Here is a 135,460-nt window from a genome sequence, read left to right as displayed (position 1 = left end):
GATGTCTGATGGAAGAGAGACTTGCGGCTGGTTGTGACTTTTGAAAACGACCCTCATATTCTGTCTCCTCCGCTCCTCTTTCGGCAAGTCCACGGCAGTCTGGCATAATGTGGGTTGAACCAGTGACTGGGCAGGCCTTTGCTGCATACACAGAAGCGCTCTGGTTTGGTGTATGGCCGAGAAGGCTGTGGCTTGTGAATGATCTTAGCCCACTTTCCGTGGTTCACTGAGAAAGAAGGTGTGCCATCGAAGCGCGATCGCCTCCGTGAAGAAGATGAAGACGGGGAGATGCCAGTTCTGTCAAATTCCACACCGGTGGGCTGTTGAACTTGAACTGAAAGAAGACCGAGGACTCCATCTGGCTCATTGGAAAGGTCTGATGATTGTTTTTTCTTGGCCGAAGATGTGATGGAGATTTTGTCCATGGTCGGAACCGTGAGCAGTGATATGATGGTGCTGTGGGTGCTGCTGAGGCGGATGCTATGGTGGATTCACAGCTGATTCTTGATGATTTGCAAGTTGTGACATTGCCAGGAGATGAGCTGAGAGAGAAAGCATATGTCCAGTCTTCTGTTGTGTGAAATGTGCGAAGGCTCAGTTCGGTGAGCCAGAGTGATGAAGGCCGGCGGGTGAACGTGAACTGATCAAGCCTGAGAACATGAAGATGACCGACGAACGGCCTCGAACTCGCGCAGTGAGTCAAGGGGCAGCAGCGACGTGCAACGTGCCCCGACACAGCTGGAGTGATTGTTCTGTGACATAGGTTAGTGGTGGTAGACACAAGGTGAAATGATCGAGTATGCCATACCTGGTGCCTTGTACTTCCCAGGGCTGATGGAGCCGATGCTCATGTCCTTGACCGGTAGCTGTACATCTCGAGCTGTTAGCAGACTGAAGTCATGTAGAGCGCTAGGAAAAAAAAAATGTAAGTGTGTTCCTCTCAGAATGCCATGCGGTCCCAGTGAAGTGACAACAAGGGAGGGGGTGAAAAGCAAGACATAGCGCGTTATTTGCGCAAAAAAGAAAACTTGGAGTGACAGTTTGGAGAGATGTCGAGTGTAGTGACGGCAAGGTGAAGTGAGGACATGGGAAAGGCACTGTGGGAAGGCCGAAGCCCCGCGATGGCAAGGTGTATCTTCATGCCTTCCACACACTAGCTTCACGAGCTAGGTGCGAGGCCATGAGAACCGCCGAGATGTACTCGGTAACGGTTGAGTGCCATCATCATAGGGGAAATAGTTGTGTGTTGGTGAAAGAAGAAATGGTCAACTTACTATTGATGACAATGAAGGCGATGATTTGTGCGTGGCTATGCCTTGAGGGCCCGCGAAGACACAGCCGAGAAGCTTGAGCGAAAAGAAAATTGTCGTGGGAAGAAAGTTGAATGGGGGAAGAAGTTGAAGGAGGAAAAGAGAGGAGGGGAGGGGGGTTCTTATAGCCCTCTGGGAGGACCACTTGCCCCACAGCTCAACAGAGAAACCGTCTGTTGAGCCACAGAGCTGTGCGTCAGGGGAAAGAAAGCGAAACGACGAAGATGGGACGAGAAAGCAAGCCACAAATGTTCTCAACTCTGCGTCCCAAATGTGAACTGCGAGGAAAAGAATCGTCCCGAGATTTGAGGGGTTCTTGGGGCGGGGATTTGGTGGAAGGCACAGCGTAATAGCCGACTGGGACATGCACAAAACTCTCCGACCCACAGGCAGGACCGGCGGGGGAGCTCTGTTGAGCCGAGATTAAGATTGCGAAGCAGACGAGCTACGTCACTCAGACAAGACGAGGCAAGAGGCTATCGAGGTTCTTGACTCATCAAAACCAATCAACTGTCGATGAGTCAATAGCCCTGGGGCTTTATCAGGCAATCACGGCGGAGGAAGGAGGCTGGGCACTGGTACTTAGGTTACGTACTGCAGTCCAGACTCCCATCGTTCGATCTTTTTGACTTCCAGACGGCATAGAATACGTCACACGGGAATCTCAATAGCATCGAGATGGAGACCATGCAGATAATGCCATCCCGTTTGTCGAATCAGATCTCAGAAAGGGATGGGTGAGTCGATGGAAGGAGCTCGACAATAGAAGAAGGACAGCTCATCCCGTTATTTTCTTCCTCAACCCCTCCTCATAACCAAACGGGTGACTTCTGCTGAGTACCCCACCGGTCTGGGTTGGCAAGGTACATATTCCAGGCTGCTTCGAGTCTGCGAGGCAGTCAAGGTGTTTTTGGGTTCTGGGATGGAATGGGTTTGTATTGGTTTTCTCTGTAGAGGTACTGAAGCTCTCACAGCTTGGATGACACCGGGAACCGTATTTCGCCCCAAGATGCGGTTCTTATCAAGAAGCTTGTGTTTGGCAGCCAGTCGTGGAGTCAGTTTATAACGCCGTGGAGAGAAGTTTGCTTGCTACATGAAGGGTTGTGTGCTGCCCATTCGTCCCTTCCTCCTCTCGTCCAAATTGTATCCGGGATAACAAATGGTCCCACAGGGAGATCAGATCCCATCCCATAGAGGATGACGGTTTTCATTTCTCCGACAGAAGGACGACGCAAGGAACTAACCAAGTCCGCACCACTTGAGACCCCGGCCTTTGCGTTTGACACTTCGACGCGGTTATCCTCGGGAATCACAGTCATATTCATTTCAAACCTCCTCACATCCTCGGAGATTGTGCTCCGTCAAAATCAGGCTACAAACAGGACGATGCCACAGCTCACAGTGGAAGTAGCGGTAGCCAGAGTGGATTCTTGTGTCCGCTCGGGACCGATGAGATGGCAGGAGGGCGAGAGAGCTGATCGAGACGAAGTACCGATGTACCTGAGGTGGGGAGGGGAGCCTAGAAGTGAGGGGAAGGAGATGAAAAGAGGATCACCCAGGGGAGTACCTGCCCTGGGTAAGAACATGGGGTGACGAGTTACTGAGACAGGCTATGCAGTTGTGGGAGATATCTGAGAGCAATTTGATGTTTGTTGAGATGTGGCATCTGGAAGGAGCAGTGGAAGATGATCACCAGGCTGGCCAGGACCTTGCTTGGGTCTACGGGATTGCCAAAGAGTGCATGCGGAAATGAGAAGTGGAAGTGGATGAATTGAAATTTGCGAGCCAGCCGCTACACTGTTCGACGATCTACCTACGCTGCCGTGACTTCTCGTGTTCGTTTCATGGGGCCCACTTGACAGTCAAGAAGCGATCGCGAACGGCATCGTGATCGATCATTTGAACTTCATGCCGGAACAGAAACCCTAACCGGAGTGCTAGACATTGAAAACAGCGCGCTCTATGCAACTGAGGCCAAAGCCATTGTCTTCCCTTTTTCTTGTTATAACTGCCCAGGGCATTCTTCGTGCGAAAATGCGAGAAAGCGGTAGTCCTTCATGGCCAACTGCGACCGCGACGCCAGGCTTCCAGCTCGTTAGAAAGCGTGCATAACACCACGAAAACGAGATATACAACTCTTCAGGGCTCTCTATAGAGAACTTCACGTATCTCTAAAGCCTTCTCACGTTTGGTTCCAAACTGTGCGTTCAGAATGCGAAAAAATGCAGCACCCAAATCGCCGAGGGTGGCGCGGGACCCTCCGCAGACACTCGATCATCACCACCACAAGCAGCGTTTTGTTGTCTCTTGGTATACCAGGATATCAAGACAGCATAGATCAACCATGTATACACCCTGTGTGTGTCGATAATGTTTTTCAAGATTTGAAAGTTCCTTCTTCTTCTGATTGCTTTTTCTTGATGGAAACCTGCCCTGTAAATTCGGTCAAGAATCACGAACTCCTGCGTGTATATCACTCTTTCAATCTGCTATAACCTGGATACCATAGACGAGCGATCGAGTTTCAGACCTGATTTGATAGCTGCTTGGAAGTCATTGTCCATGAAGTGGGAGTGGTCTCGCCTGGGACACTCAACCACTACCTCCATCCATGAAGCAAAAGTCTAACCAAAATGAACTACTTACTTCTGAAAGTGCATGTCCTTACTGTATGCGGCGAGAAAACTCGAGAAAATGTGTGCGCGATATCAGTCCATGGCCCGCGACGGTGCGGGGCAGGCCAGCCCAAGTCACCCAGGACACTCGGTCAGTACGACACCACGAAATTTTTGATCACTACGCGGATACGTTTTATGGACTCTTCTGAGTTGCTAATTCATCCAAATGCCAAGTATTTCCTTTATTTCCATGTTTTTTTGCAAATGCGTCTTGTCCTTTGTTGGCGCCCTTGCCGAAATCTCCTTTGACTCTCCATTGCCGACCAACTCTACTTCGAACAAAGCCATTCTTCCAGTCATCCGTGCCAAACTGCTCCCATTGACCATGCCCAAATGTACCACTGATTGACCTCATGTCCATCATCCCATGTGTAATGTCCTTGAGTCTTGCCAAATCGTCGAGCGCTTCTTCTTCCCTCGAGCCCTTGTTGCTGCTGTTATCCGTCACAAACGCTTCGTGTTTGAGCCAGCCTGCCTTCGTCTTGCACGTCTCTTCCATCGTCAGAGGTAGGTAGATCTTCAGCGACATAATACGCCCGATATCCCGGCGAGGAATCTCTAGCAACACTAGAACACAAGGGGGTTAGTCATGAAGTTCGTTCCTATAGAGGTAGGTACCTCTGATTGACAATGTGTGGCCACAGGGTCGCGATCGTGCTTGTCCGCTTGTCTTTTTCTGGTCGCTGAATTTTTGCTTTAAGAACCAGACAGAAAGGGCACAATATGCGCAACAGACAACAAAGTTGCCAGGGTTTTTGAAGGTTCCCGGCTTACCTTGAAGTGGGGCTGAAGAGGAAGTTGCCCGGCTCGCGAGGTGATCAGCGAGTCTCTTGGTCGTGGAGTTTGTCGGACATGGAAGTACTGCGCTTTTGGGAGTCCCTCGCGATCTGGATTGCTCTGAGAAGAGAAGACTCCTTGGAGACTTCAGAAAGGGCTTCGTGAAGGTGGCGCGTGGTTACAAGGTTGCGCTGTCTTGTGCTTGCTGAGAAGCGGTCGCGGCGGATCCGCAAGGTTTGGAGAATCGTAGAGGTATTGAGTTCCAGAACCGCTTGCAAGGCTCTGTCCCAAGTGGAGATTTGGACAACGTCCGCAAAGAAAAGAAAAGTCAAGATCTTCATGATGGCGAGGCTGGTATGCGAAGTGGAGTCTTGCTTGTTGTTGTCTTGGAGGAGCTTTCTTGAGTTGTTCAAAATGCCTTGTCGCAGGTAGCACTTCGCGCTTGGATCAAGGTCAAAGTTTGACGACAGGGACGAGGTGGACAAGATAGAAGTAACCTGAAGGGTCACTGTTCAGGAACAAGGTTGCTGCCACCGATTACGAGTGCTCAGTAAACTCGCTGGCGACCGTTCTAGTATCTGACCCCATCCCTGCTCTCTCACCCCCACGCAGTTACCCGATACTAGATGTACCTCTGCGACCGAATCGACATTCTCGCTACAACTGGAAGTCACATTATCAAGCGCTGCCTCTACGAGTGGAATAGCCCGCGGTCAACAAATTGAGAGGCTGTATTCAGTGTAGGTAGCTTCAGAATCAACCGTGAATTCCCTACCACATCTGTCTTCCTTCAAATGAAAACAAACTCAGCCTCAACAGGGATAATCCCCCAGTTACTCCCGGTGTTGGGGCGTGTCACAGACCCACAAAGGGGCCCTTGAGGCTGGGAGGCTCGACACGTCTGAACAGCAAGGCTTTTGGATTCCTTCAAATTCGATCCTCACCTCGGTATATCTCAAGGAAATGGTCTGGCCTGCCTCTTTCTTGTCGTCCTATCTCGAAAGCAAACAACTTTTCCACAACTTGCTCGCCTTGATCATCCCAAGCCAGTTCTCGTACCCCCATGAAGGCATACTGTGCAGTCGATCAAGACAGAAGTCCTCAAATCGTCTGATCAAAACTAGGGCTGGCGTCATCTGGTTTGCTCCGGCCATCTCGCACAGCCAGGTGACACCAGAAGTACCAAAGTCACTTCTTCCTTCATGCAGTCCTGCAGGCAGGGCTCCACCCTGATTTGCCCTCCTAGCAACCCCACACACTCTTCTTTTCTTTTCTCCCACAGGTCACAGCCTTTTAAACTCTCCCCTCTTCCTTTCTCCCTCTTCTTTTCTTTTTCTCTTGATTCATATTTCACCAACACAAACCTCCCCCGACCTGCCCTAGGGGGGCAGCCTCCCATGGCTGAAGCCAAAGCACCCGCGAGGGAAAGGCCACAGCCTCAAGATGTACGTATACTGCTCTTCGTCTTCTTTTCCCTTCTTTTGATCTTGAACCAGGCCGATCAAGACTTTCCTCGCTGTCATTTTGATCCTCGTTCATCCATTTTCATGGTCTCACTTCTCCATCGTCTTATGTCGACTAACGTCTCGTTCCTAAGGTCATCAGTACCATGGCTTGACAAGAATCTTCCCTACACCGAACCCCAACGCCGTACGGCGTCCCGTCGGGTAAGTAATATTTTATGTTTCGGTCGTCTTCACCTTGCCTTCAACTCTTGTACCTCTACTGACCATCAACAGTGGCCCAGTACCCATCAGGCCCGTGACTGGGACCACCGACGGGGACGCTACAATGGTCCCTCCTGTAGCCACAAAAGCATACCAGTAGGTTCATGTCATATGTCATCTCACTTCTTGATCGTCAGCTCACATGTTCCAGTTGGGATTCTGGAGGTGCAGCAACAGAGGAAACCGCTCGCTGGAGTTCGTCAACGACCTTGTCATCGGCCGCCGACTCCCTCGCAACGAGTCCAATCTCGTGAGTTCACCTGATGTCTTCCATTTCTCTCCAATCAACGGAAGCTAACCACAGTTCCATAGGTGACTGCGTCAACGGCTCCAAGTGCTACAACTGCGGCGACTCTCCTCGCCTCACCCTCGGTGGGATCAGTCTTCGCCCTACTTGCGTAGTACACCTCGACCGTCGCAGCAGGGGCTACCTTCATCCGCGGGACGTCATCGGTCGCCTTGTCATCAGCAACTTGAGCCGACACGGGTTCATCGGCAACTCGAGCATGGGTTCTCATCGTCCCTCTGTGATCTGGCTTCGGCCGGGGCGCCGCCCCCGAGCCGAACAAGCGCGCTCTCTACGTTGGCGGCCTTGACCCTAGGGTCGTCATCGAGGACGTCTTGAGACAGATTTTCGAGACTACTGGCCATGTCCAGAACGTCAAAATTATTCCCGACATTGTCGGCGGTGCCCCCCGCTCCGATCCGGGGGGAGAACGGCGCAGCCCTGAGCACACCAATGTGCACGTCCTTGTCCACACCTGTAAGAGGGAGCCGGAGGCTCTGCTGAGAGAGCGCGAACTTAACGGTTCCAGCAGCGTTTGCTCCTGAATGACAAGGAGCAGGAAGATTTATCAATTATCCAGTTCCGTCGGAGGACTTTCTAGGAACACGATCTCCGTCGCTGGACTGTCCGGGTACGTCCTGGGCATCCGGGGATGGAGCTGGGGAGTCCGTCGGCGGAGCTGGATGGGTGGTGGTGGTGGTGGTTTGTATATAGTGATAGAAAAGAACAAAAAAAAAAAAAACGATAAAACAAAATGTGTTCCATTCTGAACGCGTGATTGTTAGTGTCTGCCCTGGTGATGGGGTGTGTCATGGAATGCGCGATACATCTGCATTGTGTTATAACGTTGGGGTGTTGCTCAAAAGTCGGTGCTCAGCGCTTGATCTTCATTTTGTTTTGTTCTGCTTAGCACGGTGATGTCGTCTGTTGATTGTCATTGTCGCTGTCGCCGTCACCATCAACATGATTTGGAAGGAAGAGGACCGTCAGTTCCATGAAGTCAAAAGTGGCGCCGACGTCGTAAGCTGGTGGAACCGGCAAAACAGGCAAGTACCATACAGGATGCAGCGCTGTTACCTCACTATCGCACCTTGGGCCAAGTTCCTGCGGGCGCAGATAATGAACCATCTAAGTGCCATCGGTGGAACCCCACTCTCTCTTTCCCGCTCACTCTCGTGACAGAGCCTCAAAACCTTCAAAATCAACATCATCTCAACTGATTTCACCAACAAAGTCTCTTCATTGTCGTATAACTTGTTCTCTCAACGCCTTGGAGTCTCTTCAAATAAGCGAACCCAGCCTGTACCTTTGCAAAAGTTTGAATGTCTTCATCAGGCTGAAGGAGTTCGTGGTGGGCGTTACAGCGCTTTCAAAGTGCATATCAGCGATGCGTTTTGGCGACCCAAGTTCAACTTCACCTTGAACAGGCGCATCAACTCCTTGATCCAAATGCATCGCGAGTTGCAGCAAACCCGCCGTGCTTCTGCTGTACAAATCCGCTTGCGTCCACACACAAGCATGCAAAGCCGGCTGGACCTTCGGCGCCGGAGACGTGCGGATGAATCAAGCGCTGCAGAATCTGGTCCAAAACCGGGATTGAGGAGACGACATCTTTACTTCATGTTCCCTCCGCTTCATCTATCAAATTATCATCTACCATAATACTCCACGCATTCATGAAATCCAATACATCCTCTGTTTATGGCTAGGTACCTAGGTAGGGTACAGCGGGATGACATTTCCTCTCCTTCATGCCTACTACCTCTACCTCTATCTACCGTGCTCTTTTCTTGCTCTTGCACCGCCGCCTCTGCTACAACTTCGAGTCCATGCATTATTGCCTCCTGAGATCATGCACGCTGCAATGTCCGAGCCCAGAACATCATCCCCCTGACACGAGCTCCACGACTTCTCTCCAGCTGGCCGAGAACACCAAGAGGCCCATCGAGTTGAGTTTGGCGAGTTGTGCCTTGACGACATGGACATCGACGCGGCCAAGATCGCGAATGCTGCTGCCATTGTCAAGACGGGACACAGGAGATGATTACAAACGCTGAATGGGAAAACGAGAGGCTCAAAGAGACAGTAAACGACAATGACGGGTACTATGGACCGGAACAAGCGCAGGAAGATTGAAAGTGCTTCGACTGGCTGGAGCAAATGCCTAGAGGTAGGTTCCATTTCCCTTCTTTGCTTCTTGGTTTCTCTATGTCAAGCTCTACCTCTTCCCTCCATGGTCAAAGGTCTAGACATACATAAGCAAAATACCTCCTCGCCTCCAGCAACAGATTCTCTCCTTTTGTGTGAGTTTTCTTGTTTCCATGTAACATGAAATGATCTCTGCAGCTGCTGAAAAGTTGCGCTGCCTCCCATCTGTGGGGGTTTCGCCTGAACGTTGGGACCGTGTTGTCCGGCCCAAGCTGTTCTATTTACTCCGGTATCCCCCACCCCCTGTCCCCAGTATAGAATTTGGAGTTGGACAAGGAGTACACCTGTATTCAAGCGCTGGTGTTGCCGGTTGTTCAAAAGAAAGAGAAGTGGGGTTGAAGAGTTCGATGTGGCTGAAGAGTGCTCAGCTGAGTCGAGAAGTGGTGATGCTGTACTGCATGGCTGAATCAAAGGGATGGACACCCAATTGGATCTTGTCGATTTTCATGATGTTGCCAGCTTCCGTCTTTTGTTCCAATTTCTGCTGAAACCACCACCGCTGCCGCGGGAGAAGCCGCTACCGCCGCCGCTGAGGTTGTCAAGGCCGCAATGTCTGTCCTGGGGGAGTAAAAACTTCGAAGACTCTGTTCCAACGGTCTTTGAAAAGTCGGTGTTGTCCATCTCTAATTTAGATTGACTTCAAAGGCTGGAGAGCTGGAGAAGCAGCGGGGTCTTTGCTGGACTTGGTGTGGTGGCTGCCGAGTCTGCCGCGGTGTCCGCCAGCTGGGCTGTATCTTGAATATCGTGCTTCTCGAGCGAAGTTTGCCACATCAGAAGTGACGCCTCTCCCAGACGGTGCCAAGGCGTGAAGAGGGCCTTTGTTCCTTGTCAAACAAGGCGTTTGTCTGGGATTTTCTCCCCAAGGTCAATCGCCAACTTCACCTCGTCACCACCCAACTCTTTCTTGACGACTGTCCAGTGGCTCTCCTACATCTTGGTCGGAATCCTCATGGTAGCTGAAAGTCCTCGATGTCGCGGTCCTGAAAGTCGGGTGGCTCAAAGTTGATGTTCTCACGCGGGAGTGAGTACACGGGGTGGGGGTACTCGGCCCTTCGACCCTCAACCTCGTGGTATCTGATTCCGGAGTACCTCTCAGCGCCGGGGTGCCTGCCGGAATCCTCATCGTCGGAGTCTTCCACATCAGATTCCTCAACCGGATCCCTCTCGATATTCGCCCTCCAATCAACCAAACAATCCTTCAAGTCTTCCACCAACTCCCTCGCCTTCTCCTCATGCCCCTCCCGTCCACCAGCCAAATTACACTCCGGCTCCCCCCCCTCCTCGCAACCATCCCACGGCTTAGCTATCACACCACGCCGAAGTGCCCATGCTATAGTCTTGAAGAGTCGACTTATGCAACGACTCTCGTCCCCCGCGAAGACTTCCGTAAATAGGTCCAAACAGTGTAGTTCCAGACCTCTCATCCAGGCCTCATAGTACTGCGGAAGCCAGTCGCAAGTGCAGACCGAGGACTCTTGTACTCGGGCGTCCCACGTGGCTCTGGTCTGGTCAGACCAGTTCCGCGTGATTCTGGTTGGAAGCTGAGAGGCGGAAGGGAGTGGAGCACGGAAAGGTGGGAAGGGTGCGTCGCGGTAGAGGATGTGGTAGAAGAGGAAGAGGAGGCGGACGGCTGGGGAGGGAAAGTTGTCTAGGTCATCTGTTTACCTCTAGTGTTAGTTGTTGCTGGCGCTCGTGGAAGGGAACGAAGGAAGAGGGGAGTGGATAAGAGGGTTGGACTTACCAACGATGGTCATCTCCTCCCTCGACAACTGGTCCTGGCTGTGCATATTGAAGTCGCGGTGGGTTTCACCTGCCAGACGCACCCAGAAGTGCTCCGGCAGCCTCCTGACCAAGTCAACGCTCAGCTGCATGAAGATATCCAGTTGGCTGAAGTAGAAAGCAGCCTTGATCAACTTCCATCGGACTACCAGATTGTCTTCGTCGACATCAAGATCGTCCCTTTGTTCCGAAAGCCATCCTTGCGCAGCCTGCGACAGCGTGGCTGTGTCGGAAGATGGATCCGCAATGCCGATGTCGAACTCCAAATCGTGTGCCGTCTTTGCAATTCGGAACACGAGGTCGAGAATGTTTGGCGTCGACGGGCGGATTGACACGTTGCCGGTGTGGCAGGCGCGGAGTAGCAAAAAGAGGGCCTCGGGATCGACGTCGCAAAGGGTGATCTTGAAGTGCCTCAAGTGATCTCCGCTGCGAGGGATGTTGTTGATGCAACTCTCGCTGAAGAGGCGCTTGTACAATGAGGAGTTGAGGAACAGATGGCAAGAGCGGATCTGGAAGAGGCGTTGAGGGGGTTCAACGACGCCAGACGAGGTGTCTCCAACCAGAATAACTGTGTCGGCGTCGCGGTCAAAGACGACGGGATCCTTGGTTCCGTAGAACGTCTGGCAAAGAAGCAGGTCAGGCGACGCCAATGTCATTGCCGGAGAGGAGGGAGCGGCAGGCGAGGTGCTCTGAGAAGGGGTTTGTTGGTTCATCTTGCTGGATTGTTGACGATGACTGCCCTGGATGCTCAGGTATTGTTTGTAGGAGATTCTTGGTGATTTGCCTGAAGCAGTATTGAAGAAGTTGGCGGTAGCGAAGAATGAGGAGTGGTGGTAGATCTACCCGCGTCTCCTGGTGTTGGGTTATGGAAAGAAGGGAAGTATGAACAAACGGAGAAACAGGGTTCTATATAACGGAGCGCACTTGAAGGTGAAGGGTAGTGTACTGTAACGAAAACTCGGGGTGGATATTGGCGGGCCGGTAATGTTGAGTGAAGGGAACAATCGTTCCTCTGGACGAACCTTTGCTTCTCCGGATGATACCGTACTCATCCACCCACCCAATGTCGCACAAATCACACCACCACGTTAACTCGCCATCTTGTGTCTTGGGCGGGATGTATTTCCCATTTTCTTTGGATATGTGGTCGGCAATCTCTCGGTGCTTTCCCAATTTTCCGGCGAAGCTAAACGAAATCTCACACGTCTCGCAACGGTAGGGACCTAGTAGGTTCTAGGTAGGTCGGTAGGGCCCGATGAGCGGCAAGAGATGCTTGAGTCTTTTCCATTCTTTTAAATGCTGGGGTCCTAGGTAGGTTTATACACACATCCTCTCGTGCCCAACCGGACTCTCAAACAGCCAACTGACTTATCCTTCAAAGTGACTCCTTCCCTGATTGACTGATTCCTTCTGTGTCAGTCATTCCTTATGACTCCCCTTGCAGTAGAGGCAGTCACAAGTCTAGCGCGGCTGGAAATCAATGTGCAAGCCTGAAGCAGTCAGCTCAATGAGGTTCTTACCACACATTACCACGGCGGTCCTCACAACAACTGCATCTGAGGCCGAGAAAAACCACTCATCCATGTGGGCGCCAAGAGAGCTGAGGAACTTCTAAAGCTTGCCCTCCTTTCTGCCTGCAAAGGTATAGACATCAGGGTCAGAGCAACTTGAGGGAATAAAGAGACTGGGATAGAACATACCTGGGAAGTGTAGAGGTAATGACGACTGAGGCGGTATGTCGGACGATGGGTAAGGTCATCGTGCTGTTCGGCAGGCGCAGCGGAGTGTTCATCCCTCTATGGAATAACAACATGGTTCTCCCTAATGATCTGGGTACGCTACGTGCCAAGAAGGAGAGGATCCTGGGACTCTTCATTCAGGCTTTTGGCATGTCGTACGAACCCGCTCCTCCCCTTGTCTCCTTTTTTTTCTGCTAATCTTCTCTTCCAGGAACGCATTTTCTTGCTCTTGCTGCCTGCAGAGGGCACAGCAGAGTTTCGCTTCCGTATTTTCTGCCAGGAACGAGTAGGAAACCATTAACGTATGGTCCCCTTTTGTCGGCTGCGTGTCCATGCCTGGAAACGTGAAGGGGGGGGGGGGGGGGGGGGGGGAAGTTGAGATACCATACCATTCCTCCTTCGTCGCTGGTAGCATCATGAATGCCAGGGTGAAGAGCCCAGCCCCCCATCAATTTGGGAGGTGCCTTCATCTCTCAACGTCAAGCAACAAGCCTCGAGCTCGAGCGTTTTGAGTTCCTGCAAACAAGATCTGCTATGCTGAGATCGGTGAGAAGCTAGGTACTTCAGACGAAACACTTCGCCATTAATCTCTCGAAATAATCCGTTATCGACCTGATATGATTTGGATGACGAGTGGTGTATCAGGCAAAGATCAGACCATGCTAATGGTATATCTTCAAGCAGACAGTTTCCTCCCTCAAAGGTCTCCCAGTTCGCAACATCCCTTCTCGGAGGCACCGCCAACCGCCAGACAAACATGAACGCGGCGGGGTGAGTATTACGTAGGTAAATCGACCGCGATTCATTCGACACCGCCGACTTCAGTCGATAAAAACTACTTATGAAGGCGGAAACTACGACTTCCCCTTTCACGACACATGGTACATGACACCCACCGCCCTCACCGAACTCTCGTTCTATACGTGACGGGCAGCCGACCCGACCAACCGCCGCCGCGGCCCAAGCTCCAAGGTCTCATCCCAGTTTCAAGGCAGCTTGAACCAGTTCGCGCCCCTGCTTCTTTCCCAGCTCCTGCAATGTAAGGCTGCGAAGAAAACTGATGAGTACCCCAGCGGGGACATGCTGGGCTTGGTTCGTTCTTTTGTCGAGTCCGCCACGCGCTTCGCGACTTCGATCCGAGCAAGGGTGCCGACAACCTCGACTCTCTCCTCGACAATGTGCAGGATGCAGCTGCTGCCTAGGTCTCGGCCGCCGACCCTGCTACTGTTAATCGTGGCGATGCCGATTCGTCCTCGGTTGGTGAGCTCCTGGTGATGCGTGGGATCCGCGTAGCAAGCATATGATGATGTGTGTTGATTCTCATGCTCTCTCTAACTAAGTCTCTCTGTCTCTCCGTCAAGCTTTTATAGCTTGACTCTGGAAGGTTGACGCTTCCCAAATGGGAGGCTGCTTCCTTCCCCAAGACAGGGTGCCAACGGGGGAAACCCCGTGTCACCTGGCCTTCGATTCGGCCACTGCCGTCGAGTCCCCCATGAAGAAGAGAAAACTTGCCGCCTCCGTCTCTGTCGACTCCTCCACGGACCTCTCCGTCCTCCGTGGCGATGTCGCGGTGATTCGTCTCTGCGTCTCCAAGGTTGAGGAGAGCGTGCGCGCCCTCTCTGAGAAAATCGATCGTGTCGTTGGCGACCTCGAAGCTCCTGCAATGAAATTTGTTCCTAATAGGCCATCCTTCGCCAAAGCAATTGCGACGTCCATGGGACCATATCATTCGGAACTATCCCCAGGAGTTACACATTCAAGAGGCCGTACCTGCGTTAAACTACATGGTCCAGGCCATTACAAAGCTAGAGGTAGCCGTGATTCAGCACCAAGATCTCGATAAACACAACAAGGATGGAACCAACGCAATCGGTCGCGAGCCTCGAGGCCGAAATCACCTGCCTGAAAACTCTCATCTCTCCGTGAGATTCCACTACGATTTCTCAAGCACAAAGGGCTCCTTTGACTCGCTCTGCTGGCGAAACTTCCCAGTGCTCAAAACTCTGGACCTCCAGCCGTGCTGGTGGCAGGACACCACGCTGAAAGCACAAAGTCGGGCGTCTGTGGAACATTGAGCATCACAACCACAACCACCGAACACCCCCAAACATGTGTTCCAGGCAGCAATTGCTGCTCACGGCCAAAGTCTTGTAGCAGCGGCGTTTATACATGTCGATCGTGCTCCCACAGCCATCAATGCCAGCCCATCATCAACACCGCCCAGCACGGTTGATGGAAATCGCCCAACAGTCTGTTACCGTCCTAACCGTTCCTGGTCCCTTTGCTCCCAAGACTACGAGGTCCCAACTCCCAACTGCCCATCAGCATTCAGCAACTCCTAAACCCCAACTCCCAATTGTATTGTATTCATGATAATTCAAGTTCCAACGCGTCCACCACGAAAACAAATCTGGACGTACTTCCGGGTATATTGAAGCCGAAGGTACCTCATCGTGATCTTCACCAACTCGGAGCTCCCGTTCGTTGAGAACGAATGAAATGCTCCAATCCTTCCACTTCGTATATTCCATATCCGGCCATACGAAGAGTGGTCCGAAGAGTATACTCTTCTCTCTTAACCTCACTCAGCACCTACGGCACCCATGGCATCTCTGTTCGCTTTCTTAGGTTAGGTACCTATATTTCGCATTCCGTTTCGCCTTCCAGGTTGTATGCGCTGTAGATATCCTCCCGGATTCTTCCTACCTCAACCCGTCCAGGCATCGTCAATTTGTTTCGCGCAGATACCTACCTCTTGGGTCACGTCTAGACTCTAGAGTTAGTGAAAGTCTAGGTAGGTAGCTTCGACCAGAAAAGTTGTGAAGAATGTCCGAAGGTGGTTGAGACGGAATGCGATTGAAGAGGAGAGAGACTGGCCGGATAAAGACGGATCAAAATACGAAGGTTGGGGAGCTAAGGGAGCGCGTTGGTGTTTGGGGCTTTAGGGCTTTGAGGCTTTGGGGATGAAGGGCAGAAAGCAGAAAGCAGAGGCTCATCTTGGTCCTGAAGCAAAGAAGGCATGGTAAATGGGTAGGTAGGTAGGTAGTGACGGCACCAGTGATCGGGGTATTATCTGTGGGATATGGGCCTGGTTGATGGCTCGGTGGCTTGGCTTGGTATCCCGGAGAGCAGCCGGCGGCACAAACACCAGTGTAGGTAGGAGACAGTCGATAAGACTTGTTAACATCAAGACCATACCCCCAAATCAATGACGTCAACTTTCCACTCCTCTTGTGCTTATCAAACTCCACTGTTCTTCAGTTGGTGGAACGTTCGGTATCCTGTTGCAATGGCAGATGTATACAAAGTGGACATGCTCGTCACCAATTATCAAGTTGTGACGGCGTCCGATTACTGTGATAAGCAGGGTACGTAGAGGTAGTGCTGCACCAAGATAGGGGGTCCGCGTGTAACATGGCAATGAATCATGTCCAGTCTATTTGCAGTGGAGTCTAACCCAACATATGTATTTAGAACCACAGCTGCCCAAAAAAAGGGGGCGCTCTATCCAAAATGCCCCCCTGTCCATCTTTCAGTCTATCCGAAGCATCCGAGCTTCCCCAAACCAAAGTGTGAAAACCAAAGAAATGTAAATGCTCGCGTAATTGCGTGATTGATCGCCAAACTCCATCTTAGACCCAAAGGAGAAGAAGAAAATAAAATAAAGAGAAAGACATTAACAAAATGGGGCCAGTCTGTGGCCGTAATCCGTAATCGAGCAGCAGTAAGAAGACCTGGGCATATCCTGAGAGAGTGTCTTCTTACTCCACCAGGTCCCGGATGGAAGGAACAAGGAAATACAGGGGCTGGTGGTCCACTGAGTCCTCTCCAAGCCGAGGAAGAAGGGACAGTTGTGCGTTGCCTTGTGGCTTCAACAAGATATCTTCATTTGTGGCGCTGGGTGTTTAGTGGGTCTCCTTGCTGACAACCTCTTCACGCTCCAGACCAGCCGGCCTTGTAACGGAGAGGTGCTTGGGGAAGGCCTTGACGACTCCACCACCGGGGCACTCCATGAAGGGGTTGGGGTCAGTGACCTGGTCGAGGTTGCCAAATGTGTGGTTGACGCCACGGTGGGAAGCCTCGTCAGCCTGTAATATGTTAGCATAGAACGAGCTTGCAGAAGTGCTGACGAAACTTACTCTAACGTAGAGAATGAGGTCCTTCATGGTCCTGTGGCCCTCGGGCATGTTCCAGTAGCGAACAGCAATGTCAGGGATGCGGAAGTTGGGGTCAGACCACCTCTTGAGGCAGCCATGGTCAAGTTCAAGCAAGCAGCGGGTGTAAGTGTGAACGGCCTCTTCCTCGAGGTAGCCGACGAAGCGGTGGCAAATCTTGGGAGAGAGGAGGTACGAGATGAACATGGCGTTGTAGAAGACACCCTGAGCACCGAGTACGACGAGTCTCATGAACCAGCCGGGCTTGTACATCTCGAGAAAGGTGAGGAGGTGCATTCTCTCATTGTAGGACTCCTCGAGAAGAGACTTGATCCAGCCCTGGTCAGGCTGGAAACGGCGAATGGACTGAAGGTGGCGCAAGCCCCCGGCAACCATGCCAGGAACACCAGCAATTGACTCGAGGAAGATGAAGCGGACGAGCTGCTATCGTTAGCATAACACGGGGTCAACTAGTCGGGGGATGAACCTACCCATTGGCGCTCAGTCAGGGGCTTGCTGGCAGCTAAAGCCGTTGTGGGATTCTTGGAGTCAACCTGCTGCTCAGGACGCATGCCTGTGACGAGATCCATCCAGAATCTGGGGAGCATTGGTTAGCAATGAGCGACCAGAACTTTTGGACGTTCAACAAACCTGCATGTGCGGACAATCTTCCAGGCCACCCAGTCACCGAAAGTCCTCGGCTCGCGATGGCTGGGAACCACATTCAAGAGAACGTTTTCTTTCCAACCGTCGTGGGGCCATGTGAGCGGCAGAGTGGCAAAGGCATTTCCATCCCTAACCTCCGAAGTCGAAGCCGAAGAAGTACCAACATGAGTTGCGGGAACGAGAGGAGAGACGGGGCCGGTAGGGATGGCGACAGCCGGCTTCTTGGAGGTGTTGCTTGTCGAGATGGCACGAGGATGGCGAAGAGCAGCGTAGCCGACAAGAGGCGCGGGCGTGAAGAAGGACGAGCCAACAGACACGCTCTTGCTGAAGAGCCGCAGCTTGGAGCAGTCTGGAAGACGATGAGCCATGGTTGCGGATGCTGTGAATTTCCGACAGAAGAACGAATGACTGTGTTCGAGATGACGTCTCACTCTATCAAGCTCTCAAGGGACATGGCGAGGTAGGGGAGAAGATGTGCAACAAGCTTTATACAGATGAGCCATGGGCCGAAACACTGGACAACAGCTCCAACACCCTGAAGATCCATATTCACCTGAATGTGAATCGCGACGCGATGGAGCTATGACGAAAATAGGACACAGCCGAGGATCGCCGTGACGGAGGGTGTATGGGAACGAAAAGAGGCCGGGGTGGGATATGATTCATGAAGACTGGGTCGCATGTGGAAACCCGAAAGGACGAGATGAACGGTTAAAGTGCTGTATTTCCTCTGATACCGCCAATGAAGGCCCTTGCCCGGTGTCGCCTAGAGACGACATCCCTTAGCCCTATCAGATGGTTTATTCCGGGAAACATGCTCCAAGATCTGGGAGGGGTCATCGGTGTTGGCGGCGGTCGAAGAGTATGTTGATACGTGCCAAGGCAACCAAGGCTGTGACAGCGTCGAGGTCTGGGTCACAGTAGCGAGTGTGATCCAGGCCTCCCTGCCTTGGTCTACCGCCACTTGGTTATCTCCTCCGACAATCAACAGTCAACAATCTTGGTGTGTCTCGGGGAGTGGTGACTGGGTGGTTTCCAGAAGTCCGGGCTCGCTAAAACATGTGAAAGTCGATTGGTGGAAGCTTGTGAAGGCGTCAGCGAGCAACAGCATTTGACACTTGACAACTGGCTTGAAGTGGGAACTCGGGATGTTCGGGAGTGCTATGGAAGGAGTGGAACGGGTGGAGGAGGGAAAGGGAGGACCCATGTGAATGTGCCGGGACGACGACAAGCTCGCATGGCGATCATCGTCATTTGGGCGTTGTCTGTTTTCAGCCTCAGACCTTGGCATGATTTCGATGTCGCGAAAGGGCTGAGCCATGTGATGTTGAGCGTCAGGGTGATTTCTTGTGAAAGAAGCAGAGACGGTTGGCGATGTTGGTACACATGATCATGGAGTGCTGAGCCTTTGGCATTCCGTCTCGACTTCTGAGAGATTGCAGGGTAGTCAAGTTGGTGGTGGTTTGTCTACCCTGACATTTGGCAGATGAAAGTCGGGAGGTTTCGGAGCAACGGAACGAAACCCCCTGAGTCAACAGCGAGCTCGCGTTCTCATGGCAGCGAGAACCGCGCGGTCGCTGTTTTCCCATTTGTTCCGATCAGCAACCTTGAAGACCCATCCGCCACAGTGAAGCTGCCAATGCGAAATGCGACAAGAATGGAAACAGACCGAAAATAGATGAATGAAGAGCAGACGAGGAGATGGAAATCGATGGATTGCACATTGATTGCGATTGAGATGGCAACTGCGAAATACGTCGAGGTAGCTGCCTAAACTAACCAAGTGTTCTTGGGCATCTCAACTCAACTTGGAAGGACCAGATGTTGTGTCCAGTCATCATTCAGTTCCTTGGCAGCTCCTTCTCCATTGCAAAGGAACATGGAATTGTTGTTGTTGCCAAATCTGAAAGTTCGGGATGCATTCGTTGTTCGCACTTACTTGCCGAAACCCTCCGAGAAGCCCCACTATTTGCTGGCTGTTCCTGGCATTGGCGATAACTTTAATTTGTTCTGCGCTTATCCATTGGTTGATGCCGCAGGCACCAGCACCTGGTCCGTGTTGACCATCCGTCATTGTCTCCATCGGACATTATGGAAACCCCAACACAGCCCGCGACATCCACCACATAGACAATCTCTTGACCGCCATCTTTTGACACAGAACATTCCATGACTCCAAACCACGATCAGCAATTCATACGGATCTCATAGGGCTGAGAAAAGTGGTCTGATTAGATCCTTCGCGTGCCTTGTTGTCGGTGACTGAGCACATTGTCACATGAGCAATCCGCACTGAGTGAGTCCTGTCAACGATGAGCGGATGCCTCAAGTGTGCCACCCCTCATCTTCCTTTCGTCTCTTCTCCAGGTTGACCGTCGGCACCGAAAGCTGGCCGCCAAGGTGTTCAACACAGATAAGAAACCTCTTGGCAGCACTTTCGAGGCATATCAACTCGCTGAAATGGATCACGATAGGTTCACTTGGTGGATAACCTTCATCCCGAAGGAAGCAAAGACGACAGATCGGAGGCAATGGTGGGGGTTTTACCAACTCACGATAGTATCTGAGACGATGACGCAACCCTTCACGATGGCTGCCCGTGAGTATACCGACATCTTGGGGCTTTGGTAGCCTGGAACTTGTTCCTGTTCACGATCCTTCACAATCTTCCTCGAACACAACATTCGCACCGTCAGCTCACCAGAAACCATCATTTCAGCAGAGCATCCAGTGGATCTCAACTAACCAAGACGTCAAACACTTCATCAGCTACATGCCAAAAGGCTTGACTCAAAATGTTTTTCATCGCCGCTATCCGCAACTGGAGGGTTGACCCGCGCCGCGTCAAAGACGAAGCCATCCGCATGTTGAGGATCTTGACCGGGTCGATCTAGACAGTCCGTCTCGGCCCATCTCAGGGACGCCGACGGCAGGCACCCCGTGCCTCCACAGAACCAAAGAAGGTACTCACCAGCTCAGCATATCAAGTGATACTCTCAACCTCCCCCATCGGGCTCTGCAAGGACAACGCCTCCCTCATCATCGCAATCCCTACCAAATCGTCAACAAGACAACTAGCGTACTCGCGGCTTAAAAACACCAATGACATGGTCAAGAGAGTCATCAACATGAGTGATCAGGAATGTGTGATGCAAGTGCTCGGAAAATGCACGGAATGGGTGAAAGGTAGTGACAATGACGCAGGAATGGCAAACGTTCAACAGGATCAGGAGCTGGGCTATCTCAGTTTGCGCTTGATGGGTGGGGGGAGGAGATTGACGGAGCTGTAAGGTTGGGCTTTCTGATTAATAACGAACGAGATTGGGGGACGAGATTGGGGGTTTGTTTCTTGAAAAGGGAATCGGGATGGAAGTATCTGAATGAGCGGATATCTGGTGTGGCTGATGTTGTTTGTTCTCAACAAACGACAACACCGACTTTCAAAGATAGCTCTCAGAGGAAGGGGGAAAAAAAAGAGAGAACAGAAAAAGAGAAGGCTTTGCTGCCAGAAGTGTAAATGAAAATGCGTCAGTAACTTAGAGATCGCAGCCATTTTCACAGAATTGTTCTGTCGTTGATGTTTGGAATCAGCCGCATACACTCCTGGCGTCAAGTGCTACACCCCCTTCATGGCAACCAATGTACAGCACCGCCGAGATGGTGTGGTGGTTTGGTCCATTCGATCGCAAAAAATGTGCAGGCGGGAATCTGGCGGCTTAATGGGAATGTTGAGATGACAATAAAATAGCTACACTATACTAGTACATGCCCGAGGTAGGGAATAGGATGGGCGGGAGATCGTTGGACAGGATGCCCGTTGATTGTCGAGGTGGTGTAGGTAAGCGCCCGAACTTCCAAGCTAATTTAGGCAATGGAGCTTCCCGCTGAATGGCGACCGTCGATCGCGGGAAGCGCTGTAACTTGATGCAGGTTTTTGCGTGGGCGGTTGCACGGATGGGGGATTGCCGGTTTGTGACACCAAGGTACAAGGTACATAGTACAACTCGGGCAAAGCAGCACCTACATTTATGTATGCCCGGCATGAATATGCTTCACAAGAATGGGACGGAATCAGAGGGTTGACTGTATTCATTACTTCCCGCCATTCATTCCTCGCTGACTTGAGCATTTTCGACATCTCTTGCTTCGTTCCACTTCGATTGATGTCTCGAGATCCGTCCGTTGTGGCCGGGTGACGGCTGCTGATCCACACCGCCCCGCCAGCAGCTGCCTGCCAGCCGTGGCTTGTTTGTGGCGCCATGGTGGCTTCACGTTGTTCCGCCGTAAGCGCTCGGACCTTTTTTTCTGCCGAGGACTGAAGTCAAGTTCTCTTGCACTGTTTCAGATTCAGGCGGCTGACGGATTTGCGATCCAGATTTCCCCGCCTCTCTCTTCCCCCTTGCTCGACTCACGACCTCACCTCCCGACTCAGATGCTGTCTGTTCGTTGTGTGATGGTGACAGCAACCCCGATTATCATGGGATCCGACCTTGTCGCTTCTTCTTCCAGTCTTTGAAACAACCAACGACAAGTCCATGGCCTTTTTCATCACCAAAAACGGACAGTCCCTTGTTCCGCCAGCATCGATCTGGTAGTCATCCGGATCCCAACGGGCGGCGTCATGATGCAACACATTGCGCCTCAAGAAACCCCACGGACCCCTCTCACGACACCGGCCCGGCCCCCCAAGGTCTTGGACGTTTGGGTCTTTGCTGCAACATTGTCTTTGACTTTTTGGTCTTGTTTTCTTTCCCTCCTGGGACTCCATGTGATCATGGACATGAGCAGCGCTGCCCTGCCCCTGGTCAGATTCAATTCAACCGAGAGCTACGTTACACGGAGCAATGTCCCTCTTGTTGATTTGTTCTCGACCCATATCGAACAATCGCCTTGTCTGACCCCTGTTCTCCCTCTGTTCATGTCGGTGTTGATCTCAAAAGGTCAAAGGCCTTTGTACGCTGTCATTTGATTCCTGTGGTCTCGGTTTGGGTCTCAAGAAGGAACATCATTGGTCCAGAACGACTTATACCTTTGGCGCTCAGCCGCTCACAGTTTGGGATATCCCACCTCATTGGAGCTCACTGCGCCCAGCCATGTCATGTCAGACATACTTGATCCTGGAGCGTCCAGGGGCTCATCCGGACGGCGATGCTTCCTCACTCCACCACCATGCCACGCGATGCCCCTTCGCAACAACACCACGTCCATGGTAGTTCCTGGGCCTATATTGTCGGCTGCTACCTCTGGGATCCCTCAAGCCTAACCCGTCAGCCCCCTCCTTGTTCCATCTCCGGCCCCTACCCTCATGGCTCCGACAAGTGGTCAGACCATGACCCCATATTGAACATTGCGAGTTTGGACGTCTCCGGCTCGAAAGTCCCTTACCAACCCATGACAACCATGCCACCTCATTTTTAGTTACCGCGTGCTGCTTTCCAATTCTGTCTAATTCACCCGATGTAATTTCCCATCTTCTCTTTCTTGCCTGTTCTTGAGTGACCATCATTTTAATTATACGATTCTCACGGCGGCGCCCGTGCTTCTCAATCGAGAAGGTAGACGTTCTCTTCACCAACCGGGCTGGTCCCTCCATTCAGTTGCAATCTTTTACCAACTTTAGTGCTCGCCGATCGACAATCCCATCCATAACGGACGTAGGGCTGGCCTCTGATCTACGGTGCCCAACCCAGAAGCAACCCATCATTCAGCCTCTACCTATCAACAGAATTACTCGGGTCGGCCGTCAATACGAGAGCAACCGGACCACGCGAGCACCTTCTCTTCGGACACTCTGCTGGGCGGAACTAATATTTACACCACCACTTAATATCGATACCCAACCCCAACCGCCATGATGCTCTGGCAACCAACAACCCTCCTCGCCGCCCTCCTGGCGATGGCCCCCGCCGTCCAAGCCGGCATCGGCGCCCTCATCGTCGAAGGCATGACGCGCGACTCGCCCGCCTACCACCGACGCATGGAAGAGATTATGGGCTCCTACCTCCTGCGCCGGGGCTTTCTCGAAGAACGACAAGCAGAGCTGTCCGCCTCCTCGGTTGGGCAGGACCCCATCTTCACCGCCGACGGCACCCTCAACATGACGGCCTGGAACGCCCAAGTCAACGCCGCCTGCATTTCCACACTCCGCCAGCTGAAACAGGCGAGTAACCCGTCGGGCACATGCGTATGCTACAATCTGCCGGCGCTGGACAACTCGACGGGCGTGTTTGAGGCGGATCTACGCTTGTTCAGAATCAGTGATGCGAGAGACAGTTTCGCGGGGATCGCGCCGGAAAAGATTTCGGTGGGCTTGCGGTTTACAGGGGCTAATGTGAGGACTGCGAACCCTGATCAGCCTGTGGCAGGTGCTTCACAAGCTTCGCAGGGAGCAGCGGCGGCGGCTGCTGCTTCTACTTCTAGCCAGGCCGAGACTGCTTCGCCTTCTTCGGGCGCGGTTGGTGCTGCTTCCGTGGGAAGAGTAGGAGGAAGCGGCGATGGCGAGGCGGCAAATAAACTTGCCGTGAGACAGACGATAGTGCAGGATCTGCCGTCAAATGGTGATCCCACTTTGCTACAGCAGTATTTGTTGGTGGGAAAGATTGATGCGGACAAGATGACTGGTCAGATGACCATGTACGTTTCTTCCTCCCTTTCCCCATTTTTAACCCTCCAGCTCACTAACAGTTGAAAACAGGGCCCAACTCCAACATCTCCTCCTCCCCATCGTCACCCTCTCCGGCGTCAACCCGCAAGGCGCCGCCGTGTCCACCAACATCTCCTCCAATGAAGCGGCTTTTGTGGCGGGCGTCTTCAGCAAGGAAGTCGTCCTGTCGGATTTTAACAGGGCCCAGCTGGCGGTCGAAGACGAGATTGCTCGTCTCAAGAATGGCACGACGGCGTTTGTGTTGCCGGGCGTGCAGATTATGATTTTCCCGGTTGGCCTGGTGATTACGAGTGTGTGGCTGGCGATTGGCATCGCGGCGTACGGCTACGGGACGTTTGTCAGGTACAACTTTGCTGTGCAGTACAAGCAGAGGAGGGCAGTGGTGGAGAGGGGAGGAATGGCAAGGATTTGAGTGGTGTTTCTTGTGCTATTGAAGCTTGGAGTAAAAGGAGGCAAATTGTGACGGCGGTGACGGTGGTGATGATGGATGTTTGGTGTCTCTTTTCTGTTTCTTGGATATCCAGCTATATGGCAAATGGGAAGGAGGTTTGGAGCGGTCATTCATATCATGTTTCTTGGCCTTGGGCTTTTGGCTACCTCTACTATCAGATACCTATGGGTCGCTTCTCTCTTCCTTCTACCTTATAAAATAGCGATTGTTTTTCCCCGCATTTACATGGCGTTTTTTTTTTTTACCAAATAATCATTGCTCTTCATTAACACTGTACAATATCCCACAGGTGCACATTATTCTCGGACATTTAGCACTGAAACTCCCCATCAAGGAAGGGCCCCGGATCCAATCCGTCAACATCAGCGAGGTGATGGCGTCGGCGGCGCGGTCCGGGTGTCAATTGGAATGCGACAACCACAGTTACTCCCAAAAGTGAGCCTCCCCCAATTGAACCCAAGCCGTCTACCCAAATGTAAACATTCATCATGTTCATCTTGATGCCATATTGAAACATGACAGCATAGCAAAAGCCATTCGGCATCTCTTCACATGTTGCATCCGAAGTGTGAAGGGGAACTTTCTTGGGACTTTCGGAGTTTCAGGTTCCGCGTCACTTTGACGCTAGCGCTACGACGTTTGCAGGCATTCCTCTGTAGTGTTCAACGGTCTTGACTAGGGTGTTTGGACCCCTGTCCTAGGGAGCTAAGCCATAGTGCGCGGGGTGGGTTTTAGTGTTCACTAACAGTTTGTCGCTGGAATAAGGAGCTGGAATGCTAGATTGAGTTAGGGCATAAACAAGATGCCAACATGATTTCCCCGCCTTGACACCGAATGCCCGCCGCTGACTAAGTGTCACTCCTAGTGTACTTTACTGTGAAGGTAGAGGTAACAACCCTGAAACATGTCGTCACATTAACATCCCACATCCCACCTCCTCATCGACGAACGACGACGAACGACGACTATCGACGACGGTATCGCGACAGGACGAGACTTGATATTGTCACATTGTCAACAGCGGCCCGACCTAGAACCTAAGAACAACCGAAACGGAAGCTTTTCGGGTGCCGAGTCCTGTAGGTATTACCCAAGACGCGCCTTGCCGAAGACGCGGTTATCGGAGCCATGGGTCAAGCACCGATCAAGCGCAGAGAGAAGAGGGGCCAAGAGTCCTATTGCCGGTCCTGTCCGGTCCGGTTATTGTACATAACAGTACTTCCACTTGGATGATCGAAGCGCTCCGATAAAAGTGCGAACGGACGCCTCCTCCCGGCCGGGTTTGGGTCCCTTGTCTATCTACGTCTACTGTGTAGAGTCCGACCGCCGTCGACATGGAGTACAGTAGTACCGCGCGACTGCGATTCAGTTGCCACACTATCCTATATGGCGATGGATATCAGACTCAAGGGTTTCGCGCAAGTGGCACGCAGTTGGTAGGGAGTAGTGTAGGAACATAGCGAGTGCTACGCCTTTGTGCCACATGACTACGAGTCGAGGATCAATCGAAGCTCGGTCCAGTTGTCGAGAGAGGGAAGATGGCTGTTGGAGGGGTATCCCCTTCTGGCTGTTCTTCTCATCCTCGCCATCCTGGTAGGGTGGTGTTGTTCGAGGTTGATATACAAGTGTATACTTATACACAGAAAGAAGAAGGTGAATATTGGTAACGTCAAATACGCATCGATAGGAGATCGAAGAGGAGGATACTATGGCAGGGTATCGCTGTCTCGAGAGAGGTGATGCTCGACTCGACTCGAGTCTTCCACGTCCAGTTGCTGTCCTTCTGCTCGAGTGCTTGCTGCTTGGCGTTATCGCCGGTGCTCGGTGCCAGCCGCAATGTTCGGGTTCCCCATTCTTCCGTTATCTCATTTTGTCTATCCATGTTTCCGAGGTTGGCGATGTTGTATGTTTACTACAGGTGACAGCAATAACGAATTGAACTGGCTACTAGGCCATCCATCAGCGTTGACTACCACACCTACAGGTAGCATGTGTCGTGACGAGCCTTGACAACCAAACCAAGCTACATCGACGAACGAACGACATCTACCAAGTCCCAAAATCCCCTCCAGTCGAGCGCCATACAATTCAGTTCCACGAGAAAAGAAAAAAACCACCCACCACGCAGCCGACAACAATCACCAGCGGGCGTCCAGCCCCCTACAACCCAACCATCATGACGTCCACTTCTTCTCCAACAACCCAACCCCCCTCCTCCTCATCTGCATCCTTCGCCTCGCCCCCGTCCGTCGTCATCACCGACAAAGACGACCTCCCCACCCTCCTCATCCAAATGCAAGAAACCCTTTCCCAAATCCACACCACCATCATCACCCTCCAGCCGCCCTCCTCCGCACCCGACCACGGCGCCGGCGGCGGTGATCCCTACCCCATCGCTTCCCCCGAGGAACGCCTAAAAATCACCGACCTCGTCACCCGTCGGGAGTCCGCCATTCGCTCTTTGCTTAATGCTTTCACGGCCGAAACACAATTCCTCTCGCAGAAGCGGCGGGTGGAGCGCGAGGAGATGCTAGAGAGGAGAAGGGCGGAGGATGCAGAGCTGCAGAGACGAAGGAGGGAGGAGGATGAGCTGTGGGAGGAGAGATTAAGGCAAGAGGATGAGGAGAGGGAGCGCACGCTGGAAAAGGAGAGGGGGGAGGTAGAGAGGGAGACGGAGGAGTTGATGGAGGAGATGAAAAAGGGGTGGGAGAGACGGTGGGAGGAGGAGGTGGGGAGGTTGAGGGGGTTGGAGGGACGGAGGAAGGTAGGTCTTTTCCTGGGTTGGAGTTGATGGAGTGAAACGACTGGAGATGATGGCTGACGAGCAGTAACAAAACAGGAACTGAATCGGTTGATTGAGGAAAAACTACAAGTCCATACGGAGACTCCGTTGCCGCTTAACTCGAGAGCTATTCGAGAGGCGAGGAAGGCGAGTGCCGCCCAGATGCTTGAACCAGAGCAAACATCTCAAGCCCAGGAGGAGCCAGTCGAGACACATGTCAACGAAAGGGGTTACCTCCCCGCCGCAGCCTTCGAAAATGCTCCTCCCGACTCTGACAGATATTACAAACTTCCTGACAGCGAAAGCGAGCAAGAAGAGGAAGAGGAAGAAGAGGAACCACTTGCCCGAGAGGAAACCGGTTCGGGTCTCTCCCAACTCAAAGACAAGATGGCATCAATGAGTATGGACGACCTGCTCAATAGACCCGACGAGCTTAGCGTTGCTGCCCCCGTAGCCGTTGCTGCCTCGAGACCTACCTCTCCCGTTGCCCGGACTCTCTCCGCCGCCGCTGTCGGCATGGAGGAAGACATGGAGGAAGACGTTGCTGATACCGTATCTGTTGGAGATTTAGCTGCTGCGGAAGAAACTTCTGATGAGCCCGTCCCGGGAGACAAACCGTCTGATTCCATTCGAGAACGAAAGGTGGAGATTGAGACGAAAACCACAGATACCTCTACCAAGACAAGTCTGGTGGACGTGGAGTTTCGAGGGCTTCCGTTCTCTGAGTATACGATGGACAGGAACCTTCGTTCGCTTGGGTTCGCGGAGGTCGACCAAGAAGAAGAAGAGGAGAAGGATGCTGGCGGGGAGCATCATTGTGGGTTGCCGGTTGGGCATCATCACGTCGGATCTAATGATACTGCCCCTGTTGTTGTCGAGCGGACTACTACGGAAGAGTCCCGGGGGAGGCATGATAGTTTGGGGATTATTCATCCTCCTGCTGCCCCTGCACAGGACGGGCATAGGGCCAGAGGGGAAGAGACAGATAAGGCTGGACGAGGGACAGGCTCGAGCCCGGAGTCGGAAACTTCTGATTACACGCCTTATACACAAGCTGCCCTTGGTTTTTCGGTCTCATCTGCTGACCATCAAGCCGACCATGGCATCGACACTCATACCGACCCTCCCGATACCAAAGCCCCTGCAGATCATGCAAATTTGAACTCTCCCGACACCGGCCCCCCTACACAACCAACCAACCCTCCAGGCACCGCCACTGCTAATGCCGGTTCTTCCAATACTGACACCGAAACCAACCGAACCTCAGCCTCAAACTTGGACCCAACTCCAGAAGAAACTTCCCACACTGATCTCCCCGAGCCAGATAACATCGACACCGTCCCCACCCTCCTCACCATCCCCTCCAACGCAGACGCAGACGCAGAAGCGGACTCATCCATCTCCACTGCCTCCGAGCGCGGTTCCTACACGGACATCAACGAGCCCACATCTCCTATTTCTCCCACGGCCGCCAAGGCGATGGAGGAAGATGATGATGCGGATTTCGTTCCTGAGCAGTGGCAGGTTGGAGAGGACGTGCAGTTGCAGGGCATGGAGAGGGAGGGGGAGGGAGAACATGTGATGGGGCAAGGGCAAGGGCAAGGGCAGAAGGAGGGGGAGGTGCTGATGGATGAGATTGAGGATGTCCTGGATGATGGCCTGCTTGAGCCCGATGAACAAGATTTTGATCATCATTCTGTGGAGAGGGCTCAGGGGTGTATTGATTTGGCTGTTGCGGAGATTGAGAGGGAGTGGGAGAGGGAGCACCAGCATGAACATGAACAAGAGCATGAGGGAGAGGAAGAGCGGGAGCAGGGCGTCGATGAAGAAGCAGCGCTGCAGAAGGAAGTCATAGAAAAAGAAGTCCTCCAAGGTTTGGTCGATGACCCCGTCGGTCCGGCGCATGATGGGCGGTTCGAACTGCAGGAGGAGGCAACGAGAGCGAGGGGGGTGTTGGAGCCGTATGCCAGTGAGGTGGATTTAGGACAGGGTGCGGCACATGATCAGGAGGAGGCGCAAAAGTATGAAGAGGCGGAGGGTCCGGTTATGGGTGCGGAAGGGGTCGCTGAGCCCTGCGTTACTAGGGTGGAAGTGCATCCTCCTAGTCATGGGCCTGAGTATGAAGATGAGCCGGAGCCTGAGCCTGTCCCGGTTGAGGAGCTCGTCAGGGAGCAAGAGGAAATGGGCCTAGGTCGACCCGAACCACACGACTTGGCCGAGTGTGGACAAAACGAGGGTCATACACCAGTACAGATCCTCGACATGGACCACCATCCCCCTGACCCTTCCCACATCCCTTTTGCCGTTGGCGTGGCCCTTACCCACAGCGAACCAGTGCAGATGCACCACACCCCCATCGAAGAAGGCGATCATGAACCAGCGCATTACTTCGTCAACCAGCATCACGTCCCGCACAGCACCGACGACTATTACACCCCGGCTGAATCCCCTCTCCATCGTTACGATCAGCACCAGGAGCATCCTGATGATTCGTATGCTCCTCACGACCATGCAGAGGAACAGGCACACGAGGAGGCACACCGCGAGCGCGAGGTTCCCGATGTCAGTGAAGAAGTGGAAGAAGATATCCAGCCTCGGTATCAGCTCTACGAGCGACCTTATACGCCTAGCGACTTGGCTCCTACTCCTGGGCTGGAGGCCAGTTTTCATTCTGTTGAACACGCCGCTAGCATGGATGGACAGCCAGAGGTGGTCGTTACTTTGCAGCCTGACACTCGAGTAAAGACTGCTGATGACCAGCGAGAAGATCGGCCAGGAGATGACCAAGACACTGAAGACGACGATGATGATGAAATAAGCCATCAGCTCGAGCGCGTCCCTAGTCGTCAGGATGTTACAGAAGAGCAAAAGAGTCCCGGGCCGAATGTGGAAGACTTTCCTGCTACTGCTGAGCGTCAGCATGCTGAGCAATCTGGGGATATGCATCATCGCGATATGGAGCCTGGTCCTGAGCATCACAGTCATCAGGAGGACGTCCGTGTCCAAGAAGCCTTGTCGTCCGAGTCTGAAAGTGAGGACTTTGAGGGTAGGGATGATCTCGTGACTCATCATCTTGATGTGATTGCCGAAGAGGAGTGTGACGAAGGTGAAGCTGAGCTTGGCGATGGTGTGGAGCGCCGTGACATGGCTGCCGAGGCGGAGAAACAAACCGAAGGTCATGTTGATGATGATGAGGGTGACGCTGCTGCTGCTGCTTTGTCCGGTGAACACGACCTCCCCGTGGATGAAACAAGCAACGTGACACTCTTCTCCAGCGGTATTGTCCATTCCGTGGCTGATGCCGAAGCGAAAACTGAAGGTCTCGTCGCCCCTCAGGATACCGTCGAGTCAGTACCGGATGATGTTCACGGCTATGACATGGAGCCGAATACCCACACCTTCGTCCGTGAGCAACACGAGACCGAAGGCATGGGGGAGACTGATGTCGGCGACTCGACGGAGTATTCTGCCCTTAAAAAAATTGATGAAGAAGGTCCTGAGACGAGATCCTCTGAGGGGCAGTCTGCTTTTGATGAAGCTCCTGAGTTAAAGGCTGCCCACCCTGTAACGCAACAAGAACATGCCTCGCATGAGCACCAAGTAGACGAAGACCAACAAGCTCATGCTAACTCAGACGATAACGAGTATGACCCCTTTCGCTACTCGTCCCCTAAGACGATTACTGAAGAGCATGCGACTCCCGCGGAGCATCCCGACGTTGAAGGATCACTTGACAAGGTTCTGAGTGTGGAGGAGCCGACGTCTGTGTTGAGCCATGAACATGCGGCGAGGGCCGAGAAGAGTTTGGCGGAGGAGTTGGAGGGTGTTGGTGAGGAGGAGGCTCAGGAGAGTGATTATGGAGAGGAGGGTCCTCAGCGAGAAGAGCATCATACTGAACAGTCCCCTGCTGGGCCGGTGGCTATTGACGATCAAGTTGGTCATGGCTACCGGTTGGGTGGCCAGGAGACGGAGACACTTGCGGATGATGGTCACTTGCACGACCACGACAATGCCGACGCCCAACCGTCACAGCCATGTGAGCCTCCGGTCCTGCAACTCACAGAGCCTAGCGATACCGAGAACGGCGAGTTCCCTTCGGAGACTTTCTCCATTTCTTATCATCCGCATGCTGTTACAAGGGGGGAGGACATGGGCAGGGACTGGAGCGAGGTAGACCAGTTCTTGTCTGAGTCGGATTATGAGGACGAGCCCGAGCAAGCTGAACATGTGGAGGAGATTGGTGCGGCTGCTGATGCCGTTGCTCATGCTCATCCTTCCGTTGATGTTGACATTGATGCTGAGGTCGAAGCAGCTCTGGAAACTCCAGTCACTGAGGTCAAACCTGCCGACGACACAGCCGAGCTCCATGATTACCATGACGATCATGTCGGGATTCATCACCCCCCCGAGCCTGCGCAAAGCCAAGAGACGAACCCCGAGAGTGCTACCTACGACGACCGCCATGATCATGAAAACAGACCATCAACACCTCTCGATCAACCCTTCCAGTCTGAGAAGCCTGAAGCTGGCGACAGAGAGACTGTCACTCCAGCTCACCCTCACGACCTTCCCCCTTTATCCATCCCCACCACCCCTCCCGGCCTAGCCCAGGACCATGTCTCCCACGAGACCCAACAGCAACCCAAGGAAGAGGAAGAGCTCGTCCCCCGCGACGTAACTAACCGCACCTCGCGCTCCGACACCATCAACACCGCTGCCACCTTCGCCACAGCCGACACCTCTGGCACCGTTCCCACTGCTTCCTCCCCTCAATCCGCTCGTAGCGGGACTACAGGTACCCTTTCCTCCGGTCCTAGTTCCCCCGTCGAAGGACCTGCCTCAGGTCAAGACCCACGGATCCGCGACATGGACAGCGTCGGCGACAACATCGGTCGTCCGCGCGGTGGCAGTTCGTTGACCGACGCAGGGACTGATTACAGCGGCGGCGGGTACGGTGACAGCCTAGCGCATGACAAGGAGCATGATATAACGAACAGGGCGTCAACGCCAAAGGTAATGGAAATGTGGCACCAGCGAGAAGCAAGTCTTGCTCGTAATGAGGAAGTGAGGCTCTCAGGGGAGAGTGCTCGCTCTTCCAGCCAGAACCGTGTCACATCAGGCAGCGGCAGCGGCAGCACCGGAGGAGGAGGAGGCAGCTCCCTCTTCCAACGCATGCGCTCCGTCTTTGAACAATCCTCCTCCTCCCCCTCCGCATCCATCCCAGCTACTTCTGCCTCCAGCAACCGCGTCTCCATGCCCTCCTTCTTCTCCAAGTCTCACACCTCCAGCCCCTCGCAGTCTGCCTCTGTCTTTGAGAGTACAGTAGTAAAGCAGAGACCGATGAGCACTTCTCCTTATCCTGCCTATTCCAGCTCTCATCACGGGAATCATGGTGGTTACGGAGCACCTGTAGCAACCCGGTCAACAGAACAAGTAGAAGCTCAAGAAGCAGGTGAAGATCGGGGTCTGCTTCGTCGAGATGCGGCTGAGGATACTTCAAGTGATGAATACGGCGATGGATACGAGCGCGAAATGGATAGAGAAAGTGAACGACGAAGAGGGGAGGAGTGGAGAGAGGGACAACGTGCTTATCGCGAGGAGAGTGGTACAGCGAGTACCTCTCGATATGACTATGGGGAGTATAGGCCGGAGTAACCACGCTCGGGAGACTTGCCCGAGCCTCTGTACGATGAGCCTGAGCTCGAGCTACAGAATCGGAAGACGGTCGTGGAGGAGGGGGAGGAGGGAAAGGGGCTGGTGAGAGTTACCTCTATGAAGGGAGATGGGAAAGAAAGTCGGGTTAAAGACTGGATCAGAAGGAATGCTGAGAAAGGTATCAAGTGGGCTGAGATTGATAACAACAGGGTGCCGAAGGAACATGACGTGGAAGTTTGTGCACGTAAAGTGGAAGTGGTAAGAAGAGGAAGTGAAAGAGGGAGGCGGTGGATCGACCCACGCTTGCGATGGAACGGAGACCCTCAAGGGCCTGCGAAGAAGACGGCGCCTCTAGAGGTACTTTATGGTTTAGAGATACGCTTACCGCCGCCGTCTTCACCGTCACTAGCACTACCCCCGGACTCTCTCGAAGCAGTCAACATCTGGCGGCAGGGCGTTGTCAAATGCCCATGCCCACCACCAGTGCTTGGAGGTATCTCATCGAGCACTGGTATCATGAACAGTGGTCTTGACCTTTCTGTCCGCTCAGATCCCAAATTCCTCCAAGATCTCAACTTCCTGCCCGACAGCACCAGCACCAGCACCAACACCAGAACCAACCTCAACCCCAGCACTCCTTATCCCCGCTGCGGCAATCCAAACACAGACGATACTCCCGATCCCCATGGGCACGCAACCTTACCTCCAGAGATATCCTCATCCACCACCACCACCACCACCCCCCAACCGCCAAAATCCGCCTACACCCAAGCGACTCAACTAGAACCCGTCGGCGACCTCCGTCTAGCCCACTTCTTCACACAAGGCTGGCTCGCCCGTCTCCGTAGCGCTCAATCCTTCATTGACCGCGCCCGCGTGGAGCGTGAGTTTGATGATCGCGTGTAGAGGGAGGCTACAACTTTGAGGTCCGTGGAGGTGAAGCTGAATTGGAATTTGTGTGATGGACAGGGAGTTGAGAGTCGAGCGGTACCTCTATCGTCGGATTTAGATGGAGGACGAGAGGTCGGGAGGACATGGAGAACGGGAGTATAAAGAGGGATTGGGGCGGGGGTGGTGAAGGGGGGGGTAATGAGAGGATAGACGAAGAGGAGAGGAAGGAGGGGATTGGGGGAAGCGGGATGGGACAGGGGAAGGGGGTTTATTGGATTTAGTTCTAGGTTGTTGTTGTTGTTGTTTTGCTTGGATGTTGTTCAATCCTTTGAAGGTCAAGATGTTACCTGGTAGTAGGTAGGTAGATCAGCACGGATGCCAATATAACGTCTGTCGGATTTATGATGTAAGAAAACCCTGCCAGGAACGGGACGCCGGATCACGATCTTCCGTGTTGCGCCCGGCAAATCGGATGTATCAGCCCGCGCGATGGCAGAAGAGCCTCTACAGTCTACCTCTACACTGCACAGCATGGTTAGGTACCTACACGGGGTTTTGAGCGCGTACACCAATCCTCCAACGATAGTTGAATCGAAGATAATCCTCCTATCACTGGCCTCGATCCATGCCGACTGGAGCGCAAACATCCGCCTCAATCTTGGGTCCTCGTGGTACTTACCCCGGGACTGGAATCTGGGGTAGCGCTGATCGCTGCTTGTCCGCCCCGGATAAATGCGGGTAAACGGCATAAAGTCTAGAGGTAGCTCAACTTTTCCCGATTGGAAGTCAACTCGTGGCTATTGGAGTATGGCACGACCCCAAGCTACTAGGTACCTACATCTACTATCGAAGACACAGCTGTATTCACGCGGACGTAGTAAAGCAGACTACCTCTAAGGTGCGGGTAGCTGAAGCGCAATCGTTCTCTTAAACCATTGTCCATCCTCCCTCACTGACAAGGACACTCGACTCTCCAACCACCCTCCCTTCTCAACACCTTCTCCCCACCAGGGCACACCAAAATGAAGCTCCTCTCCCTCATCACGGCCCTCCTGGCCACCCTCACCACCGCCCACCCCGTCTTCGACGACCTCATCACCCCCTCTACCCCCCTCGACTACAAACGCGCTCCCGCCGCTTCCCTCCGTCAAGTCTCCAACTTCGGCTCCAACCCCTCTAACGTCAAAATGTACATCTACGTCCCCGACAACCTTGCCGCCTCCCCACCCATCATCGTTGCCATCCACTACTGCACCGGCACCGCCCAAGCTTACTACACCAACTCGCCCTACGCCCGCCTCGCCGATCAAAAGGGTTTCATCGTCATCTACCCCGAATCCCCTTACTCCGGCACCTGCTGGGACGTCTCCTCACGTGCCACCTTGACGCACAACGGCGGCGGCAACAGCAACTCCATCGCCAACATGGTCGACTACACCCTCAAGACCTACAACGGCGACGCCACCAAGGTGTTTGTGACGGGTTCCTCGTCAGGCGCCATGATGACCAACGTCATGGCCGCCACTTATCCTGCTTTGTTCGCGGCGGGGATTGTGTACAGTGGTGTTCCAGCCGGATGCTTCTACTCGCAAGCAGGCGGGACGAATGCGTGGAATAGTAGTTGCGCTAATGGCCAAGTCAACGGAACGCCCCAGGTGTGGGCGAAGGTGGTGCGTGATATGTATCCCGGTTATGAGGGGGCGAGACCCAAGATGGAGATATACCATGGGAGTGCGGATACCACGCTGAATGCGAATAATTATAATGAGACGATCAAGCAGTGGGCGGGCGTGTTGGGGTTTGATTATCAGAAGCCGGATACGACGCAGGATAACGTGCCGCAGAGTGGGTATACGACGTATACGTGGGGAGAGCGAAAGCTGGTGGGGGTGTATGCGAGGGGGGTTGGGCATTCGGTGCCGATTCGGGGGAGTGATGATATGGAGTTCTTTGGGCTGTAGGGGACATATTCTTGAGGTACCTCTATGGAGAGGGAGGATCGGTCGGTCGGGATGTGGAAAAGGGTTTCGGTGGTCGAGATGTGGTCGGGTGTCTGGGTCGGCGCCGGAGAAGGGGATGTAGAGCCGTCAGACGCTGGATGGAGCTGTTGCAATCAGCTAAGAGTTAGGACGTACAAATAGAAAGCAAGCCCAACGAGAGCAGATTGGTAAAGCTGGACAACGGGTGTTTGGAAGAGCTGAAGGTCACCACTGCTTCACCATCTGGTCCGGACTCGAACAAAGACACAGTCGTGTAGTTGTCCCATCTCTTGCTCTTATGCCATTACTTGGTTCAGAGCGATTAAGGCCTTGTTCTCGTTGTCATATGTCGCGTCGGGAACTTCTGTTGACAACTCCAAGTGAAACCCTTCCTGTAGTAGAGTTACCCTATGGTCATCAAGTGTCAACGAAGCACCAGTCAGTTGATAGTAGCGTGGAAAGGCTCGTGGGAGAATGGCATGTCGGGTCTTGAACGCGTCGGTTGTTTAATGTCGTCGCGGTGGTGATGGAAAGTCGAAGAAATCTCGAGATGAATCTGTTTCAAGGTGATTTCACGGTAGGATGTAGACGGTTCGGATAACTGGAGGCCAGACTTTACGAACTGAAGTCAAGTAAAGCCAACCGAAGACAATGTGGCCTGGTATAGTCCGTTTTCGTTTTTTTGGTTGCATTTTGATCGACATCGCCGTCGTGATTGCCGAGTGTCACAGAAGTAATTCCACAGTGCAACCAGACTTCTAGGTAGAGAGAGCTGTCGGGCGGATAAAGCAGAACTTCGCCCCTGTCTTTGAGGACGTTTACTGGCTGTTCCGCAGTGAAAAGAAATACAAAAATCTGTGAGTTGGAAGGTGGTAGGCGGCCCAGTTCCAGAAGCACCTTCAGTCCATCTTTCAGGTCAATTCTAGGTAGGTAGCCATGCCTTCCTTGTCTCTGTCCGGATCCAGGCTGCTCCCGCTATAGCAGCTAAGCAGCCCTTTCTCTTCAACACGTTTCAACCTTTGACCGGTAAAAAAATTCAATATCAACTCAAGTAAAATCTCAGAAGGAAAAAGGAAGTTTGTGCACTTTGTGTGCATCGTGCCAAAAACAGGAAAAGACACAAAAAGAATGTGCTAGAGCCGGGATTCGCACCCGAGTCTCTGCCGCAACTCCAAACACGAGTTTGGGAGGGCAGCGAGTTAAACTACTACTCCACTCTAACTTCTTGATGACTTGTTGGTACTGGAGTCTGACCTGGGTTCCTGTATAGCGCCGTGTGAAGGTCCAGCTTGCGCATCCGTGCTTGCTTAGGGTGGTGCCGTGGATGTCGGTCCCGAGCTGCTGGTGCCGGCCGGGGCAGTGGCCTTGATGAGGTGGTGCCAGCTGCAAGGAACTGGAAGGGTATTTTGGCGATTCAAGATTCTTGACAAGGTCCAGTTGCGCGTTTTTTCGGTCTTTCAACTCGTGACCAGGTGTACTTTAATTTGATGGTCAGGCCAGAGAGTAAAGGTAGGTAGATCAAGGTTGGAAGTTCCTCTGCCACTTGCCAGTGAAGACACGAGTCTCCAATCACCATCATGAAGGCATCACCCATGAGGAGGGGGAAAGACAGAAAGGGAAAAAAAGAATGCGCAGTCTAGGAATCGAACCTGGGTCTTTCACCATTTGCTCATATACCTTATGCCCATGCCCCCCAGAGTCGGTCTTTGACAGTGGTTCGCCGGGGATTTCAACCCAGACAACTGCACACTGAGTGGTGAACGCGTTAACTGCGCTTTTTCTTGTTGAGGTCTGGGCACAAGGACCTGCAGGATACATAAACCCCAGTCCACACTCGAGATTCCTTCCCATCTTGCACTTGCTGCACATGGCCAGTCGAATCCGCACACTGTCTCCCAGTTCCATTCCGTGGATGGCTGGCTCTTTCCACACATCCTCCTTCCTCGTTGCACCAGGCACCGAGCTCACTCGCATGAAAGTCCCCCTCATGCTACACTCCACTTCCAGTTCCAAACCTCACCATCATCACCACCACATCATCATCGCCAGACAAAAAGGCAAGATTAAAACACAAATCTTGACTACATGTACCCTCAATCTCGGTCTTTCCAAGTGATTCGGCGGGGATTTCAACCCGCATACTCAACGCGAGGTGGTGGACACGTTAACCACTACGCCAATCGCGCTTTGTTTCTTGCTGTATCCTCTGCACAAAGATCTAATACATATACCTCATGTCAAGGTCCCTAGGTTCACTTGCTTCCACCCCTTTATGTATGTTTTTCGTTTGGACACACTGCCATTGTAAATTTCCCGCTATCAACCAGGGCAACACATGACGGTTCAGTAGCAGAGCATGGCCGGGGGATGACGCGATGCGGATGACTTTTGGTGGCTCTTTCTTTGCTCCTGTTTCCTCTTTTCTGCAACGTTCACCCGCAAAGCAAGTCCTCCCATCCATGTCCAATACGGAAGCTATCTGCACCGCAGCACGGCACCACCCTATGGCCTCGGCGAGATTATCACGAAGTCGTAGAAGCCAGAAGGAGTCAAAGTCATACATCTCTTATGCAGCCTTTAATGTTATCACTGCATCGGAGTTTATGCGCCCTTGTAATAATTGACTTGGATATTGTTCCCGATACCCACTGCGCACGTCGCCACGTCCCCTGCGTCTTGCATTCCCGCTGCTATGACTGCATCAAATGCAAATGTACAGTTCACAAAAGGTTCGTGAATCATAAAGACAAAATAGAAATAAACAAATGGAGTGGAACTCGAGCGATGCGAGTGTAACAGCAAAGTCATTTATTCCTTCTTCCATCCACTGTACAACACCCATGATGCCCTCATCCCTCACCTATTCCCAACTTGACCATCGGCAGATCGTTGACTTTTTTGTCCCGTTACCAAAGTTGAACTTCAGATATCGCAAGCCCAGCGCAACAACTTCACAACATGACAACCTGGAAGGAACTTTCGCAACTCGCAATATGGTAGAAACCGAATGTCCCAGTCAAGCAGAGCAGAGGATGTTCTTCCCTGATTATTGTCACCCGCGTGAAGTGCAAAGCAAGCTCAGCAAGCTATACGCTCTCTCAAGCAGAGCTCACATAATCGGCCGAACAGCCGTTCGCAGCATAGAGCTGTCGTGCGGGGCATAAGAACATCTGGGGTCTTGTCGAAAAGAGACACTCCCCAATTTGAACATGTTGTGAGCACCATAGAAGAAACTCAGTCAGAAGTACAAGAGCAAAGCTCTCCGTAGCGGCGAAACAAAAAGCTAACATCACTTCACAGAGCTTTCACCACTAAGGTGGATGGGCAAAAAAAGATGTGATGCGCAGTCCAGGATTCGAACCTAGGATTTTCCACAAGATCAGGTCCACGGCCCGGTAACCAGTCTCCAGAAGTCTATCCCTCTTCTCGGGTGATAGGTACCTCTATAATATGAATATTTTGTTGGTGGGGAAGAGAACATCGGAACCAGAATTCAACGCACAGAGAATTTCCAAGAAAGAACCAAGAAAATGCAAAGAACGCCAAACGCCGGACCATGCAATCGAACCCAGAGCCTCATGGGGATGTCTGAAAAGGGGCCCGGGCCGTGGGTTGCTGTGTGGACGTGTTAAACCACTACACTAACCGCGCTTGTATTTGTTGAAAGACGGGACCAAAGACCTTGTACATGTACTACCTGGAGCCTGGCCGTCGGGTCTGAGGATGAAGAGAAAAGTTAAGGCAGAGGTAGCGGGGTACTTGGTACCTTGCGCAGGTTCTGGAATCTCTGGGATTGGGGCTTGGGTTGGTCGGCTCTGGACTTCGGATGAGGGGTCTTTCGGTACCTGCTAGGATAGTTGCCGGGCACTGTGGGACGGTGATACGTTGAATCTTGAGCCTTCCGGTGACAAGTCTGGAGAAAGTTGTTGAGATCTAGAGGAGTGTCCTGAATGAGGTTGTTTCTCTTTCTCAGCGCAGCATGTTCTTGTTTGCTCTTCTTATAAGATTTGGCGTATTTGTACAAATTCTCAAGTGACGAGACGAGGGGCAATTCACGAGGCCGGCTGTTTCTGCTTCGAAGCATAGAACATGTCGACCTAGGGTGTTGTTAAGCTCATTCCGGAGTAGGGTTGTTTTGAAGACCTCTACAGATGCATGCAAAACCGCAGAAAAAGGACCAAAAAATAGTTGCGCGGTCCAGGAATCGAACCTGGGTCTTCCACATTCTTGTACAGCCATTTTTTCCCCCAAAATCGGTCTTTGAAAGTGGTTCGGCGGGGATTTCAACCCGCATGGTCCTCTTCGAAGATGGTGGATGCGCTGACCACTACGCCAACCGCGCTTTTTGTTGAAGTAAAGGCATAGACGGGAGACCTATATGGTACGTACTACCTCTACCTACCTCGATACAAGTAGTACGTACGACGTCTGCCAGCCTCTGAGACCGGGCTGGCAGCACCGGCATCTTACTCCTCGTTCCTTCCCTCTTTTCCTTCGAGTCTGGCCACCTGCTCACATGATGTTGTAGAAACATACTTTGAACGATCAGAATCTGGCAGGCAGCTGTGCTGTTACCCGGTGCCGGATTGGAAGGCTGAAGCGGGTTGTGAGTCCCTCCCCATCAGGGATTCTCAAATCCCTTTCTTCTTGCTCCCACTTTATTCCTTTTTCTTCCTCCTTCACTTCTTCAACAATCACCACCACCACAAGTCCTCGCTCATCACAACAAGACCGCACTGCGCAAGAACAAGTTCCAAACCTTCCATCTCTTCCACAACCATCACAAGATGTCTTCGCAAGTAAGTCTTCAGTTCAACTTTCTTCCTTTTGACAGCGGTTTCCGCGTCTTCCTTCCACATCACCACGCGACCGTGAGGCAATCTCAGATCATTTTCTTTGCCATCCCTCATCTTGACTTTTCTTCTGTTCCATACCACCCATTTCTGCGGCACAAGATCAATCCTGTCACACACGAATCCTCCTTCCACGAAATGTCCAACTCCTTGAAGGAAACCTGCATCGTCACTACCGTGTGGTAATCCCACGGGGGCGCTTTGTTTCACTTTAGTGAACGCACCATAACTCCATCCAAGAATCTCAACTGACAGCAACAGCAACAGCAGGAGGAGCAGCAGCAACAAGAAGCTCGCGACGAGCAAACGAAGCTGCATCACACCACCAGCACCACCTGTCCCGGTCCCTTCCCTCACTCGGCTCAGGCTTCCACCGCGGACACCGCGATCCATGCGGTGGTCACCACCCGGCCGCAACACCAGACTTCCCGTGCCCCGGGCCCCTTCCCTCCTCCAGCCTATGCAGTCATCCGAAAAGCCGCCCTCCAAGTTTATGTGACCAGCACCCCCAAGCCCAAGGGGCTCCCTCGCCCGTAAAGAAACACATGGCGTGAGTGTCACTTTCCTTTGACTTTATCATTCTTTGTGCGTGAAGACGCCTCCTCTTCCTGCTTGAGAGTTTGAGAAAAACTACAATTTCACACTCCAGAAGTCTGACACTCCAATCTCAGGGTTTCTACAACATCAGAGCCGTGATGCTTCCAACAGCATAGCACAGGACGGCCAGTTGGGCTGCCACTGAAGTGACAGCCGTACCGGCACGTTACCGGGTACGTTGCCCCAGAGGCCGAACTCGCCAAAACCTGCTCTCAAAAGCATGAGAGCTTCTAATCGACCGCCGGAACGCGGAAGCTCCTGCGCCATACCAGCCGTATCCGCCTCCCACCACGTACATGCGGCGGGCATATCCTGTCTATGATGGTGTTCCCGCCGCCGAGGCTGGCGATAACTTTCTTGTCAGCAGAGTGGAAATGAGCAGCGGTTTCAACGGTCCCCCTGCCGGTGACCTTGGAGGCGTCCAACCCTGGACGTCGCCACCAGCAAGGTATACAATGTCCCGTCTTCTTCTGCTGTGGTTGTAGTACGATGGCAAAATGCTGACCAGTCGTTGTGATAGGTGTCCGCTGGCCTGGCCCGTTGATATGGCGTCTGTCCGAGCGCGGCTGAAGGACCGCTCACTGGAGGAGCTGGACCGTATCTTCCGCCGCGTTACTACTGCTTCATTGCTTCATTGCTTCATTGCTCCATTGGTGAAGGGAGGGGGCAAAGATCGGATGTGATTTAGGAGGGTCGATGGATCGAGTGTAGTACCAAGTAGACAGAGAACAGAATGCTAAATCAAATTGTCGTCCTTGTATTCGTGCACAAATGAGCTTTTGGTACCCGGTAGTACATGATATGTTGACTCTTCGCCCTACCCGATGCTGTTCTAAGTTTGACCAAGTCTCTCTTGTACATCTTCCCCTTCGTGAACTCCCTATTCGTTAACATCGTCCAAGAGAAAAGTTCCAAGCGCTTTGGACTGGTGAAACCTCTGTCCTTACCTTTTGAGCATTTGCCTAGAGGTACCTCTATGGCAATATCTGATGATATCAGGCAAAATGCCTCGAACCGGCTTGATTCATTGCAATGGAAAAAAGTGTTAGCGAGTGTTATTGCCTCTACTTCTACGGAGTGTCACACTGCGGAATTCATAGCTGCTACATGGTCTCTCAGTCCACTTCCAAGTAACGGCCCAGACTCTGATATGAGAATAATCCTTGACAGGCAAAAATCAAGTCCCACCACGCTAGACGAATGCTGGTTGAGAAACGCGAAGATCTTCATCCAACGAAAACATCAACAACAAAGGCAAAAGGCCAGAGAGGGAAGACCAAGAAAGCAAAAAGAAGACAAGAAAAAAAATAGAAATGCGCGGTCCGGGATTCGAACCCGGGGTCTTCACCAAGGGATTCCTCAATATCGTGGCTGGTGCTGCCCTCTGAAACTCGCGGTCTTTCAACTGTGGTTCGTCGGGGATTTCAACCCGATTATTTGAATCGAGTGACGCGTTATACCACTACGCCAACCGCGCTTTTTTTGCTTGTTTGCTTACTTGTTGGAATCAGGACTCGAAGAGGTACCTTATCTACTAGAAGTGGAGGGACTCGGGCCCGGGGGGCAAGTGACGTGGAAGGGAAGCTACGGGAGCTGGCAGGCAGAGGGGTCCAGATGGAGTAGAGGGCAGTGGGGGCGAGTGAGCGGGTTGACACTTGGGATTTGGGAGGGAAGGAGGAAGATGGGAAGGAAGGCAAGAGGTAGAAAGAGGTACGTACACCTCAGCTGTTGCTGTTGGCTGCGGCGCTGGTCATATTGTATCTAGTGACTGCTCTGGAAGGCAGGCAAACTTCGGTCAGCTGGGAGCCCGAGGAGCTTCGGTCCCGCCGCCTGTTTTCTTGCTCTGTCCTTCCTGCCAGCCCAAGTCTCTCCTTCCATTTGCATTGCCAGCTTCTGTCCCCTCCTGTCGTGTGACTGTTGGCCGTTCGGCTAGTAGAGGAAGAAGGACAAGACAACCTGGAGGACTTCCACTTGAGAGGGAACCTAAGGAAGGAGAAAGAAAGACAGCAGACACGCACACCATCATTGAGTGACTGTGGCTCTGGCATTCATGTAGTGACTTCCCTTCCACTTCTCTGGAAGACGGGCAATCTGGAGAGCGGGGAGCCTGATAGCCTCGGTCCCATCGTGTATCCCGTCGTGTCCCGTCGTGTATTATTTTGCTCTTGCCCTTCGTACATGGCCTACCGTACCTACCTAGAGGTACCTCCGCTGGCCATGGCTCTGGTGACCGCCACTCTGGAAAACGTGCAACTTCGGCTCGGGAAGCCTGGCAACCTCGGTCCCGCCGTCTGCTGATCTTTTGATCTTGTCGTTCCTGCCAGCCCAAGTCTTTCCTTCCGTTCAGTCTGCCTGGTTTCCTCCTGTCGGCAATCTTTTTATCCCGTCATGACTTCCAACTGTCTGACAGTTGTCCAAATTTGCACTCGTTACGTACCTGCCTCTGGGGAGGTATAAAGCTTCCCAAATCCTCAGCGTGGGGAAAATATTTCTTCTCTTTTTCCTCACACCTTCACACATTGTCACTTCTCTCTTCAATCTCACACCACATCAACGCCAACGACATGCTCAAACCTCCATCACCGTCATCATCTTATCGACGTACTCCGCGTCGTTAAAGAGAGATGGGAGCGCCGCGGGGGGAGGATATGGAGAAAAGAAAATGCATCTCGTGAGTACCTCTACCTGTACACTTCTGTCTTCCAGTCTCATACAGTCCATCCCATGCACTCTTCTTCATCCCGTAACACGTTTCATCTGGTTTTTTTTCCAAGTCGGTCACTAATGCATTTGTCCCGTCACAGCTCCCCGGCGCTCCCCGCGCCTAAGACCGTTCCCGCGCCGAGAACCCAACCAAGACAGCGACGAGATTCCGCTTCGTGGCGCGTCCAGACATTCTGGGCCCGTACGACGCGTACATAAAGCTGGTTTTTGGCTTTGCCCAGTCCGAGCTGGAGGGGTGTTGTTTGGGGGGAAAGGGCTGGAAGGAAGAAGAGATCTTCCGGAGGGGGGCGGGGGAGTGGAGAGAAGAGGGAGGACAACTTTCGTGCGGTTTTTCCTTCGACAAGTGAACCATTCACTCATAGGTTAGGGCTTGGGGTTTCTGTTCATGTTTTCCGGTCGCTTATTCCGTTCACTTTGACACGAATTTGAACTTTGTTCGCCTCGCAAATCCTGATCTTGACTCTTGATGTGATCCTCATTGTTGCGAACTTCCATGCCCGCTCAAGCTCTGTGCTCGTATTATCACTCACGCCTTTCTTGCGGGCACCAGTCTCTGACGAATTCCCACATGAAAACTCGGTAGATGTCTCGCGTGTACCATTTGGAAGGCACGATGCTAGGTCTGCTAGTTTTCCCCTCCAGTCTTAGGTGTTTTTTTTTCTTCGTGGTAGCGTTCAGGGGTATTCAAGCACATCCCCGAGGATTTCAACATTCTTCCAGCCACTGCCCATGATTTCCAGAAGGTGTGGCAACCAGACAACAACTCGCAGATTGAGCTCGGTATGCTTGCGAGGATGGGTCTATGCTCGTTCACAAGTGCCAGGTGTAGGCGAACTTCCTTGTACCCGACCTTGGGGCTTCCACTTGCTTGATGAGGTGTTCTCTGCTTCATGATCCTTTTCGGGTGTGGCCGACGGTGCTGTAGCCCTTGGGCGATGCTGTTCACGTTGCAATGATGGGTTTTCCGGTGGTTACCTTACCTCTAGAGGTAGGTGTGGTTGAGAAGACCAAAAGCGGCCGTTATCTTTCTATATACCTCTAGACAGCGAGGGTCACATCTCCATTGATTCAAGTATCCCTAGATGGCAGACAGACAGATTAGGGATATCTTCTTCGTCAATTCTGTTTCAGAAGATGCGAGTGTCCACGTAAAGCCTTGTGGTGTGGTTCATGTTGTCAGGTAATCGAGTCAACGTCGCCTTGGTCTCGCCAAAGTTCAGATTCTGCTGTACATATCCAGCATCGACATGGGGAAAAGAGACATGTTTTCGAGCCTGCTTCAGGAAGCTCCTGTTGTTGATATCATAGGCTTTCTGTCGTTGTACCGACTTTAAGACTCTCTGGCGGTACATCTACGATCTGAGACAGATCCCTTCGCCCCTTCAAAAACCTGTAAAGCGGGATGGACACTCGGAAAATTTGTAGAGTTATGGTCCGTTTTGCCAAATTATTCCCGTTCCTCACATCAGGGGCATGATTGCCTCCACCGCGAGGTCTCCCATGACTACCTACCTAGGTACATCTACTTGTTGCCCTATGTGCTGTCTTGTCTAGAGTCGTCATCTGGGACGCCGTTCAGTCAAGCTTCTGTTACATCTATGAGGTACCTCTAGGCGTGATTCTGCATCACTTTGGTCTCTCTACAGTGAGTTGAATCACGGCAGTGTCAACGACTTTGCGTAGGAGACGGCATGTTCGATCTTTCCAACCTTCTATCTCTTGCAGGTTTGTAGGGCAAGCACCTGGGAAAGAAGCAAGTGTCATCGGCAAACCGCTGGTGCTCGAACCATCTATCACACAACGCAAAGAGAGGTAGAAACACGATAAGAGGAGAGATCACAAGTCAAAACAGAAAATAAAACAATCCATCCGTGACATGATCGTGAAGAAGAACAAAGGAAAAAGAAAAAAGATGTGTGCGGTCCGAGATTCGAACTCGGGTCCTTTCACAGCCGGCTGGACTTCAGGTCAACCTTATGGTAGGTGATGTGGAGGCTGCCACCCCTCCTTGGATGATCCTGAAGTGGGGGTCCCAGTTTAGGAGGTGAACGCGCTGACCACTGCGCCAACCGCACATTGGTTCTTGTTGGAAGGTGTGCACAAAGACCTGATACATATACCACGAGGGAAGGAGCCTGGACAGCTGCCTTGGGGAGAGAAACGTACCTCTACATAGAGGTAGTACGTGTACTTGGGGGTACCTTGTACTTAAGAACAGGCAGGCTGCTCCTGCTCCGTTGAGCTTCTCCTCGAGGTCCCGTGGCTGGTTCCCCCGCCTTCCATTTGGTTCATGGTTGGAAGGCTGGTGACGTGATTTAGGGCTAGAAACCCCAGACGTGACCTCTCGGCCTGCTGAAGCTGCTCAAGTCGGCTTGCACTTCTTCATTCAAAATCCCCGTCATCTCCTGGTGTTCTTCCATTTCTCTTCCTCCAACACATCCCTTTACCTCCCCTCACCTCACCCTCAACACAATGTCACCTACACCCGAAGGGTAAAACCGACATTGACTGTCCGGTCCGACGGAATTCTTCTTCGCCTTGACGAGATAACACGACACGGAGAGGGGGCAGCAGCAGCAATCTCTGTCACACCAGAGTGCTGCCCCCTCTTCATGTCCTCCGTTCAATTCAGAACCTTGGGCACGCCAACGGGCGCCCTCCAGGGCTCCCAGCAACTTCAGGTATGTCTTCTTTGCTGATCAAACCACCAAACATCTCCGACATGATCTAACCATGGCAACTGGTCTGTGAGCAGGACATCGTTGACGTCTCTCGATCAAAATTTCGACAACTCGGGACCAAACGGTCATTCAATACCTCCCGTCTGCGTAGCGTCAGCGTTGATGAGGCCATTGAATCTTCCCAAGGGGCGGACACTTGATCCGTACGTTGAGTAAACCATGCCCCCCAGTTCGAGATCTTTGATGACTGACGCTTGATTGCACCAGAGTCCGCCCCCGGGTGTTTGTGCGCCGCCCCAGATCTCCGCTGCTTCTCCCAAGAACGCCGTCCCGTGTCGCCTTGTCTTTCTCCAGGATTTTCTCCCCAATCGTTCTTCGTCAAGGGATTTGAATTGTACTCATTCCAATTACAAGACCCAACCTTGGTCCGCTCGACCCAGAGCTTCTCGCCGTCTACCGCCCCTGCGGACTTTTACGAGTCCTACACCGACCCTGCCATCCTCCCTTCTTGGCTCCAACAACAGCAGAAGCAAGCTTAAGCCTCAAAAGTCGTGGCGCCGCAATGTAAGACTCCAAATCCAACTTTAGAGTTGTACCACGGCTAACGATGACGAGCCGCAGACTCCCCGTTCTGTCATCGGCTAGCAACAAGCAAGCATCATCGCGACCTACCTACATGATATCCAGGCACACGCATCACTGGTTGATTGCTACGTCTATCGACCACAGGTTGTTCATAGACCCAATAAAGACACCACTCGAATCCATACTCCTGGCCTTGGATCAGTGAATGGATCACAATCGATTGTGCTGCAAGAAGAATGGTCAGCTGAAGAGGGAAGGTAAAGGAATGATTGCGTGAAACGTACATGTACCTGTACTCTAGGGTAGCCATAGAACAAATACACGAGTAGAGCAACCCACAATTCATTGGGACTATGGTTGATTTCGTGCTTGTTCTCTACCGCCTATTCCTGTCATATCCTATGCGCTTTCTCGTAAATCTATGACGTTGTTGAAATGATAATGGCACGCTTTCTGTCGTGATCACACCTCTGCGACTCTGCCGTTCGTCCCGTACATGCAACTCGAGGAAGTCCAAGTCCGGGGTGTAAAAGCCTGAAAAGTGTAGTGCGAACGTTGACTTGACAATGTTAAGATATAGACCAAGTTCAATTAGTGTACAGTGGAGAGAGAATCATGACTTTGAGTGAGAGTCTTGTCAGCTGAAGACCATTGGGAGAGAGGCAATAGAGGAGCAAATGAAGACACGATGTCCACCGCTGTATCCTTTTCAATGGTCTTGAGGATATCGAGGAGCCTCGATACCTAGAGGTAGGTAAGATCTCTCCTACCAGATAAGCCAAATGAGAACCCAAAGATGGGTTATAGTGTTGAATGGCACAAGCAAAGACATTCTGGGATACTGCTGGTGATGATCTTAGGAGAGTTGGAACTGGAAGACGCAAGTATCAGTATCTCTTATTCACCACAGTTTTGCACAACCAAACACCGGAAGCCGGAGAAAGGAGAAACAAGAGGCATATCCCCCCTCCAAAGAACCAATCCTGCCCGCTCTCTCTCAGCTTCCAAGAACTCATCATCGTCAGCACTACCATCCAACAGCACAAACACATGAACCACATTCCAGTCCCTCCCCGACCACCCACAACCAAAAAAGAACGACATCATCACCTTCATTAAGGAATATCAAGAGAGAGAAAAAGGAAATTTAGAAAGAGATATGCGCGGTCCGGGATTCGAACCCGGGTTCTTACACTGCCTTTTGGTACTCAATTGGTGTATGTGTGCCTAGTACCGCCCCCAGTCCGAACCATTGTTTGCGTGCTCGGGTTAGCATTGAACTCACACCCTTCGTACAAAGTTGTGTAGCTTTTTCGGTGTGTACGCGTTAGACTACTACGCCAACCGCGCTTTTGTTTGTTTATTTGTTGGAAGGGTGGGATAAAGACATAGTACGTATACCGCGAGGGAAGGGGCTGGAGCCTGGGGGAGGGGGATGGGGGGATTGGGGGGGGTACCTGGGCACTGGGGGTACCTACTGGAGGGGGTACGTGCCTGCTTGCTGCCTTGCGCGTGCGGCTGGTACACCGAGACGGGGGGTGGACGGGGGGTGGACGGGTGGACAGGTGGACTTGGTAATCTGGAAGTCTCCCGCGTCGGTTGCAATGTTCCTAGTCCGTGAAGTTGCTTACTACCTACCCGCGCTAAGCCATCACGTCGTCGCCTTTTTCTAGGTAGGTAGTATTGTTCTTTGAACTGCCTCTATTACCGAGCTCACTTTTTACCTACCTACTATTACGATCACCATGACCCATGTGTAAGCCACACGCTCTCTCCCCAAGGCCACACGTGCGCTCTTTAAAGTATATATACCTCCAACATACCTACGCTACCTAGGTATGGATCAAATGGAACGAAGCAACAACGTCAATAATCCTGCTACCGTCTCCAACAGACTGCACCACCAGAGCGAAAGAAACCCCTCGCAACCGCACTCGCACTCGCACACTTCCACTTCAACTCCGTTAAGCAAGGTGCCAGGCCTTGCGTTATCGGCAACGAGGCTTGCAAGACTTTCAAGACTTGCCAGAGGTACCTACCTACCTCTTTGCCTCAACTAGGTAGTGTGCCGCCACGCACTACAGGCTCACACGCTTTGTGACGCGGTGTCATGTCCTTAACATAGGTAAGTATTTACCGCGTCCAGTACCTAGCTCGTGGTCATGACTACCTAGGTAGGTACTAACGTTAGGTAGCCAGGAAGTTTTTCTAAACGCATTTGGTGATTGAAATCGATGTCATCGCGGGCCTGGCGGTGACTCTCCTCCGCTTGTCTACCTACCTTATGTTGTGCGGCGAGCACCAGTCAATTGGTCCGCCATTCTAAAGGGGCTGCCTGGCGCTGGTGACATAGGTACGATAGAGGTAGGGTTAGGTTTCGTTACATCAAAGGCCGGATTCGGCACATACCAAGGAAAAGAGAACCTCAACAAAGGAAAACGAACTGGGTCCTGACGTGAGTATCTCACTTGAATGAATTTGGTTAGGTACCTCTAGTGACGAATGGTTTGTGAAGCGCAAAAATTGCCCGGTGTTCGACTGAAAGAAAAGAAACCAAATCGCTGCGCACAAGTTCCCGGGTTTCGAAAAGCTGGAGGCACACCTACCTAAAGGTAGTCTTGAGAATAAAAGGAGATAGGTAAGGCGTAGCGCAATGTGTAAAAGCTAGGCGTAGAGTAGTGTATTATGACTCTGATCTATGTCGCGTGTGGGAGAAAGTAGGTGTAGGTACAGGAGGAAGAGGAGAGAAATGTGGGTGTGCAAGTGATTACCATTCAATGTCGTATATGGAGATCCGCGAAGTAAGGTACCGTAGAGGTTAAAGCGTAGGTACCTCTAGGTGTTTGAATTCTTGCACTACCTACCTCTACGACTCTCGGTGACTAGGTACCTACCTAGGTACTTACCTCTCTCTAGGTACCTACCTACCTATTTACCTCTCTATACTTCCTACCCTAATATCTTCCGTACCTCCAATCCCCTCCCATCCCAGCATCCAACCCTCCCGTCTACCTCTACTCCTATACATCCCGTGAGAATCAACCAGTGCACCTTTAACACGCCTCGTAACGCCACCAGTGCCGTCCTGAACGCCGCACGGATTATGCATAACCGAAATTGAAAAAAAAAAAAAGAGAACCGAAAATGGGAAAAAGGAAAAGGGAATTGTACATAAGGAAATGTATAACGTCTCAACAATCAAAAGATAAAAAAAAAAAGGAAAAAAAGAGAAAAAAGAAAAAAAATTGAAGAGAGCAAATAATCACTACCAACTAGGATCAGGCAGCGGCCGCGCCCATCCAAACGGATCATCCATAATACCACTATTAGTAGTACACAGACCCATCTGCTTGGTACTCGCGCCGGTGCACCACGCCTTCACGTCCTCCTTGGGTTTCCCCAAGACATCCTCATCCAACTCGTCCGGCCCCCGCAGCAGAACAGAGCGATTATACAGCCGCTCGCCCAGGAAGGTCACAGGGCGCTGGGGATCAAACAGATCGTCTCCCGAGTGACGGACCCAGCCCCGCTCGAGGTCATGCAGGATATAGGCGGCAAACTGCGGGTCTGTAGCCAGGTATCCGTCCACGTCCAGGTCCAGGAGGAAATGCATTAGGTGCTGGTCGGGGTTGTTATTGCGGAGATAGCACCGGTTGGCCATCCACGCCAAGTCCTCTTTCCGCTGGGGGTTGTTGTCCCCACCCCAGCATCCGCGGCGGACAAGGACGTCGCAACACAAGAGTCTGCCTTCCATGAAGGCCACCATGAGCGGGGTGAGAGACTCGTGCGAGTCTTCTCGGGCCTGCATGAGGGCTGCGGCGCCGGGGATGTTGAGGACGAGACGGAGGATGTCGCACTGGAGATCGGGGGTGAGCCGCTCTTGGGAGCATTTGCAGACTACGTGCAGGAGGTTGTTGCCTTGGTTGTCTCTGTGGTCGATCCTGGCGCCGTTGTTGAGAAGCTCGCGAAGGACGCGGCTGAGGGTCCCGATGTTCACGCGTGGTGACATGGAGGAGATGGGCAAGGGAGGGCCATCGATGGCCTGCATGAGGACGTTTCGGCCACGAGAGTTGGTGGCGTGGATGTCGGCGCCTGCTTTGATCAGGGCCTTGATGGCCGGCACGTTGAAGTGCTGGACTGCTGCGATGAGCGGTGTGTCACCTGGGCAATCTCTTGTCTCTAGGGATGCCCCGTGAACCACTAGCTTCTCGATCGTTTGCATCCGATCCAAGCCATGCTTCACTGCTCTTGCATATTCCTGTTCGCGCGTTTCCGGCTCTTCTACATTGTTGCCTCCTCCTGCGGAAAGCATAGCAAAGCGATGGCCTTTGGCCGGAGGCATAGCGCACATGTGGAGGGGTGTCAGGCCATTGCCGATGTTGGTTGCAATGTAGCCGCGGTTGACGTCGGCGCCGAGCTCGATCAACCTGTCTGCGTCCTCATAGTTTCCGACGCGACAAGCCTCACCCAGGGGTGTGATGGTTGAGTAAGGGAGAAATATGTCAATATCGACGTTGATGTTGGCGCCGAGGTTGAGCAGCAGCGGCACGGTAGAGTCCCAGCGGCGATACGCGTAGGCGTAGTAAAAGGGAGTCAGGGTCTTGTTGTCGCGCACATCGATGTCTGCCTGTAGTCCAACATCCACCAGATATCGAATGACATGAACAAGGCCCATGGCGGCAGCATGGTGGAGGGCGGTAGCAGGATACTCGAGAAAGCCCGAATTCTCCCACGGGGGAAAAAGCTCCATGTAGACCGGTGCTCCACTGGCCAAAAGCTTGATGGCAGCCTGTTCGTTGCCATGACAGATGGCGACATGGAGAGGCGTCCAGCCTGGAATGTAGAGTCCATCGATGGAGGCGGTGCCTTCCATCGAGGTCAAAATGCCATATTCTCGCCAGCAAGAACAGAACTGTTTGGCCACTACGTCCATCCGGGCACCGCGTTCGAGCAGAGTGCTGATGGCTCCGATGTGGCCCGCTCTGGCGGCGAGATGGAGGGCAGTGTACCTGCGGCCGAACTTGGTCTGGGTCCATCTTCCCGAACCGTCAGAATCGTCGCTGCGACCAACGCTACGGCCATCACCATCGAGGGTGGGCGAATAGAACATGGGTTCATGGTCGGTATAGTTGTCGCCGTCATCCGTGAAATCCGACATGGATTCATCGTCGTCATATGCCATGCTTTGAACACCGTAGGAGCTGCCGTTGCTACCGGCCAGCAAAGTGCTTCTGGAATCGCAGACACTTGCGGTATCCCAGCCCGGGTGAAGCTGGCCTCGTTGAGTAAGAGCCTTTCTCCACTCCCTGGATGATGTGCATTGGTGGAACTCGTGGTTGGGATCTGCACCAGAGTCAAGGGCCTTTAACAGGGTCCCGACCACGCCGTTGTGTGCTGCCCACTCGAGGGGGTAGGGAAAGTCACGCGAGACTGCGCGCTTGTAGAGGATAGGGTTCACAACATCGTATAGCCTCCGGTTGATTCTGGCAAGAGCAGCTAGATCCCGCAAACGCTCGAGGTTATCGAGCACGAAAATAACGAGCTCTGTCGGGAGTGCCGATATGGAAGGCATGGTCAACGGCTCCGGGCGAAAACGAGTGAAAAAGAAGTGAAGTGGCGGTACAGATATGTAGATGTAGTTCTCTACTACTTGAGTAGACGGCGTTCAGATTCGAGGTTGCTCGCAAAGGTTGGTTGGTTGGTTGGTTGATGTGACAGCGCCGTCAACTGACTGAATTTGTCGCACGAAAGCCGCTGACAGTACCTCGAAGTGACAAACAGTGTCGCTTGGGGGAAAATAAGAAGGAAAAGAACGAAATGACGTAGAGGATCGGAGAGAACTCCGGTCCGCGGGGCCTAGGCGACGCGTTGGAATGAGAGAAAGCCGAGATGCCAATAACAAAACCGCCAGTGGCGTCGTCGGCGGTCTTAGATCCGCTGTCTTGGCAGATCGCGAGGGTGAGCAGACAGTGAGGGGCTAGCACTGATGAAGGTTAGTTGCCAGGCACTAACGGGGTCTACCTAGTGTAGAGTAGCCACTTACCCTTGGCTGGACCCTGAACACGTTGTGTGAAGTAAGGACAAGGGTGGGAAAAAGGGTACCGTTACGTTGTGAGACCACCAATGAGTGAGGTCAAAGAAGTGCCGACAGGAGTTGTGGTTTGTGGTGGTGGCAATATCTTTTTTTTTTTTTTTTTTTTTTTTTTTTTGATGGGTTTTCGTTTGCTGGACGAGAGAGGGTTTGTTGTGAGAATTGTAGTGTGTAGTGTATAGAGATGATGTATGGTGTAGTGAATTGTTTGGAGAAAGTAGCGCGTTGGTGTGGGGTGGTGTTGGGCGAAATGGGAAAAAGATGTGCGCTGAACGACCAAGTTGAAGTGCCATGATGAGCAAGCAATTCGCCGGCTAAAAGAGGGGAGATGGCGGCAGGCAGTCTGATAAGAAAACGAAATATATCTAGTGTACCTAAACAGCTTAATTCCAAATTCCCCCTTCCCAACTCCCGGATTGACCATTAAACTTTTTCAACGACTTCTGCATCTTCTATCTCTTGAAATAGCATCTCCAAGATTGATGGAGATGAATTCTTTATGCAAGCCATTGAACCCTTACTGTTTTGAGCTGCAGGAGATGCTAGCCCCGAATGGGTCCTGCCTGGAAGAGGCAACAGGCGTTGGCTGAAGGCGGGCTTCCACTGGCCAACGGCCTTGTCAGTTCCCTGATTCGGTCATAGTTGGGTACAACGGCGTTGCAGTTACATTCTGCCGAGCCCCGGTTAGCCCCGGATGCGCCCCTGATTAGACACATATAGCACGAGGAGCAGGGGATCAACGACAGATTGTAAAAGAGCACTCCAGCAGCTTACTGGGAAGCGAGCGGAAGATTTGGTAGATGGCTTCTGGAGGGAGTGATCTTGTCGGCAATATCTTGGTATCTCCGTGTTTTCGGAAAGTCGGGAGGTCCCTTGATGCCCCTGGGCCATCGCGGCGCCGAGATGGTTGTTGGTGGAGATAGAACGGCTATTGGAAAGGGGCCTGTGTTTTAGCGACAATATTTCGGTGAGCCACAGTTCAACGACGTGTTTGGAGAGAGCGGAAATGATGAGTGGGAAGGGATATCGAAAAGCATTATGTGGAGTTTGTCAGCCCTTGGTTGCTTTCAATTAAAACCAATTCTTGAAGTGATTGACTTCAGTTGTAATATAGACAAGAGGAAAAGCAAAGAAGTGATGTGGTTCAAATCGTTGAAAGGCCTTGCTGAAGAAACAAGAAGCACCAAGAAATCGTTGCACACACACAAAAGAAAAAAGAATCTTGGGAAAAATGGTGTGGTCCTTTGCCATAATGATGCAGTGTCCTAGGCATTTGTTCTTCACATCTTCCACGTATTACATTATCGTATTTTTATCTATCTCCTCAGAGTTGGACCCAACCTGGCTGGGCCGAATAATAGGATTCGAGCCACAACGGGCACGTGGTACATGGAGGAGGGAGGTTGTTCATGTCTACATTAGATAAGCGATAAAGGACAAACATCCTGCTATTGGTGCCGGCATCCCAGCCAGCACCTGTGGTATCCAAATTTGAAAGTCTCCGTCCCCAGTCTGCGTCGCAAGGTTGGGGACACAGCAGGGAGACATCGATTCCGACGGACCAAACGAAAGGGGAAAAGACATACCCGAAAACGCCATGAAAAGGAACCAAATCATAAAGAAAAAGAGAAAGTACACACTTCCCCTTCCTTACACCTCTACTTTATGCCACAAAAGCACACCCGGTAATCCTCACAAACTCGTCCTCAACATGCAACCACACCTTCCTCACCATATCCTGCTCCTCCCTCATCACCCTCAACGCCTCCTCCGTCTTGGCGCTCAACCCTTCCCCATCGTTACTAACCGAGTAGACCCCACTGCCTTCTTTGCCATCTGTTCCCCTGGCCACTCTCAGGCTCATCGACATTGAGGATGAGCTGGTAGAGTGCGACGAGTGCGAGTCCTTTCTTCGATGACCCTTTTTGTTGTCGGTTGCGGTGCTGCCGCCTGCGGCAGAAAGTACCGAGCCAGATTGGGTGTTGCGAATTTCGATAGATGGTCTGTTGCTGCCGCTGCCATTGCTGTTGCTGCCGTTGCCGTTGGTCCCGCCTACCACTCCCAACCCAAGACCAACCCCAGAAGTCTCCTCAATGTCCCTCCCCTCTCTCGCCGGAAATTTGGCAGACGTAGCCATAAACAACTGCCTCTCGCCCGCCTCCGCCACTGGGATCGTACACAGCGGCCCAATCACTTTAAACACCCCCCGCAGAACCGTAATGGCCGCCCGGTTGGTGTCCTGTCCCAGCTTCGTCCTCACAAGTCCGGGAAAGGTATGGACGAAGGAGACGTCGGGGGCTTCGAGCGCCAAGGACTCGAACGCCAGAGTCATCATGGAGGCCGAGTGCCCGCGGGCTTGAAGCATGGCGAGACGCCGAAACTGGAAGTCGCCCGTGTCGATGTGCCCTTCTTTGGTGCCGTTGAGAACGGAGACGACGCGCCGGAGGGATGTCGCTTTTTGGAGTTCGGGGAGAAGGTTGACAATGAAGCGGACGCGGGCGTAGAATGAGACGGCGGCGGGGTAGTGGAGGGATTCTTTGGTGTCTGTATGTGGCGGGCTTGTTAGTCATGTGTGGTTTCTTGTATATTGGGGTACGGGAGGGTATGGGCATGAAGGTGTGAAGATGGGAAAGAGAATGATGAGGGAAAAAGGGAGCGCAGCGTAGGACCTGAACTCTCAAGTGAGTGGCCAGCTCTTGAATTCCTCTCCATTGCCCTTCCCCAGACATCCTCCTCCCCATCTACCTCCCCTCGAAATGTGCCAGGAAAAAACGTACCTATCCCCATAATTGTTGTCCCACAACTCAGAAACAGCAAGTTGATCACTCTCTCTTTACACTTGATCTCCCTACATACCTCATCCACGTTCGCCAACAGGCTCACATCCGCGCTTCGAAAATGATACTCTCCCTCCGGGTTGAGATTCGCCAGTTCCGCGCCCACCCGCTCTCCATTCGTCCTGTCTCTCCCCACGAAGTACACTCTCGGCGCCACCGCGTGCCGTACAAACTGCTTCAAAGTCGCTTCGCCGATACCCCTGGTGGCGCCCACAAACACGGCTACTAACCCGGACGGCAAAGACGATACGATTTGCGCGTTGGAGGTCTGGATCTGCTCGTGGGTGACCATGCTGTGTTGCCGCTTGTGGCCTCCGCCGCTGCGCTGGGTGGTGGGGGAGGAGGTGCGGGAGATGGGGGACGAGGTGCAGGTGGTGGTGGTAGTGGCGGCAGAGACGTTGTGAGCAGTGGTGCCGGGACCGTAGCGGCCGATGCCGAGGCCGTTAGGGGAGATGCCCCGGGGGTGGCTGTTTTGGTTGTGATTCTGACCGGTCGACGGGGAATTGACGGAGGAGGAGGAGGAAGCCTGGTTGCTGGAGCTGGAGCTGGAGTTAGTGCCGCCGGCCAGGTAACGGCGGTTAGTGCTGGCTCTGGAACGGCCGGTGGATGCAGAGCTGGTAGAGGTCTGGCTTCGGGTGCGGGTTGTGGCAAAGGTGCCCGGGTTACTGTATGAGTTGCTGTTGTTGCTGGAATAGTTGATGCTGCTGGTGCTGGTGGTGCCGTTGCTGACGTTGGTGTCGGTCGAGGTTAAAGGCCGGAAGTAGTTATTGAGACGATCGACGCGGTCACGGTCACTATAACCCCGCTCGGTGTAGGTGGAAGGATAAGAAGTGGCACCGCCGTTGGCGTTGGCGGAGCTACTATGCGAGGTGGCATGCGCATCCACAACAAGGTTCGTTTCGGCGGCGGTGAAGTGAAGATCGCCTAGTAGCAGTGCGGGCCAGTTCCCATTCCTCGATCCAAACGCACTAATGTTGCCGCCGGTCGTGATGGGATAGTCGCACAAGGTGCTGCCGCTGATGCTGTTGGCGACGCTGCGGGATGAGGACGGCCTGGGGGGCGGAGAGAGTGGAGTGGTGGTGATGGGCGACATGATATGTGGCTGCTGTCCTTGTCTAGATGTGACGACCGTCGGTGTTTCCAAGGCGTTTATTAGAGAAAAGGAGGAGAAGGAGATACTCCGACTCGGGACAAACATGGCATTGGACATATCTTTTGTTTTGTCGAGGTTGTCGAGGGGCCAGAGATCGACAGGGACAGGGCTGCATCCAGCATCCATCCTCCAGATGCCAAGGGCCCGACCAGCTTGTTATGCGCGCCTGGGCAATGGGGTCCCAACGTCGAGCTACTGGCTGTTCGGCTGGACCAGACGGTAGATGCAGTAGTGTAAGTGATATTAAAGGCAACAAACAAGAGACATCAGAGACCCAAAAGGGCATCATCCGGCCCAATGTCCGTTCCTGGTCAAACTAATGCCCCGGATTTCCACTTGGATCGACAAATCTACGACATGACTAGTTGCTTCCAGTGCTTCGCTCCGGTCCCCGACAGAGTATTTTGAGAGCAAAGACTCAGGTTGGCGTATCCGGATGAGACCATCTTGGCGCCAGCTGGTATTTGGGGGTTCAAATGGTAATTTCTTTTTTTTTTTTTTTTTTTTTTTTTTTCTCATTAGTTTATGCCGAGCACACAGTTGATAAGCTACGCACTACGTAGGTTGAACTGCCGGACATCTCCAGTAGGGGACTGTTATCGACGATGAGTTTGATAGCGAAGACGTCATTTTTGGTGTTTCTTTTTTTGCATACGTTAGAAAAAAGCAAAGTAGCATGATGAGCTGCGTCCTCTTTTCTTTCTGACAACGGAATCAGGTCATAATTGTCAAGCAAAAAGCAAAGAAAAGGATCGTGTGTGTGTGTGTGTGTGTGTGCGTGACGTGACTGTCAAGTTAAACGGTCAAACCATCACGAGCTGACACGAACAAGTCATTGCGAAACTCAAATAGCGACGCCGCATTCCAGGGGGTTTCCATTGTGTTTGCTTGCTTCCCCTGTCCATGGCCCCGTCTATCGGATGGGGCCGACTCGATTTGGGGGTGTTCATCCGTTGCCTGATGTCCGATGTCCGATTGCGATGATATGATGAACGACCTGATTGTCCTCAATTCTCCCGAGTTTAGATGAGACTTGGGGACGGGCCGAGTTTGAGTCCAAAACAGCGACAGAAGATGAGAGATGAAGTGCTTGCTGGAGACCGGACCGGACCTCATTCCCGGTGGAAGGTCAATTCGAGAGACAAAGCGTCATTACACTAACACCTCGCTAGCATGTAGGTGGCGGAGAGAACTTCCGGGAGACAAAAGGGATTTGGTGGTCCGAGTCTCCTCATCTTTCTCATGAACCGCCGCCGTTTTGCACAAGCGAGAGCGAGCGAGGATCAAATGGTGAACAAAGCTTGAATAAAAGATGGCTTACCCGAGACCCCTTAAGTAGGAGCCAGTGTATATAAAGGGGGGAGCGGTAGCCGATGTTTGAAGCTGAAGTTTGGCGAGGTCGCTTGTTCTTCGCTTTTTGTTCCTGTCTTGTTTTTTTTTCCCCTGCGATTGTCCTTTTTTTTTTCTCTCTTGTTGTTTCTCGGGGAATTTCTTATCCATCACTGGAAAGGACGAGAGAGGGGACCTCCACCATCAATGTGCTGGGAAGTTGCTCTCGGGTCCGACTTCCTGCCAGCGCGGACTAGGCAAATTGAGACGGATACAGGCATCATGCTTCGAGAGAGAAGGCGCCTCCAGCTGAACTGAACGAGGAGATGCCTGGTTGATGGGAGCCGGGAAGGAAGGAGCTGAAGGAGACAACGAACGGGAACTCGATAAAGTTGACCACTGCAGTTGACCACTGACTGCAGTCTGCGCCCCTTTTCCATCCATTCTCGGCCGGTTCGTCCCTTTTGCCTGCCCCCCGCATCGGAGAATGGACTTTGGCACTTGAAAATGCTCCACTCACAGGTACCCGCACTTTAGCTTGATCCGCGGGATCTGCATAAGCTCACTCCACCGAGGTTTCATTGGTCCTCACGGTCCTGCCTTGACCATGCTACGCCTTTTCCTTTTAGGACTTGGGCTGGCTGGGCAAGTGGAGTGCCAATCTTGGGGTTTGCAGATCCCTCAGTTGGAACCGTGCATCCGTGCGACTCCAAGGTGTGGTCGTTGAACATGCTGTGCAGTGAGTGTGGGAAGGAGACTTGAACTTGTGTTGAACAAGGTGAGAGCTTGGTGGTTCTGGTAGAGGTACCTCGACTGTCTCTCGTGTCGTCGTCTTTATATAAAACAACAGCTCACCCGAGTCCAACTCGACAGTCACAAACTCCTTCTTGCGCCTGCTGCCCACAAAAGATAATATGTGATTGGTCAATTGATGAGGAGGTGGTTGGGATCTCTTGCTTTGTTTGTTTGCACGCTTGCCATGGATGCATGGTCCCGGCCTCACCGGCGGCGGGCCTCAAGCTTCACTTCTTCTTCCACACTTTTTCCAGCTCTTCTGTGCACCTTCACCGACCGCCGGAGTTTCTTTGAGTCGGACGGGAGTCAAGACCCCACTTATTGATACTGGTCCCGTCCATCCCACGGCAGAGGGCCCCACTCCCGCTTTCTTGCCTCGGCCGCCGAAAAAGCCCGCTCCTTCCAGCGCCCCGTCCTTTCGGCGCCGGCCCCCTCAGCCGGTTTAGCCGTTTTCCAGTCTCTGTTCTTTTCTCTTTTCCCGTTTCTTCATTACCCCCTTTTTTTTTTCTGTCTTTGAACGTTTATTCCCGTCTATCGGAGTACTGGAATCACTAAAGTGCATATTCCCCAGCCTTCAATTCGGTATCTGGAGTGCTGGACCCTGCCCGGGCGTACCTTGTCGAAAATTGAGGTACGTAATGATAGGGACAGCATGGTCAAGGTCAAGGTCGGCTTGGATCGGTCAGTTCTATGTGATCAATTGGGACCATGTCGTCGGCGACCTCGATCGTTGGCCAGTTCGGATCTCAAGATAGGAGTACCGCCGATACAGTATAAACCCCCTGTTTTCTGGCGAGTAAAAAGTCTTGTTTGTACCGTCTATTGCTATAAGCTCCGCACAAAAAATGGACATGGATGTCATGTGAATGTTACGGTGTACGGAACCCGAGCATTCGGACCAAGCATTCGGGATGCAACGTCGAGTATCTTGTTTGTACAACGAACGACTCAGCTGCCCAGCAAAAGAGCCGCTTTCACGCGGACTGTCGGGGTCTGGAGTTGGAGTTGGAGTTGAAAGACAGGGCATTTCTCCTCTTGTCAGCCCTCATCACTCGCCTGCCACCGCAAGACATGGAGACCACATGGGGAACGTGATATCGACACCGACTCGTTAGTCGTTGTGCTGTTGCCAAGGCAAAGACAGCCCGGCCTCTTCTTATACTGTTTCCAGGGTCTGAGCTCTGTCCCACCCCGTTCACCGCCCTGTAAAACAAGGTTCCCCAGACCGTCCCAATGACAACGCCAACGATGTCTTGAGGCTACCGAAAACATAACAAGTCAGTACACTAGCACAATGCCCAGAAAATATTATCCGACTAGGCGCCGCATCCCAAACTGTCAAACTAAATGCCACGGCGTCTTGTCTTGTCTACCAGACGTGTTCGTCGATCCGGCATGCGCACGAGTTGACGGCGAGACAAGGTCTTGGAGACGGGTTCGTGACGGGATGGGAATCATGATGCACAACACCAAAGCACCAAGGGAGACCTACCTACCTATTGATAGATAGAACGCAAGCAGGTCTCACGCAAGCAACACGCACACATATACACTACACTATATCCGCCCTGTAAAACATTTGCACGCAACCTCCCCACAGAAAAATGCGGCCAAGACTTCGCTCTTGTCGAACTCGAGGAACACGTGTAGATCCCGAGCGCGTAGTACACGTATACCAAGTACAGATACCGTGAGCTATGGTGAGTGGACTTTCTGCACCGTCCTGGATGCCCTGGATTCAAGGTCCCCGGAGTTGGGGTCCCCCATGATCTTGTACCTTGACTAATCGGCCGAGTATCGTAGGCGGTCCACACCACGCCACCCTAAAGAACCTCATCCCCCCACTCGGCCTCGATCGGATTCCCATCCAAGCCAAGCAGATCACGGGATAGCAAGTCGTGGACAGCACCATGCAAGCTGGGGGACCTGCCTTAGAGGCAGACTACACAGTCCATGACGGTGTCAACCATGGGTTCTCTAATGATCTTGACCTTGTTCAGCTTGGTATACACTGTTGCATCGTTAAGCATCACCAAGGGGGCGGCGAGTTGCTTCCTTGAAGGAGATCGGATTCACCAAGCCGGGGCCGAGACATCCACAGACACATTTTACAAACACACACACACACACACACCATACCTACCTCTAATACTTAACTCTTGTCTCATCCCGCTTCCCCAGGGAGAGACACGTAGTTTTGCCATCACATACGTCTATCCAAGATACCCTTTTCCCTCCCCCACCCTTGTGCCTTTCATCAGCATCCCATTAGTGGTAGGCATATTTTATACTTTGTCGTTTTTTTTTTTAAAGACTAACGACGTTGACGAAAACGACATATCATCATCGTTTTAACGAACCATACGACTCTTACGACCCCCTCTTAATTACTATATACCCCCCCCGCACACACATATCATAATGGATTCCAACATGCCTATTGCCATTATTGGCATGAGCTGCCGATTCGCTGGCGATGTCGACAGTCCGTCCAAGCTCTGGGATCTTTTGGCTCAGGGAAAGAGTGCGTGGTCGGAGATTCCCAAGGATCGGTTCAATATCGATGGATTCCACCACCCCAACTTTGAGAAGCTTAATGGTGTATGTCTTGTGTTTACCTGATGAAGGGAAAAAAAAGTGACAAGCTAACATGCCCCCATAGACAAACGTAATAGGCGGCCACTTTATGAAGGAGGATGTTGGCCTATTTGATGCGCACTTCTTCAACCTTTCTGCCGAGACCGCGGCTGCTTTGGACCCCCAGTTCCGTCTGCAGCTCGAGTCAACATACGAGGCCCTTGAGAGCGGTAGGTTTTTTTTTTTTTTTTTCATTTCCAAGCCAGATGAACGCAGAAACTGACGCCAAACAGCTGGTATCACTCTTCAGGATGTGGCTGGCTCCAACACCTCGGTCTACGCCGGCTCCTTCTTCCGGGACTACCACGAGAGCTTGATCCGGGACCCCGACACACTCCCCCGCTTCCTCCTCATGGGCACCGGCGCCGCCATGGCCTCCAACCGTCTCTCGCACTTCTTCGACCTCCGCGGGCCCAGCATGTCCGTCGACACGGGCTGCTCCACCACCCTCACAGCGCTTCACCAGGCCTGCCAGAGCTTGCGCTCGGGCGAATCCACCATGTCCATTGTGGGCGGCGCCAACATCATGTTCAACCCCGACATGTTCCTCGCCATGTCCTCCATGACGCTCATCTCCAAGGACGGCCGGTCCTGGGCGTTTGACAGCCGCGCCAACGGCTACGGCCGCGGCGAGGGATCGGCCACGGTCATTCTCAAGCCCCTTGACGCTGCTCTGCGCGACGGCGACCCCATCCGCGCCGTTATCCGCGACAGCGGCATCAACCAGGACGGCAAGACCGAGACCATTACCACGCCCAGCGGCGAGGCACAGGAGGCCTTGATCCGCGCTTGCTACGAGCGGGCGGGCCTCGATCCGGGGCAGACGACGTACTTTGAGGCGCACGGGACGGGTACTCCGACGGGCGATCCAATCGAGGTGAAGGCAATCGCTAGGGTGTTCAAGGACTCGCGCAAGGGCAACGGCGAGGACGCGCTGCTGCGTATTGGGTCCGTCAAGACCAACATTGGTCACACCGAGACGGCTTCGGGCGTGGCGGCCATCATCAAGGTCGCGTTGGCGCTGGAAAGGGGCCAGATCCCGCCGAGCGTCAACTTTGAGAAGCCGAATGGCAAGTTGAGTTTGGACGAGTGGAAGCTCAAAGTGCCCACCGAGCTGGAGGAGTGGGTGGGCACAGACGGCATCAGGCGGGCCAGCATTAACAATTTCGGCTATGGCGGGTCGAATGCCCACGTTATTATGGAGGACTACAGCAGCTACCTCGCCACGACCCAACGGCCCAAGGCGCTACCTCTGACGAATGGCGGCGCTGGCCACCACCACCACCACCACCACCACCAACACACCGACAGCGGAATTGTCATTGACGACAACTTCCACGGCGGCAACAATGGCGACCACCACGCCAAGGTCTTCCTCCTGTCCGCCAAAGACGAAAAAGCCACGGAGCGCATGATCGCCAACCTCAAGACATACCTCCACCACCAGCAAAAGTCCAACACCCACTCCAAGATCGCCGAAAATGCCCTCCTCTCCAACCTCGCCCACACCCTCTGCGACCGCCGCACCCTCTTCCCCTGGACCGCCACCTTCGCCGGCGCCTCTCTCGACTCCCTCATCCGCACCCTCGACTCAGGCCGCGTCAAGCCCGCCAAGGCCTCGGCCCAGCCACCGCGCATCGGCTTCGTCTTCACCGGCCAAGGCGCCCAGTGGTGGGCCATGGGCAAGGAGCTCATCGACGCCTACCCCATCTTCAAGGCCGCCTTGCTCGACTGCGACGTCCAGCTCAAGAAACTCGGTGCCACTTGGAACATGTGCGAAGAGCTGTCGCGCGATGCCGAGACCAGCAAGGTCAACCAGCTCGACTACAGCACGCCCGTGTGCGTCGCCGTGCAGATTGCCTTGGTCGAACTGCTAAAGGCGTGGGGCATCAAGCCGACGGCTGTGACTTCCCACTCGTCGGGCGAGATTGCCGCTGCTTATGCCGCTGGTGCGCTCGACCTGGCGAGCGCCATGGCTATTGCCTTTGCCAGAGGTGGTTTGGCTAGCGAGGGCAACCGACAGTTTGCGAGAAAGGGAGGCATGATGGCTGTTGGGTTGGGACGGGAGGAGGCCGAGAAGTATCTTCCTAGAGTTACCCAGGGTCAGGTGGTGGTGGCCTGCGAGAACTCGCCGACGAGCAGCACCTTGTCGGGTGATGTCGAGGGTTTGATCGAGCTGGAGCAGATTATGAAGGAGGAGAACATCTTTGCTCGCAGGCTGAAAGTTGACGCGGCCTGGCATTCGCATCACATGGAGGCTGTCGCTGATGCGTACTATGCGTCCATGGATAAAAAGGTCAAGCCGGCCAAGAGCAAGCTGGACATGATCTTCTCTTCTCCTTGCACCGGCAAGCGGATGGACAAGGTCAACGAGATCGGCAGCCCGGGACACTGGGTGCGCTCGTTGACGGGCTGTGTCCGGTTTGTGGATGCGTTCCGCAACATGGTCTTTGCCGAGGAGGGCGCGACAGAGCCGACGGTTGATATGGTGATCGAGGTCGGTCCGCACGCCGCTCTGTCGGGTCCCATCCAGGATATCTTGGGTATGCCCCAGTTCAAGGGGGTCACTATCCCGTATGGCAGCTGCTTGATTCGCAAGAAGAGCGCGGTTGATACCATGCAGGATTTGGTCGGCGACCTGGTTCGCAAGGGGTATCCTGTCAACCTCAAGGCTGTCAACTTTCCCTTTGGCATGGAGCGTGTCAAGGTGTTGACTGACTTGCCTGCCTACCCCTGGAATCACTCGACCAAGCACTGGATTGAGCCGCGCTTCAACAGGGCCCTCAGACAGCGCTCTGAGGCTCCTCATGATTTGCTTGGCTCGCTGGTGCTGGGTTGTGATCCTAGTGCTCCTACTTGGCGTCACATTGTCCGTCTCGGTGACCTTCCTTGGGTCAAAGACCACTGTGTCCAGGGCAACATGATCTATCCCGCTGCTGGATACATTGCCATGGCTGTTGAGGGCATGCAGCGCTTCGCTTCCCGTCAAGCGGGCGACAAGAAGATTGCTGGTTACCAGCTTCGTGATGTTGACATCCTCAACGCTCTTGTTGTTCCCGAGACGAGCGAGGGTATCGAGATGCAGCTTTCTCTTCGCCCCGGCAGTGAGAGGGATCTTTCCACCAAGGGATGGACCGAGTTTACTGTTCAGTCCGTCACCTTGGACAACAAGTGGACTGATCACTGCAAGGGCTTGATCTGCGTTCAGTTTGGCGCTGCTCCCAAGCACGCCGTCAACCAGCCTACCCAGGACTCCCACTACCGCATCCGTATCAACCCCAATGACATCTGGGCTGGCATGCGCTCGGGTGGTATCAACCATGGTCCCATCTTCCGCAACATGAAGAGCATTCGTGCCCGCAGCAAGCAGTCCGTCACCACCTTCACCGTGGCCGACACCAAGTCCGTCATGCCCAAGCAGCACGAGCACGCCCATGTCATCCACCCCACCACTTTAGACTCGGTCTTCCAAGCCGCTTACACTGCTGCCCCTGGCGCTGGTGGCAAGAACCAGACGCCCAAGGTTCCTCGCTCCATCAGCAAGCTGTGGATCTCCCACGACATCAGCAAGCAAGCCGGCCACGACTTCAAGGCCTACGCCGACCTCGACCACGCCGACGACCAATCCACCAAGACCTGTCTCCGCGTCGTCGATGACGCTGCCGATACTCCCGTGCCTGTCATTTCCATCGACGGCTTTGTATGCCAATCCATCGGCAACGCCCCCACCGCCGCCGACGAGCCCTGGGAAGCCGACAAGTTCACCACCACCCACTGGGCGCCCGACGTGACCTTCCTCAAGGACGCCTTCCTCAAGAAGCAGCTCGGCAGCCAAATCACGCCCGAGGAGGCCGAAATCCTCATGGACCTCCGCAAGGCGTGCATGTACTACATCTACGACGCCCTCCGCGACCTCACCCCCGAGGACATCAAGAAGCTGGAGTGGTACCACAAAAAGTTCTACATCTGGATGCGTCTGCAGGCCGACTTGGCGCGCGCCAACGAGCTGGGGCCTGATAGCAGCAAATGGGCCAACGCCACGCTGAACGAGAAGGCTATCCTGCTGGAGAAGGTCAAGATGAGCAGCACCAACGGCGAGATGGTGTACCGTCTTGGTCCGCAGATTGTTCCCATTCTGAGAGGAGAGATCACTGCCCTCGAAGTGATGCTCGAGCAAAACTTGCTGTCCCGCTACTACCTCGAAGGCCTCAAATGGGGTCGGGCCAACGCCAAGCTGGGCGAAATGGTCCGCCACTACGCGCACAAGAACCCCCACGCGAAGATGATTGAGATTGGTGGCGGTACCGGCGGTGCCACGGCCCATGTCCTCAACGCCATCGGCACTGCCGACGACGGACTGGGCCCTCGTGCTGCTAGCTACGACTTCACCGATGTGTCGTCGGGCTTCTTCGAGGCGGCCAAGGAAAAGTTCCAGCCGTGGAAGGACCTGATGCGCTTCAAGAAGCTCAACATCGAGCAGGACCCTGCGTCGCAAGGGTTCGAGGAGGGAACGTACGATGTGGTGATTGCTTGCCAGGTTCTGCACGCGACCAAGTCGATGGATAACACGATGCAGAATGTGCGCAAGCTCCTCAAGCCCGGCGGTAAGCTGTTCATCATGGAGACGACCCAGGACCAGATGGACGTTCAGTTTGTGTTCGGGTTCCTTTCGGGGTGGTGGTTGAGTGAGGAGGAGGAGCGCAAGTTCAGCCCGTCGCTTTCCGTGCCCATGTGGGATCGCGTCTTGCATCGTACTGGCTTCCGCGGTGTCGAGGCGGAGATCAGGGATGTCGAGCATGATGAGCTTTATGCGTTTAGCGTCATGAGCTCGACGGCTGCTGCTAGTGCTCCCGTGTTTGACTTTGATATTACCTTTGTCACGGCGAGCAGCCAGATCCCCGAGGTGTGGTTGGATAAGCTGAGGGTGTCAATTGGGTTGTTGACCTGCTCCGTTCCAACGGTCAAGAGTCTCGAGGAGGTCACGGTCGATGGAAACGATGTTTGCGTCTTCCTCGATGATCCCAAGAACCCCGTCCTGGCGGACCCGAGCAAGGCGCAGTTCAGTGGCATCAGGGATATGTGCACTCGCGCCAAGGGCCTGCTTTGGTTGTCGCAGGGCGGCGCCGATGAGTGCGATCAGCCTCTGGCCTCGCTCGCTGCTGGGTTCCTCCGCTCTTTGAGGCAGGAATACTCCGGCAAGCGTCTGGCAACGCTCGATCTCGACCCGACCCAGGACATCTGGTCCGAAAGCTCCATCACCACCATCACCGAGGTGTTCCGCAAGTTGTTCGACTACTCGATCAACGAAGCCGGCAGCGACTACGAGTTTGCCGAGCGTGAGGGAGCCGTCAAAATCCCCCGCTACATCAAGGACGTCACGCGCAACTCGGCCGTCTTCAAGCAACAGCAAGCCACCACTCAGCCCGAAGCCGAGATGCAGCCCTTCATCCAGCCCGACCGTCCGCTGCGTCTAACCATTGGCACCGCCGGCTTGCTTGACACACTCAAGTTCATCGACGACCCGACGGCGTCCGACCCTCTTCCCGAGGACTTTGTCGAAGTCGAGCCGCGCGCCTTCGGCGTCAACTTCCGCGACGTCATGGTTGCCATGGGCCAACTCAAGTCCAACACCATGGGCTACGACTGCGCCGGCGTGATCACGCGCGTTGGTCCCGCCGCTGCTTCGGAGGGTTACCAAGTTGGTGACCGCGTGTCCGTTTTGCTGAGAGGGCACTACGCCAGCAGGACGCGCATCCACTGGACCAGCGCCGTCAAGATGCCCGATACGATGACCTTTGAGACGGCCGCTAGCTTGCCGACGCAATACGTCGCTGCTTACGTTTCCTTGTATGATACCGCTCGTCTGCAAAAGGGCGAGTCGGTCCTCATCCATGCTGCTACGGGTGGTGTCGGTCAAGCGGCGGTGATGATGGCGCAGCGCGTGGGCGCCGAGGTGTTTGTGACTGTTGGCACGGACGAGAAGCGCGAGTTCGTCATGAAGCACTACGGTATCGCAGCTGATCACATCTTTTCCTCGCGCGACATTTCCTTCGCTGCAGGCGTCATGGCCATGACCAAGGGCCGGGGCGTGGATGTGGTGCTTAACTCGCTGGCTGGCACTCTTCTGCAGGAATCCTTCAACTGCTTGGCTCCCTTTGGCCGCTTCGTGGAGATTGGCAAACGCGATCTGGAGCAGAACAGCAGTCTGGCGATGGAGGCGTTCACGCGGGCGGTGTCGTACACGAGCATTGATGTGATTACGCTGGGAGAGTACAAGAAGATGGAGACAAACCGGATCATGAAGGACATTATCCACTTGGTTGGGGCTGGGGAGTTGCGGGTGGTTGAGCCTATCACAGTTTATCCCGTCGGAGAGATTGAGAAGGCCTTCAGGTTGATGCAGGCCGGTAAGCACATGGGCAAGATCGTCTTGGCTGCCTCAGAGGAGACCTTGGTGCCGGTCCTGCCCCGTGTCACCTCCAACACCGTCTCTCTCCGCTCCGACGCCTCCTACCTCGTCGTCGGCGGCTTCGGCGGTCTCGGCCGCTCCATCTGCTCCTGGCTCGCCGAGCACGGAGCCAAGAACCTTGTGGTGGTCTCCCGCAACGCCAAAGCCGACAAGCTCGCCCAGCTACAGACCGAACTCAACCATGTCTCCAAGGGCGTCAAGGTCACCGCCATCAGCTGCGACATCTCCAACATGGCTGTCCTTACCAAAGCCCTTGACTGCGTCGAGCGCGGCGTGCCGCCCATCCGCGGCATCATCCACGGCGGCATGGAACTGCGCGACTCCGTCCTCGAACACATGAAACTGGAAGATCACAAGGCCGCTCTGGCACCTAAACTCAACGGCTCCTGGAACTTGCACCAGTATTTCTCTTCTACCAAGGAGACGACAGAAAATCTAGACTTTTACATCATGCTCTCCTCCCTCGTCGGCATCGTCGGCTTCGCTTCCCAATCCAACTACTCCGCAGGCGGCACCTTCCAAGACAGTCTCGCCACCCACCGCGTCGCTAACGGTCTTCCCGGTGTCTCGCTCGACCTGCCCGTCGTCAAATCCGTCGGTTACCTCGCCGACCACCCCGACTCCTCGGAAAAGACCATTGACTCTCTCAAGCGCCACGGCTTCACGGCCCTAGCAGAGGACCAAGTCCTAGCAGCCATTGGCTCGGCAATCCGCACCCCCTTCGCAGGCACCCTCACCCTCGGTCTCAACTGCGGACCGTCCGCGCAACCTACTCCCGATTCGCCTCTAGCGCGCGACGCCCGTTTCGCACAGCTTAAACACCGCGCTGTCAAGTCTTCCTCCACCTCCCAATCTTCAGTTTCGGCTACCACGGGTGATTTATCCAGTCTGCTGGCTTCGTCTCAAACCATCGAAGAAGCAGTGGAGCATACATTGGAGGCAATCACGAAGAAATTGCAGGATATCTTTATGATTGCGGACGCGGGCGAAATCAACCCGGAGTGTTCGCCGGCCGAGTTTGGCGTGGATAGTCTGGTGGCGGTGGAGTTGCGGAATATGCTGAGCATGAAGGCGGGCAGCGAGATGAGTATCTTTGAGATTATGCAGTGTGGGAGTTTGAGGGGGTTGGCGGGGGTGGTGGTGGGGAAGAGTGGGTTTGTTGATGCGTCGTTGAAGGAGTGAGGTACTTGTAGTATGTATCTGGGGAAGTTAGTTGTGCTGTGGTGTTGGTGATGGTGTCTACGGTGTTTACAGTGGCGTTTCCGGTGATGGTGTTTACGGTGGTTGCTACAGAGAAGCGAAGAAACTAGACGGTGAACGGTGAACTCGGTGACCTCGGTGACCTCGGTGAGCTTTGGACATGGAGACGGAGGTGGAACACTGCAGAGGAATCGGGAATGACCGGAAAACATTGATGAGCGGGGAGTTGTTCCAGTCGCGATTCCGAAATCGGCGGGAATCCCGGCCGGGGCAATGGTGTGAGCAAAGCAGAGTAGAGTAGAGCAGAGTTCTTGGGGGGAAAGCGGTGGGAAGAAAGATGGAAAGCAAGACAGACAGACAGACAGACAGAAAAGGACATGGGGGGAAAGATGTCACCGCCGGTCTCATCGATGAGATGCAGTGATCTGCGGTTAGGGGGGGAATGATACCCCACTGAGGACAGAATAGTGGAGAAAGGGGACGGGACTCGCTGGCCGAGTTCAAGTCGACAACTCTGAGCATGTTTATTGGCGTTTCTGTATTTGGTGAATTTACCTGTTTTCGTTTTGCAACGGAATGTTTGCATTTACTTTGGGAGTCATGCTATGCTATGCTAGTTCTGCGCGGATTTCAGAATGTTCTCGACAACAATCCTGCTTTCTTTGCGGTTTCTGTTCTCGTAGTGATGAGTTGTACCTCTGATGACGAAGTTCGGCATCGCTGGAGCTTCCTTCCTTGCAAGTATCGTCTTGTGTTTTTACCTCTGGTGGTATTGCTCGTGTGATCTCTGGCCTCTGGAGAATGAATGAATGAGGAACATTGCCCTGCGGATGAAGACGGGAGTGAGAACCTTGATGGCCTGGCCAGGCACTGTGCACTGCTGCGGGGACACAACGAACGGAAAGGACATGATTCCGCACTCGACCGTCGATCATGGCCAAGGTGCCATCCCGCCCCACTGGAGCTGAGCTGAAGTGAACACACTGTACGCAGTACACACCTGGGGAGGAACAATGATGGGGTTTATGTTGAGAGAGACGGGACGGGAGAGATGATGGAGTTGATTGAGAGAACAGTGCACTGCAGTGTGATCACATGCCTCTGTCTCGATGCCTTCTCCTCCACTTTCAATGCGTGGTGAGCAGAGGTAGAGGTAGGTACCTAGGTAGAGCTCCCGGTTTGCTATGTCCCGGCTGTTTCCAACACAATTATGAGCAGGTATGTAGGTACCTATTATGTACACGATGGACAGGGACTACCTAGTCTATAACTTCAGCAGCTGGTGAGCTTTCCGCTCTCTGCTCTCACCCTAGGTCCCCAATTCCTCCCCAGGGTTCAGTCGTTCGTAGCTATCATGTCAAGCTGTCCCTGTCCACAGGTATGTAGGTACCTACCTATCCCCCATGTAGCCACAACCACGAGCGCTACCACCTCGGCTACCATCACCAGACGAGCGCCTCGTCGATCACCATTCACGACCGGGGCTCGTGTCGTGTACAGTACGGAGCCACACTGACTGTTGCTCCACTACCCGAGGCCCCTTTTACTGTATATAAGTACCAGGAATGCAACTGCAACTGCAACTGCAACTGCATGTGGGAAATCCCCCAGACCTAGGTACCTACCCCATTCACATTGTGCAGTTGATCGACGGGTGGGATTGATTGATTGATTGATGGATGATGAACTGGAGGAGTGTTACCTACCTACCTACCTACCTACCTACCTACCTAACCTACTACCTATGTTGTCGACACATTGACAGGAACGAAACATGGTAGCTTAGAGGTACGTAGAGGTAAGGTGGGATATGCATAGCAGTCGAAGCGAGCGAGCCCGCAAGCGACGACGAGTTTTGGAAGCGAGAGCCGAGCCGAGGGGTGACAGTACTACCTTACAACCTTACCTACCTTGCCTGCCTAGATGCACCTACCTCTCTCGGTTGATACAACTACCTACCTAAGTAAGGTAGGTACCTAAGTAGAGGTCGGTAAGGTACCTATGTAGAGAGAGGTAAGGTCAAAATGATATTCTTCGCTTATCGTGATGACATGAAACAACAATCGTGACATACTGATCAGATTGAATTTTTGTGATGATGATCAACGCCTATCAAAGTAGGTACCTGTCTACCTGTCTACCTCTAGACTACCTACTACACAGATCGAATCATGTTCCCTTCCATTGCATTATTATCACTTTCTTTTGACCTTGAGAATTGAAAGAAAAGGGACCTAACTTCTCTTCGTGCAGCTAGAGGGAGGTCTACGGAAGAGCTTGTTACGTGGGCAAACTCGTGGGTCACATACCTACCTAGTAGATGGTGTAAGGCATATACAGCAAGCAAGTATTACCTGACGAGCTGGAGCTAGAGCTGGAGTTTGAACCTACCTACCTAGGTACCTATGTAACCGGGCCGCGCTGATCAATGACTACCTACCTACCTGGAGTGAGAGGAACAAGATTGACAAGGCACGCCCATCCTGATTATATAATCTGTGTTTTATCTTCATCAATCAATGCCCCTCTGTTTTCAAGCCTACACTAGGTGGTAGGTAGGTAGCTTCAGCTGAGAGCGTGAACTTGCTAATTTGGAGTCGAGGTTTGTGCAGACAGTACCTACCTACCTACCTACCTACCTACCTACCTACCTACCTACCTACCTACCTACCTAGATCCTGGTATATTTTTCATGCACGTGTACCATACATATTATTCTGGGTATGATATCCGGTGTCAGTTTCAGTCGAGGGAGGCTCCTTGACTTGTATTTACCTACCTACCTACCTACCGGCTGGGACATACCTAACCAGAAAAGTGCTGCTGTCCGGTGTGAGTTCGAATGAGTGAATACCTATGAAGCGAACTGTAAGCTGGATTTTGCGCGCTTTGATATTGTTCAATCATTCACAGTGAACCGATCGCATCAATGGTCACCGAATGCCTTCTCAATCAACAACTTCAAGATACCTAGATAACAAAGGGGGATATTGCCTGGATAGGTGACTTCAGGCTAAAGACCGAAAGACGTCCGAGACCAGACCGGTAGAGTTTATCATCAAGAACTCATCATCAATCTCCACGACCCGTTCGTGTCATGCATGTCAGATGCCCTACCCTACCCACCTGAGGTATTAATGGCGGAAAGAAAGCATGAACCGTTGGGGTCGCATGAGAAACGAAGTGGCCGACACGTTTTGATTCGTCTGCTTAAGCAAGGCTGTATGTAGTGCGGTGGTGCCGTTTGCCGATCCCTGTCTCCTTTTGGAGAGGGTTAGGCTTGCGATTCAGCTGCAGACTGCAGCTCTTTTCGGGCTTAGCCGTTGGAAGGAGGGGTACCTGCCGAGGGTAACAAGACATTGAGGGGATTAATGTAGATTGTACCTAGGTAGGTCGGTACGCTAGTTGTGCTTGATTAAAACATTATGCTTGTATTCTTGTTGGGTATCTTGTTCTGCTCTGCAGACGTATGCTTCGTGGGTATTATCCTCCATGGCCTCCTTCTCATCATCCCATCCTTTGATTCTGTCTCCTCCACCCTCGCTAGTTACAGATAATAAGACTAATAAGTACAAAGTTGAATTTGGGGTATATGCTGATGTGAAACATTAAGGGAATGGCTAGGACTCTGACTTGGTACGTGGCCCATCAAAAGAGTCTGTTGTTGTTGAGCACGTTGCTGCTGCTGCTGGACAAGCTCCAGCGTATGTAAATGCTCCCTTGCCAGGTTGTTGAACGTCTGCATCTTTCGTAGCGCGTCCATGCATGATTGGATCTCGCCGTCGTATTCGGTTTCCGTGGTGGAAATGAAGCCCTCGGGCACTTGGGCGGCGAGGTCGTTGATGGTTTGGGTTCGTTGGGATATTAGGCGAGAGGCGGCAAGAGAGATGGAGAGAGGGAGGAAGATGTGTGCCTTTTTAAACCTGTTAGTGACTTGCTAGAAATGGAAGGAATTGGGAAAAGAAGACATACCTTGAAATAACCAAGATGCTCATGAGCCTTGGTCAAGGCGGCAATCTCCCTCGCAGCCCTCAGCGCCCGCTTCTGATACTCAAACACGGCCGGGTCCCAAGCCTGCTGCTGTCCAGTCCCCTGGCAATCACCAGCCTCTACCACCTTGCACAAGTTGATGGTTGTCGTGTGAGCAAGCATAAAAGCAAAAAAGAGCATCGGATCCGCCGCCGCCGACACAACCGGGTAGCTCTGCACAAGAGAATCCAGCCTCTTGTTGACCATGCCGGCCAGCCATTCGTGTCGGATCCAAAAGTCGGCCGAGTTGCTACCGTAGGTGCGCTCGACGTTGGCAACCTGCGTGTGGGAGAGGGTGCGGCCACAGACAGTGGCGAGCACGACGCTCTCAGCCAGGGGAGAAAACAAGCCGTGGTCGCCAGAGGCAATGGCTTCGGAGAGGAAACACATTTGGATTGGTTGGCCGCTTTGGAAGGAAAGTTCAGGCGAGGGGAGGCGAGTGCAGATCTGTGCACATGTCATGTCAGCATCATGTTCCTTCCCTTTGGGATAACTGCAGGTGGACTTGTGAACTTACCACCTCCTCCATCAACGTCAATGGCCACTGATTCTTCAAGCTAATGAACCGATCCAAGCAGTAAGCCACCCAGAATGTCCTCCTCCGCTCCTCCACCAGCACCGGATCCTCCCCCTGCTGCAGCATCGACCTCTCGGGGCTATCAATTTCATGCAGTCTTGCCAGCTGCACCAGTCTGAACGCCCTGCCGGCCGTCACCCACCCGCGCTTGTAGTTTGTCCTGGAGAACTCGTAAAAGGCAAGCAAGAGCCAAGCTTGGATTTCCTCCACGCAGACGGGGCTTTCGTGAGGGTGGTGGTTCTCGTACATGTCGAGCGACTCGAGCATCTGCTTGGTTTCGTTGTAGAGGGTGTCACGGTAGGATTCGAACTGGGAGGACAAGGCCATGGCCAGCGTCCACATGGCGTACTGGAGACATAGGCGGGGGTTGGGGGCGCTGTTGTGGTGGTGGGTGGAGAGGGGTGTTTGTTGGGAGAGAGCGAAGTAGCGGGACTGGTTGAAGATGGGGACGTTGGGGTGGACGCGGTCGAAATAGAGTTGGTCGCTGTAAGAGGTTAGAAGGTGTGGCTGAAAGATGACGGGAGGAGCATGAGACATACAGGTCAGCACGCATGAGATCATGGATCAAGGCGCGCTTTGGTGGTGTGGGTGGCGATGGAGGGAACTTGAAGTTTTGCATGGACAAGGGAATCTGTGGTGTCATGGGCGAAAGCTGTCCATTGTGGGTGTGGTAGTCGCCATCCCATATCGAACCCCTCCCTCGTGGTGAGGCAACTTGGCTGAGGTCACCATCGGAGGCAGGTCCTGGTGGTGTTGTGCAAGTGCTGGCGGCAGAAAGAGGATGTTGTAAAAGGTCGGCGTCGCCATGGAGAGATAGGCCTTCGAGGTTGGTTGGGTCGAGACTGAGACGACGTTCAAGAGCAACTTTTTTTTTTTTTTTTTTTATAGTCAATAAACGAGCTGAAGAAGACGCGAATACGAGGGCTGGAACAAGGCGGGGGGAGGCGACCTACCGATGCGGCTCCGCAGGGCCTTGAGATCGCCTTTCTTGGGCCCGCGGGCGAGGCGGTTGTGGTTGACTTCGCATACGATTCCTGCATCGGCGCAAGTTCCGCATTGGGGACGTTGCCGGTCGCATCGCAACTTGCGTTTCCGGCACTCCTCGCAGGCGGACCCGGGCAGCTGTCTCGGCTGCGGAGGCCCGTCCGTGCTGCTGGTTCGTCGGCTAGCAGGCGGCATCTTGGCTGTGTAACTGGTTGGTGTATCTTTTTGTCGTTTGTCTTTTTTTGCGTGTTGTTGATGATGATGATGATGATGCTGAGGATGTTATGTTGGAGGCACCGCGGGACGGGACTTGGTCTTTAATACGCTTGCTCTCGGTCAGTTTATGGAAGGTGAAGAGCAGCAGCAGCCAGGAACAAGGGATATGGATGTCTACAGGGGGGTGGGTGGGTGGGCAACTCGGCGAAATGGGTTGAGTTTGTAAATCTGGGGAAGTGTGCTGTGCCCGACTGGATGGAGATGATGGGATTGATGGATATTGCGTTCGGCGACTCCTCCTGGTACATACATATTGTCAAGCATAACGTCAGCGGCATGTGCCCATGTTTTCGAGGGCAGCTGGAGATGGAGATGAATCGGGGATGGATGTGCAATTGCCCACCAAAATGTTCCACTCTCATGATGGACAGTCTTTCCTCACTCAGATACGGGATCCAGACCACTGCAGCATTAGCGCCTCTACAGTGCTGCCTCTAACTGTACGGGGTAGGTAGGTAGGCATGTACCGTACCGCCAGCTGGGTACGTATTCTACCACATCTAACTCAAGATTGTCGTCGTCGATGGATGGATGGATGGCAGGGCAGGGGTTCAAGGGGTCCTCAGCTACCTCTACCTAGTCCTGTCATCTGGTTCGCGAGAGCACACAGTGACACATCTGATATGGAATCGACACAAAGAACCTTGTTCAAGAAGAAGCACATGAACCGGCCAGAAGGGACCGGAATGATTCCGGATGTGTGTCGAGTTCATGTTGTTGATGTGGTTGATGTTGTCAAGGGAATGAATAATCACGACACAATTTCGTGATCATACAGGTACCTAGTAGTGACTGCTTTGGGCACCAAATGGCGGGTTTTCAGGGCTGTTTGAAGAGGTCTGGGCATCCCTTTCAGACTGTACCCCCCTGTACCTCTACCGTAACCCTCTCTCTGTCTTAGGTACCCTTGCCATCCACACATCAACACCCCTGAATTTCCCATCCCCAGAATTGTCATTTATCCCACTCACTACCTTCACCTTTGCACATCCATCCGTCATTTAATCTCCCCTCCTCATCTGCTATTTTCATCGCCGCCATCATCTAATCGCCCCATTCCACAGCGGAAGTCGATCCGAGCTAAATCGCGACTTCCTCCACACATCAGTATCATCATCATCTCGTCGCCAGTGGCATCCATCCAGCAGCGGAACTGCTATCAGTGAGACACATCCAGGCCTGTGCAACCCCTGTCGACGACGACGCCGACGGTCCCAGTGATGATTTGGGGCTCAACGCCTCACCGAATAAAAGTGCCCGGCAACATTGACCAATGACATGGCACTTGATCTTCTCCTCCATCGTCCCATCCCATCACGCCCACTCGAGACATTTCAAGCCAAACCAAACCAAACCATCACCGGCATCCGTCCGTCAAACCCGCCAGCCAGCGCCTGATCGATGATGCATGATCCTGGCTCCGATCCTTGAGACACTGTATCAGGAAAGTCCACCTAACCATCAACGTCCCTCGGCTCCCAATGGGTCCCACGGCGTTCCCGAAAAGGCCTCGCGATTTATGACCAAGCTGTCAACTTGAAGCTCCTCACAAGTTCGTGACCAGACTCGGTCTCTCCCCACCGCCTGCGTGTTCACCTTTCAGCTAGTCCAGCAACCCTCGACCAAAAGACGTCGAGCATTACCCGATAGAGTATGGCAGCTTCACCTTAGCGTCGACCCACACCAGCGTTCAGTGTCTCCGTAGCAGCCAGAACGGGGACCTTTTTGCTTGTCATTGTCGACGTCTTTCTCCCTTTGCTTCTTCTTCTTCACTTTGTCTCGTCACTCATTATTGTCCACAAAAAAGCTTTAATCATCCCAGCGTTGGATCCCGCCCGTTATGCAATTAAATTGCAAAACTCTAAATTGAGAGATTACTCGCATCACCACCTTCCACTCGACCCAGAGGCGGTACATATGCGCAATGCTGATCGTCAACTTGGCAAGCGGGAAGAGAGTTGCCGATGCTACTTGGAACCACTTGGCCAAAATGAGGTATCCGGCTTGGCGGGGACTTGTGCTCGTGGTCTGGAGGAGGTTGAAGAGGTTGAATACCTTGCCTAATTTGACATGCACGATGCGATGAAACACGTCCAGTCCACAGGGTAACCCTCCATTTTCATGTTGACAGCTTCACATCCATACGGGCTTGCATTTCGACATCAATGGATCAAAAAGAAACTGACTGATGGTCACCATTACGCATCTGAGAGCTGTGCCTTCAGCACCGTGCAGAGACCGATGGCTGCTGGTCTGGCTGCGCCAGTCACCTACATTGAATGTACACCGTTCGTTCGTTAGCCGAGCATGTGCATCAAAGTCAAACATCACCAACTTTAACGGTCGGATATCGTTCCAACCCTTTTTCCCCCCCGCATATCGTGTCTGCAAACCGATTCGTCCTGTCCTCTACAACTCCCCGACGCATGCCCGTTCCACGACGTACACTGATTTCCAATGGACAACAGCCTTGGCGTACTCATCGTATGATGGCGCCAAAGCGTCTCAGTGTCTCATCGTCCGAGGAGAAACAAGTGCTTGTCTGCGCGAATATCAGAATCAGTGAATTTGCCTCATCACATGTCTAATCAAAAAAACCCTCTCATCTCCATCACCACGCCTTACTATTCCTACCTTACCTAGTACCCTTACACAGCTGTACTGTGTACAAACACAACACCTTCCACCTGCCTATTTGGTAGAGCTGGCTGGGTACTTCCCCCTCCCCCCTCCATCCCCCCCATCCCATCCCAGCTCACACACACACACACACACACACACACACTCATCCACTCACGTATTCCCAAAGAATCCATCCCTGCCGCCGATCCCTCCAACTGATCCCCTTCCCCCCTTTCATACCTGGAGGATCAATCATATCATATCATCTTCATGCGACCCAAACCTGCAGTCCAGGATTGACGATTTGATTGCCTGTCCATGACATGTAACCGAAAGCTACCTCGCCTTACACACCCACGAGCCGAGCTACCGTGGTCGGTCGGTCGTCGTATGCAAGTGACACATCCCTCCGCGCCCGCGGTTGGTGACCATGAACTTGTCCTTGTCCATCCATTCTCTAGTTCCATGTCCCGCCTTGGAGGTGATTGGACCGATCAGAATCAAACTATCGGAAACAGCCGGGACGTTGTCCGGGGCCGGTGTCCGGCATGCTTTTACCGTAGGTGTGTACATAGGTATTGACCTAATTCTACGTACTGTATCTACCTACCTCAACACTCACTTGCTCGTCCACCGCATCGCCGTTGACTTGACAATATGGCCTGCTCATTGATGTCCACTGCTACGAGGTGGAGTGCCCGCACTGACGGCCATCCGGGGAAGAAGAGGATGAATCCGGGGATACCTACCTACCTACCTACCTACCTAGAGGTACTTACCTACCTACCTACCTTACCTACTAACCTACTGACTATGTGCCCAGCCCAGTGCCACATGGCTTAGGTTCGTACTGTCAGCTGCGAATTGAATGGGTCGGTGTTGAATAAGACATGGAAAGCTAGGTAGGTGTGCAACCGCCTCACCATCAACACTTGACCTCCACTCTTGCTCCTTCTCTGTTCAAGTCGCTGCCAGGCACTGTCTCACTTCAGGCATCAAATCTTTGACATTTTTTATTCTCATACGCAAGGCATGGAACATGCCGGCAGACCTACTTGCTAGGTAAGGTAGCATACCCTGACCCATTTCCCATGTCGTCCGTCCGGGTCTGGTTCTGGTCAAGTCTCAAGCCACCCCCGCTTATTGAGTGTGGTGGTCGTGGTGGTGGTCTCACTTTTTAGGTACACTAGACTTGAAAACCCCCGTTACTTACCCGTCGTGCTCATTCCGGTCTCCTGCTCCTTGCCTGGGCAATCCATGTACCATGTTCTCCTCCTATTTTGTTATGTCGTCGTCGGTGAACGCCAGGTCTAGAAGCGAACCTCAATTGTTGTCGCTTAGACTAGGCACATCTAGGTACCTACCTACCTCTACACAGAATGTGAACTCTTTGATAGGTAGATAAGTCTGAACAGACATAGATATAATGGATGGAACGTGCACCTACCTACGCTCCCCTACCTCTCCCTCTCACTCTCGGGCTGTCTATCTATTTGTCTTTCTATTGCTCTTCATGACTTGTCGGCTAAATAACCTACCAACTCTCTGTACAGGTATGCTATACCCTCACAAGTACCTATACACCTCTACACCTCTAAATGGATAAAAGCTTACAAACCTTTTCCTTCCCTTGACACGCCGACCATACAAAAAAAAAAAAAAAAACAAGCATCAGCCAGCCCACAGGAATCCATATTTCCTGTACCACAGCTACAGGCAGTTCAATACGTACCCAAGGTTAGTAGCTTCACCAGGCAGTCAATCCTAACACTGAAGAGATCCCAACCGAATTAACCGAACCTTCCTTTTTATACCTACCCATACATGCAAACTGATCTAGGGTACAATACTACCCCCGTCCCGACGATCCGCGGAGGGGTAGCTCCTACCGAGGAACCTTACTCTCGTTAGAGGTACTGATCGTATCCCATCCCTTCCCCCCCCCCCCCCCCCCCCCCCCGCCTCCAAGGCACGACATACCTAAAAGGGAAGGCGGTCGGTAGATTTCCATCAATACCTACCTAGGTACCCAGGTAGGCTGAGGGATTCTTCCCTCTTCTTCCCTTGTTAGGTATCGTTGTCCAGATGTGCAAGGGGTGTGGATGCAAATCGGGGCGCGCGAGAGAAATAGGCGAAACATTACCTACCTCTACATAGTGGATGATACATGGATGGTTGTGATTGAGGTTGATTTGTGTAAAGTGTGTGTACCTGTATGGTGTAGTGTGCTGGTAAGGAGAACGATTAGGTAGGTAGCGAAGGTTAAAGGATGGATGGTTTAAGGATGGATGGATGTTCGGGTGGGTAGGGTACCTCCAGTCCCTCTTCTACTACCTAGAGGTAGGTATGTAGAGGTACCTAACACTTGATATAATCAATCTAGGCGCAAGGTCGAATTTCCCCTTTCATGTTGGATCCAAGGGAGATAACAGAGAGAGAGAGTGTGTATACAGCAAAGGGAAGAGACCGAAACAGGAATAATGGATGTGAGAAACGAGACTATACCAGTATACCTACCTCTAGGTCGCCGGCTTCACATGTTTAGGTAGGTGTACTTGACGTACTAGAAGCCTTACCCCTAGTCCCCTACCTACCTACTCACCTTACCTACCTACCTTAGCAGCTTTGAGACCTGTTAGGGTACTGACTCTTACCTACACGGTGATAGAGACCCTTTAAAAAGTTCGGTAGAGGTACCTACCCTACCTACCTAGCTTTGAGACATCTTGTCAATTGACTTGTCCCGGTGTTTTGACATCCCTTCCCTTGCATGTTTACAGCCAGCCCTAGGTAGGTAGCTTCCATCCCGCGAGGCTCCTCCAATGCAGCAAGACAGACAGCGTCGATTTCCATGTCTCGCCCAGTACCTCTATGTACCTAGGTACTTCGCGGATCTCCGTATGCATTGAAATGATGATCACTACCTAGCTAAGCGCCTGCGTGGACGGCACACTACCTAGGTAGGTAGACAAAGGTCGTAGGGGTCTTGCAAACCTAGGTCGTCACCGGGCACACATGGAACGCAAGGCCACCTTGACGGACGGGCGGCAAATTGGGAATGTGCGAGAGTGCGAAATTTGCTGTAGCGGCGCAGGGCGTGCAGTCAGTTTCGGCGGGCGGGGAAGAGGATCGTTGTTGACATTGTCGATTCGTTTGGCGGAGGTGTGGGTGGCTTTGGAGGGTCGTGTATGTGGCGGTGGGCGTGTGGTCCAGTCCTGGGTTGGTGGTTGCGATGGATGGTGATGGTGAACTGCACGCACGGTGAATTGCCGTCTGGTCTGGTGGTGATGGAGTTTTGAACTCGAAGAACAACAACAGAAAAAAAACACAATGATGTGAAATTCTGGAAGGGTAGGTACCTACCTACCTACCTACCTCTCAGCTGCCCGGGTTCACGGGAAGGTTCAATCCCAGGCTGCTGTCGAGTCGAGTTCATTCGTCTACCTAGAGGTAGCCGCGCAATGAAGGCAACAAGCCGGAGCACGAAACAAAAAGACCAAGTACGTACCTCCCGCCCCCAAGCACCCAGACCCAGACCCCTTCCCTCGTGCTTTATGTATCAGGTCTTCGTACCCCATACCAATAAATACCTAAACAGAAGCGCGGTTGGCGTAGTGGTCAACGCGTACACACCGAAAACACCACTTGTGCGAAGGGTGTGAGTTCAATGCCAACCCGAGCACGCAAAGTTCGAACTGGGGAGGGTAGTGGCGCACCAAAATCACAGACAAAAGTGGCACGGTAGTGTAAGAACCCGGGTTCGAATCCCGGACCGCGCATTTCTTTTTCTTGTCGAGTTTTTGGTGAAGCTGGTGTTGAAGGTGGTACCTACCTAGGTATTGTTCTTTTTGGAGGCGGGGGAGGGGGGGCCTGTGGTCGTGTTTACGATGGTGGTTGTGCTTGATGACGACGAGTCCTTGAACCAGTGCGGAAATAGCAGGCAGGGTATTTCTTGGGATGGGATATATTGGTCTCTCTTTTCTACAGCTTCCCGCTGCTTCAAACGAGATTTACTAACACTTCAAACCTCTAGAGGTACGTCTGCCGGTTCCAAATCTCCCAAGATCATCACGAGCAGTATATTCCCAGTTCGCCTGATTCAAGTCATTATCCCATGCAGTCAATTGGATTACGTGTTGCTGCATTTGCCTCAGTGAATCGATTCAGCTTGCTTTCAGCACGTTCTCTACCTCTATTGATGAGCTTTGTAAGGCTAAAACTGGAAACGTCTTTGCTTGTGCTAGAGGTAGGTAGGTAGAGGTATTCAACATCTTGACCCGTCGTTAGTAGAGGTAGGTATTCTCATTGCTCATCTAATTGGAACCAAAGTATCTCCAATTCCAATGCTCCACCGGATCACTTACCTTTAGTGATTGACATCTCTATAGAGATATTCACGTCCTTGATGTTCCATCACACACAAACCTCTTAGCTACCTCTACATTCAAAATTTACATAATTGATTCTGCGGGATCGAAGTAGCCCCCTCCGACGTCGTTGTTAGAGGTAGTTCATGTGGTCCGCGAGTCTCTAGTAGGGATTTTTTGTTCCAGTCGTAGCCAGCGAGTAAGGCTTCCGAGTTGAGGTCCACACCCGCTGCGACTTGCGAGGTCCATGGCCGGGTGAAGAATAGGCAAGCGAGAGATGAGACATTACGTAGCTGCGTGATAGACTGGTGGTGGGATACCTACCTAGAGGTAGGTAAAGGTAGGTAGGTGGCGATATCGAAGAAGAATGTTGAAATTAAGTCGAATCCTATTAACTGCCAGTTGAGGGACTGCTGCTGCTTGAAGATGAATTTCATGAGCCATGGTAGCCATCGGACAGAGTGGAGGGTACACCTACTGCTGGGCAACCCTACAAGCTCTAGCTTTCCTCTTCTTGTTCTCACCGAAGTTAGGTACCTCTAGACAGTATAAGGGCTAAGAACTATGACGCGTGAGCTCACATGGATGACATGTCGGCGAGCTCTCTCAAAGTTAGGTATAAGGTGATGTCCTTGAGCTAGACTCGGAAACACAATACTTGTCGAAGTGAACGTGATCAACATTGGCACAATGCGGGAACAGTGGCAGAATGGTGGTGAGACTACCTCTAGTATGAACTTGTGGACTGAGGTGGTGAAGAAGAACAAGAAGACAAAGGCAACACCTCTACATACAAGACCATGTGCAATCCACAAGCTCTTCGCACAACCCCCAAAACAGCACTCTTATTCCACAATTCCGCATTCCTTCATTCTCAAAGCCCTTACTTCTATCCTTCTCTCCTGCCCTCCTCCTCGAGCATCTCGCCCCTGAGGTCTCTCGACGATCTTGGCACCATTGCCAATGGCGGGGTTGTGGCTAGCGGTGACCACAACTCCCATCCACCGATGGTCTGGGAGTTGAGCTTGCGGCTGCGCAGAGCCGCCAGCAAGCCGTTGTGGAAGCATGACGGCGGTGTCCCAAACCCCTAGCAACAGGAAGCTGTTTCGTCCTTCGCCCGAGTCGGCAACTCGAGCTTCTTTGGAGCTCGGGTCAATGCCCAAGGTCTTCAGATGTAACCCATCTGGGAGCCGTAGCCGGCAGGTGACTGGGCTTGAGGGCCGCGGTGCCCCCAACGGGTTCTGCGGGAACAAGGTCATTCTGAGTGGTGTAAGGAGTCAAGTTGCCGACATAGCAGGTTGTCTGCCAGGCATGCGCGGCTTCGTAGAGCATTTTGTGGGGGCAAGGTCTCTTGTGAGGCATGGCTGAGGTCTGGGCTCCGCAGTGATGTAGGACCTGTAGTCTGAGGCTGTGTGTTCGATGCCGCACCGCTACTAGAAGAAGAGTGATATGTTGAGGTCTTCTTCTGGTGGCGGAAGTTACCTTGCTGGCCTGGGTAAGAGTCTGTTTTATGTGTTAGCAGCTGCGCGTCAAGCACGTAGAGGTGTGAACCAGGAAAAGGAACTTACTGCCATAGTTGTTGGAGCGACAACTCCTACCCCAGGCGCGCAATGTGGTGGCCTTTGGAAGGTGCAATGGTGGCCTGGGTAGGTACCTACTGGCGGGGTATTTGAGTAAGCATTATGGTCAGGCGGCCGACGAGAACGCTGTTGGGTGTGCTCATGAACTGGCCGGGGAGAGCGAGAGCGTAAAAGATTGCTTTCATGGCGAAAGAGTCGTCATTAGGGAAAGAGATCTCCAGAGGAGCGGAAGCAGCACAGTTGTCCCCAGAGGGCGGCGAAAGGACTTCCTCTTTGAAGAAGCCGGAGTGATCGTGGAAAGTGAAGAAGACTGGCTTCTTGTCCTTTCCATCTCCACAATCTCCTGAGTGTCCTCGACAACGGACCCGCTGCATGGCGTTGCGAGCATCATCCGGGCTTCTTGTCGTCGCTAATAGGGACGTCCTTCTTGGGCCAAGCAAATTTGATCCTTCCGAAGCATGGTGGTGCCACTGGCGGTGTCTTCTTCTTGTCAATAACCTGGTCAGGGCAGTGTCATTGTCCTCGCAGGATGTGGTTTGCAAAATGTTCTGGGCGAACCCACAGGCTCGTGAAGCAAGATGATTGAGGGGGATGAGGGTTTTGACTGGCGCATCTCGCCGCCTTCGAGTACCCCATAAGCGCTGAGGGGTAGACTCTGTGGATGACTAGCCGATGGCCAAACTTATCTACATGCCGCCGGGGATATGGCCGAGGCAACTGCAGCGAGATTTCGTCCGCGGGGGCTGGACTCGTGGCCGTTAGGTGGCCAGCGAAGCCTTGGGTTTGGAATTCGACACCCCGGCGTCAGAGAAGGCGGTTTGAATGTTCAGTTTGGAGCTATGGCAGGTCGTTGGCCTTGAAGAATTTCTTCTCCCTAATTCAAAGTGTCAGCGTCCGCTCAGCTTCAGCCTTCAGAGAGTGTGAACTTACTCCTGGCCGTCCATGTTGGCGATGGCATTCTCGGCACCAGCGTCACAGCCGTTGGTCCAAACTTGCAAGGGCCTGTTGTCCACTTGGCCCAAGTCCAAGATATTAGGCTTGACATCCCTGGGGCAGCGCCTGGCTGTTAGCAGCCACTGTTGCCAGTGTATCCAACCTCGCCGCAGGAGTGACAGGGTGGCCGTAGCTGCTGGTGGCTGGTACCGTCCATGGCGCCAGTGGCCGAATGTCATTGATTTCGGCATCAGCATCGTTGGTGTAGCTGACGAAGTCGAAGCCCCTCCCTCGGTATGCCATCGAGCCAAGGGAGGAGCCTCATGACGCCATGGACGGTGTGAACTAAGAGCATGTTAGTACCTAGGGTAGGTATCCTGAATGCGAGCTGATTGAAGCGGTAGTGCCATGCCACTTACGGACAATGGGGATCCCGTAGGCGGGGGTAATGGAGCGGATGTAGTGAGTCGGCTTCTTCGCCAGCCGCGTCCGCGCGAGCGGAAGCATCATTCCCCGGGCGTCGGCACCCGCATCGGGCTGCTCACGAGGAGTTGCGGTGACCGAGGAAGCCAGACTGTAATGAGATATCTCAGTTCTGAGCGGCTTCTGAGTCGAAGTCTTGAGGTATCAGGGAAGGCAGGGTGACGGAATCGTGTATGACTTCGGTGAGTGAATGGAGGCGCGTTGTTCCTGTTGTTGGGGCATGAAGCAAGGTACCTAGGAAACTGAATACCATACCAACCGTTGGGAGAGTGGCGATGAAGGTGAGTCTGGTTTAACTCATGATGGTGGACATGAGAGAAAAAGGAAGAGGGAAGATGAGGAGGAGGGGAAGAGGGACGAGAAGTAGAGGTGAGTGGCAGAAGTTTTACCTTGTACTGACCTCCGGTCTCGTAACTGATGGGAACGAGAAGATGAGCGGGGTAGATTCCAATAAGGAATCACTTCTGTCTGAGTGAAACGAACGGGAGAGTCTGGTGGTCATGAGCAAGGGCTGGACCGTCAACACAGCTCAATACTAGTACCCATGACCTTCAAAGATCTGCAGGCTACCGATGGGAGCCACTGGACACTCCTAGCCTGTGGAATACATGCTGGAGCAGCTGGCAAGCCGTAGACAGAGCCTCAACAAACACTCGCACCAACCAGGCAACCGCCACCAGCCCACCAGGTGACCAGTCAAAGTGAAATGTACCTCTATCTCTACGTACCTCGTCTCCTTCCCCTCTACCCCTCCATCCCTCCTTCCATCTAACCCTCCCGTCCTCATACCCCTCGATCCCTTCTCCCCTCATACCGCTCCTTCTTCCCATCCCTCCTTCCATAGTAGTCGAAGTCATCCATCAGGCCTTGGCGTGGCGAGTGGATGTCTGCTTCATTCGCTGTTCTTGGTTGCCCGTGATTGTGGTGGCAATGATGATGAGGACGGGAAAGGGGTATATGCCCGTTGAGTGTCCCGTTACGTCGTAAGTATCCATCAGCTCCGCTGTGAGACGCGCCTTCCGTTGAGACTTGGTCTATGTCTTCCTTCGACAGGGCAGCAAGAAATTCGGCAATTCGTGTTCTGAGCATTGGGGCTTTCTCAGAGATGCAGTGTAGAGGTATTGCACACTCTGCTGACGGATTGCGCTCTTGTTTGGTAACTGCTGCCGTAAGATGTAGATAGAGGCATCTTTCACTTGTCAAGTGTGTGGTATGCCTGGGGCTATTTGGTGGCTGGGGCTCGTACCTGCAAAATTTGGTGATGCGGAAAAAATCCATGAAGCAATGGTGTTGGCCGAGACTCTAACGGGCACATTTACTTGGCCTTTTCTGGTGTAGACAATGTCCTTTCCAAAGGCAACGCTTCCACCTCTAGGCTTCCTTCTATTCATGTCGACGGACGTTTCCCCGAAGCCCATGTTGCCTCCGTCGACATTCCAGTATTGACACATCGATCGAAACACCACGGTTGAGTGTCATGGTTCCGTAAACGGAGAAACAACCTCTATTTGTGAAGATATTGATGGGAGATCATGGTGACGGTTGTATGTTGAAGATCTCGAAGCCCAGAGGGGAGTGTCTCGTTGAGAATGCAGTGTGGTATCATGTTTACAGGTAGAGATCGTGGAGTTGCAAAGTCACATATTGACACAGACATCCTTCAGCTGAGCAATCTGGAACTCCCCGTGACTGTTCATGCAACTGGTGTTGTGTTCTATGTACAAGCATCACCATACATCATGCATCATGCACCGTTGAAGCAGCCCTCCTCGGCTCGTCCTCATGATAATTCCCAATACAACCTCGCGTTGAATCCTTCGTAACATTTGTCAAGCCTTGACCGGCTTCCAGGACAGCGGGTGCTTTCTATCAACGGGACCATCCTACAATGATTTTTGCAACCAGATGCTTGATCGCATGCCGACGACGTAGGTCCTTCGAGAAGACATCAATCATTGCCATTCCATGTCGGAAGCGGGGACGGTCGTCCTTCTCCTCTTGTGCCATGATTGCTTCAATTTCTCTTCTTGTGCAGAAGTTAGACGTCTGTCTAATCGAAGCCAGTTCCCGTTGTCTCTCTTCCAGATTTCTGCAGCGAGCACCGGCAAAAGGGCCGATCGAGGTCGAGCGGCCTCGGTGGCGCGCGAAGCTTGCCACAAGGTAACTTTGGCCTTGCCGTTGTCTGGAAACACAAATTGTCAGCCTCTTCCATTGGCACAGGTAGAGAGGAGAGCCACTACAAGCGGCAAAGCATAAAGAGAATGAAATGAAAGTCAACGCACCTCTACTCTGTCAAGGTGACAACGAGTGATATGACTGGGCGCAGGCTGGAACAGGCTGGGAGGAGTGTTAGGGGCCGGGCTTTTTGGCCTTGCTGGCCGGCTTCTGCGAGGCCGAAGCACCGAAGACGCCTCTGGCGGCGCCGGGAAAGCGACAAGTGGGCTGAAGCCCAGGTAGGGTTGACTGGAATCAGGGGGTCAGTTGCCTACCTTCATCGAAGCGCGAAGCAGTTCAAGACGCAAGCAAACATGGGGAGGGGTGAAGACACTGTAAAATTGGGTGTCCAAGGATGGCTTTGACAAAGAAAAAATAGCACTTACATTGTCGGATACAGCCAAAGTTGCTGTTGAGCGCTGTTGCTTCTCTTGCTGTTGTGGTGCGTTGGTTTTGAATGAGGATGAGGGTGATGGTGATGGTGGGTGATGGTGTGTGATGGTGGGAGAGTGGGAGATGGAGGCCACAGGAAAGAACAAGAACACCAAGAGAAGATCAAGACGCGGGGTATTAGAGAACCCAACTCGCTTTAATACTGGGCCTCGTGTGCTGTGTGCTCGTAGAGTGACCAACGGTCTTACCAAATCCAGCCAGCCAGCCTTCCCAGCAGCCAACCGCTCGCAGAAGGCAATTTGGAAAGACTCTCACGGAAGGAGCCCAGCAGAAGCAGGCAACAACCGAGTCCCGTCCTCAGAGTCTCCCCCACCCCCCCATCAGGAAGAGGTACGTACCCGGTACCCCCAGTGTCCCCCTCCCTCTGCCTTGGGGTACATGTATTAGGTCCTTGTGTCCCTTTTCCAACAACAGACAACAGTCCGGTTGGCGTAGTGGTTTAACGCGTGCACTTCAGAACTTTGTGCTGAGGGCCAAGGCACCCCGAGGACGCACGTTCGAACGGGGGAGCGGTCTGGCAAACCGCAGTACAAACCAATGTGGTGCAAAACCTGGGTTCGAATCCCAGACCGGGCAATTCTTTTTTTTTTCTATCTTTTTTCCATAGTCATTCTGTATTAGTGCTTTGCTTTTTGCTTTGGTCATGGTCTTGAAGTTGTACGTACATTGTTCTGCCATATTTCCGGCTCCTGTTCCGGCTAGCAGGCTGGGGCTTCCCGTGTGTCCGTTTCACCTTTTTTCTCTTTTGCAGGGAGCACATCAAGTGTCAAGGGCGACACTTGTAGCGATATTTCGGTATAGGCTTCAGATACATATAGCGATGAGCAAATGTTTCAGTATAGGAGAAGAGGACGATGGTTACGAGAAAAGCGAGATTATTTGCCTTTAGGGCAGGTATACCTCTCGATGTCAGAAGCAACTCGGCCAAAACTCGGCCAGGCAGTGGAAGCATGCCCCTGTGCTTGACAGGGCTTCTCTTGGGTCACAAGAGGTATTATAGCACATTCTCCCACTCGTCTCCTTCCTCCTCGAAACGTTCGCGCTAGTTGTCATCTGACCATAGCCACAACCCACATGGAATAGTCCTACAAGATATTGTCCCAAATGGCAGGCCTCATCAAGACAAGTGAAGGCGTCAAAGGGATCTTGGAACGTATTGGATCTGTTTCTCCGTCTACCTAGCAAGCGGTATACGTAACTTCAAGGTAGACAGCCATGTTGAACTCATTCAAGAGGATTCCACTTTGCTCGCATCTTGATACTTCCTGTTTGAATTTGTTTTCTCGGTACCAACCTAGAGATAAATATCAACTTCACATCCCTCGTGCTTGTTGTGAGAGAAGTTGTAGTCTATCGCCCAAATCGCATTTGCACCCACCAAAGAAAGGAAGCGCTTTAGAACACCAACTCAACCCCAGCTCTGTCCGGTTCATCGACGACCATGTCAAGGACAAACCCATCCACTACTTCATCGGTGCGAAATAAGCGAGCAAGGACACTCGAACGGTCGAGATGGAGAAGTTGGCCGAACCTCGGGCGTGGAAGTCCGTCACTCCTTCATCGCATTCGCAATTGGAAAGTTTCCGATCAGTGAATCACTTAATGAGGGACGTTAACAGATGGCAAGTGGAAAGGAGTGTTCTGAATTAGATATAGACCAGTGTCTCCCGAGGCTTTGTTCATGCAGGCCAACTCCCTTCCTGGAACTGACTCCGCCGCCCTTCAACCCATTCTGAAAACACTGGTGCAAAAGATCCCACAAGCTTCCTCAGTCCAGTCCTTTCATCACCAGTCGTACGTTGTGCGCATTAAATTCAATGCCAAAGTGCTTGGTTCGAGCAAAGTCGCCATGCTTGCTATGTGCTCCTCGTGGACCTTATCAAGGCGGAACATAGGTGAACCCCGTAGAACCAGTGTGAGCCTGTATATATCTCTTCAGATCCCAGTGGGCGGCCAAGCTTCCCAATTGCCTTCATCAACTCCATCGGTGGGGCTCCATGCCGTCGACGGGTTGTCCCATTGTTCCACTTCCATGGGAAGCGCTCGACGGCGGAGAATCAACTTGAGGAGGTACCTAACGACGTTCGGCGGAGCTGTGATTGGGGAGAGGATCTAGTTAGCAAGTGTTGTAGCGTACCTAGGTACCTCTACCTAACATGAAGTAGGTAGAGGTAGTTGGGAGGGAAACAAGGCTTTCGCCGTGCCCAAGTTGCTCTCTCCTGCGCTTGCGGCCGCGACGATTTGCACTTTGAAAGTAGGTTGCGACCGCAAGGGGCTGGGGAAACTGGAATGCATCGATGCAGGACTGGGACATGAAAGACTTACATTGTCGAGCGCAGGTGGTCAATACCTACAATAGTAGGCCTTTTCATTCCAGGGACATAGGTCTGGCACAACCGGGCTGGAGGCACTTTGAAACCATCGCAGGTACCTGTTGCTGTTGCTATTGGTGTTTATTGGTAGGGTGTTGACCGTGTTGGAGGCTGGGATTGAAGGCGGTCCCAACGAAAAAGGTTTGGGTTGAAGATCAAGTGTAACAGATAGGGAGGGGAGAGGCGGCTGGAGCCAAAACATTCTGCTTTAAATATATAGAGGTAGGAAGGCAGTGTGGGTGAATGGAAGCGCGTGCAGTGAATGGGATCTCGAGCCAAAGCACGGCCGGCCGCCAACAGAAGTGGATGCCACATAGGTGGCGGTGGTGACAGACATGAGGTGGTGGCAGAAGTGAAGACGGAACAATTGACAAGACAACCAAGATCACTAGTATGGTCAGTTACTGGGTTGTCCAAAAACTCAAGCGGCTCGTCAAACTGAACCAAACAATCCAATGGAAGCCACTTGACCCCTTCCAACTTCCAACTGGTGGCTGTGTCGGAGCGCGCCGGTCCGTGACGGAGTCAAGTCTACCTACAAAGTCTACCACTCAAGTAACAAGCCTTCAACAACGGAAGGTACGACCACAAACTTTTCCACCAAGATAACAGATGGCAGAAGTACCTACGTAACTCGCAGTATATCTAAGGTAGGTAAGTAGGTAGGTACCTAGAGGCAAGTAGCGAATGGGAAACAGCTAGCTCCGAGATATGTCGTTGTGATTCTATTGGAATCTAAAGGAAGCAAGTCGACACTTGAAAACTATAGGTAGGTACCTACAATTTTCTCCATGTGTGTGTAGGTACGTAAGGTACCTAGGTATGTCTAGAGGTAATGGACTAATGGATACAAAAGTACTTGGAGAGCGGGGGGGCTCTAGGTATGTTGTGAAACAGTTGGAATCAATCTTGTTCACTCACGTTAGAATCTAGGTAAGAAGTCTCATACCTACCTCCGCGATATTCAATCTAGCCAAGTTCCTTCTTACCTCTAGTCTGGTTTCAACCTTGTGCTGCCATGGTGCCCAAACAGACTCTATCTTATGTGTATAGACTGACCCTATATACCTACCATCAGGGAACAGAACTGGACCTCGCGATACCGAATGTATATAGAGGTACTAACAAATCAAGTACGGTATATTAAAACAAAAAGGGCGGTCGTATTCGGGGTTCGAACACGTACAATACATACGACGCGCACTGCTCTCCTCTTTTCGATTTAGTAGTTCGTCTACACCTAGTGTATAATCTACGGAGTAAACGTCCAGCTTTTAAAGCTTACCACACATACAACGGCGGACTTACGATTCCCGAATTAAAGCATTTTTAGAATTCCATATTCTTCTCCAAGGGGAGCAAGAAACGTTGAATGGGAAGAAGGCACTTGATCTGACAGGTGTGTTGTACATCTGCATCTACCTACATCTACCCAAATGTAGCAGGGAGGTTATAGTAATAGGTAAGTACCTAATCAACTCGGCTAAACGCCGTTAACCAAAGGACAAAGCTATATCCTTGTGTGCTAATATGCTATTTATACATGTTCATCCATCTGTACTCCTCACTCATACCATTGCATAGTCATACTCCGTAGTCATACTCCGTAACATGCTACATCGATGCAATCCTACCTCTATAGAGGTGACCTTCACTTCTCAAAGTTCGCTCACACAGTAATGCTATACCCATCACCTACATCCCAGCCATAAATGCCAATGTTCCTTGATAAACACTCCCTAAGCGCTCCCTCTCATAGAACTCAGCATCATAGCCGCCTCCTGCCTCAACTGTTCCTCCGCCGACCACCCCGGCGGCCACCGACCTTGCCCCGGTCCTGGTCCTGGTCCTGATCCCGGTCCAGCCATCGACCCCGGCTCAGCCCCCACAGCTTGCCGCTGCCGCCCGCCTTGCTCCAGCGGTGGTCCCTTCTGCCGTATCTCCTCCAACCTCTGCTGCTGCCAAGCCTGAAAAGGCGTATAAAACCTCGCTGGAACGCCCCTTCCCGGGAGAACCGTCGAAAACGGCAGTGTCGATGGTACTGGAGCTCCTTGTACTGCCAGCTGAGCAAGTGCTGCCGCGCCGAGATCACCCCCCATAGGCAAGCGTTGACGGACACGGCGAGCGGCTTCCATCCAGGGGTCGTCTGCTTCGTTTTCTGTTTCAAGCGCGGGCGTGGGTGCAGGCGCGGGTTCTTGGATGCCTAGGCCCATATTCTGTTCCTGTTCCTGTTCCTGTTCCTGCAAGGGCTGCTTTTGCGCATCCATGGATGGCCGGAAAAACATATCGAGAGCGGTGGTACTCCAATACCTAGGTGGGTAGTTCGCTGGGGAAGGGCCTTGCTGATACTGGGACTGAGGTGGCTGTTCCTGTTGATCCCCCCACCTAGGGGGGAAACTCAGTTGTGACGCGAGAGGATCCGAGTAGAAGAAAGGGTTGCGGGCTTGGTTGGTTGGATGGCCATGTGGCGGTACCTGCTGTTGTTGCTGCTGACACAGTCCTTGTTGGTCTGCTGGCGGCTGCCCATGTTGCTCTTGGCCTGGTGGTTGGTTCTCCTGGTCGTTGTGTCCCTGCGGTTGATGTACCGAGCCCATCCTACCTCTCGGTCCATTCGAACCTAATGGCGGGCTGCCCACATTAGGACTCAACACGTTCTCTGACAACGGTCCGGGTGTATCGAACTTGGGCTCCAACACCTGCAACTTAAGCAAGCCATTGGCGGGTCCAGTCTTACTCCTCTTTCTGCCCCCCTTGGTGACGGTTGAACCTCGGCTTGGAACGGTAGTCTGGGCATTGTTGAGGTTCCTCATATTCAGGGGCGGTAGCTGGTGTTCCTTGGGGGTCTCAGTTTGTCTCGGCTGCGGACTGGAAGCGCGAGTGGAGGCGCGAGACTGCGAATTCGAAGCAAGCTCATGGTACCTAGCGATCAGCCGGTCAGTCTCTTCGAAACCGGCGTCATATTTGTCAACTACCTCAACAGCGAGGTTGGCGAGAGGTTTGGGTGTGAAGATTGCGGTTGTATGTATCGCCGTATGAGGCGGTATGCTAGCACCGCTGTTGGTTCGGTTTCGAGGGGCCTGCGGTTTGGGTTTCGGCAGCGCTCGGTTCTTGGGTATCGTTGCTGGCGGTAAGAGTTGTGTTTGTCGTGGTGCCGGAGGCTGAGGGACTTCAGGAGTCTTGGAACGCTGACGTTGAGGCGCCTTGAATGGGATGTTAACCGGGACGGCGGTAGCATGGGGATGATGTGGTGGTGGGAGAGCGACCTCTGTCCCGTTTGTATCGAGAGAGACGCGGGTCTCGACACCCCGTATCATTTTCCATGTGACATTCCGTTTTCGCTTGCGAGTCTTAACCGCTGCGGTGATGGAGTCGGCTTCAAGGTCCACCTGGATTTCGTCCTGTTCTGGAACGTTGCCACCTGCGTCACTGGCAGACACTTGTACCGGTGGTTGAATGTCCCGGTTAGGCTGGGGCTTCTTTCCAGCCGCTGCTTTTGGTTTGTCGTTCTGAGAAGCAGTAACCTTTTTCTTCTTGGCCTTTGACTTGTCCTTAGTATTCGTCTCAGCAGGAACAGGCACTTGCTTCTCCACTTCTCTTTCCAGATTCCTGATGACTTCCAAGTTGCTCATGATCCTCCAAACCAGATGTGCCGCATTGTTCTTATGATCACGTACAGACGCCGGTCGTTTCGCATCGGGGTTGAGTTTGGGTTCCCTAGGGGCTCTCGTAGGTCGCTTTTGAGCTGTCTTTGTAACAGGTGCCGGCGGTGGCGGCATCTCTGCCTCGGTTGTTTCGGTTGACTCCTGTTGCTGTCTCATCTCCTCCGGAGTTACCTTGTGTTTCTTCAAGGCACTCAGGGCCTCGATAGCGAACTGGTCCTGGACCGTGTTTGCTGCTTCGACCAGTGCCTTCAGACCCTTATTGTCGCTTTCCCTCCTCCTGTTAGATGTCGGAGGCTCATCGGTCTTGTCAGACTTGTCCTTGTCGACATTGTTTTTCTCCACTGCCTTGTCCTTGTCCGTACTCTTCTCGTTCTTCTCGGCTGCTTTGTCGGCGGCCTTCTCAGCCTTCTTCTTGCTAGTCTCTCCACCACCACTAGTTCTGGCCTTACTAGCCTTGGCCTTCTCTTCTTCCGGCAAAACCGTACCAGGTGGCAACCACAGCGCAGGCTTCCTAGTCTGGAGATCTCCCACCCAGGCGTCGCAATCCCATTGCACCCAGAAATCAAGAACATCCGACCATACACTGTCAGGGGGTTTGGTAAAGTTGACAAACACCACCTTACCTCCCTTGTCATGAACAGCCTTGGCAAATTCCTTGACCAACACCTTTAGGCCATGAACTCTCATGCTGGTGCCAAGAATGAGAAGCATATCCGGTCCGAGGGAAAGGTCGTGCTGCACCAGAGGACTGATCAGGTGAGCATGTGGGTGCTCTTCGCCGTACAAGACAATATCCGGGCGAAGCTTGCCTACTCCCAGCGCTCGTTTGCCCCGTTCCTCTCTGGCTGCCGTCGCACCAGCACAATGGGGGCAAGTTGGTTGCCGACCAGCTAGGGTATCCGCTTGGCGATCAGCATCATCCCACGAGGCGGTCCGGGCGCAGACGAAGCATCGGAGCTCGGCCAGGGATCCGTGGAGGAAAACGCATTCGACACCACGGTTAGGGGCGGCCGGTTGTGACGATGTATCCTGCGAAGCCTCGGGTTGGGATGCCGGTGGTTGACTTGCTGGCGGGCACTCATTCTCCTTTTGTCCCTGACTTGACGAGGGGCGGTCCTCTTCCTGGCTCTGATCTGCATCCTTGGGCCGGCCACCTGCAGGCTTTCGGGTCGAAAAACGGTAGCGGCTACCAGCACCGAGTTCGAGCGATGTGGCCAGACCGACGCGTTCCTCCAGTTGATCGATGTTTTGGGTGTAGCAACGGACCAGTTTTCTGCTGTCACGGAGGACACTGACAAAGTGATGGCTGGTTGTTGGCTCGGCGGCGCGCACCTTGTGGCGAAGGGTGGTCGCAAAGGTGTAGAAAACCGACGTCTTGACGGGACACGACCAGATTTGGGCGTCAAAGAGATCCTTGCCCTTCATGTTTGGTAGCGTGTTCTTGGACGAGAACGACGACTGGGACGTCAGGAAAGGTGTAGATACGGACGAGGGATCTTGGCTGTCGGAGTCGGACGAAGAGACACTGCCACTGCGGGAAGAGCGCGAAGTCGAGCTGTCACGGTAAGGATCGAGCAGAACCGGCGGAGGCGAGGACAAGGGCGAAGAGCCCAGGCCGCGGTCGTCGCGCAGATGGGAGAAATCGAGGGTGGGCGGAGAGGCCTGGAAATGGGGAGGGCGGTCCGAGGGCTGTCTATTGTTGCTGGCGATCTTGGACCGGGGGGTGGTGACTGTGATTGAATCGTGTATCTTGTCCTCCCCTACCGCGCTCGTATCAGGTAGCTCGGAGTCGCTCACGTCTTTTCCGTTGGCGTCTTGAGGGTCGATTCGGAGTCGTTTCGCCGGTCCATCAGCAGACGTCTCGGACTCTTGGGAAGCATTCTGCTTCTCGGCGGCATCGAACTGAGCTTGGATCAGGGAGTAGAGACCATTTTCGGATCGAAAGTCCTGTGGTGTTGGGAGGGCTATTAGCGGGAGAGGGGGCGCGCGTTGTTTAGCTGCCGAATGCTACTCACGGGAATGCCCGAGTTGGTGCTGATTCCAGCGCCGGTGATGACCACGACCTTCCTGGCCTTGTAGAGGGAATTCGCAATTTCCTGAAGCAGTGCTTCCGAGTTGGGCTCGACGTGGGTTGTAGGCATGGTCGGTGGTCGGTAGATGGTGGTGGTTATAGGTTGTTGTTAAAAACTCTAACAGCCACCGACAAGCAGACGCCAGGACGACAAGACAGGCGACAACAGGCACGGTCGGCGTCCAGCGGGTGCGCGTGTGATGGCAGAGGGATCCGAAGATTATAGCGTCATTGCTTGGTAGGTGGTGGTGGTTGGTGATGTAAGGTGACTTGTCAATGGCTCGTCTTTTGCCTTGGCTGTGGTGTTGACTTTGCTCTTTTGTCTTTTTCTCGCTGGTCTGGACAGATGACAACGCTCGTCGACTCGACTAGTACGGATGATGATGATGATGATGGCGGGAGAACCCTCTTGTGTGTGGTTGGGGCTCACATTGACTGGATGTTGCAATGGTGACCGATGGCAGTCTCTCGAGTGACGGGCGGGCAGTCCTCAGTCTGGTGACAAAGTCGTTGTAGAATCTTTTGTTGACTCTGTGTGGTCAAAGTGGATTCCAAGTCATCGAATTTGTGGATCGCGGCCGTTAGTGGGTGACGGCGTGTTGGGGCCTGGAGGTACCTGAAGCCACTGTAAGGAGAGTGTTGCAGCGCCCTACTGTAGTCTAAATGCTGCCATGGCACACGCGGGGATTCCCGTCTCCACTTTACCTAGCAGGGTTCCATGGATGCTTCACTGGCCCAGCCGCCAGAACCACCCGGCACCTAACCAATTGGGTCACACACCCGTACATAACTGGAGGCTGGGCCGTCCACCGGCTTGGCGCCTGCCTGCCTGCCGCCGCCGTGACAGGCCGGGATTCCACTTGCTTTTGACGGCCAGGCTGAGGTCGAATAAAGGTACTTGGACAACAAATCGCAGTTGAGGAGTTCATTCACCATTGGCATACACACACCAAGCAAAATTGCCAACGACAACGACGATCGCCATGTTTGTTGATTTACAGGGGGGTTGCTGCAGCAACTATCACGATAATCCCAGCTCACTAACGTACAGCCTTGTCGGCAACGGAAAGACACTACAAAATCACTCAACAATTTGACAAGAAACAGGCAATTCAGAATCGTCACTCTAATTGAGAAGATTGGTGTCTCAAGTCTGATTTCTTCTTCCACGTCATTTACACCGTTGTTTTCACATCTTACTCCCGTTTGTTAAATCCCGACCATTTGCTTCTCTCAGCCTTACTTACATTACATGGCCTCAGCCCACTAGCTAGGTACCCTACATCTTTCACTTAAACCAACTCTCGTGTTCCCCCTCGCCGCATATTACCTCATTACAGTAATCTTCATATCAATGATGCTCTCTGCGCTTCTGCTTCTCATCTTGTATTCCCTCCCCCCACGCGGCGCTCCTTTTTGGTTCTTGATCATCTCTATACCTAGGTACCTATTCTAGCATTCTACCTACCATATCAAGCTCTCAGCAAAAAGTTTCCGGTACTCGCCATGGCCTGCCTCCCGGAATGACTTGCCTACAAGCCCCAGGGCCAAGCACCTTTCTTTTCGACAAAAACGCCAGCGTTGAGGAGGGCATTTCTTCACCCCAGAACCTTGGAGGTAGGTGTGTGAGGACATAGGGCGCTGCGGTACTCATCTGCCATGTTGAAAATGCAGTCATCAGCTTCTTCTTGAGAGCGTCGACGTCCTCCGGGAGCTGCACGCCACTCCATGTAAGGTACAACTGCCCGGCTAAGACCTCAGGAGGATGCTTGATGGAGAAGATCCCGTCTCCACCTCTCTGGCAAAAACCTGGTAGCAAGAGTTGTACTCGACCCCTTGAAGGCTACCTACCTATCTTTGGGCAGCGGATCGGAGGAAAGGTTAATATAACCCTTTGACAGCAGCTGTCGCTTGCCATCAGGAACGCTCATCAAAGCCGCATCGCTCGCTAGAGCTGGAGTTTCTTTTCTGGCTGTATCGTGGTGGTGAAGTGGTACGAAGCCGCTCCATGCACCTCAGTCAGGTCTCAGATACTAGCCGCATCTCCGCAGCTGAACGCTTTAGCACTGATGCAGCTTCGGGGTACATTTCGCAGTATGTTTCCCATTTTTTTTTTTTTTGTTTTTTTTTTGCGAATGCCGCTAGGGAATCCCTCTGAGCAGGGGACCTTGGACCGCCGCATCATCCCCATGTATGTAGTGAGAGTCGGCCTGCTCGTGCACTTCGGGGTTACCTAGATTGGTGCTGAAGTGTCTTGGGGCGGTTGTGTTTGAACGGGCAGTCGTATAGGAGGATATGGGGCGCTCCTTATTTGCGATTCTGGTACTTCCAGCTGCGCAGGGCCGTGTCATTGTACATGGCTTGCACGTTTGGCCTGGTGATTCTTTGAGGTATGGGCGACTTCTTTGGTATATTTGGCGGTGAGGCTTGGGTTGTCGGGCTGTGGTGGTGTTTGGACGGGAGAGGGAGCCTTTCTCTGAGCTGGAAGCATTGGATTCCATGGTGTTTGATGGACCTCCAACTGCTCTGGCTGCCCTTTGGGATACTGGTCTGTGATTTCGACAAGGGCACTGTGGCCGCGGCCATGTTCCATGTCGAGCCTCTTCACCTGGATCATATCCCGGTGCCTCGAATGGAAGTTGGCAAAGAAACGAGTGCTCGTTGTGGTTGATTCACCATGGATCCATCCGGTCCCAGTAACCACAGACGGACCAGGCCGCCATCATCACCGCTTGGAAGTCCCCACATACGGATATCGACATCCTGGTGTTAAATTCCAGCGTCAGCGCAGTCGGCCTGAATGCCCACCGGCAATGGCCTTTAGCATTGGGCTTTCCTTCGTGTGGAATGTTTCAACTAGGTATTCTCCAATACATCGGCCGACTATTCCGCATTGGCCAAATTCCCACGCACCTGCCATCAACGCCATGATCCGTTGGGACACCCAGAAAGCTAGCCCCTTAAGATCCCTCTCCCGCCCCCCTGGCCCAATCTCTCATCCAAATTCCTTTCTCTTCAACATAGTTAGGAACTTTGTTGTCGTTTTTGTTCACACCTCATTCGCTCCACGCCGCAACACATTCGCTTCAATGCCCGCCTAGCGTAGGTCAGCCCCGTCAACTCAATCACGACGGCCCTTTGGGCGAAAGCACTCCAGGCACAACGGCGACCAGAGGGGTTAAACCAACTCAAAAGTGTAGAGGTGGAGTACCTAGGATTTGCAGATCCCTTGGACGACGACAGCGACGGACTTGGTAAGGTACCTATACCGACGTGAAAAAGGCCCTATTCACCCCTTTCAAGGGAAAGGATGCCATCTGCCTGGACACCTGCCCTCTCCCTGCCGCCGCACCTCTCTAGTGATCAATGCGAGTGTCATCAGCGAGGAGACTTCTTTCTCTTCGTCTCTCGTGGCCTTTAAACAAACCTTGGATGGTTGCCGTTTCAAAGGCCAGCTCTCTCCAAGGCACCAGCACCCTCTCTAGGGCACCAATTCACCGGTCCCCTGCAGACTCCGATGCGAAAAAACATCTGGCAGACAAGACCGACATCCAGGGACCCACCGCAGGACGATAACGGAAGAACGCCCCCAACCGATCAACACACGTGAATCAGACGAAATGGGCACCTCGCCGTCACCAAATCTCCGGTATCTCCAGACCCGAGTGACGACTTCCCAGCTTGTCGTCGCGAGGTATCTTCCCTTTTTCATCTCGTTTTTCGTTGACCATATCATCCAAACCATTTATCAAAACCGTCACTCCCAGACGTCGACATACCAGCCGGTCGACGCGGCACAGACGTGAACCACTTCATTGATGAAGTATGTAATATCACGCCGCGGAGAGGTAAGGATGGGTCCCAGCGTTGAAGGTACCGTGGTGATTTGTACGTCCGGGAACTCATCGCGCCTGGAGACCTCGCCCATGGTCTGGATTTGAAGACAGCTATGATGCCAGAACATCTGGACGGGGTAAGAAGGAGAGAGAGGAAACGGACTTCCAAGGCTGTTAGTCTTGGTGTTGCTTGTATTGTTTGCTTGAATTGGGTGGGGGCTTCGTGTATCATGGAAATTTGGTCGTCAACATGGGATGTTTGAGCCATGCGTCTTCGTGTGCGTGGAAGCTGTAGACTGGAATCTCAGAGACCTAGGTAATTAGAATTCTACCTATTTGGGGATAACGGCCAAAAGCCCATGCACCGCTTCTACTGCCTTTACCAACCAGTGAAGCTCCTCATCGTCAATTTTGGGGAATTGCCCAACCCAAGCCTTTCAAACATCCCGTCCCTTCCAATTCCCTTCGAGCAACCACCGTCACGGCCCTCAACAATAACAAGGAATCCGACATGGACGCAACGGGACCGGGAAATCGCTGTTGCTGGAAGATTTCCATAACATCGATCGGATGGGTGACGTTTTTGAAGCCGTACAACGAAACCTGTAGGCGACCCTCCGCACGGACGACTCAGACGGCTCCCGAGCAAAGATCCCGCGATGCTAAGGCGGTCGCAGAGGGTGTGGCTGCTTTATCGTTAACCCAGGGCTCCAACAATTGTTCAGGTGCTTGAGTGGTTTGGATGGCGGCACCCCCCTCTGGCCAATTCGGTATAATCGCCCCACATATTACAAAATAGTATTCTAATTCCAGACGTAGCTAAACCCAATTCCGACATGGCATGCGGAATGTAGGTTGAGACCGGCCGCGTTCTACCTGGTAACCTGTGACTGATTGGGATCAATGGACTTCCGACGAGCGGCGGCTTGGTTTGGGACCTGGCGGATGAGAAATTGCCAGTCGCCAACTGGGGCTGAATTGGCGGGTGGTGAGGTGAAAGCTGCGTGGTGCCTCTTGCGTTGAACGATCTCCAGGCAAAGAGGGGAGCGGACCTCTCTCAGTTTAGGAAGTTCTGTGGACAGTTGCTTCCCTTCCTTGAGGTTTGCAGAGCATGACTGACCCGTAGCATCAAGCAAGGAGAACGATGCAAGCCGCCACTGAGACTGTTAGGAAACTGAAGCCGATAGGTCGAGGTGGTGTTCTCAGTTGTTGTCTGAGTCGAACAACTTTGATAGTTGGAACCACTTGTCTGCCTGCGCCCCTGCCCAGGGTCTCTCTCTCGAAGAAGCTCCTCAAGGCATTGGATTAATGGGTAAGTAACTTGGCGAAGCTGACCCGAGCGAGCAGCCCAAGTTCGTACTCCAGACTCTTGAGCACCCTGACTCCGAGCGCGAAAAGCCTCCATAAGTGTACGTCTACAGAGCCGAATTGCGATTATAAGGCCAAAACCAACTCGACTCTCTTCCTCCACCGCCGAGAGACAGACAGCACCGAAAGGCCTTCTGAGTGTACAGAGCCGGGTTGCGGTCAGAGATTCACAACAACCTGTATCAACTTAACCAACACCAATTGACAAACAGCAGCAAAAGCCTTATGAGTGTACAGGGATGGTTGAATTGCGGTCAGACATTCAAAACAACCTGTTACCAACTCAAGCAACACCAATTGACACACAGCACCGATAGGATCTGGCCATGGTGAAGTGAATGCAGGAAGCCATGCCTCTGCCTTTCCCTCGTTCTGATATCCAGGAGATACTCGACGCTCTCTACATTGGGGTCGATGAACTGGTGGATTTGCGGGTTCTGCTTGTTCTGCGGCTTCTGCCTTTGCCCTAGTGGTAGTCGTCGCCTCATGTCGGCTGTAGATTGGCAGAGGGGGGATACTCCAGAGAGTCTTTTTAGAGAAGAGAGGAACCAAAACAATCTGACGGAAGTACCCAGCATCAGCAGAGTTTTCCATCCTTCCTTCTTCCCCAAAGATGACAGTAGCAGGAGGGTTCAGTTGGTTCTGGTGGCGAGGATGTAGCGGGGAGCGCACAGTAATTCAGCACCCGCCAAAGCCGTCAAGGACCAGACGATAATCCGCCCGGGATAAAAGATGTCAAGATGCTTTATCGTGTCGTAGATCTTGAATCCAATGTCGTCGATGATCATGTCGATAGTGTCTGCGATAGTAGCAGATCGACAGATCGGATGACTCATATAATTTGGGAGCTTGTCAGTGGAAGTCATGGGGCTGTTGGTGGAAACCGCTTGTGGGAACCGCTTGTGGGAGGGTACAGATCTTGGTGAAGCGAAGGATGGTGAGAAGAAACCCGGAGCGGATAAAGATGGTGAAAACAAGACTGCTCCAAAGGCGGGGGGGATCCTGGGTTTATATACACATCATGGAGACTATATCACAACCCAGCACTAAGTTATGGCACATGCCTTGGCTTTCTTGAAGAGTGGTGAACCTTGAAGGAGAATGTCGCTAATAGAGAAAGACCCTTCAGAGTGTCTGGCATCGGGGGTTTCGTCCCCTCTGCGAAGTGCACCTTCTTGCGCAGAATTTCTACCCGACACGTTACCTCTACGTGCCGAAGTCGATCTTGACTTTCCATTGCTGTCATGCAGCACTTTCCGCATGCCTGCCACATGGAAAGATTCTATCTGTAGCAGCGGCCTTCCGGTCCCGGGTTGGGCACTGCTCTGTGGGAGTCGGATTGGGGCCTGGCCGTCTGGAGCCGGTCCATGTCCTGATTTCCTCAACAAGGCATGTCTTCTCCTTTGCTTCGGAAAGCCTTGAAGCTTCCACCGGCACCAAGTCGGACTTGCGGCTCTCCGATCGTCGTGAGCTGATGAGCCAGACTCTCAAAATTCTCGTCTGAAGACCAGTCTATCTCGTCGTCCGCCGGTGATGGTAGAAATCTGAGAGCACTGACAAGATGTCGAGATCGGGACCTTCAGAATCAGGAGGGCTCCAGGCTCCGTCGTCCCCGAAGCCCGGTTTGATCATTGATGGCGCTGAAGAAGCGGTGTTGATGGTAACCTCTCCACAAAGTCTCGTTTTGTGAGAGACTGCTTCGGAGAAGAGAGGGTATAGGAAGGACAGTCGTCAGAATCAGAAGGGCTCTAGGAAAATATGAGTCGAGAGGATTTCCAGAAGTCGTCGGCAGATGCCGAAGCACTGCAGCTGCTAGTTCTCGAAACTGAACTGGTGTAGATGTTTGGTTGCAGCTGCTGTTCCAGCTGCTGTTGTTCCAGCTGCTCCAGCTGTTGTTGTTGCTGTTGATGCTGGCGTTACTGTTGCCAGCCATTTTAGGTCATGAGGATGAGGAGTTCGGCGTACAGTTCGGCGCAGACTTCGGCGCGCAATGTGCACCGTCACAAATAGGAAGCGATCTCAATCCAGGGGCCGTTGGTGTTTCGCAAGTGGCTCCGCCATGGAGTTCATTTGGAAAAGTTGCTGGCGAAGCGCGCGAGTAGTGCGTGGTTGGTCTGGAAGCCAAAGATGGAAAAGCGGTGATATTCTATGTGATGGACACTGGGAAAGGGGAAAAAAGGGAAAAGCTGAGAAGTAGAAGTGTTGTCGACTTGTGGGCTTTGAAGAGAAGAAAGAGAAGATGGAAAAGCGGTGATGTTCCATGTCATGGACCCTGCAAAGGTGGAAGAAGGAAGAGGCTTAGAAGTGGAAGTGTTGTCGACTTGTGGGCTTTGAAGTAAAGAACAAAGGGGATAAAACAGCGGTACCGATCTGGACCGAAAGAAATCGTTCATCTCGCCCGTAGAAACCAGTCGTCTTATAGGTGCCAAAGCTGTTTTCGGGACTACCACGTGCTCCGTCTGAAGTTGACGAGAGCCAAGAGCGGTGGCTGCAGGAAATCGTCTAGGTGTTCCCAGTTGAAAGGAAAGAACATGCTTTTTGGCAGTAAGGGTATGGAAAGAAGAGCACATTTGCGAGGATAGACGGCAAGTTTTCTCGTCATTTAAAGAGTTGGACTTGGTTACAGTCGTCGACCGCTTTAGTCGGTGAAGAGCGGGCGCTGAGTGTTGAACGGAGGAGCATGCATGGGATGGGTGGTGAAGAGTGAGCTCCCTCGATGAAGACTGTGGCAGTCGACGTTAGACAACAGGCAGGGCAGTCATCGATTCTATCATTCTTCTTCTTATGGTGAGCTATACTCCCGGTGAGAGCAAGGCCGTGAAACGGTTAGCACTTGCGGTAAAGAGAAGGACCGAAGGATGGAAGGAGCATACCTTGGCAAGGCCAGACTTGGATCAGATCAATATCTACACAGAAGATCTCAAGTTCCACTGCTTGGGCTGGCAACCAAGATCTTTCTTGTTTTCTCTTTGCCTGAAAAGAGTCAGTGTTTACCTGCATGCAAAATCACACGAGCACACGCAAACACCAAGTAGCGACGGTAGCCACCGGTCACGATCACAACCTCTTTCATATTCTCCTGCCGGCCGGCCGTCTAAGATCTAACAAACATCACCTCCATAACTCCCATCTGTCCAACTCCCTCGCAAAGGAACCATCCAACACCCCTTTAAGTTATCCCTCCTCTCCATCAGCATCAATACCCCTCCCGCCTACTAACCCCATTAACCAACCTCTCCCCCCTCCCCACCCTCCCCAGATTCTCCTCCAGAATCGCCAACACCCTTTCATTATACCTCGTACTCGCCCCACTCACATGCGGCGTAACAATCACGTTCCTCGTGCTCCAAAGCCTATGTCCATCCGGCAGTGGCTCCGGGTCCGTAACATCCAACGCCGCGCCCCTAATCCACCCCTTTTCCAGCGCCTCAATCAGTTCATCCGTATCCACCACCGGGCCCCTCGCAATATTTGACACGAAAGTCCTCCCCCTTTCTTCCAGTTTTCCCGTCTCTTCATCCACGACCTTAACAGTAGGCGAAGCCTTGTACAAAACTTCAAACTCCTCTTTACCCAGTAAGTGCTTCGTCCCTGGCGTCAAAGGGGTGGATACCACCAGGAGATCTAACCCGCTGCGTAAAAAGGTATGTAAGTCCTCCTTGGTAGATCCAGAGAACCATTTAGAGGGAAATACGCCGTCGGGATCGCCCATTCCGGAGGGGGCCCAGCTTCGGTCTTTGCGGGATTCGGGCGTCGGGCGCGGATGCAGCGTGAAAGCGTGGACGCGCATGCCCATGGCGACGGCGAGACGGGCAGTTTGTCTGCCGATGGCGCCGTAGCCGAGGATACCGATGGTTTTGGCGGTGGCGTCCTGGATGGAATCGGACTTGGCGCGGGACCAGTGGGCTTGTTGTTGGAGGGCGAGGTAGTGGGGGAGATGGTGGTTGAAGGCGAGGTAGGTGAGGAGGAGCCATTCGGAGATTTGGGGCCTACTTCTGGTCAGTCATGCACGGGTTGGACAAAGAAAGAAAAAGGGAAGAAAAGGAGGGAAAACAGGGAAAGGGAAAAACAAACCCATGAACACCATTAGCAGTACAAAACTCGACCTCGGTCTCTTTGAAAAGCGGATGATCCAGGATATGGTTCGCTCCGGCGCTGATTAGCTGGACATACTGCAGCTTGGGCGCATCTTTGGGTTGCGGGAGATAGGTAAAAGTCAAGGCGATGGTGACGTCTTTCCACTGTTCGATGGGGAAAGGAGACTCCCCTGCTCCGGTTCCTGGGGCCCTCCATTCGGACTTGTGGCATTCGATGACCAAGTCGGGAAACTGTTTCTGGAGAGAATCGATGTAGTCTGGGGTTGGTTCCCAGGGAGTGATGAAGACGAGTTTGTGGCCTTTGAGAGTTGGGTTGGTTTTTCTCTCATTGTCGAGGGAAGAGAATTTGATGAGCGTCATTGTGAGGTTATTGTGGTGTTTTTGGTCTGGCCGTGGTGTTGATGTTGATGTTGAACCGGAATGTCTTTTTGTTTTTGAGACGGAACTGTCACAGTAATGGAATTCAAGGACGACGAATGATTACCAATATCCAAGACGGAAGACCCCCCCGGCGACAGCGACGTCCCCGTAGTGCGATGCGGGGTTAGTCTGGCGCTATCTCGCGTCATTCTTCCCGGGGTTTTATGGGGTTCGTTAACTCTGGCGGGTGCGGGAGGACGTGGGGGTTCCGTCCCGTCTCGGCATTATCGCCGATCTGCGTCTATCAAGTATCTCTTCCATGTTCATTCCTGTTGCCACGAAACTCGACATTTGGTCTGTCTTTTCCATGGCTCAGTCAACATGCCGTTGAAGTTGTTGACCATTTATCAGATGGTCAACGACCTTGTATGAGTTTAACTTTCTTTGTTCTCCATTCCATCCATCCAGACCTAAGCTGTTAAAGACCAAAATAAAGCACTGCGAACTCAATTGACTCCAAGCCACCCATAGCCACGAGTCGTCGTCTTCCTTCTCCTTCTCGTTTCAATCGTCATCATCGTCCATAATCCATCATTGCCCTCATATCATCCATCTTCATCCGTCCGTGCTGTATCCCGGAACTGTTACTCTCCTTGCCTCTCGACCTCATATCTTCGAACGTCTGACTGTTGTGTCTTGGAGGGACACGCCTTCTAGGCCTCAACCGCATCGTCAACCGCGCCGAAGCAGGTTTCCACTGAGTAGAGAGGTATAATGTCAGTACCTTGCTGTGGACCATAAGACGGAAAGAGGGTAGTAAGAAAAGAAAGAAAAAAACGTACTGATGATGCCAGTAATGAGATAAGGATCCGCGTTGGAAGCAGGACGACGATCCTCAAAGTAACCGTAGCCCTTGGCGGCGCACTCGCGAGGGATACGGATGGACGCGCCACGGTTGGCCACGCCGTAGGTGAAGGTGTCGATGGCACCCGTCTCGTGACGACCGGTGAGACGCTTTTCGTTGCCTTCGCCGTAGACTGTTTCCCCCGCATTAGCCTCCAGCCCCAGTCCCACTTCCATTTCTTCCCATGATCGGACAAACTCACCAGCAATATGCTCCTTATGCCTTCCCTCCAGCTTCTTGATGGCCGCCTCGATCTGCTTCATGCCGCCCTCCTTCCTCATCTCGACCGTCGAAAAGTTGCTGTGCAGACCGGCACCGTTCCAGTCGCCAGGGATGGGCTTGGGATCGAGCGACACCTTGACGGCGAACTCCTCAGCTACGCGATGCAGCAAGAAACGGGCGAGCCAGAGCTGGTCGCCCATCTCGATGCCGACGCAGGGGCCGACTTGGAACTCCCACTGGGCGGGCATGACTTCGGCGTTGGTACCCGAGATCTTGATGCCCGAGTACAGGCAGGCGCGGTAGTGCGCTTCGACAATGTCGCGCATCACCACCTTGCCGGCGCCAACGCCGCAGTAGTAAGGACCTTGCGGGGCGGGGTAGCCTGCATCTTGTTAGTGTGTGGACATGGGCATGCATGAGCCGATGGGAAGGGCATACCGTTCTGAGGCCAGCCGTAGGGACGATCATTCAAATCGAGAAGGGTGTATTCTTGCTCGAGACCGAACCAAGGCTCGTGCTTGGCGTGAAGCTCCATGAGCTTGGCGCACTCGTGGCGGTGGTTGTACTTGTTAGGGGTGCCGTCGGCATCCCAGCATTCGGCGAGGACGAGAATGTCTACATGTACAGTTAGCAACAAGACGACGTGCAGGTTGCAAGATGAACTGGTGGCTTACTGTTGGGAGGGCGGAAAGGATCGGGGTAGACGGCGACTGGCTTCCTGTAAAGTGATGGTGATGGTCAGTAACGGATGCGCCAGTTTCATCATCATCACCATCAAGCGCATAACGACTTACAGGTAAACATCCGAGTTGTCACCGGGTGCCTGGCCTGTTGAGCTGCCGTCAAAGTTCCAGATGGGGAGCTCCTCGGGCTTGTAGCCCTCTGGCTTTTCATCGAGCGTCTGTTCATGATTAAAAAGTTAGTTTTGATTTCCTTTTGGTCAATTCCTCTTGGTAATTGCGCAAATCCCAATTGCTGCAGTGGTGACGGGAGATGGGTGGTGGTGGTGGTCTGATCCCGAGCAGGGTGGCGATAAGATAAGACGTACGCGAGACTTTGAGCGGGTGTTGCCTGTAAGTTTGAAAGATTGCCTGTCAATTTGCCATTCTTTTCTTTTGACAATCGGGTGGAAAAATACATACCCTCAGAATCAATCCAGATGTACTCGGCCATGACTGTTTTGGCGTCAAATGTCAGTGTTTAGTATGGTATAACAACACCCAAAGTCGGACATGAACGCACTCTTGCCGTGCTGGTCGAGATCGCGGAACTTGGCCAAGATGGCCGCATTGGACGCGAAGGACTCCTTGGTAGCCTGTTGTGAAGCCATCTGTTAACCTATTTGTTCTCGAATGTGTGGTTTCAAGGTCTGAACTGGATTCCAGAGGAAGAAGCAGTGGTGGTTTTGATAGCGGCGGTGACGAACCATTGTGGTGTGCGAGTTGTGTAAGTATTAGGTCTGTATTGGTAATGGTATGTATGATGTCGCAAAAGTCCCAACACCTCGCTAGCACGTAGCAGCAGCAGCAGTCGCAAGTCGCAAGTCGCAGTCGCAAGACGAAAAAAAAACAACCACGTCCCAACGTTGAACGTGTTCACAAAGACTGAGTGGTGATGGAGAACAAAGAGAAAACGCAATGGAATGGAGAGATAGAAGAGGTGAGAGAGAGAGGAAAAGGACGCGCGCGTTCCTGGCGACGGGAACGGGTCAAAGATAAGGAAACTCGCTCGCTTCACGGTTCGTTGCGGCGCAGTCAGCCAGCAGCCGAGTGTGCCCATGCTGCGGTGCGGTCTGGAAACCAACATGGTGCTGCCCGCCCGTGACTTTCACGTTACCATCCGATCGCATCCGAACATGTCACTGCGTTTGCCTTGGGTCTAGACTTTTTCTAGTGTGTAGCTATTTGGCGCGGTGTAGGGTGTAGAGGTATGAGGTAGCGATGATGAGGTAGCGGGGTCCATCTTGGAGACATGGGATCATGATCTGATGTGTTTGTGTTTTTGCCGTGTGTGTGTATTTCTGTTTCGTGATAGCAATGCCATGGCGGAATAGAGACACACGACGTGAAAGTCTCGGATTATCCGCATGAGCTTCATTTGCTTCTCTTTCCATCCTTGGATCAACCTGGAAGGATCGATGCAAGAAAAGGGTTCCACCGGTCATCGGCCCATTCTCCCCTACAACAACGAAAGGACCAGAAGTGGTGATTCCAAGCTTTTGTTAGTGGAGCGAGTGCTCGCAGTGAGACCCGACAGAGGAAGGTGCGGTGACACGCTACTGCGCTGTTGACCTCTGATCTCCCGCCGTGGAGATTCACAAGGGAAGCTGGCTCATGAATGCTTATTCTGACTTCCCTTCCTTACCTAGGTAGTTGCCCGTGTTGGTATTTTCATCCATCCAATCCATCTTACCTCTTCCTGCTTTTCTGCCCTCTGCCCTCTGTCCTCCCATCACCGAAATGGACTTCATCTGTTCATTGTTCCCAGATCTCCCCTTTTCGAGAAGATGAAAGAAACTCGGGCCATCCCCGCTACCCCACTAGAGGTACATCCGCCTCAAACCGCTTTCCGTCGTATCACGGGCACTGCACTGCACTGCACTGCACGCATCACCCACACCTCAGCACACTGCACTTCCATTCTCCAATCCCTTGGCACCGGTATATGACAGGTAAACCCGTCTTCAGCCTATCTACACTACACATAATCAGGCACTCCAGTCCTCACCGCCCCATTGGCCACTTGTTGACTTTCTTATCCAATCTCATGACTGATGGTGTCTCTGGTCTCTGCCCCTCGATGACCGCCGCCCCCCTGGGCCCCTGCCGAGCTTCAGCTGTTGGCCTGGCTGCTATCAATGCCCACCCCGCATTTTCTTCAGGTGCACTGCACAGAGCAGGGCCAGGCCAGGCAGAGTGCAGACACACGTGGGGCTCCGCCTTTTCTTATCATTGAGCTGTGATTGGATGAACACTGCTCTGGTTCGTCGTTTCGTTGTTGGAGCTTCCACTTTGGAAAACTGAACCAAGCAGAAGCTCGCAAGATGATGTTCCTTCGTTCTTGTTGGAAGATTGGAAGCTGGAGGTGGAAGCTGTCCCGAATCACTGGTCCAGTCCAGTGACCACCTACCTACAAGTAGTGTACTACGCCAGGTAACGTTGGAGCGGTAGGCAAGGAGGAATCGTTGCAGATGCCCAGCTTTCTTTCCCAGCTTCGACTTCTTCTCTTGCAGCTCCTTCGTTCTGCTGCTTCATCCAAAAATGACGAGGAGCACGCGGGGTTTCCATTCATGTTGTCAATTTCCATGTTTCCTTTTCCTCCCGTGCCAATCACCTACCCACCACCTGGAAGCCATTCCATTTTCAGGGGACGGATGACGAACCTTGTTCGACCTAAGATGGGAGTACACACCACACCACATTACACCTCACCACAACTACCTAGTCTAGTGTACAGGTACAGATTGTGACTCGTGCTTTTGGAATGTTTAAACTTGTCTCGCCTGTTTCTGTACGTACGGGCGAAGCAAGGTGTCTGCCTACCTCTAGGTCCTCCCCTCACTAGACCCGGATGGCCCCTCCCGTCACCGGAGGCAGGCAGGCAGGCAGACGAGTAGTGTGACATCACGCAGGGCGGACGGGCGGGTCAGGCTGTTTGTCGACAGTGACGGTGAGATGTGATGACTGGAAATGAATGATCATAGGGCGAACCGTAAGGCTGATTGATAACGGGGTGGAGCATTCCACTTCCACTTTGTACTTGGGTAGAATTAGTGCGTGAACTTATCGCGACGGAAGCTCTTATCATAAGCCATGCCTGTCTGTCTCTTGGCTTGAGGTTCTCTGCTGGCCTGTCCAAGACAGCGAGGTCCTCACGACATACGCAGATATCACCAGCCATTAAATACCAAGCATATTTAGCGAGTTAAATCATCTATCTTCGCAACCACGGCAGACCACTACATAGCCCACCCTCAAGCAGGCTCATCATCCCCACCCCCCATCGCATCCGTCGCTACTTCCTGACTCCTTCCATAAATGCCCCCATCCAAAATGACAGCCTCGTTATCATCCCGATCATCCTGCACCCTCCTCCACCTTGTCCTCTTATCCCTCCTCCCTTCCAACTCGGCGGCCCCCTTTTCTTTCAAATCTGCCGGTGATTCATAAACAGGCTTAATCATGCCTCCCAACAAGGGATTCTTGCTAAACGCACCACCACCACTCGTCCTCGACGACGCAACATGATACTCCCCCGGCCCACTGAATTCGTCGGGTTCAGACTCCGGAGTGACAGGTCTCTCCACCTTGGTCACCTTTCTAAGCACCTTCTTGCCCACCAGATCGATACTAAGCACCTGCTGCCGTTTCTCATACTCTGGGCGAGCATTCCACTCCATCTCCCTCATCAGCTTCTGCTGCTTCTTGAGCGCTAGCGCCCTCTCTTCAGGGGAAGCCCACATGCTTCCTCCCATTGCCGTGACGTCAAAGTCCGCCGCTTCGTCTCTGACCGTCGTTCTTTGCGCGTTTTCCGCTTGGAAATTCAACAGCTTGTCGCGCTGCTCGATAGCTTTTTGCTTTGCTGAGTGTGTCGCTTGCGCCTGTTGAGCTTGTTGTTTCGCCGCCGCCTCCTGCAACGTAGGCGCGTCCTCGTACTCATCGCCATAACCTCTCGGTCGAGCAAACGGCCTGGGCACACCGCCTACATCAGCCTTCTTGTTGGCTGCGCGGTCGGCAGCCATCTTCTCGCGGCCGCGCTCGGCTTTGAGTTCTTTGATCATTTGCTGGATCTCGGAGGGGGAGAGCAGAGGGTGGCTGCAGAAGGTGCAGGGGCCTAGACCTTCTTTGACGCAAATGACTTTGCCGCAGTTGAGGCAGTTGGGTGCCGCAGCGAGCAAAGGATGGCGCGCCGCGACGCAGTTGCACCGACGAGAGGCGATGCCTGAGGATGAGTTGGAGGTGTGTGTGGGGTTGGTGGTGATTTCGAGTTGGCGGATGGCGTCGTCGAGGTCGGAGAGGGCGGTGGAGGCGCCGTGCATGGGAGTACCGCCGGCGATGGAAATCTTGGTGGCATTGTTCTTGCCGTTGTTGCTTGGGCCGGGCGTCGAGGTGCGGGAAACGGGATTTGATTTGGGCTTTGGTTTGCCTAGGTCGGAGATTAATGTGCCATGGGCGGATGGTGGTAGTTTCGGTGTCGGCTGGGCGGGTTGTGCGGTAGATTTGGGTGGTGGTGGCGGTTTGCTCGGCCCTCCGGCTTGCTCGTTCGATGGTGTTGTTGGCTTGGACCTGGCCGAGATGTATTCGAGATCGGCATCCTTCTTGTTGTAAGCCTTCGTCCCTGGCGCGAGAGCAAAGTTTGTGACTTGGCGAGAAGGTTGGGCTTGTAATGGTCCCTGCTTCTTCTTTGGTTTGCGCTGGGGCTTCGGGACTCGATCGATATCTGAATTGGGAGCCGAGTTCTGTGCTGAGCTGGGTGCTGACGGTGTTCGGGCGGCAGAAGACGGGGCCGGTGGCGCTTTTGGGTCGGCGCGACGGGCGTTGAAGGTTGAGATAAAGTCGATGACGGCCGGAGAGTCGCCGAGAAGATTTGTGAAGTGGTCAATTGCTTCGGTCTTGGAGAGCGTCGAGGCGTAATCTAGGACTTGCTTGAGGTCTTCGTCCGGCAGAGGGAGGAGCCGGGAGAGCTGTTGTTGCGACATTGGTTCCGGCGGGTCTGTCTGTGATTAACGGGCGATCAAAAGTATTATTGTCGGTTTTGAGGTTATGTAAAAAGCCAAAAGTTGGCTGTTCAAAAAGTCGCCGTGTTTTGTAGTTGTATGATGATGTCAATGTAAACATCGGAATTGGTGAGTCTACGCCGGCGACCAGAGCCAAGTTGGGAAAGAGGCGATAACGTAATCGCTGGCTTGTGGGGCTTGGGGATTCTCCAACTATGTAGGTGGGAGCGCCACGGGTACGTATCTTGTGGCTGACGGTTCGTCGGGGAAAATGAGGCTTGAGAGTTCTGCTTTCAGGGGGGGCAGACACGGCCCCACCCGGCGCCGTTCAGGCTCCCCCGCAATGATCTCCGTTCTCGGTGCTCAATCCCGGATCTTCTTTCCCCGCGTCATCAACCTGTCCCAACTTTGACAGCGAACCATAGCTTTCAAAGAATGGCGCTCCGGAATCAAGAGTTATTCTGCTCGTCACGCATAAGGCAATCAGCATAAAGACGGCTTGACTGGTTCCGGGACGGCTCACGGCCGCAGACGTCCCGTTTGCTTTTATCCTCCGATTTATCCACCCGAGAACCAATGTACGCCAAGGAATACATTGAGAGTAGGACGGGATACAGAGCAGCGGGATACTATGGCAGCACATCGGTACCGGGTCTCTGCTGCCGACTGTCGGCGTCTTTGTCGGCATCTTCGCGTGAAAGAAACATGAGGGATCGCAAAGGGCCAAGATGAACAAGATTGGAAACATCCTCCAAAAGTCCGCGTTTGCGATATAAACCGGCCTCGCCATGTGCTTCTCCGACATGTCTTCCATCTCAAGCAAAGGGAGCTTTGTTCTGTTCCTGCCCCAAGATCATGTCACGAAGGATTCTCTTGTCGGCCTTACTGGTCACCGCCGTGTCCGCTCAACAGCCAGGCAAACTGACACCCGAAGTTCATCCCAAACTTCCAACATGGGCGTGTACCGTCGCCGGCGGCTGTATTCAGAAGGACACATCCTTGGTCCTCGACTCTGACTACAGATGGGTACACACGGACGACTACACCAACTGCAAGACCAACGGTCTCAACCCAGCCGTATGTCCCGACGCCGAGACATGTGCTGCCAACTGTAACCTCAAGGGCGTCGACTACACTGGATCTGGGATTCACACCAATGGTAGCGAGCTTACCCTGAACCTCTTTGTCAACCGGACCGATGGGACCACCAGTCTTGTCTCCCCGCGAGTCTACCTCCTTGCCAACGAGACGACCTACGACATGTTCTCGCTCCTGGACAAAGAGTTTACATTTGATGTGGACGTCAGCAAGCTCCCATGTGGCACCAATGGAGCTCTTTACTTCAGTGAGATGCTCGCCAACGGAGGCAAGAGCTCGCTGAACCCAGCCGGCGCAAGCTATGGCACGGGCTACTGTGATGCCCAGTGCCCTAGTCCAGCATTCATCAACGGCGAGGTATGTTCTTCCTTTCTGCCTTGCTTCTCGTCCCAGTCCTAACCCACAACCAGGCCAACCTCGAATCCTACGGCGCCTGCTGCAACGAAATGGACATCTGGGAAGCCAACTCCCGCGCCACCGCCTTTACTCCTCATCCCTGCAACGTTACCGCGCTCTACAAGTGCTCCGGCGCTCTCTGCGGTCGTACCGACAAATACCAATCCGTCTGCGACAAGGACGGCTGCGACTACAACCCCTACCGCCTCGGTGACCACCCTTACTACGGTCGCGGCGAGGGCAACAAAGTCGACACCACGCGCCCTTTCACCGTGGTCACTCAGTTCTTCAGCAACACAACGAGCGCCGGGGAGAAGGAATTGTCGGCCATTAAGCGGCTGTACCTCCAGGATGGCAAACTGATCAGCACTTCCACCATCGTCGTGCCTGGGTTCGATTCAACGAGCGATACCATCACCGACGATTATTGCGCCAAGAACAAGCAGATCTTTGGGAGTCAACGCGTTTGCCAACCAGGGCGGACTGCGACAGATGGGCGAGGCGCTGCATCGGGGCTTGGTTCTGGTTTTCAGCGTATGGCATGATGCGGGAAGCGCGATGAAGTGGTTGGATGGGACGTTCCCTTCCGGTGCTGATCCGGAGACACAGCCTGGGACAGAAAGGGGCCCGTGTCTGCCGGAGGAAGGGCATGCAGATGATATCCAGAGAGATGCGAGCTGGACAGAGGTCAAGTTCAGTAATGTGAAGAGTGGGGAGATTGGGTCGACTTTCAAGGTTTGAAGGGAAAGGACAAGGGGAGGCAAAAGGAACATGGCTGGCCGCCATGAGCCACTGGTTGCTGTTCTGGTGTTGTTCAAGAGGGCTTGAGATTGAAGCTCTACAGTGATGTCTTCTGGTAACATCCATCTCTACTGACCACAGATACCACATGAATATCCCGAGCAGCAGATCATGTTCACACACTGTTGTTGTTGATGCCCTCTTCGAAGTGGCGATGTGGTTGGGAACTTCAGCATACGTATTCATCCCGGCTTCGACACAATCATAGTAACTTGCGGAATCCCCAATGAATTACCATGCGAGGAGGCACAGAATTGGATAGGCCCAATGGCTCTGTAGTACTTGCCATCTTCCGTCTCAGGTATTCAGGTTGTTTCGGTTCTCAGCCTTGCCAAAGTGGAAGCCAAGCAGGTGCAAAGGACACTGGAGCCCATGGAATATGTCAGCGCCTGCCACCATTTGATGGACACCTGTCTACAAGCTGCCTACTCCGGTTGGCCACGTCCGATTATTTATTTCGATATCCCGCTTCCAGTTCTCTCCCCAACAGGTCTCCTCCTTCACCATCAATCCCACAACACAATGACCGCTCATTTCGTTACGGCCTATGTCGTGAAAGCACATTCCTTACCGACGCTCTCAGGGTGACAGGAAGTTGAACAGTTGATCATAGTCAATCTTCTCTCAACAAAATCAGATTTGGACAGATTGCTATCCACGAGGTTGGATCTTGACTAGCCACGTCACCATCATCAATCATCACTCCGCTTCCAATTGCCAGATGCCACATCAATTCCTATACTGTTAGACCTGCACATAACGATCAGCCATATAACGATATTCTGACCATAACGTTCAAGAACACGGTAACGGTGCAGATTTATATGGGAGTAACGATCAACCTTCGTATTACGATTTCGATCAGATTTTGAAGGCGAGCCACACCAAAATCGTTATACTTAGGGGGTTTGGTTCAGTTCCGAGACGTCCAGTAACAGGCCGTTACAGCTCGTAACAGCCGGTAGTGGGTCCTTTCAGCTGTTAGCGGCCTTCTGATTAGTACAGAAGCCCAAACTAGGCTACTTGAGAGTAACGATAACCTGGGTATTACGATCAAAACCTCCGTAACGCACTTGATCGTTATGTGCAGGTCTAACAGTATCTGATTTCCCTCCGTCTCCTTGACCGACGCCCAACTACCCCTTTTGTCCACGATAATCCGCGCGGTATGCCGCCAAGGTTACCCGTCCCAGTCTCCAACATCCTCTTCATGGGTCTCCTGAATCTGAGGCGTATAGACAGCAGGCTGAGTGCAAGGCTTTCTGTTGAATATACATCACATAGCGGTTTGGCATGTGTGGCGGTGTTGCGCAAGCAGGGGGGCTGAGTGCAGATATACGCGTACACTACCAAACTCCCCTGGCCATGACCCTAAGCCTGTTCGAGCAACTTAGCTCCATCGTCTCACCATTCATCGAGGTCTTATGTAAGATTCAACACCACATAATTTTCCATGGCCACTTGTTCCAGTGTCCTGTCTAGACCAACGATTTACAACATCAACAACAATCAAGCTCGGTGCGCCGACAGGAACTCCATACTTTCAGGAATCTCAACAGCAGCCCTCACCATACCTACCATGGCCATTTCCTTCCACCTCTTCCCCCATCTCCCATGGGAGATTCGGTCCCGGATATGGGAACTTACTATCGAGCCTCGCATGGTTGACGTCCGTATCTCCCACGAGTGGGATGACCTTAGCGACGATGTGAAAGCCAAGTACAACCATTCAAGGCTCGGCCTCCTTCGTTTACGCTCATCCACCCCCGTGCCTGCACCGTTACAAGCTTGTCGAGAGGCCCGGAGCCACCTCGGGCACCGATTTTACCACAAGGCCTTCAAACAGTTGCCCGCTGCGAGGTCAAGCTCGGAAACAGTGAGGTGCGAGACACCCGAGGACCGGCTGGAGCTAGGTCTGGAGGCAGAACCGCGCTACATCTGGGTCAATTTCGACGTGGACCTGGTCGACACCGGGGACACTCCTTTCAAATACTTTGAATCCCATTTCTTGGACCTCAAGCGGTGGAAATTTGCGCGGGACAGATATTCGATGGGTGATGAAGCCAAAGTCTTGGGCAAAGTCGTCAATGCAAAAGAGATTTTTGCCGTTTGTCTAGGCCCCCGCGGAGCTAGCGATTGGGAAGCCACGTATGAACAATGCTGTGTCCCCTGCGACAAAGCCAGGTTCTGGCTCATCGATCCGATTCACGGGCGGACGGTGACCGCGATCGAAAATGACGCCTTATGCGATGAAGCGTGGGTTAGAGACTACAGGAAAGCCGGTGCCTACCTCGACCCTGCTACTATGCAGCCTTTTGTGCCTTATCTCCCGCCCGGCTGGTTCGAGGGACGGGAACGATGGGATGTAATTTACCGTTGGAGCAGGGGCTACGAGGAATCCTACAGGTAGACGGGGTTTGCAGTCTACAATTGAGCACGTTCGCAAGCTGGGTTCTAAAGAGGAGAGGAGAAGAGAGGGTGTTGATGATGGTCGCATTGATCTTTCCTACCTACCTATCGATTGAGGCGCAATACCCAATTCCCTTCCGTTTGTCTCCTCGATGCATCCCCAATTCCTGCCACTGTCCTTAGCAACCTTCAAGCACGTACCCTACCTTGTCTCAAACCTCTTCTTCTTGTTCCCTTCTAAACTTTCTCCAACAACAACCATGCCCCGTTCTTCACATCATCACAGTCATCCAACCCGCATGGCTGGCTGTATCCATCCCTGCTTCCTCCCTTCGTTTAATACTCAAGATGTCATCCTTTCCGCTCCATCTCCTCTTGTGCTCCCCTGAGTTCCCTCCGACATAAAACATACCTATGTCGGCACAGCAGACGGCTCCCCCCTCCCTCCCCCCTCCCACCAACACCACCGGCGGCGGCTGCCTAGGTACCTCGAGCAAATCACGATAAGCCCACCTCAAGACCTTGCCGCCCCGTCGGTGATTGAAGGTATCACCCCCTCACACACCTCCCTCCACGTCGTGCTCGCCGTCGTCGCTAACACAGTAGCACTAACATGCAGATTCGGACATCCGACCGCCCATTTCTCGGTGACACTCACGTACATGCACCCATGGCAGTTGATGGGTTTGAGTAACGTGGTGGTGGATGGCCACATGGTTAGAGTGCCTTCCCAGGTGGGTGGGGGGCATGGGCGGTTGTTGTTGTTGTTGCTGGTTAGGGTAGTGGTACAGGGGCGGAGGGACGGGAGGGACGGGAGGGTGTCGCTTTGGAAGAAGCTGGGTTCGGAGCTGGGTTGGAAGATGGGTTCGGAGCTGGAGGTTTGGGTTGGGGAATCGAGGTGGATGTCGGTTGATTCGTAGAAGGAGGAGGGGTCGGTTCCAGGAGGATGGGAGGGGATGGTGGGTGGGACCGGTGGGGTTGGGATGATGCCCTTGGTGTTGGCGAGTGGTAATGTGGGAGCGGTGGAGGTGGTGGTTGTTGTCGTTTCGAAGGAGTCGGAGGAGTTGGAGGAGAGAGATTGGTGAGAAGAAGGGAGGTTGATGGCTGAGGAGAAGGCGGGAGACATGAATATGGTGGAGAAGAGGAGGAGGAGGAGAAGACAGAGGGTCGGCATTTTGTTGAGGTTGGGGTTTGTGGTGGTTAATATCGTAAGTGTTGAAGGACTGTGGTGATCTTGGGTCAATCTCTGTTGTGTTTTTGACTGGATGGTTGTGGACTGACGGGAGTACAGAATCGATGTGTTTAACAAGAGCCGAATCGTTCAAGTATTCCCTCGACGCCCAACTTCTAGTCCCAACTCAGCGGGACACGCAGCTTGCGTCCAACACAGTGACAAACGGCGTCACTGGCACGAGCCTCGACGTCGCTCTGGTGTCCAAGTCTTCTCTCACATCTTCATGGTACCCATTGACAAAGGCATCTATCTCTGTCTGCTTTTCCCGTTCAATGATAGTGCGGTGTCTAGGTTTGTAAAATATGTGGAAGACGGGAGGTAGGTGGGATGCCAGAAATTGTGTCAGAAGTACAGTCCGTTGTCGTACGGCCTCGTGTTGGTTGGGCAGACGTTCGGCGGTCGTTGATCCGGGTTTCTTGAAAGTCAAGCTTTCTTCTTTTATTCGACATTTATGTTGACATGTCTTTATGGTCATCAGAGTGCAACGTGAATTCAATTTTTTTTTTTGGAAACTGTTAAGTACCTACAAAGGGCCAGTTGACAGTGTCGTTACGTTCCGCATTCAACTTAAATGAACCTGGATCGAAACTTGTGTGATGGCTGGTACCGAATGGATGATGTCTGAGGCTACATCCACAATAGGTATCAAAGGCGGAATGGAACATGGAACATCGAACAAGAAAAGGAAAGGAATGTGATGGTGTTCCGGTGTATCACAAGCCGGGTAAAAGGGACGGGCTACGATGTTGGTGATTGGGTGAGGAATACAAACTTACACACACGGAGACATGGGTGTAATGGCCACGAGGGCTAACCAGGGCATGAGCCGTGGAATAGCTGAAAGCTTCCATTGTTATAAGTAGCTGGCCGCTATCATCAAACGTGGTCGTCGGTTTTTGCGGGCTTGAGTGTTCAGCCGCTTTCGTGGCTTCGGGCTTGCCGTTCATGTATTTCCATGCTTTGGCTTTTGGGACGGGCATGAGGTTTATGATCATCTCGATCGGTGGTGACCCATGGAAGCTTGCGTGACGGAAACGCAACACCCTGTGAAGTTAACGACGGGTTCGTGAACAGATGTCTCCAGTCAAACAAAGACTTTCTCCGCTTTGCCCTTGTTATCACCCAATAATTCCATATAAACCCCGTCTTCTTAACTCCCCTTTCAGCTCACATTGATAGAGGTAGATACCTATCCAAAAAAGGCTCTCAAGGCCGTCCATTCACTGCCTGCCAGTTCGGCTCCCAAAGGACCCAACCACACTCTCGCCAAGTCTGGGGATTGGGGATCTCTAAAGTTTGGAATCACAAGTACGGGTGGGTGTAACCCCAGGGGCAGGCCGCCTAAAAATAGGCCAACCAGCCTTGGTATGGCGTGGTACTGGAACTCTGGAAGGACGCTAATGCGTGCGATACATTGCACGTGTACATGTAACTGCGTACAGCTACCTAGTACATATGTAGGCCTGTCCAGGAATACCGCAACCTCGGAATTCTAAACTGGGAAAGCTTCAGGGTTTGTAAAAAGTTGGAAAGGTGCGCACAGATGAAAAGGATTGGGGAGCAAATAGGGAGATGGACCAGAGGGATCAAAGATGGATTATGTTACCCCTTTATCTGTTCAGAGTCCGGTCCGAATTACGAGCTGTAAGTGTACTGTAGAGGCAGTTTTCCAAGCCGTTGATATTTCATTGAGTAGGTATATGTGTTTGGATATTTGCTAAACTAAACGCCATATCATTAACTGTCTAATCTTTCAGTTCTGTTCATGTCAAGGCGTTTGAAGGTCGAATCAAGACATGTTAGATAGCTAGGAGAACTGGGAGGAGGACAGGGAATGAACGCAAAGGAAGCTTAGCGTACAGCGGCCGCTAACCAAAGCGACATTTGACCCTTGCAGTCCCCGTCGTTTTGCAATTCTCTGATCCTGAGTATGATCAACAAACAAGCTTCACAATATTCCAGAGGCCCAAACTATCGACTGTAGCTTCAGTACTCTTCCAATCGCAATGGGCACCAATTATATCCCGAAGTGTCTTTCACCAACAAAGTAGATCCGACATCATTCACCCCTCCCGAGCTCCCTCGACATCGACATCGACATCAACCGACGTCCTCGTTCATTCAACCTTCAACAATAACATCCAACTCCAGTCGCCGACGACCAGAGACTTGCCTAGACAAACCATGGCCGCTTCGTGAATCTATCTACCCGACTTATCCAGCAACAGATTATGAAGAATGCCCATCCGCGCTCCATGCCCACCCAGCACACGTCTTTCAATGCTTGTCTCTGTCCTCGCCAACGTCACAAGTTGCGACTTGCGCAGCCACCACATCTCCGGTCGCCCGATGCTCGCTCGATGTCCACGGCCACGACCACACCATACGGCAACCTCGCTTACCAAGACGCGGGATATTTGGGAAACCATCCTCATCTTTTCTACAAGGCATCAAGCATATCACACACGTACGGGCAAGTAGCGGTTTGACATCACGTTTCAGATTCTTAGGTCGATAGCAGGCAGTCTTTTACATCTATCTGCCCTCTGCTCTATCACCAGCTTAATCAGATCCCCATATCGTTTCTTGACCACCTCGACGACAATTGAGATGAAATCTCACATTGACTGATTTGAGTGTAGTAACAGGTCGTGCAAAATCCCCCTTCTTCTTCCTCCTCCGTCTCTTTTTTTTTTTTTTTTTTTTTTTTTTTTTTCCTTTACTGAATTTTTTTGGCAATTCCATGTCCCCCCTGTTTCTTCTTCCTCTCCTGACCTCCTGTTCATTTCTAGTTTTCCACCTTCATCGCTTTCCATTTTCGCTTCCTGTTTACAATTCCCTCGACTCCATGAAAAGAATCAAACCCCATAGAAAACTCCTTCAAAACCTCCTCGTCCATGTGTTTTTTTTTTCTTGCATTTCGTTTCTTATTGCTCCACATGATACATTCTTCCGGCACCTCCTCAACCTACTCCTCCCTTATCAAGATCAACTCCAAACTCCAGACAAAGGGAACGACAAAAAAAAAAAAAAAACGTCCACCCCTTCCCCCCTTTCCCCCCAGGTGGCAGTAAAAATCGCCTGTGCAGATTTCACAAGCAAAAGGCATACAAAACTTGCACAAGCGATTTTTACTACCACCTACGCCCTCCCTCCCTTCCTGCATCCCCAACCCATCCTTCTCCTGTTCCTGCTCTTTCGTTACGTCCCGTTATCCACCACCCCCTCGGACCTACCCCCTCTTGAAATAATCATCACACCCAACCATCTTCATCCCTCTCATTGCGCTTGTGCCGCTGCTCTCCTTTCATGTTTTTTCCCTGCCCCTGCCCCTACTTCTTCTTCTTCTTCTTCTTCTTCTTCTTCTCCTCCTCCTCTTTTCTCCCTTTCGTGTTCTCTTCCATGTTCCCTTTCCTCCCTTCCTTCTCTCCCTGCGTCGTCCTCCGCTCTTTTGTTCTCTTCCACGGTCGAGGTCAAGGTACCTCTACCAGTTTCCTCCAGCAGCAGGTTACGTCTCCTCCTCTCGGCCTGCCCGTACGGATTAAAAGGCGAGTCCTGGTCCGAGACATAGTACACATCGGGCGGCATGATAAACTCCCAGTAGTCGTACTTGGCGTTCATAATCTCCGGCTTGGCTTCTTCGGGCGTGAGGTGGATTTCCAAAATGCCTGGGACGACGATGGTTCCACGGTGGGGGTCGTTGTAGTCGGGTGGGACGGCGCGGCGGCTTTTTTCTTGGGGGAATTGGGGTTTTGGGGGGTTGGGGTTGGGGTTGGGATTGCGAAGGGTGGTGGGCGTCCCTGGGACATTACTGTTTTCGGGGGGGAGGGAGGAAGAAATGAGGGTGGTGCCGGGCAACTTGGTGTTGGCGACGGCGCCGGCGGGAGGAGCAGCAATGAGGGTGGGAGTGGCAGTGGGAGTTGTTGGGCTGGGAGAGAAAGAGGGGGTGGCAGGAGTGGGAGTGGCGGAGAGGATAGAGGCACCGGAGGCAGCGGAGGCAGACGCAGCAGAGGCGACGCTCGTGGTCTTCAAATGGGGATGAGGAGTCCACCACTTCGGCGAGGCCTTGACTGTCAATGAAGCAGTGGCCGTCACGGAACTGCCGTTCGCAGACGTCTTGGAGACGACAATCTCCAGACCACACTTCATCCCCTTCTTCTTCTTCTTCTTCTCGTCACAACCCACCGTCGCCGTGTCCGTCGTGTCAGTCTCCTTCACCATTTTGATCCCCTTCTCCCCCCCTTTCAGCCCCTTTCGATTATGATGATGATCAATACCACCGCCCCCAATCCGTCCCCGAATCAAGTGATTCCACCACTCCTTGACCTTTTGATTCGGATAATGCAAAGAAATCAAAGCCTTGTGGTCACCACCGCGTTGGTGATGAACCTCCTCAACTTCCTCAGGTGACTCGGACGACAAGCGATGAGATTGATCCTCGGACTCCTCCTCCTCCAAAGACCCGTCGGCGGCGTTGGAGCCTTCGGTTTCTTCTTCAGTGGTGGTGCTCAGACCGCCCGTCTCCACAACACCCGAGCGAGGGAGTTTCATGAGTGCGTTGCTGCTGCTGCTGCTGCCGCCGTACTCAATAACCTCGTCATCGCCGTTGTTGTTTGCCCACGAATGATGATGACGATGAGTGACGCCTGTGACAGGTGCAGCAGGTCGCGAGGAGCGGCGCGCGTGGAAACTTCCATGTCCATGGTGGCCCTTTCCTTTACCTTTACCCTTGATGTTATTAGTAGTAGTAGCAGCAACAGTGGCTCTAATGGTGCTACTGTCCCCCTCATCCTCCTCCTCCTCCTTCTCGCTCTTTTCATATTGCCAGTACTCAAGACGGCCAGCACCGCGCTGCTGCTGCGAGAAAGCCGCAGTGGTGGAAGAAATGGCAGTACCAGAGGCAGAAGCAGAGGCAGCAGAGGCCGACGAAGCGGCGGCGGCGTGTCTAGGTGTGTTCTTGTTCTTGTGAACCACCATCTCAGCGCCGGCCGTGGGACGACTACTCGGAGCGGTAGCAGCACCACCACCACCAAGAGCAGCAGCAGCAGCATGCTTACTTGCAGAAGAAGAAGAAGACGACTCAGGGGCAACAGCAGCACCACCATACAACTGATGACCACCAGCAGCAGCTACTACTGTACCAGCGTTAGCAACAGCAGGTGCCGCCGCCGTCACCGCTGGACGACGAGTAGCAGCAGCAGCGGTAGCTGCAGAATAACGGCCCGGACCTCCGAGAGTGTGGATGCCTCCACTTCGTGGTGTATTTCCCACCACCCACTCGCCGCCGCCGCCTGCTGCGCGGCTACTGCTGGCGCTACTTTTCCCTTGTGCCCCTGGTGGTGGTGGTGTGAGTGTAGGCCAACCGTGGTACTGCTGGTCGCGATCACGACGGCGAGCAAAGTTGTTGTTGTTGTTGTTATTGTTGTAATGGTTGGCGCTGTCGACGTTGTTGTTATTGTAAGGGGGGTAGTAGGTCTGTTTGTTTGTTGCACTTGTTAGTAACTTCTTCTCTTTTTCACAGTGAAAGGGGGAAACATAAGTGCAAAGAGAACAAGGGCAAAAAGAAAAGTCAAGTAAAGGAAGAAAGGGGAAGAGGAAGAAACAAAAGGAGAAAAGGGGAAGGGGGAAACAAAAAGAAAAAAAACTCACCCTCCCATCCGCAAGAGGCACACCTTGGCCCCCCTTCTGCATCATTTTCGAGTTATCTGCGTGCAACCCCCCCTCCGCTCCTGTCCCATACTTCTCTCCCTTTTCCAAGTTCGTAACCGCCCCTGAACTCTTCTTAGAGGTCGGCTCCCTGCTGGCAGTAGCAGTAGGAGTGGCAGCAGCAGTTTGAGTGGGAGTAGACTCAACCGCCCCCGCCGCAGCCGCCCCCTCCTTGGTACCTCTACTGACAGGTACAGGGATCCTCGGCTTCGTCCAGGACTCACCCCTTTTATCATACGCGTTACCGTTGTTGTTGTTGTCCTGCTGCATCCTCCCAAACCGATCATCCATGGGTGGCTTTTCTTGATGAGCTGCTTCCAGGTCGGAGCGGTGGGGGTGTTTCTCATTCTTCTGCTGGTCCGACGACAACGATGACAATTCAGGCTTTGCTGTTGCTGTTGCCGGTGTTAAGGAAGGTGGAACAACAGGCAAATGATCATGCCAAGTCGTTAACAGCCCCAGCCTTCCATCGTCCGTGGAAACATTGTCCACAGCAGCAGCAGTAGAGGCAGACGGATGCAAAGCGGAGATTGGCACCGGGATTTTAGGGTGGATGGTTCTTCTGCCCCTGGTTTTGGTTACCTCCACCATTTCTTCACGCGGAGGCACCTCTTCTTCTTTCTCTTCTTTCTTGAGTCCGCTATCGAGACCGTGATGCTGGTGATCGGACGCAGACAAAGTACCAGTAGGAAGGGAAGCAGCAGCAGTGCCAGTAGGCGTCAAAGTCAACCAACCCCCTGATCCAAGCTGGAATAATTGTTGCTTCAACTTTGGTTCATCATCAGCTGGCTGTTCGGGGACACCACGATGACGACGACGACGCAAACGAGCAACACCACCCGCTTGAAGACTTCTTCTTCTCAGGGCTGCTGCTGCTCCGTCATCGTTAGAAGAGGAAGTTGTATCCTGGTGATCTTGAACCGCAAACCCGCTAGCAGCCTGCATCCAATCTTCCGGCTTGTAACTGACTAGTTCCTCGGCACTGATTCCCTTGGGGACTGCGGTGCCCGCCAACTGCGGGACTACATGTCTGTTGGAGACATGGTAGGTTTTGTCTGTCTGAGTGGGGGTCATGCCGCGCCCGTTCAGTTCGTTATCGTTGTTGTTTTTATCGTCTGCTGCTGCTGATTTGAGAGAACGAAGTTCCATTGGAAGAACTTGTACGGTGCTACTATTTTGGTCCATGTCGAATTGGGGTTGTGCCTTTGTCATGTTAGTATCTCCTTCCCATTTCATTGTTATCAGGTGGTAGAGGTAGGTAAGGGGATGTGTAACTCACCTCACTCGAGCCATGTGCACCATGTGCACCCCTCATCTTGGCCTCCTCGATCCCCCCCTTCCCTTTCCCTACCACCTCCTTCCACCCCGGAATCACCACATACGCAATGAGGAGGTATCCAAATACCAGGAGAAGAAGAAAGCCGAAGAGGGTGGTGGCCAAGTTCTGCCGAGAGAAAGAAGATGACTGGGGAGCAGGACGATGCTCGGGCTCGGGGTGGTTATTACCATTACCACTACCACTAGCAGCAGTAGCTGGCGCTGCTGCTGATGCAGGAGGAGGAGGAGGAGGAGAAGAAGAAGAAGAAGAAGAAGAAGAAGAAGAAGATGGATTGGTTGAGGGAGGGGGACTAGTCAGGGGAGGAGGAGGAGGAGGAGGAGAAGGAGAACTGCTACTCGAAGGAGGAGAGGGAGAGGGAGGAGAAGAATTGGTCTGAGGGGGTGGGGGGTACGGGCTGTAACTTGGCGGCGGGTCCAAGCTGTCGTCGTGCTTGTTCATGTTGTCATGCTGGATCTTGTCGTTCATGTTGATGTCGTTGGAGTTCAGGTCGGAGGAGGACATGGAGGAGGACATGGAGGAGGCAGACGAGCTGGAGCCGGAAGGGGTGTAGATGCGATGCAATTCATGCATCTCCTCGGGTGGGGGGTCCACCATCCCGCCGATACCTTCTTGAGAATGGTCGTGGATGGGCTTGGTGGTGTGCAATGAATGTGTACTTGGTTGCTTGGTTCAGTGATGGATGGATAGAGAGTGTGGAAGAAAGAAAAATGAAAAAGTGGGTTGGGCTGCACTCTTATAAGTGTGCTTCGAGAGAGGGAGAGAGGGGGGAAAAGAAAGCCAAAGGGAGGACGGACAGCAGAGGGGAGAAGGGTGGCCTTTTGTACCGTGTTTTGTGCCCGTTGCTACCACCAACTTGGACACCTATGCCACGGATTTTCTTGGGGGAGGGACCGGCTTCGGACTTCCGGGCGGTAGACGTGATATATGTGAGGCGTGCCATGTTGGGACGATGTAGGCATGTACGTGGTGTTCACTAGAACCTGTTACTGACTGGTTTTTCCAAGGGCAGGCAGCTGTGTCTATACCCGTGTTATCTGAATGCACGTAGCTTTCTATGCCCGGTTTACTCACATACTATGGCAGATTACGACCCTATGGTTCGTGCTTGCATACATGGGACATGAAGATGCTTTGAGGCCAGGTGTCTTTTGGAGTAGGTCATTGTCTTCGGGCTTGGTTTGTAGCAACTTGACCCTGCAGCCTGGTTTTCACCGGTACTCGAGGTTCGTGGATGGAATGAAAGGGAGTAGTGTGCAGCCACTCGTGGTGCCAATGCCAGGCTTCGGTGGAAGAGTAGTTGGAGGGTGGTTGATTAGAAAGAGGAAGACTAAGACCAAAAGGCCCAGAAAGCCAACTAAATACCCCGCCAATACTTTGAACACCACCATTGCATGTTCCAAGTGGGTTGGTTGGTTAATCAGGCTAACTAACGGTTTACCACCGTGACCCACGGTTGAATACTGCAGGTCGTGGACTTCTGGTGATGGCTGGGGTATCGGTACTTACCTTCTCCTTCTCTGTTGCCTTTGGAAGGTGCCATGGCAAGGGCGTATGGATTCCGAACGATGCAGTCTGCAATATTTAACTGGTGGTCACGGTGAGGAACCGTTAGTTAACCTACCTAGGTAATCAACCAACCCACTCCCTTTATTCTACCCACGAACCGTGAGCAACGCTGGTGATGGAACCGGGCAGCTGCACCTTCACTGTGGGACTGTGGGACTGGACTTGGTTTTGCCTCCTCCAACTCAACCAACTTTCAGTTCCTTCCATGTTCCTGCTGGCGACTGACTGGCGTACATCTTATACCTGCATGATCCGCCTCGTATTGCTGAAGCCTCAGAGATACCCCGACAAACACTTGGACATTTCACGTGGGAGACACCTGGCTTCCGAGTGTGGAGGAGGTAATCAAGTTATTTCTTGTTCAGTTCCCCCTCCAAAACCTATACGCACCCTCTGCTACCAGCAAAGACCCAGAATTACGAAGCTACAAATATGATTCCGTAAACAATAAACATAAAATCAATCATCGTAGCCCATGCATGCAGTCTCAATTTCTAGTAATCTGGTCATTCCAAACTTCGCTGTTAGCATTGACAATGACCCCGAGTGACTTGTGAGGGAGAAAATTGATGTTAACGTGATTAAGAGCAATTCCATAGCCCTCATCTGTTTGGACGAAGTCCCTAAGCGTTGGTAAAGCTATTATTCAATGGCTTCAATCAAGACGGAACGTGTCTACTCTATCCTATGTTACTGGTGTCGGCCACCTACGTGACACTTTCAATCATCCATGTCCCCATTGACTAGGAATATCCCAAGAATACCCTCCACGTTGTATGTTGATGCATATATCGATGCATTGAGCTTGATGACTCTGTCCATAGAGCAACCATGACCAAGTAACCACCCGGGGGCAACCGAATGCAAGCGTCAGATCCTCCAAGGAATCGACGACAGCCCCCAAATACCTGACAACACACATAGGCCTCATTTCTCCTGTGCCCAAGATGCCCGCACACACACTTGCTTGACCATTTATTGCCCTGTTTCTCTCCCAACCATTTATTTCCTTGTAATGAAGCAATAATCCACACCCGGCCCGTTCTGTGCCCCACATTTTCCGACCGCTGCCGACTCTCTACCGCCCCCGATTCGGTCCGATCCAATTAACCATAGATTAGTCCATCAACTCCTGCATATAAACAAGTTTGTAATTTCTCAGATCAAAGACCGAGTTAAAGCGGATGACCTGGGAGAAGCGATAACGTCAGTCAGGAATGGATCAGGGCGCGGCCAAAGAACCGAAATAGACAAGCAAGAACGACCAAGTACTTAAAGCACACTTGGCCCTCACTGCCTGGCTCAAGCATGGTGACCAACATCGACAGTGGGACATAGCGCACAGCGCACAGCAATCAGCACGGACAGGGCCGACGGGGGCAGTAAACATTGGGGTAACAAATATAACTTACTGGACGCTCTCCCCTCTCTGCCATCTTCTCCAGCTCCAAGCTTGTTTCGCCAGCGGCCCTGCCCGCCAATGCAGCAGTATCGCCATTGCTTTGCCGCCCGGCCAATCCACCATTGCTTTCACTTCCATTGTCATTGCCAGTCCCATTCACCTCCTTCGAGAATTGCCAAACCTCCTTCAAAAGCTCAGCAACCCTGTTCAAATCACTCGCAATTCGCTCCTTCACCAGCTCTTTCAGTTGTTCTTCCCTTTGTCTTTCCACATTGGCGTCTGTCAGAGAAGTCGAGGACAAATCCTGCTGCCGCAAATGTGCCACCCACCTCCTCTGCAAAGCCTTCACCTCTTCCAAAGCCGCCGAGTAAAGCAGGTACATCCAAACATACGCCCCTGTATCCACGCTCGCAAGCTGGATTCTGCCAAAAATCCAGCCGACAGCTGAACAAGCCAGGTCTAGGAATTCTTGTCTTGTTGCTTCTGCTGATGTGCTTTGTTCTTCCCAGTTGTTGTTCTTGTTGCTTGGTGAGGCTGTTGAGGTTGAGTCATGTCGGAGTCCTCGTTGTTCCCACTCCTCCTCCATCTGCCGCCTCAATTCCACCAGCAGAGTCAAAACGGCCACCGTGGCGGTTGCATGATACGAGGTTCCGCTTCCGCGGCTTACCAGGGTCGTGAAGTCGTCCATTTGATGACGTTGCGCCGCTCCTTTCCCACAGCTTCCTCCTGTTTCTCTTTGGTTGCCTAGACCCGAAACAACACCCCTCCAGATTGTGCCGGCTGCTGCGCCGCAATATGTCCGAATTTCTGGCATTTCCACCTCCAAGCGTTTTACCAAGGCCAAGTTTAACCCCAGAAAAAACCGGTCCACTAACATCTCCGCCATCCGAAGCTGGAACGCAGAGATCCTATTCGGCAGGATGCCGGCAGGGTCGTAGCCCGGTTGAAGCGTGCCCGCTAGTGCACGCGATGCACTTATCAGTTCGGTGCTGAGAGACTTCGTCGTCGGTCCGGATTCGACTGCCGGGGGCTTTGTGTTGGGGGAGTTGAGAAGCGTGGCGAGATGTTGAGCGATAGCTAACCGCACAGGAAACGAACGGTGCAATTCGACAAGGATGGTCGTTTGCGTGAATGTCCCGGAGGGACGGGGACCCGAGCTCGAGGGGGCAAGCTGCTCGTCGTCGTAATTTGCCGGCGGGCTAGTATCGAATTCGGTGAGCGAGATACCCGGTGGAAGGCCGGTGTCCAAGCTCGATTGGACAAGCATTTCCAAAATGGTGGCCCATAATCGTCGACACAGTTCGGCTTGGTAAATGGGCATGGACGCGTCAGGATCCCGGTTTAGGCCTAGACACATGGCTTTTCGCAGCAGAGAACCGGCCGAGTTGTAGATTCCTTCACCCCCACTTCCGCCAAATCCGCAGACCTCTTTGGCGAGATGCAAAAGACACATAGTCTGCAACCCGGCAAGGTTCGTCGGCGGACAAAGGAGAAGCCACGACTGGCCTTCCTGAATCCATCTCTCCTGATACTTCCGCAGTGAACCGCCGGCATCCTCAAAGACCGACCCGATAGCCATGCAAAGCTGAAGCTGGACAAGGAAGGCCTTGGCGAGCTGGCCGTCAAGCTGACCACCAAAATACTCTCCAAACCGCGTCCAGAAGGTAGGCACGTGCAAAATGCGGTAGACGCTCTCGAAAGTGCGGAAGTAGGCTTCGGCTAGACGTTGGGCGTCTTGGCGGTACGACAGGGGGAGAATGCCGCCGATGTCGCTGAAGCCGAGGGGATGGATGCTTCCGGATTGTGCTTCCTCGATTTTCTGCGAGAGAAGGGTACATGTTCGGAGGTTGGTCAAGGCCTTGCCGTTATCGTTAGGTTCCTTGAAGACTTTGTAGCTGGCGCTAGTGACTAGTGGGAACTAGGTATCAAGCGACATATCAGTCTGGAGAGTCGTGGTGGTAACGCAAAAGCAAGTGCTCCATGGAGGAGGGCGGGAGAGGTACTACTCACGAGTTGGTTGATGGGCCAGCGATTATCGCCAGCCTGAGAGTTGGGTCTAAATTCCGGCAACGGCCTTTGTCCTGGTGGCAGTTGCTGCTGCTCCTGGTTCTGCTGTCGATGTGTCAACTCCTCGACCTGCTGTCGCAACATCCACACCTCCCTCCTCAATGCCTCAGTTCCCTCCGCATCAGACACCGGATGGGCATGACGAGGAAACGGACTGGAAGCCGACGATACGGGCGGCAGCCGGGGACTAGCTGATCCGCCGTCATACCCGTCCGAAGAAACAGACTCGGAGTCGCGATATGGTATATCCACAGTAGGCGGCGGCCCAGGCATGGAAGTCCTCTCTTCCGCCTTCACGACGGCATATGGCGCACCACCAATGTTCGGATCAACAGGCTGGATAGACGGTTGTTGTTGTTGTCGCTGTTGCGGTTCTGGCGAAGGAATTCTCGAATCTGCTTCGCCTGGCCACCTCTTTTCCTTGGGTAACCGACTCTTATCGTACCTGCAGGGACCCTTGATATATTTGGACTTGACGCAGCTTTCGCACGGCTTCTGTTTGTCGCATTTGATTTTGCGGCCTCTGCATGGGATGCATGAGACAGCGGGGCGGTTACGCCTCTTAGGTTGGCCCTGTCCCTGTCGGTTCGGTTGGTCCTGACGGGCCCGTTCCTGGCGGGCGGCATGGGATGGAATAGTGGTGATTGACGGGATTGCGATGCTGGGCGGCTGCGTAGATGCGGCAACAACGGAAAGGTACGCGTTGGTGTGGTGGGTGTTTAATAACGACGCCGGACCGGGCAGGGTGATTTGCTGTTGTTGATGTTGTTGTTGCGGGGTGGGATTGACAGCAGTGGGCGACGGCGTGAGTGCGGATGACGGCGACGGCTGGTACGAGGTTTGACTTGGAGGGGTTAGTCCGGGGACGTGGATGGGTTGCCATGGTGATGAGTGTTGATGTGGCGATTGTTGATATTGGTCTTGGTAGGGTGGGAAAGCCGTAATAGGTGGAAGTTGAGGTGGCGGCGGTGGTGGTGCTGCTGCTGCTGCAACGGCTTGGACGGGCGGCGTTAACGGACGGTTGGAGCTGTTGTTGTTGTTGTTGTTGGAGTTGTTGGTTGCCGGAGCTGGCGGCATTGGCAGGGTGTGGATTGGCGGCAATGGACCCCCCGAGTGGTCCGACTGCTGTGCCGCCGCTGGTGCCGGTGCCGGTGCCGGATCCGATGCCGGTGTGGATTCGATACCCTCCATCGGGACGGTCATTTTTGAACCCGTCAGTTGTTGAACTTGGTCATATCCGGATTCCGAACAATATCAAGCGGTAACCACAACAAGCCAGATAATTGCCTCTTGCTAACGATTTTCCTTCCCAGTTGCTGTGCTTGTTACCAAAACACACACACACAGGGGCTAGTCCGTTCCCTTTCTCGCCAGTTCCGCTCGAAGCACTCACTGCCTGGATGGCCGGATAGATGCCTCTTCAATATGCGCAATCAATTGACCTGGGGGAAAACCAGCTTTGCTCTCTTCTTTGTGGGCGGGATCTTGTTAATCTTGGATCGAGGAGGGATTGTGACAGTGATCAGCAGCAGCTTCCCCTGGTGGAGACTGTGCAGTGGCCCGTCTGTCTGCCAGGAACAGACGCACCCGAGATTGGCGACGACTGGGCACTGTTTGGATGAAGGGCCTGGACTGGACCCAACCCCAAGGACACACTCTCCAGGTCTTGTTCCTGGCTTGGCTGGCTGGCTGGCTAGCTAGCTAAGTGCCCTGGGAGAGACGTGTGCGACGACGTCGGACGTCGGATCCCGGAGGATGGAAAAGAAAAAAGAGAAGACAAGACGTGTGTACGTATGTGACCTGGGACGGAGAAAGGGGAGCGATTTGCAGAGAGAGAGAGAGAGAGAGAGATAGCCTGGGTTCGGATGATGGCGGGAACAAGGTACTTTCAGATGGAGTATTAATTGTCTCGGTCTCGGTACCAGGCACACGGGGCAGCCGGGGGCATCCGAGTCAGAGACAGAGTCAACGACTAATACAAAAAGGCAGCTAGCCCTACCAGGAAGATACCAAAAAGACACTGAAAGCTGCAACAAGGTGAATTGTACGGGATGTGAAATCAAAGGTGAGAAAAGAAGAGAAGGACCAAAATGGGCGATCGGAAAGGTAAGGTACTAAATACAAAGTCGATGCTCAATACAATGTACCCCGGGCCAACTTTCATGTACACCTACTATGTGTGTACTTGCACTTGCCGTGTCATGTCAGTCCGTCCCACGCAATCTCCCTTTCCCAATCCATTCCTTCCCTACATAGTTGATGCGTCTTCTCCGGTCGGCAGGCACTACAGTACTAGGAGAGGAAGATCCGAGGTAACCGGCGACACAAGAGGGCAGGAACTCTCTTATTGTCGACACTGACAGGCGGGCTGAAAAGAGGCCACCCAGTAGTAATTGCCCTTGGTGACCTGGACACTTACACTGCAGGAGACGGACCAGCCATTGGCGGATTGTATTAAGGTACCTTTGTACCTCCCATCCATTTCTAGAGGTTAGTACCACCGATCTCAAAGACTGGATGGACTGTGATATCTCCGTCCCCGATCAATCCCCTTCGGTTCGTCAGACACAGACACACCGGACGACGGATCGCGGGTCGGTCGCGGGTAGGGTCCCGTCTGGAATGCTGGAATGCGGGGGGAGCTGAAAGCCGACACACGCAGCTAATCACCGACCCTTTTCCCCTTTGAGATGTTCCCGAGGTCCAGAAAGGCGGAACTCATCCCGTTGTGTCTCCGTCAACTGTCAAGTCCGATAGACGTTGGATTTCACTCAGATACCACTTGGCAACGCTCCCGATTGATGCTCTTCTTACCAGGACCGCCCGGACTTGGATCCCTTCCCTTCACCGACAGGAGTTGCTTACCTCGAACCGCACCCAACTTTCAGTTCTCCGGTCCTACAAATTCCACTTTGAGACCACGATTGCCTTGCAGTAGTGCCCCAAGTGCACCTGCCATTCGGGGTCGTTACAAGAACAAGGCCGAGTTCGTTAGTCGCATACAGGGTACCTTAGGTACAGTACTGTACCTTGACATCACTCAACAGTGCACTCCTTTCAGGTTTGGTACCGTACTTGGTGAAGCTCGGGAAATTGGCAAAAAAGCTGTCGGTAGTATGTATGTAGCTAAGTCCAGAAAGCCCTCATTCCCACAGAGTCGGGTCCTGACGGACTGTACGAGGTGCAACGGGCAATCCAAGCCTGTGCTTTTTCCCATGAAACGCAGGTAAAATAATGGTTGGCAGTGTCACCTCATCCTTCTCATTTCAAGACGTTGCTTTGCCCAATTACCTTTTGGACAGGGTCCTGCGCGCGCCGATAACGCCACAAGATGATTGGCTAGAAACAGCGTGGGGATTCTAACTCGGATCCGAGTGAGAGGATGCGGTATTCAGCCATCATCAACTCGGCGCTCTCAAGGAGGGATCGATATCTGTTCTTCTATATTTCCCGGGTTTCCGTTCTACGGTAAGGAACGTTGCTGGGACAGGGCAACCTAATCGCAGTTGATCGCAATGATAAATCTGATGGCATCCATCTCACATGGATGGAATGTCAACAAAGAGAGCTGAGAGAGCCTCATCACGACCCTTTCATTACGTACACCACGAACTCATTACCCGATTTGGTCCAAATCCAATAATGTCCATTGTCCAGTCTCAGGTTTTAGTGGTACATACGTATTTCCGAGGAAAGCTGGTCCACGTGGTGGTCAGAGTCGCCGTTATCTCCGCCATCGTCCGTACACTAGTCTAGTGTAGTGTAGCTGGCGCTAGATATGCCCGCCCGCCCGCCCGCTGAGCCAGCCCACTAAAAGAAAAACACCCGCCAGAGCCCGTCAAAAATCCGTCCGATGCGCCCGGGAACGACCTGAACCCACCACGAACCCGACCGACTTCCGAGAATGAAGGGAATGAATGACAACGAAACTAAGTCCGTGCCTGTCTGTGGTGTGTAGTGTACAGATAATAATGCCGCCCGGCAGGAGTGACGTGACGTGACCTTTTCTTTCCACCTCAGCTGTTTTTTTGTTCCTAGGTCAGTCTTTTCGGCCTTTCTTTCACAAAGTCAGACGGACCGACGTATTCCAGGCAAATCCCCTCAATCGGATTGATTCCATTCATTTTCTCTCGTTGCCGTCTCCACTTAGTTCGCTCTTTTGCTGGCTCGCTCTCAACAACACGACACGAATTGTCCGACTGAGAATCTTCCAAGTCCCTCAGCCCATCCCATCAATGCGTGTCTGCGTGTTTACCTACTATCAAGGGACCCCTGAACGAGACGTGCGAAACAATCAATCAATCAGTCAAAAACAAGGCGAACGCAGCGCAACAAGGGAAAAAGTGAAAGAAAAAAAAAAAAGCGCAAAAAAGAGACAACTACAACAAAACAGGGTCCAATTTCGATTTCACGTGTACATTCCTAGTGTACATTCCTGCAGCGTAAGCACTGCATCACCCCAACCATTAGTTACCTTAGGTTCTCCGCATGCATTGCATCTGCATCTGCAGTGCAGCAAGCACGCGGACATACACTAGAATGAGGAGATTTGAGTTGAGGGATTCCGTAGAAGCCGAAAGGGCCGACGACCTACAGATGCTTAGTGTATGTAAAGCTAT

The 135,460-nt window shown here is 52.9% G+C and overlaps 27 protein-coding genes and 1 non-coding gene across 28 annotated transcripts; 11 read left to right on the top strand and 17 right to left on the bottom strand.

The window, feature by feature from the left end:
- Positions 1-699: 699 nt before the first annotated feature.
- On the bottom strand, positions 700-5,106 carry B0T23DRAFT_433232 (uncharacterized protein; the record flags this gene model as incomplete). The annotated part of the gene is made up of 5 exons (XM_062840425.1): positions 700-752; positions 809-866; positions 2,711-2,829; positions 4,262-4,555; positions 4,851-5,106. The coding sequence occupies 5 exons, from the start codon at positions 5,104-5,106 to the stop codon at positions 700-702; spliced, it is 780 nt and encodes a 259-aa protein (XP_062687957.1).
- Positions 5,107-5,391: 285 nt separating this feature from the next.
- Positions 5,392-7,323, top strand: B0T23DRAFT_408698 (uncharacterized protein; the record flags this gene model as incomplete). The annotated part of the gene is made up of 7 exons (XM_062839322.1): positions 5,392-5,477; positions 5,599-5,904; positions 6,048-6,210; positions 6,371-6,432; positions 6,513-6,742; positions 6,805-7,019; positions 7,054-7,323. The coding sequence occupies 7 exons, from the start codon at positions 5,392-5,394 to the stop codon at positions 7,321-7,323; spliced, it is 1,332 nt and encodes a 443-aa protein (XP_062687956.1).
- Positions 7,324-9,933: 2,610 nt separating this feature from the next.
- On the bottom strand, positions 9,934-11,478 carry B0T23DRAFT_327573 (uncharacterized protein; the record flags this gene model as incomplete). The annotated part of the gene is made up of 2 exons (XM_062835629.1): positions 9,934-10,616; positions 10,728-11,478. The coding sequence occupies 2 exons, from the start codon at positions 11,476-11,478 to the stop codon at positions 9,934-9,936; spliced, it is 1,434 nt and encodes a 477-aa protein (XP_062687955.1).
- A 4,785-nt stretch (positions 11,479-16,263) lies between these two features.
- B0T23DRAFT_52246 (alternative oxidase mitochondrial precursor) lies at positions 16,264-18,074 on the bottom strand. The gene is made up of 4 exons (XM_062841397.1): positions 17,310-18,074; positions 17,150-17,255; positions 16,644-17,099; positions 16,264-16,592 (listed from the first exon to the last, which is right to left on the bottom strand). Exons 1-4 carry the CDS (start codon positions 17,690-17,692, stop codon positions 16,410-16,412), a joined length of 1,128 nt encoding a protein of 375 aa, XP_062687954.1. The 5' UTR covers positions 17,693-18,074; the 3' UTR covers positions 16,264-16,409.
- Positions 18,075-23,046: 4,972 nt separating this feature from the next.
- On the top strand, positions 23,047-24,624 carry B0T23DRAFT_52218 (uncharacterized protein). The gene is made up of 2 exons (XM_062841396.1): positions 23,047-23,957; positions 24,019-24,624. Exons 1-2 carry the CDS (start codon positions 23,176-23,178, stop codon positions 24,398-24,400), a joined length of 1,164 nt encoding a protein of 387 aa, XP_062687953.1. The 5' UTR covers positions 23,047-23,175; the 3' UTR covers positions 24,401-24,624.
- A 737-nt stretch (positions 24,625-25,361) lies between these two features.
- Positions 25,362-26,492, top strand: B0T23DRAFT_390813 (uncharacterized protein). Its single transcript, XM_062837901.1, has one exon. It carries the CDS (start codon positions 26,148-26,150, stop codon positions 26,376-26,378), a length of 231 nt encoding a protein of 76 aa, XP_062687952.1. The 5' UTR covers positions 25,362-26,147; the 3' UTR covers positions 26,379-26,492.
- Positions 26,493-26,615: 123 nt separating this feature from the next.
- Positions 26,616-33,935, top strand: B0T23DRAFT_347818 (uncharacterized protein; the record flags this gene model as incomplete). Its single annotated transcript, XM_062835996.1, has 3 exons — positions 26,616-27,203; positions 27,279-32,826; positions 32,890-33,935. The coding sequence occupies 3 exons, from the start codon at positions 26,616-26,618 to the stop codon at positions 33,780-33,782; spliced, it is 7,029 nt and encodes a 2,342-aa protein (XP_062687951.1). The 3' UTR covers positions 33,783-33,935.
- Positions 33,936-34,593: 658 nt separating this feature from the next.
- Positions 34,594-35,728, top strand: B0T23DRAFT_367884 (Alpha/Beta hydrolase protein; the record flags this gene model as incomplete). The annotated part of the gene is made up of 1 exon (XM_062836429.1): positions 34,594-35,728. The coding sequence occupies exon 1, from the start codon at positions 34,790-34,792 to the stop codon at positions 35,726-35,728; it is 939 nt and encodes a 312-aa protein (XP_062687950.1). The 5' UTR covers positions 34,594-34,789.
- Positions 35,729-36,877: 1,149 nt separating this feature from the next.
- On the bottom strand, positions 36,878-36,968 carry B0T23DRAFT_t430. The gene has a single exon. It is a non-coding gene; the product is annotated as a tRNA-Gly (tRNA).
- Positions 36,969-40,533: 3,565 nt separating this feature from the next.
- On the top strand, positions 40,534-41,136 carry B0T23DRAFT_433224 (uncharacterized protein; the record flags this gene model as incomplete). Its single annotated transcript, XM_062840424.1, has 2 exons — positions 40,534-40,545; positions 40,861-41,136. 2 exons carry the CDS (start codon positions 40,534-40,536, stop codon positions 41,134-41,136), a joined length of 288 nt encoding a protein of 95 aa, XP_062687949.1.
- Positions 41,137-46,532: 5,396 nt separating this feature from the next.
- Positions 46,533-47,140, top strand: B0T23DRAFT_433223 (uncharacterized protein; the record flags this gene model as incomplete). The annotated part of the gene is made up of 3 exons (XM_062840423.1): positions 46,533-46,601; positions 46,869-46,935; positions 47,016-47,140. The coding sequence occupies 3 exons, from the start codon at positions 46,533-46,535 to the stop codon at positions 47,138-47,140; spliced, it is 261 nt and encodes an 86-aa protein (XP_062687948.1).
- A 3,311-nt stretch (positions 47,141-50,451) lies between these two features.
- On the bottom strand, positions 50,452-52,758 carry B0T23DRAFT_457414 (ankyrin repeat-containing domain protein; the record flags this gene model as incomplete). Its single annotated transcript, XM_062841284.1, has 1 exon — positions 50,452-52,758. One exon carries the CDS (start codon positions 52,756-52,758, stop codon positions 50,452-50,454), a length of 2,307 nt encoding a protein of 768 aa, XP_062687947.1.
- Positions 52,759-54,661: 1,903 nt separating this feature from the next.
- B0T23DRAFT_390807 (uncharacterized protein) lies at positions 54,662-57,716 on the bottom strand. Its single transcript, XM_062837900.1, has 2 exons — positions 56,055-57,716; positions 54,662-55,821 (listed from the first exon to the last, which is right to left on the bottom strand). Exons 1-2 carry the CDS (start codon positions 57,391-57,393, stop codon positions 54,941-54,943), a joined length of 2,220 nt encoding a protein of 739 aa, XP_062687946.1. The 5' UTR covers positions 57,394-57,716; the 3' UTR covers positions 54,662-54,940.
- A 4,096-nt stretch (positions 57,717-61,812) lies between these two features.
- B0T23DRAFT_327580 (uncharacterized protein) lies at positions 61,813-69,679 on the top strand (the record flags this gene model as incomplete). Its single annotated transcript, XM_062835630.1, has 3 exons — positions 61,813-61,992; positions 62,054-62,198; positions 62,262-69,679. 3 exons carry the CDS (start codon positions 61,813-61,815, stop codon positions 69,677-69,679), a joined length of 7,743 nt encoding a protein of 2,580 aa, XP_062687945.1.
- Positions 69,680-73,104: 3,425 nt separating this feature from the next.
- On the bottom strand, positions 73,105-75,669 carry B0T23DRAFT_416230 (fungal-specific transcription factor domain-containing protein). Its single transcript, XM_062839622.1, has 5 exons — positions 75,257-75,669; positions 74,843-75,167; positions 74,244-74,787; positions 73,670-74,173; positions 73,105-73,610 (listed from the first exon to the last, which is right to left on the bottom strand). Exons 1-5 carry the CDS (start codon positions 75,480-75,482, stop codon positions 73,260-73,262), a joined length of 1,950 nt encoding a protein of 649 aa, XP_062687944.1. The 5' UTR covers positions 75,483-75,669; the 3' UTR covers positions 73,105-73,259.
- Positions 75,670-83,277: 7,608 nt separating this feature from the next.
- Positions 83,278-84,506, bottom strand: B0T23DRAFT_436801 (uncharacterized protein; the record flags this gene model as incomplete). The annotated part of the gene is made up of 5 exons (XM_062840589.1): positions 83,278-83,639; positions 83,732-83,871; positions 83,948-84,055; positions 84,121-84,146; positions 84,211-84,506. The coding sequence occupies 5 exons, from the start codon at positions 84,504-84,506 to the stop codon at positions 83,442-83,444; spliced, it is 768 nt and encodes a 255-aa protein (XP_062687943.1). The 3' UTR covers positions 83,278-83,441.
- A 463-nt stretch (positions 84,507-84,969) lies between these two features.
- Positions 84,970-86,409, bottom strand: B0T23DRAFT_433217 (uncharacterized protein; the record flags this gene model as incomplete). The annotated part of the gene is made up of 5 exons (XM_062840422.1): positions 84,970-85,006; positions 85,063-85,179; positions 85,229-85,385; positions 85,485-85,639; positions 86,363-86,409. 5 exons carry the CDS (start codon positions 86,407-86,409, stop codon positions 84,970-84,972), a joined length of 513 nt encoding a protein of 170 aa, XP_062687942.1.
- Positions 86,410-92,205: 5,796 nt separating this feature from the next.
- Positions 92,206-96,568, bottom strand: B0T23DRAFT_52122 (DHS-like NAD/FAD-binding domain-containing protein). The gene is made up of 2 exons (XM_062841395.1): positions 96,265-96,568; positions 92,206-96,196 (listed from the first exon to the last, which is right to left on the bottom strand). The coding sequence occupies exons 1-2, from the start codon at positions 96,388-96,390 to the stop codon at positions 92,327-92,329; spliced, it is 3,996 nt and encodes a 1,331-aa protein (XP_062687941.1). The 5' UTR covers positions 96,391-96,568; the 3' UTR covers positions 92,206-92,326.
- Positions 96,569-104,444: 7,876 nt separating this feature from the next.
- On the bottom strand, positions 104,445-105,981 carry B0T23DRAFT_327638 (uncharacterized protein; the record flags this gene model as incomplete). Its single annotated transcript, XM_062835631.1, has 3 exons — positions 104,445-104,497; positions 104,741-105,513; positions 105,599-105,981. 3 exons carry the CDS (start codon positions 105,979-105,981, stop codon positions 104,445-104,447), a joined length of 1,209 nt encoding a protein of 402 aa, XP_062687940.1.
- Positions 105,982-106,694: 713 nt separating this feature from the next.
- B0T23DRAFT_327663 (glutamine synthetase) lies at positions 106,695-108,437 on the bottom strand (the record flags this gene model as incomplete). Its single annotated transcript, XM_062835635.1, has 9 exons — positions 106,695-106,738; positions 106,824-107,018; positions 107,088-107,489; positions 107,546-107,722; positions 107,782-107,825; positions 107,902-108,008; positions 108,156-108,178; positions 108,250-108,282; positions 108,350-108,437. 9 exons carry the CDS (start codon positions 108,435-108,437, stop codon positions 106,695-106,697), a joined length of 1,113 nt encoding a protein of 370 aa, XP_062687939.1.
- A 1,853-nt stretch (positions 108,438-110,290) lies between these two features.
- On the top strand, positions 110,291-110,958 carry B0T23DRAFT_390786 (uncharacterized protein). Its single transcript, XM_062837899.1, has one exon. The coding sequence runs from the start codon at positions 110,298-110,300 to the stop codon at positions 110,574-110,576; it is 279 nt and encodes a 92-aa protein (XP_062687938.1). The 5' UTR covers positions 110,291-110,297; the 3' UTR covers positions 110,577-110,958.
- On the bottom strand, positions 110,959-113,121 carry B0T23DRAFT_390785 (uncharacterized protein). Its single transcript, XM_062837898.1, has one exon. It carries the CDS (start codon positions 112,803-112,805, stop codon positions 111,081-111,083), a length of 1,725 nt encoding a protein of 574 aa, XP_062687937.1. The 5' UTR covers positions 112,806-113,121; the 3' UTR covers positions 110,959-111,080.
- A 557-nt stretch (positions 113,122-113,678) lies between these two features.
- Positions 113,679-115,058, top strand: B0T23DRAFT_408683 (endoglucanase EG-1 precursor; the record flags this gene model as incomplete). Its single annotated transcript, XM_062839321.1, has 3 exons — positions 113,679-114,278; positions 114,332-114,708; positions 114,764-115,058. 3 exons carry the CDS (start codon positions 113,679-113,681, stop codon positions 115,056-115,058), a joined length of 1,272 nt encoding a protein of 423 aa, XP_062687936.1.
- Positions 115,059-116,697: 1,639 nt separating this feature from the next.
- On the top strand, positions 116,698-117,528 carry B0T23DRAFT_433211 (uncharacterized protein; the record flags this gene model as incomplete). The annotated part of the gene is made up of 1 exon (XM_062840421.1): positions 116,698-117,528. The coding sequence occupies one exon, from the start codon at positions 116,698-116,700 to the stop codon at positions 117,526-117,528; it is 831 nt and encodes a 276-aa protein (XP_062687935.1).
- A 556-nt stretch (positions 117,529-118,084) lies between these two features.
- B0T23DRAFT_433210 (uncharacterized protein) lies at positions 118,085-118,701 on the bottom strand (the record flags this gene model as incomplete). The annotated part of the gene is made up of 2 exons (XM_062840420.1): positions 118,085-118,121; positions 118,190-118,701. 2 exons carry the CDS (start codon positions 118,699-118,701, stop codon positions 118,085-118,087), a joined length of 549 nt encoding a protein of 182 aa, XP_062687934.1.
- A 57-nt stretch (positions 118,702-118,758) lies between these two features.
- Positions 118,759-119,355, bottom strand: B0T23DRAFT_51733 (uncharacterized protein). The gene has a single exon (XM_062841394.1). The coding sequence runs from the start codon at positions 119,234-119,236 to the stop codon at positions 118,886-118,888; it is 351 nt and encodes a 116-aa protein (XP_062687933.1). The 5' UTR covers positions 119,237-119,355; the 3' UTR covers positions 118,759-118,885.
- Positions 119,356-122,040: 2,685 nt separating this feature from the next.
- Positions 122,041-126,428, bottom strand: B0T23DRAFT_367860 (uncharacterized protein; the record flags this gene model as incomplete). Its single annotated transcript, XM_062836428.1, has 4 exons — positions 125,747-126,428; positions 124,411-125,670; positions 123,895-124,236; positions 122,041-123,723 (listed from the first exon to the last, which is right to left on the bottom strand). Exons 1-4 carry the CDS (start codon positions 126,398-126,400, stop codon positions 122,041-122,043), a joined length of 3,939 nt encoding a protein of 1,312 aa, XP_062687932.1. The 5' UTR covers positions 126,401-126,428.
- Positions 126,429-128,489: 2,061 nt separating this feature from the next.
- On the bottom strand, positions 128,490-132,044 carry B0T23DRAFT_327553 (uncharacterized protein; the record flags this gene model as incomplete). The annotated part of the gene is made up of 3 exons (XM_062835627.1): positions 128,490-128,561; positions 128,785-130,692; positions 130,785-132,044. The coding sequence occupies 3 exons, from the start codon at positions 132,042-132,044 to the stop codon at positions 128,490-128,492; spliced, it is 3,240 nt and encodes a 1,079-aa protein (XP_062687931.1).
- Between the last annotated feature and the right edge of the window lie 3,416 nt (positions 132,045-135,460).

The sequence above is a fragment of the Neurospora hispaniola genome, assembly GCF_033458365.1.
Source record: "Neurospora hispaniola strain FGSC 10403 chromosome Unknown B0T23scaffold_12, whole genome shotgun sequence".
NCBI lineage: Eukaryota > Fungi > Ascomycota > Sordariomycetes > Sordariales > Sordariaceae > Neurospora > Neurospora hispaniola.
This window is presented reverse-complemented; position numbering and strand designations above follow the sequence as displayed.

What these genes read in the sequence shown, in the direction of transcription:
- B0T23DRAFT_52246 (XM_062841397.1), bottom strand. Translation starts at nt 17,692, where the DNA reads ATGGCTCATCGTCTTCCAGACTGCTCCAAGCTGCGGCTCTTCAGCAAG. An exon ending in AAGATTGTCCGCACATGCAG is followed by an intron (nt 17,256 to 17,309) that starts GTTTGTTGAACG and finishes AATGCTCCCCAG; the next exon opens with ATTCTGGATGGATCTCGTCA. An exon ending in ACCTCATTCTCTACGTTAGA is followed by an intron (nt 16,593 to 16,643) that starts GTAAGTTTCGTC and finishes AACATATTACAG; the next exon opens with GCTGACGAGGCTTCCCACCG.
- B0T23DRAFT_52218 (XM_062841396.1), top strand. Translation starts at nt 23,176, where the DNA reads ATGATGCTCTGGCAACCAACAACCCTCCTCGCCGCCCTCCTGGCGATG. An exon ending in ATGACTGGTCAGATGACCAT is followed by an intron (nt 23,958 to 24,018) that starts GTACGTTTCTTC and finishes AGTTGAAAACAG; the next exon opens with GGCCCAACTCCAACATCTCC.
- B0T23DRAFT_390813 (XM_062837901.1), top strand. Translation starts at nt 26,148, where the DNA reads ATGGCAGGGTATCGCTGTCTCGAGAGAGGTGATGCTCGACTCGACTCG.
- B0T23DRAFT_390807 (XM_062837900.1), bottom strand. Translation starts at nt 57,393, where the DNA reads ATGGATGCTGGATGCAGCCCTGTCCCTGTCGATCTCTGGCCCCTCGAC. An exon ending in GACAACAATTATGGGGATAG is followed by an intron (nt 55,822 to 56,054) that starts GTACGTTTTTTC and finishes CGCCACATACAG; the next exon opens with ACACCAAAGAATCCCTCCAC.
- B0T23DRAFT_416230 (XM_062839622.1), bottom strand. Translation starts at nt 75,482, where the DNA reads ATGCCGCCTGCTAGCCGACGAACCAGCAGCACGGACGGGCCTCCGCAG. An exon ending in TGACGTTGATGGAGGAGGTG is followed by an intron (nt 74,174 to 74,243) that starts GTAAGTTCACAA and finishes ACATGTGCACAG; the next exon opens with ATCTGCACTCGCCTCCCCTC. An exon ending in AGCATCTTGGTTATTTCAAG is followed by an intron (nt 73,611 to 73,669) that starts GTATGTCTTCTT and finishes AGGTTTAAAAAG; the next exon opens with GCACACATCTTCCTCCCTCT.
- B0T23DRAFT_52122 (XM_062841395.1), bottom strand. Translation starts at nt 96,390, where the DNA reads ATGCCTACAACCCACGTCGAGCCCAACTCGGAAGCACTGCTTCAGGAA. An exon ending in GCACCAACTCGGGCATTCCC is followed by an intron (nt 96,197 to 96,264) that starts GTGAGTAGCATT and finishes CCAACACCACAG; the next exon opens with GACTTTCGATCCGAAAATGG.
- B0T23DRAFT_390786 (XM_062837899.1), top strand. Translation starts at nt 110,298, where the DNA reads ATGCCCAGCTTTCTTTCCCAGCTTCGACTTCTTCTCTTGCAGCTCCTT.
- B0T23DRAFT_390785 (XM_062837898.1), bottom strand. Translation starts at nt 112,805, where the DNA reads ATGTCGCAACAACAGCTCTCCCGGCTCCTCCCTCTGCCGGACGAAGAC.
- B0T23DRAFT_51733 (XM_062841394.1), bottom strand. Translation starts at nt 119,236, where the DNA reads ATGACCATAAAGACATGTCAACATAAATGTCGAATAAAAGAAGAAAGC.